Here is a 144,179-nt window from a genome sequence, read left to right on the forward strand (position 1 = left end):
TATACTAAACAAATAACCATTACCATCATGAAAACCCATAATGTAAAAGATTAAAAACTATTACCATTTCACAACAACTAACAGCGACAATAAAACAGCATAACCATATAACACCACAGTCCCTCTCTAATAGTTACTGCATAATTTATGAATGCCGCAATGCATTCTGGGAGCTCACAAATCAGCAACATAGTTCAACATGAAATTGTTTTGACATCTCTGTTAGGCTGAAAAACATTTTAAGGACTCTAAGATTTGTGTTTATGTGGATTGATTCACATTTCTTAGCATCTGCTTATAATAAATTTGATTTTAGTGGATCATAACAGTAAAATTCACACTTAAAGAGATTATGTTTGCCTATTAATAACAAATTTTATTACTTCATTCACTCATATTCAAAATGAATTAAAGGTCGTATTTAAAATATATAATCTTTATTCAGTTCCCAATTCCCAACATGACAAATTATATGACAGGAGTCGGAGTCATTTATAATGTTGAGTTAAAGTGAAGACAGTGAAAGGTTTTTAAACACTCATACATCTACAGCGATACAAAACTACATGAGGTTAGTCAAGATTACACTCAAAGCTAGTTAATATCAGGCCATATAACAACAAACACATGACAAGAATGTTTTGTGTGTGCCATGAAATGTAAAAAATATTCAAATCAAGTTTTTAATATTATACTCAATACATATAAGACATTACATCATCACTGCATTGTTGATACCCATGTTGCCTATTTACATCTTATACAGTATTTAATGATTACATATCATACACCAGCCATTATGTTTATAAAGCAGAATAAACACGTTAACAAAGCAGATTGAACTCTTAATTCATTCATCCATCCAAAAATAATTTCATTTTTTTTTTTTTACATTTTTGACGTTTATACCTCTTAATTCCCTGTGTTGAATATTTAACATGCAAGTAGATATAAATGGCTAGAAATCATCCAGTGCTGAATTTAACGGTACACAGTGCTCACAGCACATTTGGATGGCAAGCTGGTACGAGTCCAGAACATCCATCCGAGCCAAACCGGTTTAAATCACCACTCAATGCGATTAGCACCATTGCAGACAACATTAATATGACCCTTATTTATTCCCGTCATCATTATAAAGCGTTGAAAGTGGTTCCCTATGCCAAGCAACAACATATCTGCCATGCAGTTGATTGTACCAACACAATGTCATTGAGTATATTTGGCTTATTTAAAGAGTTGATGTCAAGCTTGATTCACGGTCTCAGCGGTGTCTGGTTCTGCAGCAGCCGCAGTGGAAGTCTGCATTCGGGTCGAGCAGCAGCGCTTGCCGGTTGCGGTCGTGCGGCAGGCAGTCCAGATGGTACCAGGCATCGCAATCGTCGCACTGGATCCACTGCACGGTGTCCTGCTGCGGGAACCGACAGCATGCGGACGCGCACGGCTCCACGCCCTGCGTGACCGCCGCGTCTTCGTCGTCTTCATCTTCAGAGGAAGACGAGGAAGAAGATGACGACGAAGAGGTGCTGGAGGATGAAGAAGATGAGGGAGATGGAAGTGAAGGGCGGGGTGGTGGGTGTTTTCTAGGTCTGCCACGTCGCCTACTGCAGAAACAGATTTAGAAAAATATCTTTAACACTGATTTCAATCTTTAACAAAAATTCAACGCGTGTGTATTTGCTTACCCAGTTGAGGCCTGAAACCGTGCAATGGTCCCCCTCGCTTTCTCCGCCTTGCCTGTCCTTACTGATGATGAGGTCAGTTTGTAATTCTCACCTCCTATCCCCATGGCAGTATAAACCGGAGAGCTGTTTGCTCTTTGTCTCCTACCAGGCCCAGACAAGCAAGGCTTCTGCTGGTGGAGCAGAGTCAGATTGATGCCTTTGGTGTGACCCATGTTCATGATATGACTGAATTTTCTGTTAGGTGGCACATTGAAGACGCTGTCGTTGTGTTGCGACACATCCAACTGTGACCTGCAATTCTGCTCAAGTCTGGGAGGAGGAGGATTAAACACATCTGATTCGGACTTGTACAGTCGTCGTCTTTTCTTCGCTTGTCCTCTCCGTCCATCCTCCGCGTCTCTGCGACATACGGGATCGTCTGAACTGTCGTCTTCCAGGAGAACGGTGTGGGCTGACTTGCGTCGGCTCTTTGATGACGGCGGGACGGACTTGGACGCGATGTCACCGACGGATTGGAAAGGGGGCGGGGTGGAGGGCGGGGCCAGGGCGGTAAACCCCGGAGTATTGGGAGAGTTTAAGTTGCCATCGTTTTTCTTAAAAGTCCAGCTGCTTCCGTTCATCTTGCTCAAGCTGCCGATGGAGTTCAGTATGACCGTGGCTTTGTTGATGGATAGTTTCGAAATATCAAGGGCGGGGTCTGGTTTACGGTCCGAGCACGTTCTGATGCGGTTCTTAATGTCAGATGAAAAAGAACCCGCTTTGGGCACAGTGATGGCGTCGAAGTCCAGTGGGCGAACCCATACTTTCTGAAAGAGGAAGTAGAACTCTGGCATAGTCTTGCCGGATTGGCCACAAATGGCCAGTGTATCATGATCGAATATCTCCCATAAGACTCCTGGTTGGAGGGGTACGTTATTCACCAATGTGCCTGCAAAACAGAGAGGTTGCTTTTATTTATACTCTACAGTTCTGGCATGCAACAGTGTTGTGGGACTTATGTTTTAGGTTTACAGCAGAATATTCAAAAACAAACAAAAGCTAAAGTCATTTTTGTGACATTTACTGTTTTCTACAATAAACCATCCTACAGTCTGTAAAAAATAACCTTGATATCTTTAAAGGGGCCATGTCACAAAACTTTTTTAAGATGTCAAATCTTTAGTGTCCCTATTGCACATGTGAAGTTTTAGCTCAAAATACAATATAAATAATTTATTATAGCCTGTTAAAATTGCCACTTTGTAGGTGTGCAAAAATGTGCGGTTTTGGGTGTGTCCTTTAAAATGCAAATGAGCTGATGAAGCGCTGATCACAATGATCGTGGTTTCTTGCAATTGAAACTCAATTGTGCTGTCAATTATTTTTTTCTCTGCACTAAATGGCAGTGCTGTGGTTGGACAGTGCAGATTAAGCGGTGGTATTATTATAATAGGAGCTCCTTATGACATCATAAGGAGAGCCAAATTTTTAACGACCTATTTTTTCATGTGCTTGTAGACAATGGTTCACCAAAACTAAAAGTTACTGGGTTGATCTTTTTCACATTTTCTAGGTTGATAGAAGCTCTGGGGACCCAATCATAGCACTTAAACATGGAAAAAGTCAGATTTTCATACCATGGTCCCTTTAATATTGACTTACTAATATTAAAATCAATGATTGAAATCAAACTTTGATGCTCCAGATCTCATATTTAGATTATGAGTCTTTAGCCTCTTACCATAACTGCTGCGGTCTTTCACGTGAACTTTCCATCCCTCTTCTCCAGAGGCATCAGTTTCTTTCTTCACGTGCAGCTCGGCGTGGATGCGGGACACCGTCGTCGAATCCAGGGTGACATCACAGAGCTCTGCGGCCCGGCCCAGACGAAACACGCAGTGGTCCAGCACCGGCCTGAACGTGTATAGGTCACGGCCAGAGTCCAATGACTCATTTCCATGGGTGGTAATGTTATTTGTATTGGATGACAATCCAATTCTTAACAGTTGAAAACACGGTTGGGCTCCGGATGTCATTATGACATCCCATAAAGAAATGTGGAGAAAGACCGTAACACAGCTGGAGACAGCTGGCCACTCATATAACACACAACTATATCGCTTTCATTGAAGAGGATCTTATTAAAAATTATTTTCTGGGTGTGATGTTTATAAAAAGCACTGATGTTAAAATTATACTTAATAAAGTATACTTAATAAAGACTTAAAAATGCTACAAGATTTTTAAAATATCTGAATGATAATTTAAAAAATTACTTGGTTTATAAATTAAACAAATGTGAAAAGTGCTATATAAAAAATAATTGAAAATTAAAATATTGCAGCATAGATATTTTTGGTTTACTGAATTAAAGTCCAGTCAGATGCAGTAACCTGCTGGTTGTCATTCTGAAAAACAAAGAAAAAACAAGACTTTAATGGCATTACCTACAATTAAACAACTTTTATTTTTATAAAATCACTACATAGCTCATTCAAGTAAAAGCCTAACGTGAGTAAAACTAATAGTATTTTAATATGCACATGACAACGGTTGTATATTGCTTATTGTGTAACAGAAATATATTTTTTTGTTAGTTCACTAGCAACATAAAAGTTATAATATAAAAGTATGTATAGTATGCATAGCATAATCAAATAGCAAACAAAATTTGAAACTATGTATGTTCAATAGTTGCATCGTCAGTGCAGTGCACAGCATTATTATGATTGACACACATTGTACAAACCTTACAAAATTACAAATCATTTAAAAATAAAAGTATAAGAAAATTGTGACAAAGACTATGACAGAGGTCCTCATATAAAGCTGATATCTTGATGTTAAACAGGTTTCGTCAAACACAATAGGAAATGTAAGCGTCTAGCAGCACGTAGCTAGCGTGCTATGTTACTTCTGTATGGTAAAACACGTTCACACAATGCAACATAAAAACACATATAAACATAAACAACCATTTTGTTTCATCGAACATTATGATTGAAAAACACTTACAAAAGCATGCCATGCCCAAAATATGACGTTATGTTTTTTGTTAAATCATATTTCTGTCTTTATTTCGGCTGGGTGCTGAATCGTATCGCCCTCTCATCACAGGAAGTGCTTTGAAATTTGGCGCGCCGGGAGCAGCAGCGGCTTCCTTGCGCGAAATTCAACATCACTTCCGTCACTGTTGTCATGGAGACCGTCAATGGAAAACTACAATGGAAAGTTTTAAATATTTGTCATGTGTAATAATCTACCTTTTAATGTAAACGTCCCTAACATAAAAGTATCAGTGTTTTATAGATAAACATAAAATACAATTTGTAAACAATAAATAACAAGATACATTTTTTAATAATAACATTCAAATTTTCTTGTTTTCTTGCAGTTTTTACTTACGTCTTTATTGTTTTTCTAAAATTTATTTTTTGCAAAATTATGAAAGGGCTTTAGAAATAAACTTGCTGTTTTATAGATGAAGATATTAAAATGGTAAACAATACATTTTTAAAAAGTTCAATAATACCCTCAATTTAAGTTATAATTATTATGTTTTCTATCAATTTCTATCAAAAATGTTTTCCCTTTATTACTACCTTTATTATTTTTCTAAAATGTATTTTCTCAAAATTGTGAAAGGGCTGTAGAAATAAATTTGCTGTTTTATAGATGAATATATAAATTGTAAACGATACATTTTAAAAAAGAGTTTTATAATACCCTTAATTCTAGTTATAATTACTATTTTCATAATAAATTTCTATCAACATTTATTTCCTTTATTATAATACTGTTTTTCTTACAACTCTACTGTTTATCTATTATGTATTTTCTGCAGTTTCACTGCAAAATTGTAAAAATACACTATGGAAATAAATTTGAAATTAATTAATTACATTAGTTTTGTTTGGCTAGTAAATATAAAAACAGTGTATAAGCAATCTTACGATACTGTGAAAAAATGTGTATATGTTTTTTATTTTTTTTATTTTAATAGGCTTTATGCCCAGCTGCACTACATGAACTTCAGCCAGCTCCTTGTTTCCTGTCTGCCATTAGTGGACAAACTGATTAATCCAGGTGTGCCTGACCTCAGCAGTCACAAACAAACTGATTAATCCAGGTGCGCCTGACCTCAGTAGTCATAACAACAATAATCAGACACACCTGGATTAATCAGTTTGTCCAATAATGGCAGACAAGAAACAAGGAGCTGGCGGAAGTTCAGGAATTATGCAGCTGGGCATAAAGCCTATTATTCAGAAACTATAACACTTAATGTCACAATTACACTAAAATTCATTTATACCTAAGTATGCCTGTTTGAATCGTCGAAATCATAAGAAAAAAATGCCTGAAATGAAAACGAAGTACAAAACTTTATAGTCGAATTTGCTTTATTTTCATCATTCATTCCAGAGAAAAAAATCAATGTTGTGCCTGAAGTCAAAACAATTTACAAGCTATGAAACCACATGTAAATGTAACACTAGCCAACACAGTCGTCTCCACCATACATTGTACATGACTGAAGTATTGTTAATATCATTAGTTAACATTGAAGTAATTTATCTCATGCAAGGTAATATCTCTCTTTATATCACTATCAGTCTCCATTCTCTGGCTGCGAATCAATAAGTGCAGGATGGCTGCCAATGATCATTTAAAGGAACAAAATGTTGAGACAAATAACTTTGATAAACCTTTCTCCTGAGGATCCTTGAATGTGAGCTGTCAGAAGATCAATTCATGAGACATATTTTAAAGATTGAACAAATCATCAGAAATGAATAGGAAAAAAACATGCACTCCTCCTGAGCTTGTTGGATAATGTGTTTGGTCACACCTGAGCAAGCTTTCAGGATGGTTTTGTATTGCTATTATTTCCATACCACTCAAAGGTCTTTATACATGTGTGATAAGTGCCACTTTAGTTTCTTTCACCGAATGTAAATGCACATTTAAACTATCAAATGGAGTGTGTAAATGTGAAACAGTTGAATAAAATGAGGGGTAAAAGCTTTTTTACAATCAAATACATACACTTCAAGTTTACACTGTATTTACAAGCAGCATATATTTGCTGTATACTTCAAAGGGTGAAAAAATATTAAATCCATACATTGGTGCGTTTATAATAAGGGTAGTTCAAAAATGTAATCTGTAATGCACCTAACAAGCACAGAGGCGATGTTAAAAACTCTCCTCCGTGAAATAAGATTTCCTGTCTGGTGTGAAATAAACAGGATCCATTTCCTTTTATTAACAAGCTAGATTTGATTTCAACCTTTAGCTGGTTGAGTTATACAGCTTGAGCTTTAAAATGCCCATACGCACTGGAAATGTACTGCTCACAAACATTTGCCTGTAAATATGTGACATAGCAAAATTAAATATATTTATAATTTAATTTAACACTGGCATTTAGAATACTTCTCATCAGAGACAAAGTAAAGGGATACAAACTTTCATTTCTAACAGGCTTCATTTCAAGTTCAGCATGCATATGTAACTCTTTTAATTCTTCATATACTAGATCTACAGTATGACATCAATGCATACAACAGAGAGTATATATTGAATCAATAGTAGTAGCAATATAGTATCAGTGAAATGTATATTTTGCTGATTAAAATCATTCCCAAGTGCAAATTTAAAAGCAGTCAAAGCATGACAACTGGTTTAGCAGAAGAAACAGATGTGAATGTAAGATAATGGCTCACTGTCAAATAAGAATCCATCATTGGATAGTAAGATTATTAATCATTAACATGCAATATATTTATATACATAAATGTGGTTGGCAGCGGGGGCCGGTGACTTTTCTTCCGAATATGTGTTTGGACTGTCATGTCAAAATATGTGTTTGTTGCATCATGTAAACCATATGCATCATGTCAAAATACATGACTGCTGCACACACGTCAAAAGGGTTTATGATAAAAAAGACGCTCACGTTCACAAAATACTCGCAAAACACTAACTTAACACTAAACTCTGAATAAGCGAGTATGTGAGTACGTGAGTGTCTCTTTTATCGTAAACCTCTTTGAAGCGTCTGCAGCAGTCACGTATTTTGACATGACGAGCTTTGTTGTGACGAGCTTCGCCCTCGAAAAAGAAGTCACCGGCCGCCACTGGTGGTTGGGTGTATGTTTGTTCATACTATTGCACCTACCCAGTTTGTACATACTGTATGTGACCACACCAGTGTTAACCCAACTAAAGTCATTATTTTGTGGTTTACTTTACAGTTTCCTCCATAATGTAAAGGACATTCTGTGAAATAATAACCTTGATGTGACTCAATCGAACTTTGATGCTCCTAATCTAATCGTTAGATTATAAGACTTTAACCTGGATTTCCCAGATAGGGTCACATATATGTGTGTATATGTATATGTTTGTGTATATATATATGTGTTTGCGTAGTGTTTCAACACTAATATTGCTTTATAAGGCCCAAAAACTACACATTCATTCTATGAAAGAAAACAAAAATTATTTAAAACTTAATGCTAGAATTTCTGAATTAAATCAATGGGCATCTTTTGAAAATTGTGAAAATGCAGGGATTATTTGAAGCTTGATCATAAATCTTATTAGCATCAATATTGAAACTGTTTACCAGTTTAGGGATGCTTAACGATTAATCGCGATTAATCGTTAGCAGAATAAAAGTTTTTGTTTACATCATATATGTGTGTGAACTGTGTATAATAACTTTTTATAAATAAATGTACACACATGCATGTATATGTTTTAGAAATGTTTACGTGTGTATATACATTTGTATATTTATGTATAATTTATATTATATATAAATATAAATACTTAATATATTTTTTTTTTCTTAAAATTATACATGAATGTGTTCATATTTATATATATACATATTTATAATACACAGTTTACACACATATGTGATGTAAACAAAAACTTTTATTCTGCTAACGATTAATCGTGATTAATTGTTTAGCATTCCTATACCAGTTCACGCAATAATTGAAACAAAATTGAAATCGTTTAAGTAGTTTTAAACTGACAAGCAAACTGTTTAAAGATCAAAGGGTGAAAGCGATTCTTCATTTTTAAATAATTTCATTATTTTTGCAAATCATTACATTAACATTATCTGCAATTTCTCAGGCATGTTATCAAGGCTTTAATCTTAATTGTGCTTTTAGTTGTTTTCGATTAAATTTTTTTACCACCCTGTGTCTATTTTGTAATTCTCGGTGTGCGTCAAAACAGTGAGGTAGCAATTTTACCAGCAGGCCAAGCCCTCCTGCGGCTAGCTAACTCATTTTAACATTGCAACAATTATGGTCATCTTTTCTCAGTATAAATGCATTCAGTCAAATTATTATTCAGATCAAAACCTTACAATTAAGTTCTATGAAAGCATTTTCTATGTTGTGTGTTGTTGAATTAGCTATATTGTGTCCTAAGAAGGTTCCTGAAACTTTAAATTCCTTTTAAAGGGATTCAAAGAAAATGACGAAGCATTTCAAACGGCAAGAATATTTTGATGACTGTTCGCTGTAAACTATTGATACTTAATCTTTTTTTACTTGTCAATGCCTTTGTTCAGTAATATTGTTGAAATCTTTTAAAAAATGTATACATTTTACCCAGGATTTTTCCCTGGCCAGGATTTTCGGTCGACTGCATACGTCATCGGGGTTTAAAGGGCACCTATGGTCTGATTCACGATTTTACATTCCTTTAGTGTGTAAGTGTGTATTAGTACATGTTAAGGATATGCAAAAGGTATAAACCTAAAAAGTAAAGATGATGCAAGTTATAATTTCCAACGTAAATCTCTTTTTTTGGACTACAACAAACACACAAATTGTAGGCAACAGTTTACTTCCTGGGCCGGTTGACGTGGACAAGACTGACATTATCATAATTCCTATCGTTTCGGACTTACAGCCTGTAATTTAACTCCTGTTAGCATTGCATTGTGAGCGAATCTTTCAAACATGGTAATGAACGTCATATTTCCGGCTGACGTAAGAGGTATTCCGGCCAATCACAAACTTACAGACTAACTGGCCAATCAGGGACACAGAGCTTTTCAAATCAATGCGCTTTGTACAAAATCAAAGCATTTGAGGAAGGCAGGGATATCTGGAGCTACAAAAATATACGGTATGACAATAAGACACACCCGAAATCCTGGCCAGGAAATGTCTGGGGAAAATGGTACGTACGGTCACCCTAACTGACCTCCAACCATCCACAGATCTTTAATCCGTTCAAACGTGTTTAAACGAGCAAGATTATATGAGAAGAAAATAAAATAAGATGAAAATCCCAAACTGTGAAGGTTCCCCAGCAGAGTCAGCACCTTCAACTGCTGACACAAGCCGTTTCATCAGGAGTTCCTCTAAACCAGGGCCAAAACCTTCATCGCAGATGATCCTATTTACAACGATAAGTCACCATATCAGCTACCTGTCACCCATGTGGGGTGTTTAGTTTAGCATTGGTAAAGATTATCAGCACTGCCCTTTAAAGTCGGCGATGACTTCTGGAAATCCCAAAAGGAGCTCATACTGCATTCAAATTGATTAATGAAGTGCATGTCAAAATGTATTATTTTGGCATTTGGATGTTACGGGTGCCGAGTCCAGGTGCAGCAGATCCAGGTAAAGTTGCATGGTTTAGTAAAGTTAAAAAGTCTCTTCAAGTGTTTGAAATGAAATATTTACTATCCATGTGTGTGTCTTAAAAGTGTTGTGAGGTTTTTTATTTCCTCTTCGCATGCACTAAATGGTCTCTCTACTCCAGCGCTCGGCTGTTAGCAAGTCAACTCTTTAGTAATGTAAATGCATGCATAGTGCAGGACCATTAACCATTTCTTCCACGTTCATGTTTTATTTATTTTTTGTAAGTGTCCTGTCTTCTCTTGGACTTGTTCTTTTCAGTTTATGCTTATTTGACAAACCATTAGATTAGCATCAGATGACTCCAAGCCAGAAGTGGTGTCACAATGGAAGTCTAAGCAATGCAAACAGTGAGATGTTTTACGGTGAAAGTGGATGCATTGATGTAAAATAAGAGACCTATGATGAGTTGATTGGTGAGACTGATTGTATTGCAATGCTCAGGTTGTGCTTGGATCCAATGCAGCGGGTTTATCAGAAAGTGGTGACGGATCTTTGCTCATCTTTGCATCCAGCTCATTCGCTCTGGCTGTTTCCTCAGCTGCAGTTGCTCCAATAAGGTCGACAACATCTGTGTGAGCCCCAGATTTGGGTTGGGTGGCCGGGCTGACGCTTAGGACAGAGTCAGGGGTGCGAGTGGAGCTGTGGTCGCCCTCGGAAATTGCTGGGGGGACACCGGCGAGGGTGTCAGACTCAAGTAAGGGCTTGTGAGAGGTGACATTGTCGGGGACGTCCGTGTCGCTGTCCAGAGGTATTGCGGAGGAGTTGAATTCAGCACCCGAGTCATTCATCTCCAAAAAGTTCTTGTCAGATTGAAGGGCCTGGTACTGACCTGGTTTGGATACCTCAAGACCCTAAAATCAAAAGAGAACCACCGTACTAAATACTAATATTCAAAATACCAAGGGTATTTATTTTAAAACTTCATAAGTGCTTACTTTGATCTCAACTTCAGTGCTCTCTGTAATGTTCTCCCATGTGGACTGCATAGTGGAGTCCTCTGTGAATCTAGTGTACGCTTCATGAACCACCTGCAAAACATTTTTATATAACAGTATGAGTAAAATAAGCATGTTGTGTTATTAGTGATCCCACAGCAGTACAAAAATGAGAGCAAGAGCACACTTTCACACTAGAGCTTGTGGTGCAAACCTCAGTCTGTTTGCCAGACTCAGGTTGGAACCAAGTGTGAAAACGAAATGATACGGCACAGATGCTTATGAAAACATCAGATTATAAAGTGGGTATTTTGTTTGTGTTTAAAACACAACAACATACCTCAAGGCATCAATGTATCTGAACCATCACAGCGTCACAATATATAAACCTACACTAAGTCACAATTACCCATAATGCTTTAAGGGTAAACACAATGACATGACAAAGAACACACAAATTTCACAAGGCTGGCAAATGATTAATTTTTCAGAGTCTAGCTATGTTTAGGACATAATACTTGCATACTACACTTACAAGTATGCACTGTATATTGTACATAGTATGCACTATTTCTTTATTAGTGGACTAGTAACAAAGCAGTAACGTCTTTTCTAAGGGGCTGTGTACACCAAAACTTTTAAACGCGGCTGAAAACGCCTTGAGGACGCCGAATGCCAGCTGTTTTTCAGCTGAGTGCCAGCTTTCTTCAGCTGAGCACTTTGGTAGCTGTGATACTTCAGCTGCGAGCCGGTTGGTTGCTGTGGTAATGTCCCGCCCCTGCTCCACTGTGATTGGGCGGCCGTGTGAGAACTGACATTGACGAGCGGAGCTTTTCTCCCAAAGTTGAATCTCTTTCAACTCTAGACTCTCAGCGCCGAGCGCGTGAAAACCGCCGAGCGCCGGTTTTCAGCGCGGAAAAAACCCGCTCGCTGCTGGCTTATTTGAAAAACGCCGAGCTTCCATTGGAAACAATTGAAAACATGCGCCGGCCGCGGGCGTAAAAGTTTTGGTGTACACAGCCCCTAAGGCTTGTTTATTAAAAATCCTTAAACATCTTAATTTAACTAAGGCCTAGTCCTGGCTTTAGCTAAGCCTTGTCTGTGAAACCAAGATTATGAGTTTATTAAAACAGACTCCATTAATCACTGCCAACCATTTATAAACACACACACACACAGTCACACAACAGACATCAGCACACATATACACACATACACATAGATTATATTCACCTCCATATCGACACTTAAAAATGTCCATATGTGCATGTGTGTGTGTTTAAGCGCAGCAGAAGCTTTAACACACAGGTGTATATACCTTTATATCCATTTATTAAATTGAACTAATAATAGAATAAGAAAACAAGAGCAATACACCTGAAGTTACTTAAAGTCTCAGTTTGAGATGAAAACAATAATACAGTATGAGTGGAGGAAGATCTTTAAAAGCAACCACAACAACAATATATAGATTCATCATCACTTGAGCTCAAACAACAGCAGAGCGCAGAGCTCTCTCACCCAGTAGAGACTCCATCAGATCAGCCTTTAGAAAGAAGAAATGTAATGCAGATCAATTGTTACCACCACAAAACCTCTTTCAAATAAATGTCAATAGGTGAACGGATTGAATGAACACGTACTTTTGGCTTCAGCGTTGTAGTCTACTTCACAAAAATGGACAAGGATTTTGTTTTTATCGATTTGTGGGTGAGGTAGCTGACAAGATTTGCAAGAATTTGATAAACCACATCCGCAGCCAATTTTGTAAAAATCTCAAATGGTGGAGTTTGTGTAAAATGGATTAAAAAATAAATATAAGCATACTGCATAATTAAACAGGCTTTGTTGTTATATTTCAGGGCATTGGGGTATATGTGATCCTGGACCACAAAACCAGACAGAAGACACACAGGTATATTTCCTACCATAAATATTTTAAAACTTTATTTTTGTGTGTGGATTCAATTGCTATTCAATATCTTAAAAAAATACCCTTTGGGGTCTAGGGTCACGTATTTCATCCAACAATTAGGGGGACAATAAACATAACATTTCTCAAGAGCAATATTTGATAGAGATACGCATGAGCATCGGAAGCAAAATAATTATGGGTGGGTCCAGAACATTTATTGGAGTAAATGCCATTTTCTTGTATTCTGGTGTCTTTTAATTAAATAATTGATTTTATAGCCTAAAAGCTTTGGCTGCATTCAAATACCCACATTTGCGGTCTTTGCACTAGACCACTTTGGCCCAAGTGTTCATGGGCGTGAAAATCCCAAGCGTGCATGTAGAATTATTCACCCGATGGGACACACTTAGCAATGTCTGCACCACTGATCTATATAAATGACTGGATTGCGCATAGAACGCTTGACGTAACTGCGTGAGGTGAAGCCAGCGCAGAGTTCGAGCCGCCATCTTGGTATACCCAACCGGCAGAGAGCGTCATTGACTTCCATTCAAAATCATGATCAAAATTTACCTCCTTTACAGCGTATCAGTTACACAAGGTTAATTTTTAGGATATGTGTACTTTAATTATTTGTTAATTCTGGTGTTATTTGCAATGTTTATGTTTTAATCGGGCAGGATAATGGATTTATAAAAAAACGTTAAGGTGAGTGTGTCTGTTGCATTTGTTAATGACATGGGTATAAATAAAGTTTTTTTTGACATTCAGCTACACTGTGATGGTCAGCGTTATTTCTCTAAATAAGTTTAGGTAACATGTAAGTTTAGATAACATAATTACAAAACTAGCAAATTATTGCATGCACATACGGTACAAAGCATGATTATTTATATAGATTTCAGAATGAGCACGTTTGTCATTAATACTAAATATGCTGCGGTCTGTCTGCTGATCTGATACTGTAATAATGATGAATGTATAATAACTGATTAAAACGCAAAATGTACAACTTTCAGTAAATAACTATTTACATGCTTTGGACGTTTGTTTTGTAATAATTTACAGGGTAACTTCACATATAAAAACGAAGACGAGTAAAGTGATGTTTTATCATTAAAATCTGATAACGTCCATTGATTTAATTGAACGTTTGGGTATACAAACATGGCGGCGCGGTGGCTTCACAAGTGTGACGTCATGCGCTATCCAGTCATTTATATAGATCAGTGGTCTGCACCAATGAAATGTGCAACACTTTCCATTTTACTACCAAAATATGTAATATCCATTTATATTTTTTTACAGACGCTAGGACACATTGCTTAATACTTAGGTCATTTTGCAAAACTCTTCACACAACAGAAGTCTATGTGGGCAAAACTGAGAATCAATTATCATTGCTTTGGCACAAAATGAATTCAGTGACTACATCTCTCAAATTTCATGAATTATTTTCTTACTCAGACACAACAACTGCCAAAACTCTTTATACATACAGGCCAATTTGCACATCCTTACATACTGTTTTCAAAACGGTAAAACTTATGTTCAAAACAATAACATAATTCAAAACTGAATAAGAATGCAATTTGCTACATTTCTACAATAATATTTTAAAGAAATATATTTTAAATCTTAAAATTAAATGCTATAAAAACAATTGGCCAAATGGAGAAGACCAAGTAGATTAGCATTAAAGTTTTACAGACGCTAGGACACATTTCTACTTAGGTCACTTTTGTGGGAGGGACTTGAGTGGCGGCCGATGACTGGCGTAATAATGCGCAATGATATTACGCAGTGCCTAAAATAGTCATCTCTGCATTTGAAAGTTACCAAGGGGACTATTTTTGGGTACTTCGTAATATCATTGCGCCTCCTGCAGCCACGATAAGTCCTTGATTATCACACGTGTTTGAGTGTATAGTCCTAGCTATATCTGCCTAGAAATTCGCAACTTTTAATTTTCCGTCGGTCTTAGTACACAATATTATTACAGAAGAGTCAAGTTTTAAATAGGAAAAATATTGAAACTCTTTGGTTATTTTTAAGCACGATGCTAATGGTCTAATCAGATTCAATGGATTGTGCTAAGCTAAGCTAAAAGTGGTACCGTCAGACCCGGAGATCGGCTGAATGGATTCCAAAACGGTAAAACTCAGATGTTTAACTCTAGGGGAGCTTGAAAATGAGCATATTTTTCAAAAAAATGGAGTGTTCCTTTAAAAATCTAACTTTGATGCTCCTACTCTTTCTCTTATTCGGGCATGTAATTGGTTTTACCTGTCTGAATGTCTCTCCTTCGTTCTTGCCAGCCTGTTGAGCAATTAGGATGATCTTACGCGCTCTCTTCTCCCGCTGGTGAACTTTAATCAGACAGGAAACCAGACAGACCAACAGTAGAAATGCAAGCAGTGACAGCAGGGAAAGGATGGCCACGTAGAGTTGCGGCAGCTTATAAGCTGTAATGAGAAAGGAGACGATCATGAGACGAAGAAAGAGAAAACAATACTAATATAAGCTAACAATTCAAATACGAGGTTCACAAACTTTACTCACGTTCCACGTGAAGGTAGACGTCAGCTATGCGAAAGCCAGATAGGTCCATCAGTCGAAAGACACCCGTGTCACTGACTTTCACCTTTCTCAAGTACAGCACTGTTTCTTCTACAGACACACGACCGTCCAAAGCAGGGTCAAGAGGTAACACCAGCTCACCCTGATCCAGGATGAGTCGCTCCTTGCGGTCAGAGTCTGGGATGTAAACCATTTGGACTTTGGTGTGGTGTGCGTGGAGCTTGATCATCAGGGTTTCTCCATAATTCAAGTGCTCGAAGATCTGGTGATCTAGGAAAAACAAAAAAATAACCAGCTGATTTTATACAAGGCTTATACAAAAGACCTAGAAACCACCACACAGACTTTTTTTCTTAAGCTTTGTATTAACCCCTCACATAACGTCACTTATGCAATATTCAATTAACTCTTTCACCGCCAGCGTTTTTTTTAAAAAGTTGAAATAGAGATCCCATTCAGAGCGATCTTTAAAACAGACACGGACATACAGCCGCTTGCCATAGGGCATTACTTCCGGGTTTAAAAAGTTGCGGAAGGGCGCCACTTGGTGGATAATAGCGGTATTGTGGAAAGACGGAAAATCTCGTCATTGGCGGGGAAGCGTTTTCTCTTAATTGACGAAAATATCTCGTCAATGGCGGTGAAAGAGTTAATAATAAAAAAATCACCTTTCACATTGAGACAGGTTCTCATTCTGACTTTGTCGTCACTGTCAGTGATGGTGTAGCTGCCCTCATCCCCTCCTGTAACCAAATGAAGATTAACCCTCTTCTCCTCGACTTTGAGACGGTTCTCGTACTCTTTTGTATTGATGATGGCACTTTTGTAAAGAAGTAGTATGGCCGGTTCCTCAGTGGTCACATTAACTTGAGTCTGACCTGCCGATCTGAACTCAAGTTTGTATGGACCGATGCTAGGATTGATCGGGATATGATATGTGTCACCATATTTCACCACAGTCTCTGTTGCACAGTCTAGAAGAGAAACAGAAATGGAAACCGTAAAAAGCTTGCTTGTGGGAAAAGATCATTTGTTTATATACTGTAGCTTATTATGGGGGGATGTACCGATACAAACATTTTGTGTTGATACAGATATACTTAAGCGTGATTTATAGTTCTGCAACTGACCTACGCAGTAGGCTACACATCAATTTTAATCTACACTTCTGCATTGTTGTTCGTCTCGACGTGCAATTACACATGCAGATCGCTAGTAGTCAATGTCAACAGGGATGTATTGAGGCAAAAGCTGAAAAAAGCAGCTACGTTGTTGGAGAAGCAACCGCAGTGATGGAGGTAAACAGACAGCAACTTTTTTGCAGCTTGCGTTCTTAAATATAGCTCTTCAGCTTGGTCCATCTTTGGCCCTGAAGTCCCTCTAATCACTGCGGTCTTCCGACAGATCAGCAATTTCTTCATATAAATGCCACTTCAAATGTCGGGAAGAAGTCTGCTGTGAATTGACACAATTGCAGGCTCAGGAAAAGCGTGCATCATGTGCGCATATTAACCGTAAAGGGGATGCCCATGAGCACCCTATTCAAACGTAAAATGAGAATAAGTCCACATGAAGTGCGTCATTTGGTATGCAGCCTTTGTGTTTACCGTAAGCATGCGGAATTGCGTATAAAATTGCGACACATATTTGTTGACCAGTCGGAGGGGTTCTAGTGGACCATAGGACTTGCTGTCTGCGAAGAATTTATGCTTTGTTACATTTTTGGAGAGGTGCGTGTTAGGCTACACCCTAGGACAGTGGTTCCCAAACTTTTTCAGCGTGCGGCCCCCCTTGTGTACAGTGCATTCCTTCGCAGCCCCCCAAAGAAAATATGTGACAAAAAACTGTTCTAAAACTCAAATTTTTTATAAAAAAACATTAAATTATACAAAAAAGTAGTGCTTTTGGTTAGTAGCCTTGTTTTTTTAATGTTTAATTACACAGAATTCATGATAAATTAATGAATTTCATAAAATGTCATAAAACTGGGGCCCCCCTGGCACCATCTCGCGGCCCCCAGTTTGAAAACCACTGCCCTAGGATACAGCTTATGGTACGCGTCTATTCATAGGCTATTCCGTCCACTCGACACAGAAATATACTGGACTTTAGAATGACATCACTGATAATGATACTTTTCCTTTTTTCACCGAATTCAAAATAATCACACAGTATGAGTTCTGATGCATATTTGGCTCCTTCTGATGGCAAGGATATAATCTGCCCTGATCATCAGCTGTTTTCAAACAATCGGCCAATGTCCAATAGTGGTCAAATGTGGTTTTATTCGCTGATACTGATTAGAAGCCAGTACACTGTAAAAAAATTTCATTTTTTACACATTGTGTGTTTATGCCATTTAATGCTTTATTTCATGTTAAAATAAATGAAAGGGACAACACAAGTTGTGTTAAAAACAGTGATGGGAGGAACGTGTGTTGTGGATTTTTTTAGTGATTATGGAAAATTATTTTCAGCAGAGGGTTCCATTGCCAAAAGATGACTTTATTGCTAACAACAATAAGGCCGAGTTGGTGGCCAATCAACTAAATAGTCTTTTTCAGAATTCAATCTAAAAATTGAAACTCCTCCCATGTAGTTGTTTTTAGCATGTTTTTATGTTTGACAGGTGTTGTGACTTCATTTCTTGTAAATGTCACCCTATGCATTTTTAGCTCTGCTCTCAGTTACCATATTTTAAACCTTGCATACATTGCAGTCTTTAAGATTGCAAGTCTTCAGCTTACAAACATGAGACATGTATACTTGCAAAACACATTTGAATCTGAATACCATGTTCACCAAAGATATAGTTCTGAATTAAAAAATCTTCTTCACGCGTTACAAATTATTTCCGTTACTGTAAATTCCACTGCTTTTAGCGGTAATGAGCATGTAACAAAGTCTTTTTTTTTAAATCAAGTGACGCAGTTACAATTACTGAAATTGTTACTCTATTTTGGGATAAATGACACTTGCAGACAAGACATTTCTGATCTAACGTCGCAGGACCATGGTGGGCGGCACAATGAATAATAACACAGAAGGTGTGTTAGTTTAGGGACAACACATTTAATGTGTTATTATTCATTGTGCCGCCCACCACAGTCCTGTGATGTTAAATCAGAAATGTCTTGTCTGCAAGTGTTTATTTATCACAAAATAGAGTAACTCGAGTAACCAACTCATTTAAATTTCAGTAATTGTAACTGCATTAGTTGATTTTAAAAAAAAATTACCGCTAAAAGTAGTGGAATTACAGTAACGAAAATAATTTGTAACGTGTTACTCCCATCACTGTTTTTAACACAACTTGTGTTGTCCCTTTCATTTATTTTAACATGAAATAACGTATTAAATGGCATGACACACACAATGTGTAAAAAATGAACACATAATTTTTTACAATGTACATTGGTGCATCCCCAGTATTTATTGCTGTTGCTGCCAATTTATAATAGCAATGAGCAGCTGACCCACAACAAACTTACCGCTCTCTAACAGCTTATTGATTTAGTAAACAACAAGCTTGATTATTGAATAGCATCAGCTTTAACAATAATTGTTAATCAATAGCAAAGTGAATTGAACTTGCACAGGAAGATCTTCTGAATATTTAAGCAACAATTCAGAACAAAAAATCTAATTCGTTTTAGTCAATAGATAAAAAAAAATTCAGACTGATCTCACGGAAGGTCGTATTATAGTCACCAAAATTGTGATTAATTTATCTGTGTTCATGGCACAAAATTCAGCTGCCTTTTTATCGTGAATGTCTTTTTCGTGTTTCTATAAATAGCTTTCCGTGTCCGATGCACGACTTTCTTTTTCGTGTCATTTTATGTATTGTTTTCTCGTTGTTTTTTTCCTATTTTCTTACCATTGTCGCTTGGGGTTGGGGTGAGAATCACTTTCTGTTACATAAGAAATACTAACCCAAACCCCAATTCTAACCCCAACCGACAATGATTTAAAAATAGAGGGAAAAAGTGAAAACAATACATAAATGACACGAAAAAGAAAGTCGTGTCATGGAAGCTATCGCGCAAGCACGTGAAACTATCGCGTGCTCACCTGAAACTATCGCGCGCGCATGTGAAAGCGAAAGTTTCACGTGCGCGTGCGATAGTTTCACGCGAGCACACGAAACTAAACTTTAAAAAAAATTCTGCACATGAAGGTTTTAGGTGAGCACATGACATTTTCACGTGAGCACATGAAACTAAAATTTGAGGTTTTTTTTACTCCAATGTCACCTTAGGGGCTCGGTAACTTTTTAGTTCTCATTACCCAAACATTTAAGTTTGTAAATGCATATATTTAATATAATATCATGTTGCGGTAATGAAAATTTTTGATAATTATAATCTAAAAAATGTAAATAATTCTATAGGAAATATTTTTTAATCCTCTAAAAATAATGGTTATAGTAAGTTCAGACCTTATTCTTATATGTGCAAAAATATATCGTCTTCAAGGGCTTTCTAAAAAATCTGATGCTGGACACCTTCTAAATCTGGATTTCGTGAGAATCACCCATAAACATAAAACAAGATAACCCACTGATCAAGTATGTAATATATACCTCTAACAATGAGAATGATGCGCCTGACATCAGCGGGTGCCGCAGAATTCCTCACCACATACGTGCCCTCATCTTCCTCCCCCACATCCTCCAGGATCAGGTGCCTGCCGTGAGTATTCAGCTTGACTCTTTGATTCTGAATCTTTCCATTGTCTAGGAAAGTAACCTCGGTCTGCGGATCCATCCTTGACATAAATGTCACATTTGTTGTATCCAAAGCCGGCACGGGAATATGAATATCCTCACCGAAGAAAGCTGTACGGTGTTCATCTTTCGCTGCAGAGTGAGATGAAGATTTCTTAGATAACAAGACATCTTCATAAAATGAATCAGAAAAACATATTTTTTGTGTAATTATTGTCATTTCAAGGCATTTTACCTTTAATGGTAGATGACCAAACTGTAAAAAGAAAGAAAATAAGATAAAGATACGTTTAATATAAGTTAAATTGTATTCTAACGCTTTTAAATCAATACACTACACAAAAACAATTCAATATTTTCATGCATTGAACCAATTTAATTGACAGCTTTTGGTTTTATTAAAGTGTTCCAGTAGCTCAACTGCTAGAGGATTCACTGACGGCACAAAGCCCATGGATTTGATTCCCAGGGAACACACATACTGATAAAATACCATGAATGCATTGCAAATTGCTTTGGATAAAAGCATGCCAAATGCATCAATATTAATGTTCTGGTGTATAATAAATTGCTTAAATTAGAAATATACCTACCACTGCACATACTTGAATGTGAACTAGCTCATAAAGACAGTTTGAAATGCTGCTGGTAATATGAGAGTTAATATTCGATCAAGTGACAGATCAAATTTAGCATGTCTAGTCTATATAAATGCTGTAAAATGGCAATGAATTCGCCTTAATAGCTCTCAGAAATGGTGTTGTGTTAGACTCGAAAATCAGCAGTTATGAAGGAGAGGTGCAAGGAGACAGGGTTTTTATTACATGTTTGATGCAAACCATATTTTTCCAATTTCTTTTCTGAAATGTTAATACATTTACCAAATTTGGAGAACAGATTAAGTGACTCAGTCTGCCCTCAACCCATTGTACAAGCTTTAATAATGAGAAAATTTACAATACCTCAAGGTTTTCTAATTTTAATAGTCTATTATACACGGGTCCTAAAAATATACACATTTTGCTGACAATGAAAAACACCCACACTGTTAATATTAGTGAATGGGATGTTTTAGCATTGGGGAGTGCATGCATGTTTCCCTTCTCTATAGAGCAAACTATAAAAAGAATATTAGGAGCCATGTCAAACTGCCAACTATGCACTTTCATATCATAAGTCCAAGGTCTTATGATTATTTATGCTACAAAATGTTGCCCTTGAAATAAATAAATCACTGCAACTGTAAAATCTGTTAGCATATTGATATTTAATTTAATCTACAAGATCTCCGCCAACGTTTCCTGTCAGAAACAAGCTTGAAAGCAACCTAAAATAGAAATTCTCATGTATTCACTCTCAATATTCATTTCGTTCCTCCTTGGAAATCAAATGTTATGCTATGGTAAATGTACAGCAGTCACCATTCACCTTCACAGTATATGGGAAAGAACATAAGCCATTAGTTCACCCTTGAAGGAAAATTTTCTCACCCTAATGTTGTTCCACACCTCTAAGACCTTCATTCATCTTTGGAACACAAATGAAGATATATTATGAAGAAATCTGTGAGCTTTTTGAGCCCCCATAAACAGCAATGCAACTATATTTTTAAGCCTCAGAATGGAAGTAAAAATATTTTGATATACACTCGCCTAAAGGATTATTAGGAACACCATACTAATACTGTGTTTGACCCCCGTTAGCCTTCAGAACTGCCTTAATTCTACATGGCATTGATTCAACAAGATGCTGAAAGCATTCTTTAGAAATGTTGGCCCTAAATGTAGGATAACTTTGTGACATGATGCATTATCCTGCTGGAAGTAGCCATCAGAGGATGGGCCATGAAGACATGGTCAGAAACAATGCTCAGGTAGGCTGTGGCATTTAAACGATGCCCAATTGGCACTAAGGGGCCTAAAGTGTCCCAAAAAAACTTCCCCCACACCATTACACCACAACCAGCAGCCTGCACAGTGGTAACATGATGGATCATTCTGTTTATGCAAATTCTGACTCTACCATCTGAATGTCTCAACAGAAATCGAGACTCATCAGACCAGGCAACATTTTTCCAGTCTTCAACTGTCCCTTTTTGGTGAGCTTGTGCAAATTGTAGCCTCTTTTTCCTATTTGTAGTGCAGATGAGTGGTACTCGGTGGGGTCTTCTGCTGTTGTAGCCTATCCGCCTCAAGGTTGTGCATGTTGTGGCTTCACAAATGCTTTGCTGCATACCTCAGTTGTAACGAGTGATTATTTCAGTCAAAGCTTTTTTATCAGCTTGAATCAGTCGGCCCATTCTCCTCTGACCTCTAGTATCAACAAGGCATTTTCGCACACAGGATACAGAATATTGGATGTTTGTGGGTGAAAATCCCAGTAACTGAGCAGATTGTGAAAAACTCAGACCAGCCCGTCTGGTACCAACGACCATGAAACTCTCAAAATGTCTTAAATCACCTTTCTTTCCCATTCTGACATTCAGTTTGGAGTTCAGGAGATTGTCTTAACCAGGACAACACCCCAAATGCATTGAAGCAACTGCCATGTGATTGATTGATAAGATAATTGCTTTAATGAGAAATTGAACAGGTGTTCCTAATAATCCTTTAGGTGAGTGTATGCTCATATATGCTCAAAAAGTTGAGTATTAATGAAAGCAGCATGCACCCGTGTTTAAAACTACATACAGTATATGTATATATACATGGATGCCCCATTAACACGGCTCAAAACTATAGAGCAGTCAAATGAGGCATCTGTGTATATACGTCTATGGCTGGCGCACAACACTGATGTTTTACGCATGCAAGTGCTGCTTTCATTAAAATGTGTTGGAGACTTTATGAGCACAATAAGTATTCTAGTCATAAAATGAAGATTGAACCACTGTATGGACATTTTAATGACGTCTTTAAAGGCTTTCTGTGCCTTGAAATTTGCGTTGCTGTCTATGTGGGTTCAGAAATCTCTCGGATTCCATCCAAAATATCTTAATTTGTGCTTTAGAGATGAACAAAGGTCTTATGCATGTAGAACGATGAGGGTGAGTAATTAATGACAACATTTTTCTCCTTGGGTGAAAAGTAAATTTTCATTTTTATATGAATTAACCCTGCAAGTCATGAAAAGCTTACCCTTACCTGAACATAGGAGGGTGCTAATGACCACCACATATTTAAGGCCCATTTCGGCTGGATTTCTGTTAAAATAAATGTAATGGTGAATATGTAACGCAACATGTACAAATGCTTAAAGGCATTATGTGACACTTCAGAGCAAAGTAAACTTTTGAAAGTTCTCTTATATAATACAACTTAAAATATATAATATATATAAGTGTCAATTGCATAAATCTAAAATATAAATGTAAACATTGCTATTTATTGTTTTTGGTATAAAAGTAAGCTTATAATAATGATAATAAAAGATGACAGCAAGAAAAGAGAATTAAAAGAATTTTTGTTGTCCAAGAGATCTCCAACTAAGAGCTTAACCATAAATCATTAAAGCAAACCGAATCCAGCCAAGATTCAAGATTAGACCAAATATTGCTTTTAGGTCAAACTGTACAGACTGACGGAGCACAGTTCTCTGTAATACACTGTAGATGTCTGATTAAATGAGCTGATTTACTGGCTGTCTTTCAAAGAGAAGCTCTGTGGTGGTATAAAATCCTGTGGATGGCATGAGTGCTTGCCCAGACTGAAGGCTGCTGACAGCCCAACGTCTGTCAGAATCCCAATAATTCAGAGCTCAAAACTGTGTCTCTCCCCATATCTATCGCATTCATTAGACATCTCTTCTATAATAGCCTGAGTCAATACTGTCTTATTAAGCAGTAAAGATACAGTCAGAGCTTGAGGCAGAGAGAAATAGAGACAATCTGCTTTGTTCTAACGCTTTGCCAAATTACTCTTTAGACTCCTACTGAATCTGATCTGAGCTCCTCAGCATGAACACGAACTGCATCTGCTCCTCATATTGAAATTTAAAATGAAAATCGCATGTTGGTAAACAACCCTATCTGGTGTCAAAAGCTACACCTGAAAATAAGCCTTTTGTTATATTTAAATAGCCTATATAAACATAAATAAATATTGGAATATTGGAGTGCAGCGATGCTACCCATAAAAAAAACAATTCACATTTTTATGTCAGTCAGTTTAAAATCATTAAAAAATTTCTTTATGTGGTGTGCTGTGGAGTCTTATTCCAGTATGATCACCCCAAAATTAAAACTTTATCATTATTTACGCACACCCTAAAACCCCCAATGTCTTGGCTGTAACTCAGAACCCAAACACAGTTTTTTAAGTGTGGGGTTTTTCTGGTTACTATCGAAGTGGATGGTGACCACCTCAGTCACCATCCACTCCTATAGTAACCAGAAAACCCTTCAAGCTACAGAGGGACTCAAAAGTGTTAAATAAATAACTCCACTAGATTTGTGTCATATATTTTAAAGGGGACATATCATGAAAATCTGACTTTTCCCATGTTTAAGTGCTATACTTGGGTTCCCAGTGCTTGTGTCATCCTAAAAAAATCGTAACTTAGTTTTGGTAAACCATTCTCAGCAAGCATGTGAAAAAATAGTTAATTTTAATTTGGCTCCCCTTGTGATGTCAGAAGGGGATAATACCGCCCTTTAATCTGCACTGTCCAACCATGGCACTGCCATTTAGGAGATCAGCTCATTTGCATTTAAAAGGACACACCCAAAAATGGCACATTTTAGACAGGGACAAACAACACTTTAGACGGGAATGTGCACTGAACACTTACAAAAATCAGCATTTGGGTTATGAAGAACAAAGAAATACATTGGGGTTCAAACGACATGAGGGTGAATAGACAATGACAACATTTTATTTTGGGGTCACTATCCCTTTAAGTACTGTAATGACTAATCGCTTGCATGTTGTTTTTGGCTGACTACGATAATTTACATTGATGACTGTCCCAAATTGTCGACCAATTAAATGAGACGGGTTCAACAAAAGGTATCCGTCTGGATTAACAGGAAAATCCATGAAGCGTCAAAAATGCCCACGCGGCATTTATAACACATCCGTGAATTTCCCCTTAAAGGATCTCCGCGTCTTAAAGGCGTCTTTTTGTTCAGATGATGCGACAAGGGTGTGCCGCACTCCTCTGCTCAAGATGTCCCATGAAAAACACAGGGATAACAGTATCCCCATTAACATACGTCACGTGCAGGCAACCCGGTTAAATTGGGATTTATACTAACAAAAGACGCAGTTTAAACAATGAATCCCCTTTTATCACAATTCCCTGCCACGCATGATGTGTAATCTTAAAGCACATTAATTACAGAAACGAGAACACGAAGAAAAAACGTGACCACGCGGTTCTCAGTCACAATCCTATTTACCGAACAGAAATTAAAAGACCGTTACTTAAACTAACAGATATGCCGCAAAACAATGTGCAGATTTAATGGTGTGGTATTAACTCGTGAATGCATTGAGAACAGTGTATCTTGGGTGGGCTATATCACATGTCCCTTTAATCTAGCCTACTATGAATCAATGTTTTTTCATGTTTCAAATACGTTCTTCTCCTAATAAGGCGCTAGATTCAACTCGAACAAAATGTGAAAATAACCAATGGAAATTTCCAATCTCCCTATGAACACTAAAGCTAATATATACAGTAAATATATCCTAAAGGCAATAAAATATTTTAAGTTTCCCTACCGCATTTATTTTTCTGTATTTATTATAATGAGATTAATAAATATTACATCACTCTTCGCGGCGAAAGCTGTCCTGACAAAAACTATTTCTTTCCTCACATTACCATTAAAACACGCCCTTATCTGTTATTAACCACATATGTGATCAATTAAATGAAGTGAACGTCAAAAACTGCACTATTTAACCCTTTTTCTTCTCGCATGTGAAAGCCATCCGATTTTATAAACCATTCATTATATAAAGGAATGCTATAGTTACCTGTGTATATGTAATCCAGGCGAACTGAAGCAATTGTCAAATGAAATGAAGGTGAAATCTGATTTAAATGATGATTTGTTCTTCCCCTTATTCTCCAACCCTTCTTCCTCGCCCCCAATCTGCCAAAGAAAGACACTTCTGTGGCTTTACAAATCGGCGTTATCTGGAAGGCTTCGGCTGATTTCGTTTTAAAGGGCACTGAAGATCGGCCAAGCTCGGGTAGTTTCGTGATTATACGGAAACAAGGCTAAGAATTGCTGAGGACATTCGTGTTTTACACATTTTCTGGATATTATATTTTCTAAATTATTATTATAACACTTTCTAACGTATTTATAATAGCAAAATAAGAGTTAGACATTTTTAAAATAATAATAATAATCCGCAGTCCTTTGAATATGAGGAAAATTAATAAATATAAGTCTTTTAAGTTTATTTTATTTAATTATTTGTGAAGGTTAAATTTATTTTCCTGAACATAGACCATAAACTGACACAACTGAGGAAAATGTGTAGTAAGAAAACTTTATACTAAACCTAAACCACCGCTCCACTGTTCTACTTTATCTAGTAAAAGGTAAAAAACCTTACCTGATTTGATCATACATATTTGAGCTCTCACAAATGCAGCCAAACCTGTATCAAGTGAGAAAGAAAGAGTGAGGAAGAGATAATAAAAAGATAAGAAGAGAGAGAGAAAGAGAGAGAGAGAGAGGGGGGGGGGATGTATTATTTATTTATAGCTCGGAGCGCATTTTCTGTTCTAATTGAATCCCACCATGAGATGGCGCCAGTATGTTTGTGTGATCCGGGCGGGGCGCCATCTCTATCGCGCACACTGCTGCTAGTTACAGCCTGCTGCTTGCTGCGTCTTTATCCTATATGCTGTAGAGAATAACCTTAATCCTGTACCACCATCAACTTATTTACTATTCAACTTACTTATCAACTCGGTCAACGGTAAGCATTTTCTTGTTTTACTATAATGTTTTCCATGCAGATCTTAGGTTGACGTGATGAACGTAAACACTGGATTTATTCTCGTCATTGTATTCAATAATCTTAATTCGTGGTCAATTTTATTGCTGGTGTTATTTTGTGAATGTAGGACAAAAATGCAGTTTGCTTTTGTTTGAGAATTAGGCTCAGATAATAGCGATTTTTTTATGTTTTAGTAATATAATTACATTACAGTTATTACGGGTCCCGCATCGATCGGAGTCTGTTTAGAAAAGCATCTCGGCATCAAACGAAGACACTGAAGTATAAAAACAACGTGTAGTCTCGAAACGCGGCATGCCAGTGGGTATTTTGAGAAGAATGTGTTTTTTATTTTTTCAAACAAGATAGAGGGTCGTTGTTTGCTCTTAGCCAAGCGTAGGACCATTTACTAGCCGTCTGGCGTCCATGCACAGCAGCAGTGTTCGACTTCATGCAGCTCTGCGCAGACCGAACAACTTATGACACGAGTATCGCGAGAGCGACTAGACAGGTGTGTTGTGCTTTCGAATCGCTCTCGCGATTTGTGATGTCATAGGCCGAATTCTCTGCGCAGCCCTGCAAGTTGAACACGCCTCATCATTTCTGAGAAACAGGATCGATGTCAATTAAAGCTCTGGGTGGGTTTATGATGCCGAGTACAAGATGTCTTGCGTTTCCTTGAATAAAATGACATTTTATTCGTTATTAACATTAATAAAAATATAATAATAATAATTTCTCGCATTATATCTATTTAAATAATTTTTTCTTACTTGTTTTTCATTTTTCATCCATAGTGTGAAGATGTTTTATACTTGCGGTCCCAATGAGGCAATGGTGGTGTCAGGTAAAATTTTAAACCTTCACAAAAATGTGTTTATCTGTATGTAAATCATGAAAAACTAGTTAATGTTTTGACGTGACACCTTTCCCAGGTTTCTGCCGCTCTCCACCACTCATGATCTCTGGTGGAAGAGTCTTTGTGGTGCCATGTGTTCAGCAGATTCAAAGGTAATCGTATTATTCTTCGTTTGTGTGTTTGTTTATGTGTGATTTTGAAATAAGTCACCACTATTTTAATTCTTCTATCACAGGATCTCTTTGAACACCATGACGCTAAACGTAAAGAGTGATAAAGTCTACACCCGTCATGGAGTGCCGATTTCTGTCACTGGGATTGCACAGGTTTCTTTCTTTTGTACTCTGCTTTAAAAGTGTGAACATCCTTTCATAAGCTTTATTGTAAATCATAATTTCTTATAGACCAAAATAAGACACAAAACTAAGTGTTTTCTCTCCCACAGATGAAGATTCAAGGGCAGAATAAGCAGATGTTAGCTGCAGCCTGTCAGATGTTCATGGGCAAGTCAGAGAGTGATATTGCTCATATAGCCTTGGAAACGCTGGAGGGCCATCAGAGAGCTATTATTGCCCATTTGACTGTGGAGGTAAATACATGCTGTATGCATGCATTATGTGTTTGACGTTTTATGCATTTGGCAGACACTTTTATCCAAAGTGATTTTGAGTGCATTCAAGCTATACAGTTTTCTCAGTATGTATGTTCCCTGGGATTGAACCCATGAGCTAACACAATGCTCTATACTTTTAGCTAGATATACACTGTTATGTTCATATCTATATTCTATAATGTATGCATATCCATTTAAATGTATGCAATCTAGCAGTAATGGTAAGCACACAGCTGCCATAACCATTGACTTCAAATATTATGGATGTATTGTAATAAATGATGAAGAAGATATTTTGATAAATGGTGGTAGGCACACAGTTGACGGTACCCATTGAATTTCATGGTGTATTTGTTAGGGATGCATAACGATTAATCGCGATTAATCTATAGCAGAATGAAAGTTTTTGTTTACATCATATATGTGTGTGAACCGTGTATAATAATAATGTATATATAAATATGCACACATGCATGTATAATTTTAAGAATTTTTTTAAAATGTATATTAAGTATCAGGGTTTCCCACAGCACTTTTCAGTTCGGCAGCCCACCTAAGCTGGGATACTCTACCACCTTAACTAGGTCGTCCAAAAATAAAATTTCACCAAACGCCACATGGCCGAAATGAGAGAAAGACATGGTCCGTCACTGTCTGAAGGATAACTAGCCTGTTGATAAAACATTTAATTCATTAATAATCTAGTATGTGTTCATTTTCTGTCATAGTTTCTTCAAAATTGAGTTTTATTTGATTGTTTTAAATAAAAATATTTTTATCATGACGCATACGCCCCTTTGATTGCAAAACCCCCGGCCCGCCCACCTGCACAACCCTACCACCTTAACTAACAAATTTTCTGCGGGAAACCCTGAGTATTTATATATAATATAAATATACAAATGTATATGCACGTGTAAACATTTCTTAAATATATACATGCATGTGTGTGAATTTATCTATACAAAGTTATTATACTTTGTATATATACATATGTGATGTAAACAGAAACTTTTATTCTGCTATAGATTAATCGCGATTAATCGTTATGAATTCCTAGTATTTATTTTTCCTACTATGGAAGTCAATGGTTGCAATCAGCTTTGTGCTTACCATCATTTATCAAAATATCTTCGTTTGTGATCATGAGAAAAAATAAATTCATACAGGTTTAGAACAACATGAGAAAATTATGACAACATTTTTATTTTCGGGTGAACTATCCCTTTAAGCCACCAAATATTGACATCTTAGCAAAAGAACATTTTTTGCATGGTAAGTTTGACATTTGCATGGAACTGTTCTGCAAGTTATTTTGGATGGAAGTGATTGCCAAATTGTATACATTAAAATTTTTGGGTGAACTATCCCCTTAAATACCAATGCGAGGTCTCTTTAAGTTTTTTAAAGTATTTTTAGTTAGGTAAGCACAGATTTCAGAATTGTCTCGGCCATAATAGAGAAATGTCACATCCGTAATGTTGTGTTTCCTCATAAATGCAAACATGAAAATTTAAATAAATATATTTAATGATTGAAGAGCCATTCATTCTGCATTTGTTGGGTATTATTGCTTCTGGTTCCTATAAAATATATTGTCTCTCAAAAACTTCTGTCCTTTTTTGTCACATCCATAACACATGTACATTACCCTCATCTAAAGCAGAAAAGATGCATAGGCTGATATCTTTCTGATGTCTGGACTTATGAAAACATAAACAGATGGTTCAATGAATATACTGGTAATGAAAATATTCTATGATGAATTAATAATTTTGACTAAAATTGGAATTGGACACTGGGCAACTTAAATTCTAGATAAATGCATTTGCAATTAAGAACATAGAGCAAAAACTAATACAATTTGTGATGCTTACCTAAATATTTTGCAAAAACTCCATCACAGTCGATATTTTCCCTTAAATTTGTTTTTAGGAGATCTACAAGGATCGTAAGAAGTTCTCCGAACAGGTTTTCAAGGTGGCTTCATCTGATCTTGTCAACATGGGCATTAGTGTGGTCAGCTACACACTTAAAGATGTTCACGATGACCAGGTCTGTTAGCTCTGTTTGTGTTTAAAGAAACTAAGGATGTTGGTAAAAGTGAAATGCTTTTAAACCTATATGTCTATACCACCGTGTTTCAGGATTACCTGCACTCCTTGGGAAAGGCCCGTACGGCACAGGTGCAGAAGGATGCACGTATCGGAGAAGCCATGAACAAGAGAGACGCAGTGATCAGGGTGAGAGTTCTTTCTTTTTTCCAAATGTTAAGTTCCCTCCATGGTCTTGCTGATTTTGTATTTTTCATTTCTCTATATAGGAGGCCCATGCGATGCAGGAAAAGGTGTCTGCTCAATACGTAAATGAGATTGAGATGGCTAAGGCTCAGAGAAACTACGAGCTGAAGAAGGCTACCTATGACTATGAGGTCAACACCAAAAAAGCTGAGTCTGAGATGGCCTATCAGTTACAGGTAAGTGCTTACCTGAGTGAACTACTAAGTATGTGGTGAAACGTAACCGGATGATCCACAGAGCAAATAAAAGCTAAGATCAACTGTATGCATTAGGTTGCAAAGACAAAGCAACGTATAGAGGAAGAGAAGATGCAGGTGCAGGTGGTCGAGCGCTCGCAGCAAATCACGCTGCAGGAGCAGGAGATCACACGCAAAGAGAAAGAGCTGGAGGCCAAAGTCATGAAACCAGCTGATGCAGAGCGATACAGGCTGGAGAAACTAGCAGAAGCTGAACGGTGAGATATGGGCATGTATTTTGTCTCATTAATAATAAAAAAATTGGTTAATATACATACATTTCACATGCTCTCCAACAGTCTTCAGCTGATCATGGAGGCAGAGGCCGAGGCTGAATCCATTAGAGTGAGTGATAGTTCAGGTTTAAGGTTATAATAAAATTTTAAGATGTTCAGGTTATGCATCATTCATGTTATATGTTGTGATCAGGTTAGAGGAGAGGCTGAAGCATACGCTGTGGAAGCTAAAGGACGCGCTGAGGCAGAGCAAATGGCGAAGAAGGCTGAAGCTTTCCAACAATACAAGGAAGGAGCAATGGTGGACATGCTTCTGGAGAAACTGCCACTGGTGTGTATTTTTTTAATAAAATCATTTAATATAACTTAAGGAACATTTGTTGAAAACATTTCCTTGAAATATTTAATATTAACTGAGCAAGGCCATGTCAAAGATTTCATTTTGGTCTCAGAAAATTATAATTTTGAGAAATTCCAATTTAAAAACGTGCTAACATTTAAAGAGCACATATGGTCTGAACGATTTTACTTTTTCTTTGGTGTGTAACCTTGGGTTCACACCAGCTGCGTTTGAGGTGTCTAATTCGTGTCTGCCGTGTCTAGTTTGCCGCTTGAACATTTTGAGACTTGCTTCAGTCATGCGTGAATGCCGTGCGTGAAAATCTAGTAATGGAGACATTCACGCGAAAATTCGCATCATGGGAGGGGCTTCTGCTACTGCGCTCGCTTCCTGTAATCACGTCACTACTAGAGCATGCTCTTGATTGGTTAACGCGGCGTGTTTTTCTGGTAAAGTTCAAATTTTTCAACTCGCACGTTTCCCGTGGCAATGCTCAATTCGCGCGAAATAGACGCGCAAATGAGGCGGAATTGTGTCTACTGTGTTGCGCTAAACGCCTCATTGGCGCCGCGAGACCTCCAGATGCGCGTTAACGCGTCTTCACATTAGGGATGCACCGAATCCAGGATTCGGATTCGGCCGAATACTGGGCTTTTTGACGGGGTTCGGGTTCGGCCGAATCCTAGATTTTTTTTCCACGGAACCGAATCCTAGGCTTGCGCTACGCTGGTCGACGTCACGCGGCCGTTGATTACACACATCGGGTGCTGACGTGGAGATGAGCTTTTTCTTTCGGTGAGCTTTAGGGGCTGGACACACCAAATCTTTTAAACACGGCTGAAAACGCCTTGAGGACACCAAATGCCAGCTGTTTTTCAGCCGAGCGCTTGGTAGCTGTGATGCTTCAGCTGTGAGCCGGTTGGTTGCTGTGGTAATGTCCCGCCCCTCCTCCATTGTAATTGGACGGCCGTGTGAAAACTGACATTGACGAGCGGAGCTTCTCACTCAAAGTTAAATATTGTTTTCAGCGCGGAGCTGCTTGCTTATTGGAAAAACGAGCGTGTCGCAACGCATCGCTTTCATTATGCATAGGCTTATGGTAATTGTCAAAATAGTTTTCCAACTTGTCATCCTGGCATAATGTACAGTTAAAATTAAATAAAATGAAAAATACATGCTGTGGACGTTGTATAATTCATTAATGTGTTTTACTGTGTTAATGGAATAAGGATGCGAGTAGGATTCGGTATTCGGTTTCGGATTCGGACGAATCTTAAACGGTGGATTCGGGATTCGGCCGAACCTAAAAAATCTGGATTCGGTGCATCCCTACTTCACATAGACTTAACATTGTAATCACTCGCGCTTGACGCCTCTACCGCTGCTGGTGTGAACGAAGCATTAGTGTGTATTAGTACATGTTAATGATATGCAAAAGGTACAAACCCCAAAGAAAACAATGACGCGAGTTATCGTCTCCAATGTAAATCTCTTTTCTTGGACTTCAACAAACACACGGATTGTTGGACGATATGTTGACGATCGTCAGACATATCGCTTATAGCAGACTTTCGTGATGATAGCTGGCGATAGTTATTATTATTATCATGGTTTCACATTAATATGCTCATTGCGTGCTTTTCCTCGTATGAGAGGGTTTGTGGGCTTCACTTTGTGCGAAAGAGCTTGTAATGTGGACTCAATGCGCGCGTCTTGGAGTCTTGCTCAGACCTGAATGCGCGCGGCATTGACTCCTTCTAGCATCTGAACTTGTAATATGCATGGCTCTGACATTTCCTTGCACTAGAGAGGTTGTTAGACGCGCAGCGGGTTAAAACTAGCGAGTTTATAGTTCCCACTCCTGACACGCAGGAAATTTTAGAGCGCTGGTACTTAATGACGTGGATGGATTAGTGGCATCAGTTTTAAGAAGGTTGCGGTCATGACAGAGTTGCCCTTGCTTCTTTTTGTGCACCAATCAAGTGACTTGTCATAAATAAGTAAAAAATGATACTATCGTGTATCGGCGATCTTACCGGCTGACGATAGGACGATCTCAAAATGGGGCATATCGCCCAACACTAGTAGGCAACAGTTTACTTCCTAGGATTGGTGATGTAGTAAAGGCCGACATTATCATAATTTCTCCCGTTTCGGACTCACAGCCTGTAAGTTAACTCCTGTTAGCATTGCATTGTGAGCGAATCTTTCAAACATGGTAAGGAGCGTCACATTTCTAGCTGATGTCAGAGGTATTCAGGCCAATCACAACGTACAGATTAGCTGGCCAATCAGGGACACAGCGCTTTTCAAATCGATGAGTTTTGTACAAAATCAGTGCATTTCAGGACGATATCTGGTACTACAAAAATATACGGTATGTAGAAAATAATGTATGTTTTTTTAACCATAAACCACGCAAACACATTGTATTATACTAAATACACAAAAGTACGTTGTTTTTAGCAATGAAATAGGTGCACTTTAAATGTGTTTTGACATAGAGATGCGCAACACGCCATGACCTCAAAACCACGCCCACCCGAAGGGTAACAATCCATCCGTCTCCATTGATTTTGTATTGCGAGAGACTGACTCCTTGACATTTTTGGCTAATAACAAAAACAGAATAATGCCTGAAATCTGCTGTGAGACAGAAAAGAAAACCCAGAAATAAGTTCTTATAAGCTGTCGACCCCAAAAAACGAGTGACACAAAAGTAGAAACGGGCAACTTTCATAGTACTACTATTATTAGAACTACGCCCACTGGAGGGAAATGTATTCAGCAATCCACTTTTTTCTCCTTAAAGGCTGGGTTTTATAGCTCGACTGCTTATAAAAACGTATTTCAGTTTTTTTTGCTTGTTAGCTGTCACACAGCAGCTTAGGCATTATTCTGTTTTTGTTATAAGCCAGAAATGACAAGGAGGCGGCATCTCGCAATACAAAGTCAATGGAGACGGTTGGATTGTTTTTCCCCCGGTGGGCGTGGTTTTCTCTGTCTCTATAATGCATTGTATTGGTGGTAACTTTGTTCTTTCTTTCCTACACTAGATGGCAGAAGAGATCAGTAAGCCTCTGTCAGCTGCCAATAAGGTCACAATGGTTTCCAGTGGAGGTTCAGAGATTGGAGCAGCCAAGCTGACAGGTGAAGTGCTGGACATCATGACCAAACTGCCCGAAACTATCGAAAAACTGACGGGAGTCAGCATTTCCCAGGTAGAAACCCCACTACTCATCCTCACACGTTTTCTTTGTATAACTAAGCATATGGAACCAATGTGAATAGACTTCATAATAGACATACTAATAATGTATTGTTTGTGTATACTTGTATAAATGAGTGACACCAAATCAATTTTTATTCCCCCTTTAGGTTACCCGCACTGGTTGAATCCACCTCATCTTCAACACAGCCATGATTTTATTTAATGTATGCATGCCACACAATCATTCCTTCAATCCATCTTTCTTTTTATTGAAAACATTCTCTCTTTTCTATCATTTTTTTGTGTGTTTCTACTTTCATCTCTCTTTTATCTTTAATGCACATTTTGTTCTCTCTTTTTCAAGTTCATGAGTCTGTCTAACTCTGTCCTTTTTGCCTTGCTGCCAAAACCCAAAGTGCATTTTAAAGTCTACAGAAGAAGAATGCTGTTCTTTATATTTTATAAATCTAATGTCTATGTTGAATGCCATCAGACACTACGGCCTTGACAATGGTACAAATTTACATTCATCTTTAAATCTTGAGAGACAGAGGGATCCATTCAGGAAAGCAAGCATTTATAAGCTTTTGCCACAGCATGTGTTGATGGCAGTAATAACAGATGCTGTTGAAAATGATAAACTGTATTTTCACTTTTCGTCATGGATGTGTTTTAATAGTTTAGTTTGACATATCTTATAGTAGTTTGACATATCTTATAGTTGTGTGTCAGTGATTATCAGTATCATAATGTCAAGTTTCTATTCATGACTGCAGATCTAATGTGTACGTGTACTGAAAGTCCTAAGCAGATGAGTTTATTTTAGGACTAGACTTAACAGGGAAAACTGTGTTAGTTTTTTTTTAGATACTTTTACATTACAATTTATTTTAGGTTACAGTTTTAAGTCAAATTGTTTCTTTGGAAAGAGTACGCAGTGTTTAATATGTTGGTTATGTTACAGATACTACCTGGTTATGTTATACACTAAACATATGAATATTTATACTGAAGGGTATTTGTTTTGTTTGTCAGTATATTTTGAAGTTTTATTATAAAACATATCATAAACACTTATTTGTCACTTATGTAATAATTGATAACATGATCAATTATTTCAATATTAATGTTTGTAACACTGTTCTTTAGTCTTTATAGATGTTGTATGCAATTCAAACTAAACTAACCACTCACGTTTTTCTATTTGTTCACAATCTTGAAGATGTTTATTGATTGATATTTTATATTCCAAGTGAAGTACGTCATTCAATGTCATATCCTTTTATCATTGTTGGGCAGAATAAACTTGACTATTATCTTATTTAGGCCCGGACTGTAATGTTTAGATAAATATAGTGTGTCAGGGACCTACTGTTATGATGTGTAGGCTGGAGCTGCTATGTTAGTGTGTTGAAAAATACATTAGTGTTTGTCATTTATATAATAGATGCTTTCTTCCATTTCTCTACCTTTATAACGTTATCACTACTAGTTTTCAATGTTATGATTTTATCCACTGCAATGCATGCAAAGACTAACAAACCAAAACCATTGTACTATTTGTGCTTATAATGCCTTAACTTCACAATATATCAAATTAATCTACAAATCAAATGTTGTTTGTTAAGTTTGAATAAAATCTGTTCTAAAACAGGAAGTGCAATAACTTGTACATTTTCTTTCAGTGGGAACCTTTATAAAGACTTGATCTGAATCGATATAAAAGCATTACATTTTCCCTACCCTATTTAAATGAGACAAGCTTCCAAAAGCAATTCAAATACAATGGCTTAAATCAGTAATAAAGCTAAGTTAAAAAAAGTTACGTTACCTACAGTTCAATGACTACCACCATTGGTGCACTTACGAGGTAAGGCCATGTTTTCAACCAAAAAGTTAATTTTTTGTCTGTTTTGTAGGGCTGTCAACGATTAATCGCATACAAAATAAAAGTTTGTATTTACATAAATTTGTGCATGTACTGCTGTGTTTAAAAGTAATGCAGTACAATATTAAGTTACTCCCCCCAAAAAGTAACTTATTGCATTACTTAGTTACTTTTCACGGTAAGTAATGCTTACGTTACTTTTAGTTACTTTTGCGTACTTGGCTGAAGCTTGATCTCTTTCAGGCCTTTCAGGTGTTTTTTATGACTGAAAAGTTCTGCATTCAGAAATTGCATTTTTCATCACAAAAAATGCTCTGGCATGCCATCTTAGTTTCTGATTCAAACTGTTCCCACACAGGCGTGTACGCATAGAGTGCATAATGTGACTACGTTTAGTTTAATTCAGTACATATTTTTTTATAAAATTAATTAAACTAAAAAAGTAACTTGCGTTACTTTTTTGAAAAATTAACTCAAATAATAATGTGTACATTTAAAACGTAATGCGTTACTTTAGAAAAGTAATATTATTACGTAATGCACGTTACTTGTAATGCGTTACCCCCAACACTGGTGTACTGTGTGTAATTATATGTATAAAAACACACATTTATGTATTATGTATTTAAGAAACAATTACATGCGAATATATATATTTATTCATATTTAATATTATATATAAATGTAAATATATATAGTATAACAGTTTAACATTTCTCTAAATTTATACATGTATGTGTGTGTATTTATATATACATACTAATTGCACACACACATATATTTTGCCGATACAAACTTTTATTTTGTATGCGATTAATCATTTGACAGACCTAAAAACGTATATTAAAACTTTATATGTTGATTTTGGTAGCAATAAAACACTTAAAGTTTGCGTATTTGTTAAGCTTACCGTTGTTTGTACAAAATTGATGCCTGAGGTAAAAAAAATTATTGGTTTAAACACATGCATAAACTGTGTCTAAACAGCTGTCTGACTGGCTATTATAAAATAAAAGTGCTGTTTTTTAATAAACCACCCCATATACGAAAATCAGAGACCTCTTTATCAGAATTTGCTAATAAGAATTATTCCAGTTTAAAAAAAGACATTTTGGGGTGGTTTCCCAAACAGGGCTTAAACTAACTTAAATGTTAGTGTTGTCTTGATCGAAAACAACATATCTTAAAATATATCAGTGCGAGTGTTGTGTCTCAAAATGCACACCAGTAATGTTTATTTATACATTATGCTTTAAAAACGACTTAAATATCCTAATATAACTAGGTCTAGGCTTAAGCTAATCCTTGTCCGGGAAACCACCCCATATAGCAACTTAAAATGTTAAACATTTTTGGGGTGGAAAGAACTAGAAAATGAAATCAAAACCTCCATATATTAGTACTTTTAACCGTGGTTGAAAACAGGCAAAGAAAAAAAATGATGTAATTGGTTGACTTAATTTTTTACAGTATTTTTTTTTAAAACAAAGTACCCACATCAGATTTAAACAAAATGTAGTACATCGTAATATACAATGACCGGATCAAGTAATTTTTCAGAAGAGGTCAAATTATTTGGTTGTGAGAATATGAAAGCGTTACCTGTTTACTAAAACTTATCAAATATAAGTGCATGCCAAAAGCTACACTTCAGAAATTCTCCTGATATATCAAAATTAGCAAATAGTAAAATGCCTACATAGTATGGTTACAATTCAGATTGCATCATAAAATAACACGATTGTTCTTAAATATGTGTAACTTTTTTATTGTTCATATAAGGAGAAACAGTTACGTCGGATGAATGAGTGTTTATCTATACAGCAAAGTCATCTTAAAGAGTAGTTAATAATAAGTATTAGGAGCGACAGAAGTAACACTAATAATAATATTGAGATCTGTGTTATTTTCCAAAGACATATCATGGGTTACAACAAGGATTATACATGGAGGACCAACCAATCATCTGGCTATTTGCTGGACACAGATGACAGCTTGGAAGTCAGTGATTGGATGTTTAGGAATATGTTAACATCTCATTCTCTGATCTCCAATGTTGCCGTTAATACATTTTTAAAGCAATCCTTCCCTTTTTAGAATGAACATGTCTTTATGTAATATATACACACACACACACACACACACACACACAGTAACTCCCAATGAATAATGATGATAATAATTGCATAAAAAGAACTGTTAATATAATAATAGTTGGTATTAAAGGTTTAAAAACACTACTGAATAGTACCTGGTTGTTTGCACAATTATTTTTATCTCCCTTTTTCTGGAAAATGACAAACACTTTGTAGGGAGGATCAAGATAATATAAAACGACTAAACTCTTTAGTTTAAAAAAAAATCTGACAACTTTATAGATGTTTTCACGCACTCCTCTTCTTCCATCCTCTCTTACATGCATTTTCAATCGAACCACACATACAGGGACAAATATAAAAATATATACATGTGATAAATGGTTAAAATGTAATGACGAGAAACAAACAAACAATAAAAAGGTTCATTTAAGTGCCATCTTCCATTTAAGCTTTAGCTTTCGTTTAATCCGTTATCACTTTAGTGCAGTCTGTAACTCAGCCACCTCTTTTCAATAGGTTTAACCTAGAAGTGACAAACCATTTACGCTTTTACTTGAAATGTCAATCAGGAGGCCAGCAATGCAGTGTCATAAAAAGCATTACAACTTCATAACAGCTTTTTACGTTGTATTTACAATCATTTTTTAAAACTGGCTTAAATGCGAATACAAAATGAAGCATCCATCTTGAAAATGTTTTCCTGCCGTACCATTAAATTGGCTTCAGACGTCATCTCATTACTAGTCAAAATGTTAGATATTAAGTTGAAATTACTTGTGAAGCCAATTTGATTATACTTAACAATTTAAGGCAGCAAAAAATGTTTTAACAGTTACATCATTTGTAACCGTGGATTTTATTTTTGCTAACCTGTGATTCTGGTTATGTAGCACATCTCATTGCTACTGTATTATATTAATGATGACTAATTTAAGACCGATATATTGCATTGGCCGATATATATTATATTTATGATATTTAATTATATATATATATAAATAATATGTATAACAAATGTTGTTTGTCAGCCACATCACTTTTTCAATATCAGCATCGCCCATCGACCACTAATGATGACTGATGAAAGCTGTCACGAGAGCTAAAGGCCTTGTTAGTGACACTGCAGAGCAAGTCTTATGAAAGACAATTTATAACAGTTCATGTGCCACCTCTCTTTTGAGTCCTCCGTTGGCAAAATCTGTTTTTTTTGGAATTCCTGCTTTTTCCCAAAGTGGGGTTTTTATGTCCTTTTATTTAATGGTCTATATCTTCCCACCATTTTTCATTCTCTTTGAGATCCTTTATGAGTTCATATGCTCCACCTGGATGGCGGAGGTGGAAACGGTGAGGCAGAGGTCTTTGTGAACCGTCAAATCGCCCACGGTGACAGGTTTATATTGGATATCTACACCTGGCAGGGTTTTGTACTGATGCAGATCGAAGGGGCAGGAAATTCCCTCCGTAACGGAGTAACTGGTTGGCGGCGTGGGATTTGGCTGGTTCTGCGCTTGAGCAGCCGTTCCGGCTCCTGTAGACGCAGATCCACCCCCTCTGCCCCGCCCGCGGCCCCTGCCGCCTCCCCCACCTCCGGGGTTTTGGCCCTGCTGGGCTTGCTGGGCAGCCACTGCAGCCGCAACAGTCAGAGGATCTGGGTTGTGTTTACGCATGTGTTTCATCAGATACGTCTCCTAAAACAAAAAGACAACACAATTAGGAAATATATTATGACATGATGAAATTTCAAACTTTAGTTCATAAAGCTTGCTAAACAAAAATTAACATGAACAAATACAACCTTATTGCAAAGTGAAAATGAAAATTAAGGATTTGTATATGGTGTGCTGAATCTTACAGATGTGTAGGCTCGGTTGCAGAGACCACAGGAGTAGAGTTTGGCATGTTTCACGGTGTGTGTAGATAAGTGAACCTCCAAGCTCGCTGCGTCTGTGTAACCACGATTACAATTGTGACATTTGTATGGCTTGTCCTTGTTGTGCTGTCTTCGATGAGACTGAAAAACAATTTCCGGTGAAATGTTAAAGTATTACACCACTTTCAAAAAAACATTCCAAGAATTTTCTCCATAGTGGACCTCATTGGTTTCAATGCAGCTTCAAAGAGCTCTAAATGATCACAACTGAGACATAACTGTACGTTCACACCGCCGAGGGCAAGAGCGTCAAAACCGCTCTGGCTGCCCTGCCAACAACGCTATAGAAAAAGATTAGTGGACGCTTTGACTATTGAACGCATTCTCTGGAATCCTCTCAAGCGGAGGACATCTTTTGGTTTCCGCCTTCCGATTGGCTGCAGCCGAACTGCGTCATAGCTCATTACCATAAAGTTGACCTGATTTCAACTCTTCTTTACGCTCACATTCAAGACGCGTGGTGAATGTACAGTAAGGGTCATTATTAAAAAAAAAGTACTTTTAAACTACAACTTCTCGTTTTGCACTAGCCTCGTGACGTGTCAGCACGACCTTACATATTACGTAATCACGTTGAAAGGTCACACATTACATATGTGAAACACACTTGGAGACCCATTGCCGGGGGCATGACAATCGACTGGCTAACCTCCAGACAGTGACTGACCAGTCTTTCTCTCATTTCGGCCGTGTGGTGCGCGTGTATACTCGCGGTGTAAAGCGCGTCCGCTCTATTCTCTGAGATGTTTTATCAACTGGCTAGTTATCATCCAGACAGTGACGGACCACGTTTCTCTCATTTCGGCCGTGCCCGCCCGCTCGTGGTGTGAAGCACGTCCGTGCTGTTCCCTGAGATGCACTTGATGGCCTTTTTTTTGGACGACCTAGTTAAGGCGGTAGGGTTTCCCAGCTTAGGCGGGCCGCCCGAATTGCAAAGTGCTGCGGGAAAACCTTCCACATACAACAATGTCTGAATGGTCCTCTTTCTCCACACTTGTAAACAATGGAGCGGAAGTTGCGCATATGTCATCTGTGACCTTTCGACGTGATCATCACAAGGCTAGTGCAAGACAAGAAATTGTGGTTAAAAGTACTTTTTTCACTATAAAAATCCTGGAAAGTTTTCTTAACTCAAATTTTTTCTCGACTAAACAAAGACAGACATAAACATCTTGGATGATATGGGAGTGAGTAAATTATTAGAATTTTTTTATGAAAGTGGAATATTCTTTTAACATTTACGCATTCAACAGATGCTTTCATCCAAAGCGCCTTAAAAGTGCAACCAAAGTATTCACTTTAGCCTGATATACACCGATACAAAATGTCTATGCAATACCGATATTCGAATACTTAGCATAACATCTAACTATACCAATAGATACAGATAGTTTTGCTTTTTACTCTTTGTTTCGAAGTATTATTTTGTAAAAGTGCAGAGCAAACGAACTGCAATTTCTGTTGTCATTGTCACCTAATTAAAAATCATCACACTTAGGGGTGGTTTCACGCACATTGATTATCTTAAACCAGGACTAGCCTATTTAATTAGAAAATATAACTAGTTTGAACAAACATGCCTTGCTAAAAACATTACTTGTGTGCATTTTGAGGCAAAACAAAGGGTACTGATGTATTTTAAGACATGTCAGTGCAAGTGGTTTTCAGTTTGGACAGCCCTTACATTTATTTTAATCTAGGACTAGTCTAATCCCTGTCCGGGAAACCGCCCCAAAATCCTTATACGTTTTTTGACCCCTTTTGATTGCCAGAATATAATCTGCCCTGATATCTGTTTTTAAACAATCGGCCGGTGTCCGATAGTGAAAAAAACTGCTTTTATCAGCCGATACCGATTATAGGCCGATATATTGGTGCATCCCTACAACTGACTTAACCAAAGTTAAGGATGTTTTTACCTGGAGGTTGGAAAGTTGCGTGAATGCTTTCTCACAGCCAGGATGGACACACTTATATGGCCGATCACCAGTGTGAATCCTTAAAAGTAATACAGAAGCAATTAAGTGAAGATCGGAGAACAAAATTTACATCACCTTATATGTGACCCAGTCTGTTAAAACCGGGCTAAAGTAATTTTCTGTGATTACCGTTTTATACATAAAATCAACCTACATAATGTAATGAACATTCTGTGAAAATATAACCTTGATATCTTTAAAGGCAGGGTGCATGATTTTTGAAAAACAAAAAGGGAGTCGGGCCGAGTACCAAAACACAATTGTAACCAATCATCAGTAAGGGGCGTGTCTACTAACCGACATCAATGTTTTGGGTTGTGTATGTGTGGGGCGGGTCTATCAAAAAAGGTCCAAGATTCTATTGGGGTAGGGGCGTGTTTTTTTAGTTGCTTTCAAATGTCAACACTGGCTTTCAGAGATCATGCACCCCGCCTTTAATATTTACGGAGTAAGATCATGTCACAGATTAAAATCAATGTAGAATCACTGAATAAATTTGATAATGAGACTTTAGCCTTGATTTCACAAACAGCCATACATATATTATGGTTCTATGACGCCTACTGAATCTCATCTCACAACTAAGCCACGACAGACGACAAAAAGAAGGAAGAAAAGAAAGAAAGAGGAGGAAGGCACGGGGACTGGTTTAATATTCAATCTATCTATCCCTGTCTGTTACCTGTGATGCTGCTGTAAGTGACTGAGCTGTCTGAAGGTTTTCTGGCAGTAGGAGCAGGTGTAGGGTTTAGCCCCGCTGTGGATGCGGATGTGCTGGGACAGGTAGCTGGAGTTGGCGAACGATTTGGAGCAGTGAGGACACTTGTGCGGTTTGCCCTCTGTGTGGTTTCTAACAGGGGATGAAGGGAAGGGGATGAGGAGAGAAAAAACAAAGAGAGAGATTTAGTAGAACCAATAAATGACCCGTATATGGATCAAATCATAATCGAAAATATGTTGGAGGTTTCATGGTTTTAGAAGTGTGACGGTGTGCTCTGTTGTGTCTGAGTTAGAAAACACAGCACACAAAAACACAACTCATCCTTTCTCTCTTATTCTCTCTCTCATCCTCTCCGTTTTCCCCTCCCTCTCCCTAACTAGTGTGTGGTGTAGGGACATGTCAAACCATCCCAGAGCCATTTTAACCAGCGTGGAATGACGAGAAGTAAAACAGACAGATGAATGAGAGTGAAAATAAATACAGATACAAAACAGAAATTAAAGGCAGAAGAGAAAACAGAACTAGTGGTTGACCAATATGCATGGTTCCCACACCTTAGTTGACATAAAATTTAAGGACCTTTCAAGGACTTTTCAGGTCCAGTACCCTCAAATTCAAGGACTAAATGTGGGGACACATTTCAAGTGAGAGCAAGGTTACATGTGTTACTTTTAAAGATACATTGTTACAGTTTCCTTTTGAGGGAACTTGCGCTGCATCACTGCAGTGACACTTTGTGGACACCTCCAGAGGTAAGTGTGTCTGAATGTGTATATGAAATTCAATTAATGGTGAGGCTTAACGACAAAGATAGGGTGACGGGGTGCCAGGAAGTATATCGCTATCTGAAATATTTCCAAGATGGAATTACAGGGACGCAGGACGTATGGCAAGGGAGACGCAGCGCCTCATTCCCTTCTCAGTGAACAACAGTTACATAAGTAACCCGAGTGGTTTTCATGTGTTTTAAAAATAAAATAGGTGTGCTATAATTCGTCTAAGTTGAGGTAAGGACATAGTAAAATATTAAAAAACAGTGGTGTTTTCCTTTAACCGAAAGCGCTCATTCTGTATGGAAGTGAGGAGCTGTAGCTCATTTGCATTTAAAGGTACACACATTAAAACAGCGGGTTTTTGCTCCCACCCAAATAGGGACATTTTGGGAATGCTATAATAAATAGACTGTGGGTTATTTTTAGCTGAAACTTCACAGACACATTCTGGGCACACCTGAGACTTATATTACATCTTGTAAAAAGGCCATAATAGGTGCTATTATAATCTGTCATTATTGGGCTTCTACTTTCAAATCTAGGTATTAATCGAGTTATTACCAGTCTTACAAATACAACCGGCCTTTTTAGAGCAACTATAGCGCTGATGTGGCCCAGGATCAAATTGAGTTTGACACCCTGTGAGCCTAGCAGGCAAACAGACAAAACTGCAATAAACATTTAAAATGTGCTTGATTGCGCTGAGAAACAATGACAATTTAAACAGTCAAACAAGATTGTAAAAGTTACACTAAATGCAGAAATGTAAACCTGACACATGATTATATATATACAGAGAAAGTGTGCTAAAAGAATGAAGTAAGAAACAAACAGAACAGAAATATTTGTGTTTGGGTGAAGAAATGAGACAAACACTGAAGTGAGGAGATAATCATGATGCTGATTATCAAGGATTTGCTGTTTCTTCCAGGGAATATGGTGTTTAGTTTAAACTTGCAGCCTATTTTTAAGAATGTATATGTACGGTCAAACATCACAGCATTAAGCTAGGAGAAAGTAGAGGTGTTTTAGGAGAAAGAAAGAATGAAACAGTTAAAAAGAAAAGAAGCATGCTTATCTTGGCAAACTAAACTAAACAGCTATAGTGGCAGCTTCCCATAAAATGTAACACACATGAACACACATGCACGTATTGTGTGTTGTACCGTGTATGCTGCTGTAAGTGACTGAGTTGTCTGAAGGTTTTCTGGCAGTAGGAACAGGTGTAGGGTTTAGCCCCGCTGTGGATGCGGATGTGCTGTGCCAGATAGCTGGAGTTGGCAAAGGATTTGGAGCAGTGAGGACACTTGTGCGGTTTCGCCTCCGTGTGGGACTTGGCGTGAATCTGCATGTCAGACTTGCTGAAGAAAGTCACAGCACACATCCGGCATCTAAGTAATAAGTGTTAATAAGTAAATAAGCTGTGTTGTTTTAAAAACACTAATAAATATACAAACACATATTCAATATTCAATACTATAAATCTACTCCTTAACCTATCAGATAGGAAGTACGAACCTGTAGGACTTGTTCCCATCTTTGCCTGGATGGTCATCCTCATCATTGGAGAGGTCGTATGGGTCGCTTGTGTTGTGCTGTGGGAAGAGGAAATTCAGTTAGCAGCTTGAAACACGCAAACTTTTATTTATCTGTCAACCACTTTAGTCCTACAGAGAATTAACTTAAATCATAAGAGATATATTTGAATGTTATTCCTTAATCTTGTCTTACTTTATAAATTATGACAAGTCCATTTTTAAACAAATAATAAAAATATACAATAGCCAAAATAATTTTACCTTCATATGCTAACAGTTTCACTAATGTGAATGGCTTTATAAATTCTGGCTTTACAAAAAATTTATAAAAACGAATTATCTGGAAGTAAGGATTGTTACGACACCTCTGCAACGTCTCACCTGTCCCCCAGCAGCCAGGTGGGCCAGAATAAGTGCATCACTTCCTGTGGCGAGGGCGTGGGCTGAAACTGAGCCTGCCCTTGACATCATGGACTTTTTCTTTCTGCCACGCTTTGCCGGCACTGGCATGACCACAGCAGATGAAATACTACCATCCTCTTTCTTATCTGTTCATACCAGGAAAACAAAAAAGGGAAATTAATCAATGTGATATTGATTATAAATCTGTGCATTATTTCTATATGCAATAGGGAAGTGGGCAGGCCAGTCATTCATTCTCAACATACAAAGCTTGCTCGCCCCCTCCCTAACCTTAGTCATGCAATATTCATCCTTTTCTTCCCACAATCACTCTCACTTTCATTTCTTAAAGCATTTGAGTCTCTGAGATTGACTGTGTAAGCAAAATCCCGCATGTGTGCATCTGGTGTTTTAGACGGTGAAAGTGAAATGGCAAAATGCAACTACATCACTTTTGAGCATAGAGTTTGTGATGTATTACTGTTAGATGTTATAAATCAGCAGTTCTTATTTTTGGTTCAGGGACCCGCAGCACTGCACATTTTAACACACTTAGTTTATGGACCTCATATCAATAAATTATGTTATGCTTAAAAATAACCTAGATACTATAAATTAAAGGCGGAGTCCACGATGTTTGAAAAACGCGTTGGAAAAGGAGACGGGCCGACTACCAAAACACACTTATAGCCAATCAAATCAAATCAAATGCCGGGTTGCGTATGTGTGGGGCGGGTCTATCAACAGAAGGTCCAGATTCTATTGGGGTAGGGGCGTGTTTGTTTGGGTGATTTCAAATATCAACATTGGCTTTCAAACATCGTGGACTCCGCCTTTAAGTATTGTGACATCACTAGCTGACCAATCATCAAAGCCGTTCTTCAATCTCTTTTATATAAGCTTGTATGATTGCATTAAACAGTGCTATAAAACCTTTTGCATCTAAAACCGTGTGGAAAACTTGACGCGCCGTATCCGACGTAGGATTCTGAAAATGTAAAAGTATTTTCAACTGGCTGCGGCATCCCACGCCTGAAAATTAGAGCGGGTCACATCGCTTTGCCATCTTTTTGAACGGAAAAATGCGTACTTTTAAATGTAGCCTTGCGATAGGGAGCGACATATTCTAAATAATGTAATTGTGCGTGCAAAACACACCAAATGTAAATCACCGCTAATGATTTACACACCAAACATGAAGCATTGCATTCCTTGCTCTAGAATACTCGCAGGATTTAACTTTTTTAATACGATTTTTTTTCGCTCTAGTTAAATATTTTCTATTATAAAACAGGCAGTTCTGGTTCTTCATTCTGATTGGTTGAAACGCGTTCTAAGCCGTGATAAAATACCCCGGTAACCCCACGGTTCAGACCGCATTACATAAGTATCACTGCGCCACTGTTGCTGCGTACTGAATTATGAAAATAAACACCACAGTCTTTAATCATATTTTACATTTTTCTACAATTGCACAATTAATGGCGATATCCAGATAAATGTCAATAAATATTGTTGAGTCATCTCGTCGATAAAGAGAAAACGTTGTCTGAGGAGTTTCTAACTCAAGTTCATACGTCCGCTATTATCCACTAGATGGCGATCTTACCTAACTTAAACACGGACGCATTCACTCAACACTAAAAACACAGCGTGTAAGTTTTGATGGCTTTGAATCTGATCTCTAACAACAGTTCTTCACAAAAATGGAATTATCTCCGCTTTTAGCTAAAAAATTTGAGAGGTGATAAGAGAACAAATGAAGGTAGGATGAAACGGGTTTTTTTTGTTTGTTTGTTTTTGTTTGAAAGCGGATGGTCTGTTCTTTTTATTTTATATTTATAATTATTAAGATAATTAAGATAATTTTTCTGCAAGGCATTAAACTAAAACTGGGTGGCAACTAAAAAAAAAAAAAAAAGCTGACGGGGAAAGAGTTCAGCATGCTTCCAAGCATATTTGATCATCACTTCAACAGTTGCACCATATAAATGTTAATGCATGAATTTGATGAATGTTGATTTATAAAAATAAACACCACAGTCTTAAATCATAATTTCAATGTGTCCTTGCTGCGTCTCTGTTGGTTGGGAACTGCGCTTTGTTTCAGTCACACTTGATTCTGAGGAACTACTTTGTTTGGCGGAAGAGTAATATTTGTACTAATATAATTACAACTTATTTGTGTTTTATTTTATAAAATCCCGCTAACGTTATGCATATGAAGTAACCGTTTTATAAACGCAATAAACCCCGCAAAGCAGTGGGGTTACAGTGCATTTTATAACAGCTAAGGGGGTTTAGGCACTCCACTTCGCGTCGTGCATAACAACGCCCCTTAGCTGTTATAAAATGCACTGGTAACCCACTGCTTCTTGGGGCTTATTGCTTTAATATATATGACGTGTCTGAGGCGAATAGCGAGCGTTTTCTTGGCAATCATGCCACCAAATTTGCGTCATTCGCATCGCCCTGCGCGAGTTCGCGTCTTTACATTTACTTGAATTGATCGTTAAATTTGCATTTGGTGTGTACAAACATTTTTTAATTTACAGTGTATTGCATCCATTTTACACATTTATATTTAATGTGAAAATGACAAGATTCAAATGTATAAAAAATATTAATAACATGTTGTTTGTTACTATTCCTTTGTACTTAAAAAAGTGTTACTTGTCATATACTAATTAATTCTTATGTATCCAAAAGTGTAAAGAAACATTATTATTAAAAATTTTAAAAATATTTAAACAACTATACACATCTAACTGCTTTTGTGTAAACTTGTGGCAGTTAAATGAAGTGGGTCAACAGGTAAGTCAAGGTGTATACCTGTGTTTGATGGATGCAATGCAGACACAATCATAGTTGTGGTGGTCGGTCCAGACATAAAAGACTGAGAGGAAGAAGGAGAAGTGACTAGCGTGCCTTGAGGAGTCGTGATCACTAATCCAGCTGAGATGAAAAAGATAAACAAACGCAAAAAAACTTTAGGATTCGAGTGACTTTTAAAAATCTTTGCATAAAATATACAATTAAATTTAAAAAAGATCCTATTAATTCATTTAAATGTGTTGTACTCTATATCTAATCATTTAAAGACAATCGTGATTAATCTATTGCATAATAAAGTTTTTTTGTTTGTGTACTTTGTATGTGTACAATAACTTTGTATAAATAAATTCACACAAATGCATGTATATATTTAAGAAATGTTTACATGTGTGTACATTTGTATATTTATGTACAATTTATATGTATATATATATATATATATATATATTTTTTTTTATTTTTTTTATTATACATGCATGTGTAAATATTTATATATATACATGATTACGATTCACAGTTCACACAAATATATGATGTAAAAAAAAACTTCTGCAATAGATTAATTGCAATTAATCGTTATGCAACCCTAATTGCTAGTGATCTTTTATCATCATGGGGTTCTTCTGAATTTCAGTAATATTTACTTTACATTAAAACCCACCTGATGTTAAGATGCCAGTAGATGGAACAGGCACCACAGTGATGTTTTGGGACGTGTGGGGCGGGTGCAGATGCGCCCCCACGCCACCCATTTGTCCACCTGCTCCCCCACCTCCAGCGCCTCCTCCTCCTCCACTCTCTTGTTTGGGCACCCTACCAACCGCTCCCACGTCCATTGCGACCGACCCTGGCACCGTCAACACCGTCGTCGGGTAGTGCGCCGCAGACGAGTGCGAAAAAGAGACGCTCTTCTCCTGCCCAAGGTGCTCCTTCATCTTATTCAGAAACATGGCGTTCTCGATCTAAATCACAGGGGAGTGAATGGGAAAAAAACAAGGGAGCAAGGAAAGAGAAAGAAGGATGGATTGAGAGATGAATGCAGATGATAAACAGATGGATGAAGGGGAGAAAAGGAGAGAGCAGCGAGGGAGGGGTTATTTTATTTTCCCAAAAGCACGTGCACGGGTTCCAGTGTGTAACTTTCACATGGATCAGTGCACAGTGCAAGGCTGCTGTTAGCCATCCTGGACTTGCATGGTTGTTTGGCTTTTTTGTGATTACTGAATTAAGCTTCGGTGTCTCATTGAGAGACACAATCATACAAGAGAGTCCAATAATAAGGTGTCTACCTGTCCTTGTACTGTTGGTACGGGAGACCAAAAGTATGATGAGTTGAAATGGGAATCGTCCATTATTTCTGAAATTGAAAAGCAACATAACTAGTAAAACACCCACTCTGCCTTCGGCAACAGTTGTGAAATGACACCTCGCTTTTTTGTTTTGGTGGGGCCTTTTAAAGGTGTATTTACTTAGGCAACGCCCAAGTGTCCCACACAATCCTTTAAGGCTACTTGCAGTAACCTTTATCTTATTTATAAGAGATTTATATATATATTCATTGTAATATCCGCTGATGTCATGCAGTTTTATTCGTGTAAATAATCCCTTTAGGCAAAGAATTTTGGGGCATCTTTTTGGTGGATGACCCAATGTGTATCATAGGACAGGCAAAGAGGCATGATGTTGGGTTAGGAAACATGATGCATGCACAATGTGTAAACTGACATGCATGAAGCAAGTTTTTTCTGCATATTGTGGACGTTACCTCAAACAACAACAAAAAAAAAAACAGCAGGATAAAATCACAACATTTGCAATTCCTCGTTTTGGTCTTTATTTACATAACAAACACAACGTGTTGTCTGCAATTGTTTATTGCATTAAAAATGGGAAGGAGCTGCATATCTTGCATGGGCGTGCAACACTAAGCGCGTGCTATAATGACATCAAAACAAAAGCAAGCGAATTAGTGCAATCGCTAGATCCTAAACAATATGAAATATTCAGTTCACCAACAAACTACTAAGCATTTAAGAAATAATATTTAGTTTTATTTTACATGCATGGCTAAATTAAAACAGGTGATTGGCACCAAGCGAACAACTTTATCGTTTTTATTCGGTTTGCAAGGTGTGTTATGATCCATAACAGACGGGCGCTGCAATCTCGTGGCCTACCGCTAATAACATATGCATGAAAACTCGTAATTACAGATAACTGGAAATAGAAAAACGCCCATTAATGATATCGGGGCTTCCTTCTCCAGCCTCCATTAAAATGTCAGCTTTTGTTATCCGCGCAAAGAAGCACTGTTACAAACTATACAACATGTAAACTTCCGCTCGCAAACAATAAAGCCCCTACGCCTCCATCCCTTTCTCGGCTAGTCTCGCTGAGAAAATAAAAAAAGAAAAAAAGTCGAGGATAAAAAAACGAAGAGAGAAAAAAACGTCGACGCCTGATACGAGAGAGACGCAGCTTCATGCAGACTTCCGGCTGGCGAGACAGGGGGAGAAGCGCCCGTGTGAGTTGCTCAAATTTGGAGAAATAATTCACAATGACTCATAACTCTATGTTAATTACCGGTGCTGGCGATTCCCTTTCAACCCCCAAGGCTCCTCCGGGCTGGGACAGTTCGGAAACTTCGTCCAAATCCGCCCGAACCCCTTGGATTCACCGATTTTTTTCCCTCAAAAATTTTTTTCTATTTTTTTCTCTCTCGAAGGGCTGTCCGACTCCGCTCGACTGTACTTCCGGTGAATGAGGTCAAATAATAAAAGCATGCCGCCAAAATGACTTCCGGCATGTGAGGTCTTTAATTTATCGAAACAATGTTCACGTACGTGTCGGATATTAAGCGTTTGGAATCTGACGTTTATAAAATTATGATCTAGGTGCACAAAATGCATTTTAATAAATATGAATGTAAATAAAAGGCTTTAACCAAGGAGTTTCCACCTTTTCTAGAAATGTCCTAATAATCTTCTCTAAAAAAAAGAGTTGCCATTACGCAACCCAAAACATTTGATAAATCTATTCTATATTGTATATATACACTTAATGAATATTATTATAAAAGCACCAAATATGTGTCAGAATGTGTAGGCGGAGCTTTTTTGTGCTTCGTATTGATTGGTTTAGATTCGACCAATGAGAGCGCACCTTGAACCGCCACTAAACACATTTTCAATTTGAAATCCAAACGGCTACGGAACAGTGCTGTATTGGGGTGTGTTGTTTATTTCGTGTATAAAAGGTATGTTGTTTTCCTAAAAAAATTTCTATACATGCGCAAGAAGTATTGTAAGTTAAAACGTTGCTGCATATATTTATAATTTTCTATATTAAAGTACCGCTTATTGGGCGAATGTTGTGTTTTCGTAAAGCTAAGCGACTGACATCAGCTAACGTTGTAAATGCTACGATCTTGTTCGTAACTACTGTTTGTTTTTGACTGTTTATATTTACAGCTATCGATTTATTAAATCAGTGATGCTCAATAAAATGTGTGTTTTTTATATATATAAATCTGCCAGACTAACTAATAGTTTTAACGTTTTGGATTTTTGTTTGTTTTGGGTTTGTCTTCAAGAAGAATTGAGCACGATCTATGAACAAAGAGGTAAGTTAAGACCTTGTATTAACATGTAAACATTTGTTCATAAATTAGAAGTTAAAATTTCAGATTCTTTCAAAATCAATATGCCATTACTGTAACTTACATTTATATTTACAATACATTAAAATATTACATGCATGCATATCACAACAGCAAAGTAAGTAGTAAGCTAATACATAACTCCTATACAAAACTATACAAAGTTACATACTTTACCCTGCACTTCCTTGAAGTGCTTCACAAGTGTTTACAATCTGCTGTTATACATGCAAAACAGCGTGTGCCTTTAAAAGCCAATTACATCCTTCTGTCAAATATATTGCTTATTTTTTTTAGAATACATCATCTCGTCTCCCAGTCATGTCTGGGAAACGTGCCCTCACCTCTAGCTCGGACGGGGAGCAACAGCCTGCGCAGGTCTGTTTTTATTTACTTTATATTATTTCACTTTTTGTTGTTTTGAATATATACTAAATAAACAAACTGCTTCTGCAGAAGAAAATGCGCAAGGTGGACACAGAGCCGCCTCAGAGGTTCAGACCGGCTAGTGTTGTGCCAGCAAGACGTCCTGTGCCTGTCAAAGCTCCTGGTTAGTAATGTTTGCTTATCATCTCATCATAACGGTTTATGGTTATTTGACTAAGATATCAAAGCATGGAGTCTTTATATTGTCTCTCTCTTTCTCTTCAGTAGCCAAACCTCTTCGTCCAACTGGAGCTGCAACAGTGGCTCTTGCCCCATCAAGAGGTATTTAAAAGCCTTCCTTTATATGCAAATATTAATAAATCACGTCTGAGATATAATGTAACTAAATTTATAAACTTAACATGGATATTGTCTCTGCATTAAGGTGAACAAAAGAAACCAATTGCAGCGGTTGCTAAAGGTAACATGCATTTATATTGCATAATTGAATAATCTTAATAACTTAATCAGAATGCAATAGTATAATAATTGTCTGATTTCATAAGATGACTTAATTAGGTTTGTTTACTTGTAGCACCTGCAGGTTCAGCTGCATCACGAAGGCCCGCATGGGACCTGAAGGGTAAAGTCAGTGACATGGAGACCAAGGTCCAAAACTACCAGAGCAAAGTGAAAACTGTAAACCAGGAGAATGAAAATCTAAAAGATTCCATAACAAAAGTCCAAAAGCGTGAAGCTGAAATAAAAGAGGAAAATAACAGCCTCAAAAGGCGCCTCAGGTTGGTGTATTGAGAAACTGAATAAATCCCCTAAACTGGTGGCACGGCATTTATCTAATATGAATCCTTCTGTTGTAGGGACTGTGAAGAAGAGCTGGTAAAGCTGGCTACTGTAAAGGACGACCTGGAGCAGACGTCTAAAGAAAGAGATGAGTTTCAGAAAAAATTCAACAGGCTTACCGAGGAGCACAAGGTTTTGGAAGGGCTCAGGGACCATCTGGAGTCTGAGCTCCGCAATGTGCAGGTAAATGTGCAGGTGTAGCTCAGTGGAAGAGCATTGCATTAGCAGCGCAAAAAGTAACACGCACACTGATTAAAAAGTGTATAATTTGTAATGCACTGTGCATTGCTTTTAATAAAAAAGCAAATAAATAATTGCAAACATGCCTTATACATGACCACTGGGGATGAGATGACCAGAGATGTTCATTTCACAATATGTAAATGGCTAGGTTATATTTAGCACTCAATTTTTATGTGTTTCCTGGAAGTTGTGTATGCTTGAATGGTTAAACGGTAGTCTTCCTTTGTGTTTTTCAGACTCAGCTCTCCATTCAGACCTCCGCATTGGGCCGGTGTCAGGACAGTTTGAAGGAGAGTCAGGAGATGGTCAGGAACCTTGAAGAGACCGTGACCCGTCAACGAGAAGAGCTTCATTTTGGAGAAATGGAGCGAAGGAAACTCCACAACACCATTCAGGAACTGAAAGTAAGCAGTGATGAAGCCATGCATGGTTCAAATTCGATCACAATGACCATTATTTCATTATATTTTTTTCTTTATACAAAGAAAAGTGCATAAGACACTGTATAATATGGGCATTGGTAGAATATTAAAAAAATAAGATGGTAATATTTTGTGTCTAAAATGCCTTAAAGTTTTCATGCATGTGTCCATGTACACATCTGTCTGTTTACATTCTTTCCATTTCTCTATTCTTAGGGTAACATCAGAGTCTTTTGTAGGGTCCGCCCATTGCTGACCGGGAATCAGTCGGATGTTCCACATATCCAGTTGCCGGCGCATGATAACAAGGCTCTTACGCTGGCCAAAATGGAGGAGGTAAATTAATTTCTCACAGTTTCTTGGATTCTAGTTAAAGCATGTTATCAAACTCCACAACTTTCCTTTTCATCTCCAGTCACATACAGGTCGCACAGCCGATACACAGAAAAGCTATAACTTCAGCTTCGATCGTGTGTTTGGGCCACGCACTACTCAAAGTGATGTTTTCGAAGAGATTTCCTTGTTGGTGCAATCTGCTTTGGATGGGTACAACGTTTGCTGCTTCGCTTACGGCCAAACCGGCAGCGGGAAGACCTTTACTATGGAGGGGGGTGATATGGAGGAAAAATGGGGTGTTATTCCTCGTGCCGTCCAGCAGATATTTAAGTGTGCCAAAGCACTCAGTGAGCAAGGATGGAAGGTAATTTCAGCTGCTAAATTGATAACTTAATTTACCATAATAAGTTTAAGTCCAGTCTATGCGTCTTGTTTGTAAAAACTTATATATGTTGTGATTTAGCTTTCCATTACATATCTGGTTTATAAATGGGCTCTTCCTTTGTTTCTATTAGTATACCTTCACTGCCAGCTTTGTGGAGATCTACAACGAGACTCTTCGAGACCTTCTGTATACGGGAAAACCAAATAAGAGACCCGAGCATGAGATCAGAAAGGTCTCCAACAATGAGATCACAGTTACTAACCTGACCTACCAAAAAGTCAACAATGAGGATGAGGTAGTGTTTCAATTATTTATTGTAAAGTCCTGACAATGTGAAGGTGAATTACTGCATGGATCACAAACTGCCATGTTAGGCCGCTCATACAGTCTGCACAATATTTTGATCGTGCTACAATATGTAGGGAATAAAGTGCTTTTCTTATAATTGTTTGTGCATTTTAGGAGGGAATAAGAATATATCAATATAAATAAAGCACCCTTTAATATTTAAGTCACAAGTTCAACTAATACTTTCATTTTGTATTCCACATGTTAACAAAGCTAAGTTTCAGAAATGTCTCTTCATACTTGCCTTTGTTTTTTACTTGCGTGGCTTTATTTCTTTGTGTTTAAGGTACAGAATTTGATCATGTTGGCAAACCAAAACCGTTCGACTGCGCGCACCGGCATGAACGATCATTCCTCTCGGTCTCACTCTGTGTTCCAGCTAGACATAGAGGGAGAAAACACTGATCGAGACACCAAATGCAAATGTATGTACCTTATATTACAACCAAAGTCCCTTTAGGAAAGTCGCGCAACTAGCCAGCCATGTTTTTAATCGAAAAAGTACATTAAAGAGGATCAGTGGTCCTATTAAGAGCAGTCTTCAAAAACAAAAAAACTAATTACATAATTAATGTGAGGAGATTGGATATTTTAAAGGTTAAAGAAATAAAGGTTGAGATTAGAGATTGCTGTAATAATACAAACTGTATAGTAAAAGCGCTTTCTTGGTCTTTGATATAAAGGAACGAATGAAAGCTGAATGGTGCTTATTAAATGTTTGTTTTGATTGTTTGTTTAGCCACACTGTGTCTGGTGGACTTGGCTGGAAGTGAAAGGGTACAGAAGAGTCAGTCACAAGGAGAACGCTTCAAAGAAATGACCGCCATCAACTCTTCTCTCACTAACTTGGGGATTGTGATTGCAGCTTTGGCCAACAAGGTACATTTATGTATAAATAATATGAATCTTAATATTGACGTGTATGAGTAAGTAATACTCTAAGTTAATTCTATAACATTTATACACTTTTTTTTAATAAAATACTACCTAACTGTGTTATTATGATAGTGTTTGAAGCATTATTTTATCTCTTAACCTTTACAGGACAGCTTTGTTCCCTACCGTAACTCAAAGCTCACCTACCTTCTGCAAAACTGCCTTGGCGGAAACAGCAAAACGTAAGCAGAACATGTTTGTTTCATTTAGGATTTTTCTGAGATATAGATGCATAATTTTTGTAATTTAATTGTTTTTATGTCTAGTTTGATGTTTGTCAATATATCACCTGAGGAAGAGAGCTTTGGTGAGAGTCTGAATTCTCTGCGGTTTGCCAGCAAGGTCAGTGTTGAATGATAATGAAAAACATATATTTTTTCAGTTCAGAATTTTAATAAAAATAAACATTCATGTGGTTTATGTGTTGCAGGTGAATGACTGTGTCATTGGAACAGCTTCGGCTAATCGGAAGTAATTTTAGCCATGATTTTTCTAAACTCAACTGTTGTCTTTTTTGTAAATGTTTTTAACTTTTTATCTGATTCTGTCATTTATACATCTTTAACCTCTCTGCTTTGTGAAATATTTTTATATATGTGATGCATTTTAATGTACTGTTTAATTGCCATACCAGTTTTTATCCGTTTTTCAACCATCAAATGCATATTGTAAGAAAGCTTGTAAGTGAACTCAATAAATGTTCCATATTTGGCACTTTTTGGCAAGTGGACAAAGTTTGGAAACTCATTTACTTTTGTGTTCTGCCCATTGTGTTATATTAAAGTTGCTCTGATTCTTCTGATTTATAATTTTTTAATTAAAAGGATAGTTCACCCAAAAATAAATTTTGTCATCATTTACTTACACTCATGTTATTACAAACCTGCATACATTTCTTTGATCTGAGGAACACAAAGAAAGATATTGAGTGTTTGTATCTGAACTGTTCGTGGTTCCCATTTACTTACATAGTAGGAAAAAAGAATACCATTGAAGTAAATGGGGTCCATGAACGGTTTGATTACAAATATTTCTCAAAATATCTTCCTTTGTGTTCATCAGAACAAAGAAAATCATACAGGTTTGTAACAACATGAGTGTAAGTAAATAATTACCAAATTGTCATTTTTGGGTGAACTATCCCTTTAAAGAATAAATAAGCAAACATTTCTCTGATTATGCATAACTAATGCAGTTTTATTTTCAAAGGTAACTGTTGTAAAAAAAATTGCCAATTTTTTTTTTTAATTCCCCTTCATTCACTTTAATTCCTTTCATTTAATTTCAATACATTTTTTGGAATGTACCTTTGAAACAAAAATGTTACATTTTAGAAAATGTTTAATTAGAAATATGAACATCTGCATCAATGACGTTTATCATTTTTCCTTACCTCGTGTGGCATGATGGGCCAAATTAAAGGTCATTGCGAACCAACTTTGGACCGTGGGGTCCTAGTTTGGGCACCTCTACTGTAGAACATTCACATTGATGTTAGGAAATGTTTTGGTTTGAAAATACCAATGATTGTTTCCAAAATTGACCTTGGATAACCATATTATAATTAAGGAATAATTGATGACGGGCCATTGAATTATAAGAAAATAATGCACACCCTTACTTATGGTCTTATTTCAGAAAAGCAACCCTTACATTTTCAAATGAGAATTAAACTAGTGATTATGAATTGTGAGGAAGAAATAATAATTGTATAATTTTTTTTCTTAAAAGTAGACAATAATAACCTCTAATGCAAATATGAAAGATGCAGTTTTCAAAAAGAGACACATTTTTAGTGCTTTTTTAATCTTGGGTCTTGGTGCAGGGTTGCCCAAACTGGGTTCGAAAACCCCTGGTGGTTCGCGGAGGAAATGCAGGGTTTGTGAGTTGATGAAAAATAATTTATAACAATGAAATCATAAAATGTAAAACAAAATATTTTATTTGTTTACACAACTTTACATATCAGACCAATGAGGACCTGCAAAATATATTGTGTAATGTACCAATAAAAGAAAATTACCTGAAGGTACAATAACAAGTAAAACTGACAATAACTACGTAAAATACTACTGATAAAAACTTTCAAATGAATGTAAAAAACATGTTTTTAAAGTCAAACATGCAAATTTGTTATCATTAAAATATTTAACGTTACTTAATTTCAGGGGATACTTCAGGTAAATAATGTGGGTCAAGGGGGTTCGACTGACCGACGAAAAACTTTGAAAAGTTTTGATGTTCAAAGTCATAATTTTTTCCAGCTTTTGGGGTTTTAAAGCGCTTGTTGCTATGGCAACAGTGCTCCAGTGTTTTTAGTCGGCAGAGTCTGGAGCTGTCTGGGATTCTTAAAGGTAAAAGCAGCGGTCCGTCTGCAGACTCAACCCCGCTGTCAGTCCACCATTAAGATCGACACGGTGGGAAAGATTGATTTAACATTATGAAAATCCGTTTGTTGACGTCTGACGGAGATATTTAAACAGGTAAAATCTCTTAATCTATAAACCGAGACTTATTTATAACACAATCCGCGTTTATGTTTCTTAAGGCCACGCGCTGTATGGATTGGTGTCGTAGCAGCTGGCTAATGTAAACACGAACACTTCGCGAATTCCGGATTGAAATATATTATATATAATAATGTGTATTTATATGTTTCGTAGTCATACAAAACAGAAATCCAGTGTGTTTGTTGTTGGCGATTTAAACTTTAATGCAAGTCGTCAAAGCCGCGAGATATTGGTCAAACATCAATGCAACTTTCGCGGCATAATGTAATCTTTGTGCCACTGTGTACATTAAAGACTTGGAGATATAGGTCCTACATTTATAGCAGATGGAGAAAATTGTAATAAGAAAAGTAATAATTTTAAACCTGTAAGTATGTGTCACCAAAAGTCAACAAAGTGACAGTGCAGTGTCAGGTCAGTGGCCCTTGTTCTTTGGACCTAGCCATATAAACGGCTGTGTTTTGAGAGGACTGTTCAGAATAAACTAACAATAACTCCTATATTTATATATATTTTATTTATATGTTATGTTACATATATTATTTCTACTATGCTATATCTGACAGAAACAGTGTATGCTTTATACAATGTTTATGTGATTTATATTACATATTGATGTGTGTAAAGGTTTGAGTATATTTAATATGAGGGCCTCACTAACTTACTAAAATATTAAGCTATATTTTACTGATTCTTACCAAGTCATTATTTGTATTCAGTTAGGAATGCAACAAAAGTTAGCAGATTTTAACATTTAGTAAATACTTAATGTATATGTTAATGTAAGGAAGAATTGAAGACTGGTATTAAATTATTAAAAAATAATGCACACCCAAGGTGGTAATGCCCTGGGTGTGCATTATTTGCGAATAATTCAAAGCACTGGAGTCAATTATTCCGCTTATACCACGGTTACCACAGACATTGGTGGTTATTTTAAGACATTTGACATGTGGTGTTTACAGAAAAATTATGTGAGCGCAAAGCATCCTAAATTGATCCCTGGATGAGGACCTAGTAACATTGCTGGTATCAGTGCTGGACACTGAATGTGTGCAAGAGGCAGAAACAATGTCTCTAAAGCCTGGGATACACCATGTGATACCTTATTACACTGTGCAACATGGATCGTTTAAACTTGGGTACGACAAGCACGTATACTGTACGATGATGACACCTATTGAGTCGGAGGCTTAAGGAGGTCGCACACCAGACGAGAAGTGCCGCGTTGTGTCTAGGACAACGGAGGTTACGTACACATTAAATAGCGCAAACTTAGTCTGATAGCGTCTACTTCTAAATGCAAAATATATGTTAGCAACCAATGTTAATCGCTAAGGATTTGGGACAAATATGATGTTATTTAATGTTAAACTATGTGGGTGGCGCTCTGTGGTGCGACATTGATTTGACCATTGTCCAGAGTCCCATCAGACAGCTGCCGCGTGTGTGCGTACAATCATAGCAAATAATGTGTTCTGTTTTTAGATTCATTCTCGTCCGGTGTGCATCCCCCTTTAGATCAATGTGCGTTGATCATGCCGAATTTCTGACACTGTCAGAAAACTATCGTAGGCTTTCTTTGGGAGCAAGACCAGGAAAACGGCCATCTTTGGACCTCTCTCACTGTACGATATAAGACCACCGATGAAGAGCCACGATCACAGAAATCACCACGATAGGCAAAAATCGTGCAGTGTATCCAGGGCTTTAGTGAGGATGCATGTGTCATCGCAGTGACGGTTATCATGCAACTGTTTGACCGGGAGTTTTAAATGCAGATTAACAATGTTCACGATTGACTTCACGTCTCTTCACAAACATAATCCAGAATATCACTGGCAGTGTGAACGAACCAAAATCAAACGATCCCGGGACAAATCCAGGACTTATTATCTATGTATTTTCCAGAATCTCTTCATGAAAAGGGCTATACTTACACTGATAAAAATGTATAGCTTAATACATTCCATTTGCTTTGGTTGAAGGCTTATGCCAAATATTTAAACAGTGGTGGCGTGACTTCTTTTTTTGAGGGGGCTCGATGCAAAGTTTGTCACAACATGAATGTAGCCCTTCATGTGTGTGGTTCCTTTTTTCAAAATATGTGTTCTGCGCGTCGAGAGATCCTGTGTGCGTCACGTGTCTTGTGAAAATATGTGCCCTCTGCAGACGCGTCTAAAGGGTTTATGATAAAAGAGACGCTCGCGTTTGCCAGATACTCGCATAATCTCATGCGTAATCAAGGTGTACTGTTAAGGGAGTGTCTTGCGTGTATTTTGTGAACATGAGCGTCTCTTTTATCATAAACGGTTTTGACCCGTGTGCAGCAGACACTTATTTTGACAAAAAACGTGATGCACACAGGATCTCTTGACGTGCAAAAAAATAACAATTATTTTGAATAAGCGCCCCTCGGATGAGCAGTCACGAGCGTCACTGTATTTAAATGTAAATGTAACCACGAATGAGAATCCAGTCTACCACAAGTGACACAACATTACATCCTCTTAATTCTTTGGATCAAAATGAACGCTTATCAAAACTCTTTATTACAGGAATGCAGTCGGTCACAGTGGAGGAAGATTATGGTGACTCGGCAGGTTCATCCACTGCTTCAGTGGTGCAGGTCTGCTTCCCCAGCGTGCAGTCTTCAGTCCTTGACAGTTTGAATCGGCAGCGTGAGGAAGGCCATCTCTGTGATCTCTCCATTCATGTGCAGGGTCAAGTGTTTAAAGCCCACAGATGTGTACTGGCTGCATCGTCTCCTTACTTCCATGACCAGGTTTGTCCCTCTCTTTGAAAGATTAGTCCACCCAAAAATGAAAATGCACCAATCATGTGTTCAATCTCATGTGATTACAAAGGAATATTCCACTTTCATGAAAGAAATTCTGGTAATTTACTCACCCCCATGTCATTCAAGATATTTATGTCTCTTCTTTTGTTCAGTCGAGGAGAAAATAAGTTTTTTGAGGAAAACATTCCAGGATTTTTCTCCATATAGTGGACTTTAGTGGACCTTAACGTTTTGCAGTTCAGTGCAGCTTCAAAGAGCTCAAAACTATCCCATGAGGGTCTTATCTTGCAAAATGATTGTCATTTTTTTCCTCGGTTGTGTTCGTTTAGAGAAACTTAAAGCTGCATTGAAATTGTAAACTGTTGAGGTCCACTATATGGAGAAAAATCCTGGAATGTTTTCCTCATAAAACTTCGTTTTTTTAAAACTTCAGGATTTTTTGTTAAAGTGTAGTAATCATTTAAAGCGGTATAACTTTCATTATTTTGTGAAACAGAGATGGAGATAACTTGTGCAGTCCTAAATAATCATCTTGAAATGTTTGTCTTCACACAAGGTGCTGCTGAAGAACATGTCCACCGTCTCCATCCCAGCAGTCATGGATCCCCTTGCTTTTGAGAGTGTCCTGAGTTGTGCTTACACAGGCAAGCTGCGTTTGCTTCGTGAAGACATCGTGAACTACCTCACGGTCGGCAGCGTGCTTCAGATGTGGCACATTGTGGACAAATGCACTGAGCTTCTCAAAGAGGGGAGAGGAGGTTCAAGTGGACCTCAGGGAAGTGACGAAAAGGTGAACGCTGGGCTCAGTGGCACCATCAAGGTTGCCCAGGCGGATGGAGAAGATACGGCTTCTACTCCTCAACCTCCTAGCCGACCATCATTTAGCGAGAGCCAGTCTCCCAGCAGCACCAACTACTTCAGTCCTAGAGAGGGAAACTTCGGAGGGGCGATGGTGACCACCGGCGGAGCAGTAGGAGAAAACGCTGTCCACTCTACTCCCACCTACTGCACTCCCTCCGGTGGAGAGGAAGGTTTTCTGATTGAGGACGATGAGGAAGACGATGAGCTTTTGTTTCAGAGGAAAAGAGAACGGGGAGGTGGGAAGCGGAAGAGTTCAATCTCCGTCTTGGATCAAGAGGTTGGTGTGAGCGACAGTTTTGGAGTTTCTTCATATCAAGATGGAGATGCATCGCCATCACAAAAACGCCCGTCGTATAGTCAGCCAAGCATCATGCCAAGAAAACAGTGGGTGGTGGTGAAGACGGAGCACTCGAGGGATGATGACCTCATCGTGGTGTCAGGAGAGGAAGGAGGTGAGGATGAAGAGGAACGAGAGATGGAGATGATCAGAGAGAGAGACAGGACGTTTAACATATCAAATGTAAGGACTCTATCCGGCCTCCGAGAAGATGCTGAAATGGAGGCACAGGTGAGACACATCTTTTCCCACTTAATAAAAAAAGCATGTTTAACTATTTCTCATTCAATTTTATTTCCCCACAGGTTGACTATTGCCAATCTTCAGAAGACTACCTCAAGTTTGAGAGGGGTTTGATGGACCAGACGTCCTCTCATCCTCCTGAGAATCCCACTCAATGTACCACCAGGTCCGTTTCTGCCTTGCTCGGCCCCGTTCAGTCCACTTCCGCCCGGGCTCAGCTCTTTCCTCTGGATATGCAAGGAAACCAAATTCTTCTGTACAATCAGGCTGCTCTTGAATCTTCATCTCAATTAGGTCTCACAGGAGGAATGTCTGGTGCGTCCTTGAAAGGCAGCCTTGAGCACGGAGCGGTAAATTTACCCAGCCAAGGAGCTTTGAGCGGCGGCATCGAGGGATTGGACAGCGGAGGGGGTGGTGGGTCAGGCAAGGTCTTCATGTGTCACTGCGGGAAAACGTTCACGCACAAAAGCATGCGAGACCGCCACATCAACATGCACTTGGACCTACGGCCCTTCCACTGCCCCGTCTGCTCCAAGAAGTTCAAGATGAAGCATCATCTCACCGAACACATGAAGACGCACACCGGTCTGAAACCCTATGATTGCCACAGCTGTGGGAAGAAGTTCATGTGGCGCGACAGCTTTATGAGGCACCGCTCACACTGTGAGAGACGCGGCGGGGGCACAAGGATGGCGTCTGATGGCTCTGTCATCTCTCCGCCCCATCACTTGAAGCTCTCAAGCGGTGAGCCCAGTCAGAGTCGAAGCGGGGTCTCGGTTTTATCTCCTCAACATTCAATTAGTAGCAGCGGGGGCTCGTGTCTCGGCATGCCGGGGCCTCTATTAGGAATAGGTTCTCAAAGTGGGGTGCACAACCTCGGTTCTGGAGTATTGGGTGGCGGTCGTGTGGAGGAAGTGTGTGAGGGGAATGACGATGAAAGCAGTGTCACATAGACTAAGCTATGCTATGTTTCATTCCAGTACCACTGTTTTTCAAAACTTGTGAACGTCTAAGAAGGGACCACATGCACAATTATCTGATAAACAATCCGATACCTCGACAGTTTTGCGTGAGTGTGCCATACGTGGTGTGTTTGGAAATAATACCCATTACAAAGTGCCCATTGCTGGCTCACCTGTGTGTCTACTTCTTAAAGATGTTCAAGAAGACCAGGCTGCTATGGTGACTCAATCGGTCACTTTTGCATACAAACTGCCTCACTAGCACAGAACGTGTGTTCACTGTTACTCTAAAGTGCCATTCTGTTCTGTACGATTATGTTGTGTACATTACTGTATCTCAGATGTGAAGTTTTAATGTACTTTCACATAGTATATTCCCTCCTGAATGTTAAATGAATAGTTCACCAAAAAATGAAAATTCTGTTATCATTAACTATCCACAAGATGAATTTCTTTGTTCAGCTGAACACAAAGGAAGATTTTTGTAAGCAGGAACACCCTACACTTCCATAGTAGAACCAAACAAATACTATGGAAGTCAATGGTGCCCAAAAACATTTCTCAAAATATCTATATACAGGTGTTTTATAACTTGAGGGTGAGCGAACGATGGCAGAATTTTTGTTTTTGGGTGAACTAGCCCTTTAATGTACAGATTTCTTAGATAGATAGCCGACAGAAATAGGAAATCACTACACTTTGTTGTTTTTACTGCTTATAGAACAGGAAAGTTTAGGGGCATGTAGGTGGTTGGATCTAAACGCTAAATTAATAGTTTTACTAGATGTGCCCTTTTACCCATGGTCGTAACCACCATAAACCAGTGCAGGGTTGCAAGATATGGAAGAGAAATATGGTAACTTGCTAGATAATGCGATATTTAATAGACGGTACAAATATGGATTCAATTTGAAAAATTGATTTAATTATTTATTTTGATATAATCACATCAATCTCTCTATCTAGCTCTGCTATCTGAATCAACCTAAAACTTTGGTTGTGTCCAAAATAGCACCATATAGACCCTTTTACTGTTTTTCACACTGATGACGTAGAAACGTAGGCGCACGGATTTTGGCACGAAGTATGGCGAGAATCAGCAGCGTGTCAAGCTACGCGAGCGGATTAAGTAACACAGACGGAAAAGGTTGTTTTAAAAAGTTGACTTTATTAAATGGTATCCGGCTACCGGATCCGGACGCGATCCTGTCAGAATCCTATAAAACTTAAGCCCCTTGTTGGAATTTCGATTAGTGCAACGTAAATGCAACAACCAGACATTTTGATGCTGAGAAACTGTTTTGATAAACTTGCTAACATGTTGAGGAACACCACCACTTCCGTTGCCAAAATGCGTGGGAACGATTTGATCACGTGGGCTGTAAAAGGGTTTGTACCCTTAAATAGTGCACTATTTGAAGAGACAGCCATTTTGTAGTGGTGTCCAAAATTATCGAGTGCACTTATTTAATACTATAAAGTAGTCGAATATCTTGTTCACACTGTCAGTCCAAATCCGATTTTGGTGCAAATCCGATTTGACATACTCGCTGTCAATATTGTGTATCACAACTGTTCAGATCCGATCTGACAAAATCCAAGCCGAAGAACAGACATTTAATCTGGAAAGGCAAGTTATTCAACTAAACAATAGCACAAAACAGCAAGCTGAATAGGTGTACGTACATGTTAAAGTAACATAAACAGTTATTTACACGATAAACAATAGGATACAGAACTTACCTGGGAGGCTGAATTGGCTAAATTAACACAACAAGCCAAATCAAGTTCAAAAAGGTCCCGAAGTCATTCCGCATCACTGAATCCATTGAATTACATAAATACAGGAGCAGCATAGAGCGGACGGTAATGGTATCTCTTGATTCATACAAATTAATTCACACCTGACTTCATGTTCCAGGACCCACCAAAATATGAAAAAGTGCGATTTATAGTCCGGAAAATACAGTAGCCTGAAACGGATTAGAAAAAAAACAGATTTCATGTGGTTTTTGGTCGTTCACACGTCCTAAATGTGATTGATTCTGATCAGACATGCACCAAAATCAGATTTGGACTGACAGTGTGAACAAGGTCTCTGTGTGCGAAATCTCTCAGTCGGACTCGTTTTCATTCACTCATTCAAGTGGACTATATTAGCAAACTAATGTAGGGAATAATGAATGAAGGCTAATTCGGACACAGCCTTTGACTACATTGCGATATTACACTTATATCTTGCAGCCATAACTTACATTGTGGGGGCTCTCCAATATTGACCAATATACTATTCAATGTTGTATATTTCAAATGTTGATTCTAAATTATTACATTTAGTCCTGCTTGGACCCTTCGAAAAACACATTGTGGGATAACTAAACAGTAAACATGACTAAAATAAGAACATAAGTTTAAGACCCAAGCACCAAACATCCAACTACTGAACTGTTGGACTTTAGATGTAGCTTACAATAGTGATCGATTACAAGAGTTTGCCTTCCATGAAGGCTATCGAGATTCACAATGTTTGAAAAGTAAATCTATGAAGTATGCAAATGCCAAACGAGTGTGAATGTCTGAGTGAATTATGAAGAGTGTTAAGAGAGATGAAAGTAATTCTGTAGAACTTAAATGATGTTGCTTAGATTTGGATCTGTTCTCCTGATATGACTGCCTCTGTGATTGATGTTTTAGGTGGCATGTGGTGTGGATGCTCAATTAATAGTTCATTTAAATAATCCTGTGAGAACCAGATACCTCAGACTTTAACATATTTACAATATCTTATGATAAAACCTCTGACATATAGAGAATCATATAGCTGTTGCTTATCCACACATTTCAGTTTCTTTTATATTTCAGACTAGTAAGTAAAGTGAGAATAAGGTTTCAAAATAGACTCAAAAATATCCACGGTGAGAATGAAAAGCATGATTCAGTGCTTGCTTATTGAGTAATCTGGTTATACACGTCTGTATTCTGTACTAAAAATACAATTATTTCATTCATTGTGTTGAATCTGATCTACTTTTGGAAATTGAATGACACAATCTACACATTTTGGCAGAAGTAAATAAAGTAACTTAAAATTGTGACTTGTCCCTTTTCTGATTTTAAGTTGGAAGCGCTGCATTTCAAAGATGCATTGTGTAACTTTTCGAAGAATCTCTTGACAGAAATGCAATATAATGCACATATTTATATTATCAGTGGTGTATAAAGACCTTAAATAATGAACTGTATTGTTTTTCTTACCTTAGAATGAGCCGTTTTTATCTACATACACCCTAGGTTCCCTTTAAGTGCAATTTATACCTTTGCATATGACCTATGCCATAGCCTATACGCCGTAAGCTATGCATCAGTTTTTATTAATATGTCTGCGTCGTTGTTCATGTCGACATGCAATTATACATGCAGATCGCTAGTACTACTACTACTAAGTAGGCACTGTTCACACCATATTACAGTATCAAAGCAAAAGCAGAAGATTGTGTTATGGGGATGCATCAGCAGTGACTTTTGTTGCCACCCGAGTTGTTAAATATAGCTCCTTAACTTGTTCCATCATTGTTTTTACGGTCGCAAGCAAAAATGTGTGCGTGGAAATCCAATGCAGATCTTTTTGACCCGAGGATATTTATTATATTGAGTCAGTAGGTTTTGAATGTTGTACATTGTTGTATTTTGGATATCACAACTATTGGCTATCGTACTTGAAGCAATTTTTAGTGGTACTAAACAAACCACAGTACACCGTTCGTTCACACGACCAAACTCATCAACAAATAAATCAAACACTTTACATAAAATCAGAGTTTTTATTGATTTGAACAGGGAACAATTTTCCCATTATCCCTCTTGGCATAACTGAGGTTTGCTATCAAACCCTCCATTAAAGCCATAAATAAAATACAAGATAAACCCTTGGAATAAGAATATTTAGAGGTGAAACTCATTTCCAAATGTACAAAAATACCTCAAAAGAGCCCAAATGAACAATGAAATGGCATTTTCCCTGTATAAAACATGTTGCATTGCAAGTGTAATCAGTTCCCAAAAACATGAAATAAAATTGGTTTTATGTTCACATTGGCAGGCACTATTGGAGCAGGAATAGGAAGATTCCCAGGCTCAATCTGAATCAGAAAGAACAATCACTTCCTCTGGGTCACACTGAGTTGCCTTGTTCACCTGTGAAAAAATAAATAACAGTAGTTTATAAAATACCGAAATAACACCAGACTGAAAATAACACTGGGATAGGTTAGGTTAAAGGAACATTCCAGTTTTTTTTTTTTTTTGAAAATATGCTCATTTTCCATCTCCCCTAGAGTTAAACATTTGATTCTTACCATTTTAAAATCCATTCAGCTGAACTCCGGGTCTGGCCGTACCACTTTTAGCATAGCTTAGCGCAATCCATTGAATTTGATTTGACCATTAGCATCAGGCTAAAAAATAACCAAAGTTTTTCAATATTTTTTCAAATTTAAAACTTGACTTATGTGGTTACATCGTGTACTAAGACAGACAGAAAATTAAAAGCTGTGATTTTCTAGGCAGATATAGCTAGGAACTATACTCTCAAACTTGTAGTGATATTACGCACTGCCCAAAAATAGTCCCCTTGGTTACTTTTAATGGCAGTGGACTATTTTCTGCGTAATATCATTGTGCCTCCTGCAGCCATGTTACAGCAGCAAAGTCCTTGATTATTACGCAAGAATGAGAGTATAGTTCCTAGCTATATCGACCTAGAGAATCACAACTTTTAATTTTCCGTCGGTCTTAGTACACGATGTAACTACAGAAGAGTCAAGTTTTAAATAGGAAAAATATCAAAACTCTTTGGTTATTTTTTTAACGCAATGCTAATGGTCTAATCAGATTCAATGGATTATGCTAAGCTATGCTAAAAGTGGTACTGCCAGACCCAGAGATCAGCTGAATGGATTTCAAAACGGTAAAAATCAAATGTTTAACTCTAGGGGAGCTGGAAAATGAGCCTATTTTCAAAAAAGTGGAATATCCCTTTAAGACAAATTTGCATGAATGTGTGATGCACCAAATTTTTAGCAACTGAAAATATTAGGTTTAAATAAGCATTTTCAAACTAAATAAATTTTACCGAACAATTATGTTTTTCAATGACGCAATCAAATAGCAACCAGTGAAGAGTGAGAGGTGCTCACACTTTATAAATGCAGCAAATATGTCAGAAGCATTTGTCTGAGAAAGATGTTTTTTCTGTTATTTTCATCAAAATAGTTTCAGTTGACGAACATTCGGTTCATCCCTAGTTTACATTACACCGTTTTTAACAACAGAAATTAATTTTGGCTGTTCATTTAAACAGCATTTTGGGAGCCTAAAAGCACAAAAGTTTTTGAAAACTATGTTATCATCTCTGTGAAAACTACAACGTGTGGGTTTGTGAAAACAGTGACGTCTTGCGCCTACGTGTTAGGTGTGTTCAGACATTTTGTGACATCACAAACTACTGACCTGGCATATATAAAACAACATTTTTATTCGTTTTTGCAGATTCGTGTGAGTGGGGAACATTTTGACAACGTGTCTGTATGTAAAAAATACAAAGGAAAAAGTCGTTGAACGATGCACCGGTTGGTTGTTGTGATGTTTATCCCGCCCCTCCTCCACTGTGATTGGATGGCCGTGTGAGAACTGACATTGACAAGCTGAGCTTTTCACTCAAAGTTGAATATTTTTCAACTCTCAGTGCTCAGGCGCCGACTTTCAGCGCAGAAAAAAACTTGCACTTCCATGGGAAACAATTGAAAACATACGTTGGCGTCAGGGATGCTATACAATTAATCGCGATCAATCGTTAGCAGAATAAAAGTTTTTGTTTACATCACATTTGTGTGTAAACTGTGTATAATAAATATGTATATATAAATATGAACACATTCATGTATAATTTTAAGAATTTTTTTCATATATTAAGTATTTATATTTCACATATACATGCATGTGTGTACATTTATTTATACAAAGTTATTATACACAGTTCACACACATATATGATGTAAACAAAAACTTTTATTCTGCTAACGATTAATCGCGATTAATCGTTAAGCATCCCTATTTGGCGTAAAAGCTTTGGTGTGCATGCCCCCTAAAACTAGAAGTATAGTTCAGTTTTTACGCATAAACGAGGGTCCGCATACAATGCATACAACGCACCCCATCAACTTTTTAATTTTTATTTGACATGTAAATTATGTAAAACATATCAAACTATGCCTTGCAAAACTGTGCGTTGCATTGTGTGCATACACATAAAAAAAACTAACTATACTCCGGGTTTAAATCTGCTATTTCAGAGCTGTTTAAATAATCCTATTTGCTGCTAAAATAGTTACAACATTCAAGTAGCAGATCCTTAGTTTACTATATTTAAAAAAACTTATTTTCCACAGATGAAAGCACGATGAGAGTCAATGTCTGCATTTTAACACTGCAAGTTAAAACGGTTACACAAACATTCACCTTATTTTTCTTGGGTGGAGGTGTGAGTCTTAAGCTGTTGATCTTGTCCTGAGTTGGAGTTGTCGCCCTGGTTAAATCCACACGTTCAGGGCTGGAGTACACACCCATATCCAGAGGTATATCACAGTAACTGAAAACAACAGCAATACTTTTTGCTTTAAACATTTTTATGTACTTGGTCAACTATGATGGTGATGATTTGTTAGCCATTTCAAAGCAAGTAAATATAAAAATGCTAAATATCATTGCTCGTTTGTTTTGTTTTTTATTTCGAAAGTAGTTTATGTTTAAAGTTATAAAAACAAATTTCTCACTTTAACTTTTATCCTGTTTACCTGCTGCTGTCCCGTGTGTCGTTCCCATTGTAAGCAGCGTCGTTTCTCTCATTTGAAGTGCGTTTCCTCTTCTTGTATTTGCCCATCTCGTCAATAAACACAGGGCTCGGAGGTAGCGGACTGCAATTGGCCGATCTCATGACGACTGGGGAGTCCTGATTGGTGGAAATGGTTTCAGTGCAGTTCCTTGTGCTTTTAGACACAGGTGTAAAGTGATTTGAGGAATCGAGTTCAGTCTTGACAGGTAAAGAGTCCACTGCCTCTGATTGACCAATGGCCTCCGGAGACAGAGTACTTTGTTTAGTGGCTCCGACATCTGTGGTTGTTTCTGTGGTAACCGCCTCACTCATGCTGCTGACCGGAGACTGCCGGTCATCGTCTCCTACCTCACCCTGATCCTCTTCTGTATCCTGGAGAGATGATTTGATTGACAGAGGAGAGCTCTCGTTGATTGGCTGCTCACTGTCACTGTTGTTTACCTGCTCCTCTTCGACATCCTCTTCATCATCATCTGAAACATGTTAGCCGAGAGATTTTTTATTTATTCCATTAATTATATTGTTTAAAACATATTGTCAAAGCCAAAAGCTTTTTAAACAAATGTTAGACAATCAAGCAAGTGACATTTTATCAGATGGAAGACTTGCATGGTACCCAAAAATAAAAATTCTGTCATCACACACAATAAAATAAAACAGGCATGAGAGTAAGTGAATATACGTTTATTCCCATCTTACCTGGACCAACTTGTGCCTGGCTGGCTTGGATCTCTTCTTCGATATCAGGATCAGAAGAACAGTCTTCTTCATCATCATCATCTTCCTCCTCTTCCTCTTTTTTATCCTGCTCCTCGCTCTCTTTTTCTTTGCTGTCACTCTGTTGTCCGTTTAGTGCCTGTAAATGTGAATTATGTAGAGACTGATTTAAAACTGCAAGTAAATTTTGTACAGAAGCAGCGGAATATATTTTCGAAGATTAAACATTATTTGTTTAAGCTGAATGATCTTACAAATTATATATTATTCTCTTAGCGTGATACACAACAATAGTTCAGCATCAAGCAACAATTTTCAGGGTTCCCACACCTTAGTTTACTTGAATTTTTATGATATTATCCTACACTACACAGGGAATAATATGGATTTTTTTCCAATTCAATTGACTTTGACTTACTAATGGATAAATTTTCCCTCAGCATTGCAGATGTTTGGACATTAAATAAATCTGCACTTACCTCTTTTTTCAGCTTGTCTTTCTCTTGCTTCTTCCTCGTCTCCTCTACCTCCACGTCTTCCTGTTTGTTGGCGTATTTACTGATCACTTCTTCCAAGTTGCTGAGTGCCACGTCCCTATTGGAGCGAAGTTTTCGATTCAGGGTTTGGTCAGAAAGTGCAGGGTCTAACGCTGGGGACAAAACAGTGAAATTCAGCTCCTAATTCTCTCCCGAAACATCCATAGAGTGCCATTGAGCTATGACTAAACAATTATTAAGGAATTTTTCAAAATATAACCAATTAAGAGCAAATCAAAGCAAGTTTGTGGTTCTTTGCTTGTAAATGAGTGCAGGAAGCACTGGCACATGCTCAATAGTTACTGTAGCTCAACTGGCAGAGCACTGCAATAACACCACCACCAAAATCACGCTTTGAGTCCCAGGAAACACACAAGTGGTTTTAGATAAGTGTCAGAAAAATGTGTGAAAGGTAATAAATGCAAACTGCAAAGAAAGTTTTCCTGGCTGTCACACATCACGTATGCAACCTTTAATTTATAGTCTGGAGCTCTTAGCAGATCACCCAAGATCTTTTATTATTCAAGCTAAAACTTTACAAATTATCACAAATTAGGTTTTTTCTCTCTGGCTCCGTAAGATAAAAAAAGTTCAGTAACTCAGTGTAATTACTAGGTTTGTAAAAGTCGGTGAGATGGGAGCCGAAGTTGTAGACCATGTCGAGGTGCCGTCTCTCCTGCAGTTTGTTGCCCGTTTCTCTGAACGCTTCCTGAGCCATCTGGGTTATCTGTTTACGGCTGAGCAGGAGATTGTAACGGTCATTGGCGCGTTGCACGACCTTTAGCATATCTGTGTAGTCAGGAGGATTTTGAAGAACTTCAGGGCTGTTAATGTAGCGTTCAATCTGAAGACAAGAGAAAATGATATATGGTAAGACATTTTTTTGTAAATGTTTTGACTGTTCCTTATAAAAGTGTCATTTTTTTGCTAAAAGTGACTTAAAAATCATTAAAACCTTTTTGTTGATCTCTGGGTAGCGTGTGCCACTGTAGACAATCCTCTGTTCGATCACTCGACCCGTCAGTGTGTTGCAACCCTTCAGCTCGCACAGTTTCTCATAGATCTTCATCATCTGAGACCGCAAAGTAAAAATAAGATGAAATCAAGTCCTCATAAAACACAAACAAAGGTCAATAGTCACATCATGTAGTTGCTAAGCATTCAGTGTTTTGATGAGACAATACAATTTTTAAAGCAGCATGTAACCATCAATTAAGAGATAAACTATGGACAGACGGTGTCACCTTGCGTTTGAGTTTGTGCTCTTGAATATAACTGGAGTCTTCTTTCTCCAGATCCTCCAGATTCAACTCTCTTTCCTGAAGGCGTTTGATCTCTTCATTATAAACCTTCAGGAGGTTTTCCAGGTATGCTATCTGTAAGAAGGTGAGAGGAAGGACAAGATTTGCATCTGAAAGTGATGAAGAATTATATCTAGCCATACATAAAGTAGCCACCATTTGCTTAGAATTTGCTAAATTGTCATTTTATCAAGTAGGGCTGGGCGATTTTTCGATTAATCATTTTTTTTACGTGGTCGGTTAAAAATCAATTCTCAAAGAGCAGAATCGATTTTTTTCTTTCATATTTATTTCCGCAAACATTGAATGTAAGATTAACTTTAATCTAATTACTAGTCTTCTTCACTAGATGTTACCCTCTTTTTTGCCTTGCGCAATGTTACCAAGGAGCAAGAGGTGAGTCTGTCATTCATTCATTCAGTGCTTAAAATGGCGGTTTCAGGTGCTTCATCGACGTAGATGCCACCTTCACATAAAAAGTCAGAGGTATGGAAGCATTTTAGGTTTCGTTAGAAACGTTAGACAATGTTAGTGTTGTGGCTTTTAATTTTTTTTTCATTAATTACCCACACTTGTAAACTGCTGTTCACTGTTATTTTTTATTAATATAGTATTTGTATTAAATCTATATTCATTGAGTTGAATCCAGAATCGAGTAAAAAAAAACTACCCGAGAACCGGAATCGAATCAATTTGATAGCTTGTGAATCGAAACCGAATCGATCTGGAACATCTGAATCGATACCCAGCCCTATTATCAAGTAGCTTCTTGAGGTTTCATTTTGGGAAGCGTTTTAAATGATATTTGTGACCCTGGCCTGGACCACAAAATCAGTCATAAGTGTCAATTTTTTTAATTTATATATATATATATATATATATATATATATATATATATATATATATATATATATATATATATATATATATATATATATATATATATATATATATATACACACATCTTAGCAACACATATTACTCATGATAAATAAATGTTTATGGTAGGAAATGTACAAATATCTTCATGTAACATGATCTTTACTTGCACCTATTTCATTGCTAAAAACAACGTTATTGTGTGTATTTGGTATAAAACAATGTGTTTGTGTGGTTTATGGTTCAAAAAACACATTTTCCATATGACATGATATCCATGTCTTCCTCAAACGCATTGATTTTGTACAAAACTTATCGATCTAAAAAAGCGCTGTGTCCCTGATTGGCCAGCTAATCTGTACGTTGTGATTGGCCTGAATACCTCTGACGTCATCTGGAAATGTGACGTTCCTAACCATGTTTGAAAGATTAAAAAGCGTGAGGAATTATGATAATGTCATTCTTGTCCACGTCAACAAGTTCAAGAAGTAATACTGTTGCCTACAAAACGTTTTTTACCTTTTTGCATATCGTCAACATGTACTAATACACACTTACACATCAATGAAAATGTAAAATTGTAAATCGGACCATAGGTGCTCTTTAATATCCTAATGATTTTTGGCATTTAAAAAAAATCTACAATTTTGACCCATACAATGTATTGTTGGCTACTGCTACAAATATACCCGTGACACTTGTGGCTGTTTGTTTGGTCCAGGGTCACATTTAAGATATTCCCATTATGGGTTCCTATCAGCTGCTTTTTCGACATTAACGTGATCCAAGTCCATTTCAATAGTTTAACACTCATTTTTTGTTTAATGAAAGAAATTAATATGTTGGCACAATTACATTAAGTAACGCCGGTTTCACACCGCATGCGTGAGCAGCGCGTAAGCAGCGCGTGTTTTTTTCGGCGCCCATGTTAACAAGTTAAAGCATGTACACCGCACACGTGAGCAGCGCGTGCCTGCGTGGCAGGAGCGTTGCTGAAGCATCAGTGCTGCTATCGTTTCGGCGTCGGCTCTATTTTTGCTGCGCTGCTCACGCTCAATTAAAGTGACAGGGCATTGTTTATAGTTTAAATGGTCGTGGATTGACGCGAAAAAGGGTAATTTTACAATATAATCACAAATGTGAAGCTAGTGTGTTTGAAACAGTCATGACTTTGAGCAATTTAAAAGAAAGCAATGAAATATTAACACACTGTTGCCAGAAGACTGTGTTCATTCACTTTCTGCCCAGCAAATGAGTCCTCATCTATCTTAATAATCTTCAGAGAAATAGATTCATCTATAAATTTAAATCTTATGCTTAAACTGTTGAAGGGAAACACGATCGACTGCTATATGCTGTCAATCACTGAGTGAATTCTTTATTTTATCGTAAAACTTCAGAGAAACAGATTTTATAATGTGCCATGGGCTTTTTATGTCTATAATTGTGTATTGTGTCTATATCTGTCATTACATGGACCAGAACAGCACGAAAACAATGTGGATTAAACAAATCACAGTTATATAAATTACACTGACCTTCAAAAAGCGTCTTAAAGAGGTTTTGCTCATAAATGCATGTAAAATAAAGTAATGTGAACTTGAGATTTTTATACTGTTATTTAAACTGCACAGTATGCGCTGCAAATGCAGCCGGTGTGAAAGCACAATGGCCATGCGCAGCAAACGCTCTCCTCACGCGCTGCTCACGCTACGCATACGCGTTGCTCACGCATGCGGTGTGAAACAGGCGTTAAAGTTGTGGTTCTCAACTCCAGTCCTCGCCCCCCCCCCTCCCAGAATGTTTTAGATATCTCCTGATATGAAACACCTGATTCCACTCATCAGACTCCTTCCAGAACGTTTGAAACATTTCCTTAATTAAAACACTAACAAGTTGATGAACTGAATCAGGTGTTTTATGGAGAAATCTAAAATGTTCTGGGAGGGGGGGCCTGAGGACTGGAGTTGAGAACCACTGTCTTAAACATACACCTTCAGATTGAAAGATTTTAGTAAAGTGTTCCTAATGCTACATACACACCAAACACAGGGCATCGCGTTACTCGCTCTAAATTACTCACGGGATTTATCATGTCTTGTGAATTGAGTGGAATTTTTTCAACCTGGGAAAAGACGCGTTTGAGGCGAATAGCGGGTTTCAAGACAAATGTGACGCCCATATCGCTTCATTCGCATCGCCCATTCGAGGATGTGTCTGATCACGTCTTTGCATTGACTTTGTATGTAATCTACTCGGGCAAATCGTTGAACTCGCGTCTGGTGTGAACCCACGGTAACATTTCGAAAAGTTGTGTATATCAAATACTTGAACTGAATTTCATCTGAACAATTATCCTTATCACCAATAAAGTAAAAATGAAATATCAAAGAGACTTTAAATAATACATGAGATCAAAACACACACAAAAAGTTGAGATCTGTTAAATGCTCCATCAGCTCTTCCTCTAGTGTAACCTGCAAGAGTCACTTGTAAAAATAAAAAGAAAGATGAACAGCATCTAATACCTGTCTCCTTGAAGCCCTTTTAGTTTTCTTTTCTTCCTCCGGTTTCTCCTCTTCTCCTTTACCCTGTTCCTCCTGTTTTACATCTCCATTGCTCTTCTCCTCTGTTTTCCCCTCAGAAGGAAGGGGCTGTACAGACGTCCGTTTCTTAGCTGTGTGCTGTTTAAGAACTGTGCAGAGTTCATTAATGTAGACAAAAGTTTTGCCTGCGTTCGCCTGCGCGCGTGTGAGGCAGCGGCCCAAAGTGTTACGAAACTCCACCGATGACAGGAAGGTCGGCAAGGCCTTGGAGTATCTGGACTGCAGGTAGGTCATGACCTCCGGATGATCCTCCGCATGTTTGGCACAATGTTCCACAAACTGGATTAGGGTTGAGTTTAGCCAGGACCAATCAGTGAAGGGATTGAATTAGGTGGATTTGAAGTGGGAAAAAAACGAGTAATGCAAAACATAAAAACAAAATCACGTTAATACAAGTGTTATAAACAAAACTGGACCAGATAAAATGCAAAAACAGTATTTATTTCCCGAGATGAAACTTGGATGCCCTAGCTAAAAAAGTCATGGGTTTAATTCCCAGGGAATGCATGTACTGATGAGATTTATGTTGAATGTATTGTAAGTTGCTTTGAAATATAGCATCTGTCAAATAAATTAAAAGTAAAACATAACAAACATACGTCTGCAAACAGTTTTTCATTTTCCACTTGTAGGACTCGAGTGTCTTTCTTCGCGGTGGCAAATGGAGACTGTGTGATGTGTGTTGGCTGTGGCTGCGGTTTCTTCAGCTGCGTTCCTCGCTGGCAGTTTGGAGCTTGAGAATATGACGTAGATGGAGAGGAGGAAGCTTCTTCATCATCGTCATCCAGGATCACGATGCTGTCCATCACTGCTCCGGCCATCCGGAAGGAAGCTGGATGAATTTGCTAGGGAGTAACGAATGAGGATGTGTCAGATCAGCATTTCAACTACACCAATACCTGTGAACACAAGAGGATGCTTGTGATTTCACCCAGTATGCAATGTAGATAGATATGTTTGATCATAAGCAAAGAGGCCAGATACATTTATTAAAGTGCTATGGCAATTGATGAAGCAGTCTGTGACATTAACATATTTTTAATATTGTTATGGTAAAGTTAAAACTAAAATTAAAAGTAAAAGCATGAGGACATTTAGTGCTGTTTTTGTTCCACTTTATTTACATACTTTTAACATGGATTCGTCGAAGACAGTCAAAATCCAACTTAGAATTGTCCTTCTGTACCTAAAAAACAACATATTCATCTTAATATTTCTGTGTGCATGAGAAAACAGTTGCCATAATTCAAGGACTTTTTTATAGACCACCCATATATAGTAAACACATTTATTTGATTTAAGAAGGCAGAACTATATATCAAAGAGAAAAAAACTGTAAGGGGGTGACTAACAAATAACAGATATTTATTAACAGATATTATCATGTTTTTAACCAGGTTAAATTTCATTTTAAAAGTCCTCTGTTGTGATAAATAAATGTAAAAAATACAACAATTTCACGTAGTCTCTTAACTAATAAGGTCTTAAACATGAAAAAAAATTACCTCTAAGAACATTTAATGAACTATTACTTTATAATAATAACAAACATTTATAACATAACTATGACATTTAGGCGGCAACCGTGTTTACCAGGGGCCCGAGTGTTTTTTCCTTAGCAACGAGATTTAACTTTATGGACAAACGAGACAATGAGATCTTGATAGCACAATAATATTTATATTATATATGAATATTATTAATTTGGCGAGACTGCCTGTTTATCTGGAAACTGTGACTTTGTAATGCGGTCGTGTATATCTGATCTTCAGTTTCTCTTCCAAATGCCTTAAACAGCATTTACGTGTTTTATAATTTAATGTTCAATTTCTTACAACATTCACAAACACTGTTCATAAAAGCTAGTTGTTCATCAATTTGTATTCAGACAAAAAGAAAACAACTTACGCGCTTGGATCCTGAAGCTCGGCGCTGGTTTTGTGTACAACTCAACATGAGACGCGCTGATTTGCTGGCGGGCAGTAATCTCGTCGCTCATTGGCTGAACTCCTCACGCTTCTTCTGCGGTTTGTTTTCCACGCATTTTATTTGGAAGCTTATCAGCGCCGCTTAGTGATCAGGAGACCTCAACTCCATATAACAATTTTTTTTGATGTTCAGGCTTTTGATAACTGCTAACTAAGGAATTAACTGCTTTTCCCTTAGTCCTCTTTGTGTTTTGTTTCTGCAAAAACAAAACGTAAAACATATATGGTGTGACCGTATTCTGTCTTCCGAAAGAACTATTTTAAGTATCCTCAACAGGTGCCACTTATCTTACTACTGCATGATGGTAAGATCTCTGAACAACTGAGTTAAAGAAATAGTTTACCCCAAAAAGAAATTTAGCCCATATTTTAATCATCCTTAAGCCATCCTAGATGACTCTCTTCTTTCAGCCAAACACAGTGGGTTTTACATTAAATAATATCCTGGCTCTTCAGCTTTATAATGGCATTAGATAGTGCCCCATTTTTAAAGCCCCAAAAGCGTATCTACCCAACAAAAACTGATATTTTCATCATTCTGACAGGTGGCTTTAAAAAATTTCATAGGTAAAACAGATACAGAGACTAGCAAACCCAAACTTAGATAAACATAGACTTATAAAAAAAAATAATCAAGAACTATATATACAACTATATTATATACATAACAAAACAGCAGTTTTCTTTAATTGTATAGCATTTTAAACTTTGTAAATTAATTCCAAGATGTCCTTAAAGGATTAAGATTTACCTTCTTTAACATATTTGTTTTTAAAAGAGACACATAAATATATTAGAAATGCTTAGCCAAGATGTTACAATACATACAACTAATCTAGGAATTATTTAAGAGGAACAGTAGCTCCACAAGATGACACACGATCACTTTCATTTTCAGGTTTATTGCAAGAAAATAAAATAGAATAATGACAGATTAAATTTACCTGTCAACTAATTCAGTGTCATTGAAATATACACAAAACAGAAATCATAAAACTTAATATTCCATTGTATGTTATAATAATTAATACGTATCAAGTCATAAACACAGTTCTAGTCTTAACATAGGCATATTCTGCAACTGGTGAAAATGAAACTAGTGTTGTAAGTACAGTGTGTTTAAACTGTATAACAATAAACATATTGCATTGTTTAATATATTGAATAACATATAGTAAATATATTGTAACCTACACATATTCATTACCATACTTACGTTGTTGATTTAACCTTTATTCTATTCAAATCACCAAATGTTTACCTAACAAAAGGTTAACATCCATGCAGCGATCAGCATTTATTTTTCAGTTTTAAATTTTATAATGCATGTAGTTGTGCATAGGACTGCAGGCAGTTTTGTCTAAAGTTAAGCATGCTGGTCTTGTTTTATTTTTTATTTTATTTTTCATTACCTCTTTTATGAAAATGCTCCACATTATACTATACCATTTTACCACTAGGTGGCACTCTAAGCTAGAAACAATTTCACAAAATAACCAACCTAGTATGGATGATGCAGGTGTGGCTGTGAAAGGAGTGACTGCCTTGCCTCACGTGGTTTCTTGGAAATGAAACCTGTCTTATGTTTATTTTAACATTGTTTAAACAATGTGTTTTCAGTAACCAGTGCAAATAGTAATCAACGTTTTACTTAAACCATTATGTTTTTACATATTTGAATAATTTTCTCTCTATTTATTGCTCATCTGTGCTGTCTTGACATGGTGTTAAGCCACACAGGAGAGAAACAAGACAGTACTTTGTTATGGTAGGGTATGTAAGAAATGTGAGTTTGTGGTAAATATGTAAACTGAAAATAAAAATGAAAGAAAGTAATAAAGAAAGAGGATATTGACAACTATACTAACCATATTGTGGGTATCAAGTCGTCAGATTCTAGCAGGGAGTCAGAATTTGGCACAACGTGTGGTGTTTTGACAAAACACTACACACAATTCACGCACAAGTAGCAGAACACCACAGATCTCTTGCAAATCACAACACATCATTCAAAACATTGCAAATATTTACAAAAACACAATTTTGGCACTGTACGGCACACAAATGATCAGTCAATACATCCATAGGTTACATTTTAAATTAAACATGATATAGAATATAAACCAAACATTTGTGGAGACAAAAAGAACACATGAGGGGGAAAACACAGAGCTTAAGCATCATCTCTTTGTCTATCTGGATCTGGTCATAGCAGCACTTCATTTTCATCACGCTCTTGCAAGACAGCAAGGGAAGGATCTCCTTAAATGGTAAATGCATCCATGCACATCCATGCTGCATCAATTAGGTCATAGGCCTCTTCCAGATTATAGGTGGTATTGAACTAAAAATCATGTATGCTCATGAAACCAGTTTTGAACCAGTGCAGACCGGTGCAAAGACACATTGTCCCAGATGACAATGTATCTTGTAACATTGTGTAGTTTAGTATAGGCCTACTATAAATTTACATGCAAAATGGTTCAGTGAGCAATGCACAGGACTGAAGGGTAAAATACTTACTTTGCACATATTCGTGTTATAGCCCATCAAAACTTGTTTGCTGTTTTTTTGTATGCATTTTTTAAAGATTCAACCCAGTGGTGAAAGCGATACCTGATGAACATTATTGAAAACTGTGGTGTCATACAGAATGTTTCTTTGAATTTCTCTGAGCCGTATTGCATTATTGGCCAAAAGCATGTTTAAGATAGCTCTCTTTTCTTCCTTTGTGAATTTGGTGCCCCTTCTTCCTTTACGTTCTCTATCCTGTAAATACATGTAAAATGCACACAACACATTATTTCATGGATTACAGTGAACAGGTACCAAAAAGTATACTCATAGAGCTCATAATATAGTCAGCTACATTGTAATGTAGACAGTAGATAAGATTTTTTTACAGGTGCTCTTGTCAATATTGTCCGAATGACTGTAGCAACAGTGTTTTCAATGAAGTTTGGCTGAACTCTCTGTCCAGCCTCTCTCAATGTCAACCCATGGTTTACAACATGATCAACCAAGGTCGCTTGAATCGCATTTGTCAAACATGTTTCTCTATCGTTTGTCCATGTCTTCCCCCAGGTCTACCTCTCCATCTTCTTCTTCCTATACTGTTGCCTTACATTTTTGTTGAAGACAGGTAAGTTCACATGTTACCTTTGTATAATTACCTGATTGTTGAGTTTACATTTAAAGGGACACTTCACCCATTTGCACAAAGCTTTGTATAGTTAGAACCCTAGTCATGTTTTTGAATGGTCATGCATAATTTTCTCAGTTGCTGCTGAGAGAGATTTTAGTGTTGCCCTTCCTTCTTTCAATGATGTAAAAATGGCACCAAATTCTAAATATATGTTACATTTCGACTACAAATATGACACACTTTCAATAAAGATTAATGTTTCTATGGGTGAAATGCTCCTTTAAGCACCTACACCAAGTGTTTGCACACCTGATGCCCGTGTTTGATCAAATGTTTCATAGGTGTGGTATTTTGGAAACCAGTTCCTTGAAATGTCAAAGAAGTGATTTCTGTGTTTAATGTAGAGAAGTGTATTTTGTACACTTCACAGAAGTGTGTGTAGCCTTTTGTTTTGCAAAAAGTGCGAGGCTGAGACTGTGTTGCAACATGCTTGTAGTTGTACAGATCTGGGCTGAAGTTTTGCTTCTTAAGTGTCAAGTTTGACTAACTGTGTGTTATTTATAATTTTAGTGTGTAAGCTATCAAAAAAGGTAATGTTATTAATATGTTATAGGCATTTATGTGTTCTGTTTTGCTACATGCTAATATGAAATATGATAAATTGATATGCCAGCATTTTGTGAGTTTCCAAAAAGGAAACTGATGTGAATGCATCAGTCAAACATCTAGCATTACAGTTTTGCTGAATTGCTGAAACACTAAACCTCATTTTCTGAACCAAATTTTCAGTGGACTAAACCCATTTGTCAAATAATTTACTCTTTTGGAAAAAGAAGTTTAGGTAGGCAGACACTGTCTGTTTGCAAAACTTTAAACACACTCACTCACTTGAACACAACTCTAACAACACTCTTATCATTGAGTAAACACAACAACTCTAACTATGTTTTCACCAGTTGTACACAGTATAAACAGTAAGTGTTCAAGAGTGTTATGTGTTTATACTGTAAGAATTTTGATTGATCCTGACCAAAAGGTCAGCCCTTCCTGGGAACACAGCATGGATGCCCGAGAGTGCAGTGTGTGTGCCCTGTAGGTGCCTGAGGCAGCAAGGACATCAAAAGAGAACTTTTTTGCAACACAACAAGTTTTCCTCCAGGACTCACGGCAGGGGACCAAGACCCCCAAAACACCCCTCTCGGGAACCAGAACTTTATCTCAAATACAGGAGACTCCCTGGAGAGTTACACTTGATTTTCAAACACCACATCTCCATACAACAACAGGATTCAATGTTAATCTGTGACAATAAACAAGTAAACTTAACCTAATGTTGGGAGACAACTCCTACCTTAGAGATGTTGACCAATCACCCACTGTATGTATATTAGGCAACACCCCTGAATTTTACAACAACCAATCAGTAGCAAACTCCTATATGCTTTGTCTCTCTGGATATTTAAGGGAATGATGTAAAATGGTTCAGTGGGACTTTCAATATCGAGAAATGCACCCCCATGATGCTGTCCTGGCACAGCATCATGTATTTTATTTTACTTTGAGAAATCTGTAACCAGATATTCATCACTTGCCAGGTATGCATTATTCTCATTTGATTATATTTGTTTTCTCGTATTTGAATTGGAATGTGAATTGGCTTCTGAATTATGTTTTACCTACCTGGTTAATAAATTGTTATATTTGATTTTATTCTGTGTTGCTCGGTAAATGTTGACACTGCAAGTAATATCGTTGTATCCGTAGTTACCGTAAGGACTGAAATCAGGCTAGGATCGGCCCAATCCCAGTTAGATAGTGAATAATACATCAGCTGAGGATTTGAGAGATACGACTAGCAATTGGCGTTAGTTTAAGTGTACTTAGAAGCGTGGAGGCTGTGTTTCCGTTTAGAGTAACATTTCTGATTACTCTAAATAGGGTCAGCCTCAACCTCTGTTTATTTCAATGTTATTCTATTCATTAATCTTGATTAGAAATAATAATTGTAATAATTAAGTGTCACCTCTAAGGGGACTAAATAAAGTATGTTTAAAGTTGAGCACGCAGAAAGCGGCCGCTTAAGCGTATAGTCCAACCTCTGGCAGCGACCAACACTGATTCGCTTACGACCGTTGACCAGTATATTAATTATGAGGCCCGTACTAGGATCATGTGCGACTGTGAGAACCGAATGAACGAGTGTAATACCAGAGCTTTATCAGAATAAATAAACAAACATCCATCTAAATTCTGTAAGTTTTAAAAGTAATAATCAATCCGATTTGTAATATAATATAAACTAAATCTTTGTCTTTGGAGTCAGATTAGAGATAAATATACCTAAATTACGTAACGCCAAAACGTCATCTGCAAAGCTCCGGAAAAGACCGAACGCGCTATCAATCCTTCCCATGCGGTTTGGACTTCGTCATTGGGCCAAACGGATGGATGGGGGATATAAAATTCACCCCCTTACAAAGTGGTGATTCCCGGGACGTGATATTCAACCAGTGGAAATCTTATCAAAATGTACAAAGTACGACTGATTCGATCCCTGGAGAATAAGAGTCTTTTCATGGAGCTAAAGGTTTGAACTTCTTCTATTTCTTCAGCTGATGTGGTAAGTCAATCTTTTCTTTGCCTTTTAAAAATGTTTGAGGGAATGTTTTAAACATCCCACATTTATTAAATAGGTTGTAAATATACCTAATGTTAGACTGGAAATCAAATCCGGTGGGGCTTTAAGAATGAAATGAAACCACATTATTAGGAAATGCTGTGTGATGTTAAATGAAGAATGAATTGCTTTGCTCTGTTAAGATCTTTTGTTTACGTGCCTACGGAAAACAAAAGATCGTCTCACATTGGAGTTAAATCATCCAAAATTTGTTCTGATTCTCAAACAAGGAATCTAAATTTAAATCACCAAATTCTACACAATTGTTTATGTTTGTGACAGTAAATGCACAACCTGGAAAGAGTGCCAAAATAACTTTTAACAATTGGAAAATGATGTTGGATGATTTAAACTACAATGCAATGAATGTGTTTGCATGTGAAGGGAGGACTTGGACAATTGAGACGTGAAAAGCACACAGATAGTAAGATTTTTAAATGCTGCAAACATCAGTGTACAATCTATATTTGATGAATTAAGGTAATATTGTAATCAAGCTGGAGAATGAAGGAAATGAAGGAAATGTATGAATGATTGAAGGCAGCGTTGTTGGATTTAAAAATCCCCAATGCATAGAGAAATGTAACTGAATGCTGGACATTAAGCAAGTAGGGAAATGATTTTAAATGAGTTGTTGTGAGTGAGCCTTCTAAAAGATCACTCTGGACTGAATGAGAATAGAATGGACTCAGTAAGTCATATTACAATTACAAACTTCTAATTCAATGTAGTATTCCTCCATTGATGAGATACAATTAAGCAAAACCTAAAATTGTTGCAGGAAAATATAATGTTTTTCTAGGCCAACACAAATGGTCTTATCTCTCACTGTGAGACACCCAACTGAGATGAAAGGGCTTACCCCCCACTCAGATAACGGGCTATCCATTGTTCCCAAGAGAGAACATTGTTTTTAAGAGAGACATTGTCTGTAACCATATTTTTCCTTCTGTAAATCAATCTCAGTGTTATTTAAGAACTTGATAAACACCAGGACTGTTAAAAGTTCTTGGCTTAGTCTTTCCCTATGAGTCTGTGAAAATTGTTTAAAGACAGTTTTGTACAGCTTTGTAGAGATGTGAAAGGCCACACAATTTTTAGTCTTGAAACTGTTGTAGGAATACATTAGCATGAACCAATGAAAATCTGTGCCTCACACCAGTCTGTCCAGGGCTGACACCTTTTCACATTCAAATATATTGATACAGGAACATCTTGCAAATTCAGACACACAAACATCAGTCTGGTAATCCTTAAGAGATCAGTAACGAATGTATTTTTAATTAATACTGTTTTTTATATAATATAATCTACATTGTGATCAAGTTGCAATATCCATTATATTGTCATGGCCAAACAGGCCTCAGATGGTAAAATGTGGTGTATTACATGTTCTATATGGAGTAACTTGCACAGGCCAAACTCACAGAATTGGTCCACCACCCAGTTTGTCAAGGAGCGGAGTACGCTGTCACGTGCTGCCATGTTTTTACACTAAAAATTAATGTGACACTCATGATAGTGAACCAAATCTCCTTCACTGGAAATCTTTAACCCATTTTTTTATCCAATACAGAGGTCTATTTTAATCATTTGGTAACTAAACCTATGATAAATGCTGAACACATCAAGCAAAAGAGTCCTTTTGGGTCAGAGATCTGAAGCAGTCAAAGGTGTGATGAGCTGATGAATTGCCCACAGGTCTGACTGAACTGAGCAACTTAAAATGAAGCCATTTGAGCTTATGGAAAAGTTCTCCAGCAGAAATGGAGTTTGAATGCTCACAGCAGACAGCAAGGGTTTAAATGCTATCACAGCTTGAAGTAATATGCTGTCGGACTACACTGCAATAGCAGTAGTTAAAAAAAAAAAAAAAAAAAAAAAACTCTGACCAAAGGATTTAAAACTAATTTAATCTCTGAAAATAAATTTGCAAAGTAATATGACAATGGTACATCTATTCCCTAATGACTGATCACCAGGAGAAATTGTACCACATGTCTTAATGCAAATTGCATAAAGGGTTAAAAACTAAATTGCTTCTCTGTTTGTCCTTTATCAGGTTGAAAGCTGTAAATCCTGGCCAGAGATGTCTGGCCACATCAAGGACAACAAACTTTGCAGAAACACAACCTAAAAGTCTGGGATCTGGGTGTGAAGAAAATTCAAAGGCCATTTTACACCTCACTACACTATACCATCATGAATAGCGATGGCCTCGAAATTTGCAACACTAATTGTTAGAGATAAAATCCACCCATCTCCCAGTCACACAGTCACACACATACATACATGCATACGTATATACACACACACATTTTCCAACGCAATCTTGCAACATATCTGGTATAGACGTAAAGACTATCCAGACCTAAACACCATGCAACACACCACACAACACATACTTACTATTAAAATCTCAAATACCTAAACAATAATCTTACTGTTGTTGGGATACTTGTAAATCAGGGCCCATGATTTTCAACCTATCACTAACAACAGCACAAACATTGTCAAAATGATTGAACTTGAAGTGCGGGCATTTCTACTGATCAATCAAACAATTTACTCCACTCCTAAATATTTAAACGTGACTTAGTCAACAGATCACATACACCTATACACATATTTACATATCTCTACACCTGCCCATACACATAAACACATAGAAGTCCGAGATTCTGAATCTTTAAATTTATGGAATACACATACTCATACACATGCCTATACACGCATACATATACATCTACACAAAGGCACATACCTGTACACATACACATAGAAATCTAACAGATTCTGAATCTTCACTTGTACTTATGAACTCAACATGTTCTGAACATATTCTAAGTTTATCTTAGGCCTACAAGTTGTTTATGTGAGAAAATTAAGAGTATTTTTGAAAAATTAATTATAGATGTGTGCAGGTTATGATTACAACTCTATGTGTCTACTATTATTATTATTATTATTATTATATATGGACTACAATGTCCATACCTAAATCTATTATAGCAGTATAATACTATCACTGTTATTGATACACCCTATAGTATGCATAACCAAATTTTACATTTTCAGTTTTTTATTTTCACTTGACCCAATACCTGAATGTTATTTTAACACCTTTTGGTTTTTAATTTTTTATTTTCACATGACCCAATATATGCATACCTGAAGATTATTTTAACATTTTCTAGGTTTTATTTTATACAATCTATAATATGCATACCTGAAGATCATTTTAATAATTTCTGTTTTTATTTTCATATAATCTATAATATGCATGCTTGAAGGTTATTTTAACATTTTCTGGGTTTTATTTTTATACAATCTATAATATGCCTACCTGAAGATCATTTTAACAATCTCTGTTTTTATTTTCATATAATCTATAATATGCATACTTGAAGGTTATTTTAACATTTTCTGGGTTTTATTTTTATACAATCTATAATATGCCTACCTGAAGATCATTTTAACAATCTCTGTTTTTATTTTCATATAATCTATAATATGCATACTTGAAGGTTATTTTAGAATTTTCTGGGTTTTATTTTTATAATATGCATACCTTAATGTTATGTTTTTATTGTTTTAACCTGATCTTTTGCATCCTCTCCTTGAATATCCAGAGACCAAGTACCTTTTTAATTCAGCTAAACTCCAAATACAACAGTGGGAAAGAATGATGGTAATTTTACAGATCAGATATATTTGACCCTATCGTACCACTTGCTCCTTTTACACATACACCTGGTGGGACTGGGTGTTCCGAGGGTGTGCCATTGGCAGTGCCCTGATCTTCACCTTCACCATGTTCCAGTGCTGCACATCAGGCACCTTATCTACACAGGAATCCACACACGCTGCCCTTGCCCTCAGCCCACTGCAGATACCTGTGCCCTCAGCCCACTGCAGATACCTGTGCCCTCAGCCCACTGCAGATACCTGTGCCCTCAGCCCACTGCAGATACCTGTGCCCTCAGCCCACTGCAGATACCTGTGCCCTCAGCCCACTGCAGATACCTGTGCCCTCAGCCCACTGCAGATACCTGTGCCCTCAGCCCACTGCAGATACCTGTGCCCTCAGCCCACTGCAGATACCTGTGCCCTCAGCCCACTGCAGATACCTGTGCCCTCAGCCCACTGCAGATACCTGTGCCCTCAGCCCACTGCAGATACCTGTGCCCTCAGCCCACTGCAGATACCTGTGCCCTCACCCCACTGCAGATATCTGTGTTCCAAAGACTCTAAAAAAAAAAAAAAAAAAAAAAACTCTTTGCTTTGTCTGACCCCGCAGGTACCCTATTACAATTCACCTGCGGGGCCAAGCGGGGAAATACTGTAAGAATTTTGATTGATCCTGACCAAAAGGTCAGCCCTTCCTGGGAACACAGCATGGATGCCCGAGAGTGCAGTGTGTGTGCCCTGTAGGTGCCTGAGGCAGCAAGGACATCAAAAGAGAACTTTTTTGCAACACAACAAGTTTTCCTCCAGGACTCACGGCAGGGGACCAAGACCCCCAAAACACCCCTCTCGGGAACCAGAACTTTATCTCAAATACAGGAGACTCCCTGGAGAGTTACACTTGATTTTCAAACACCACATCTCCATACAACAACAGGATTCAATGTTAATCTGTGACAATAAACAAGTAAACTTAACCTAATGTTGGGAGACAACTCCTACCTTAGAGATGTTGACCAATCACCCACTGTATGTATATTAGGCAACACCCCTGAATTTTACAACAACCAATCAGTAGCAAACTCCTATATGCTTTGTCTCTCTGGATATTTAAGGGAATGATGTAAAATGGTTCAGTGGGACTTTCAATATCGAGAAATGCACCCCCATGATGCTGTCCTGGCACAGCATCATGTATTTTATTTTACTTTGAGAAATCTGTAACCAGATATTCATCACTTGCCAGGTATGCATTATTCTCATTTGATTATATTTGTTTTCTCGTATTTGAATTGGAATGTGAATTGGCTTCTGAATTATGTTTTACCTACCTGGTTAATAAATTGTTATATTTGATTTTATTCTGTGTTGCTCGGTAAATGTTGACACTGCAAGTAATATCGTTGTATCCGTAGTTACCGTAAGGACTGAAATCAGGCTAGGATCGGCCCAATCCCAGTTAGATAGTGAATAATACATCAGCTGAGGATTTGAGAGATACGACTAGCAATTGGCGTTAGTTTAAGTGTACTTAGAAGCGTGGAGGCTGTGTTTCCGTTTAGAGTAACATTTCTGATTACTCTAAATAGGGTCAGCCTCAACCTCTGTTTATTTCAATGTTATTCTATTCATTAATCTTGATTAGAAATAATAATTGTAATAATTAAGTGTCACCTCTAAGGGGACTAAATAAAGTATGTTTAAAGTTGAGCACGCAGAAAGCGGCCGCTTAAGCGTATAGTCCAACCTCTGGCAGCGACCAACACTGATTCGCTTACGACCGTTGACCAGTATATTAATTATGAGGCCCGTACTAGGATCATGTGCGACTGTGAGAACCGAATGAACGAGTGTAATACCAGAGCTTTATCAGAATAAATAAACAAACATCCATCTAAATTCTGTAAGTTTTAAAAGTAATAATCAATCCGATTTGTAATATAATATAAACTAAATCTTTGTCTTTGGAGTCAGATTAGAGATAAATATACCTAAATTACGTAACGCCAAAACGTCATCTGCAAAGCTCCGGAAAAGACCGAACGCGCTATCAATCCTTCCCATGCGGTTTGGACTTCGTCATTGGGCCAAACGGATGGATGGGGGATATAAAATTCACCCCCTTACAATACCAACAATGGATGGAAACAATCTGAGAGGCAGAGGAGGAAGAGTATATTAAGAAAGCAGTGGTGGATAAAGAGGAAGAGTGTAAGAGCTGTTGGATGAGGCAGAAGAGTATTATGGAAAAGGTGGTAGATAAGGATGAGTATGTGCAAGGTGGTGGTAGAGGAGGAAGAGTATGAGGAGGGGGTGGTAAATGACAAAGAATAAGATTAAGAAGTTGGTGGATGAGTTTGATGAGGAGGAAGAGTATGAGGAAGAGCCCGGTTGCATAAAGCACCTTAAGTTTTTCCCTTAAGTATGACACTTAAGGGGTAAATTCCCCTTAACTGTAAGAGAATAAATAAAGTGTTTTGCATATAATACCTTAAATGGTTCTCTTAGGTAAAGGTAATCGTAAAGTGTTTCATGACAGCGACCCCGGTTTGTTGTTATAAAATGCTATTGTTGCCATGGAGACGCAACAAAAAAAAAACTTAAGGGTTTTTCTGCAACACCCTTAATTTTAAGGGAAACATAAGGGTGAACTTAAGGGAAAATTACACTTAAGGTGCTTTATGCAACCGGGCCCAGGACCCTAGCCTAGAGGAAAAGCAACTTGCCCGTTGATAAATAGGATATCCTCTGTGTTCTGGCACAGTTGCCAGTCATGTGAATGAAAGCCTGTGACTACCATGAAGATGGGATGCTGAGACAGAATGAATTTCTCATTGACTTTTCAGTTGCACATTTTTTACTTTTCATTTTGAATTTTCTTTGATATTAGGGATTTTGCAGTAGGACTGCTAAATATGCATACACATGCATGCGTTGCATACACAGACTTAAAACTGAGTAGTTGGAGTAGGCTACTTTAAGTAGGCTATACACTAGGTTTTGAGAAAGTGGGCAATAGTTTTTTTTTTTTAGCAATTATTTATTTATTTATTTATTGTTCGTTTGTTTGTCGGCCTAATGCGTAATTAGATAACCCTACATGTTTTATTTTTTTAGAGACTGCTGGTATAGCAACTAATGATGTTGCACTTCTCAGTATTGCCTATTTGCTGAAGGGCGGGATTTGTATAGCCTAGTCAGTGTTGGCAGTGCACTGGTAGAAGGATCGCTTGGGAGCTTAAGTTTTTGGATTTAGACGTGTTTTTATTAAAGCTAGGCTATTTTAAAACAATACTTTTTTCACTTGAAAAAACAAAACAAAAATGAGACACGTATTGATTTTGCTTCTTGGAGTTCATCTCAGCTATGCGAGTAAGTCGTTTATTCATCGTTTCCATTTGATTTCTGGGATTTTCTAAAATGCTTAACGACCTAAACAATGATTAAATCCAATTTCTGTAAATTTTCCCTTTTGATAAACACTTGCTGCTGACAGTCCTTTGTTTCGTGGATAAAGCATACGCTCATTTTAAGCGTTTTAGAAAGTCAACTACGACATGTTTATTATCTAACGTTATATTAATAAATGCCAATGCGACATAATGTTTTTAGTTATACAATATTAGGCACAGTTTTGAAGTAGCCTATACAGTACGTTTTTACTTGCGTTGTGTGTTTAGCGACACTTCGCAGTTTAGGCTACAATTAGTTTCGTTTCATACCTGAATAGGATTTTTTTGCCTAGAGACTGATGATGATGATTAATAGTTCGGGAAAGGCAGTTTAACGCTGTTAAATTCTGAAAAATAATAATAATAATTTTAACTGTATAACTTTTTTATATTTATTGCTGCTTGTTGTGGTTGAAATAGGATATGCAAAAAACTATTTTATTGTGGCTGGCTGGCAGCTAAACTAATAGCCTGGTATAGCTTATATTTTGTTTACAATACGGTTTCATTTGTTAACTTTAACTTCATAAATTAGCATGCACAAAAATAAACAACGTTTATACAGCATTTATCAAACTTAGTTCATTTTAATTTTCTCATTTACTAATATATTTTAAAATCAAAAGCTCTAGCCTATCTGTTGCCCTTTAATGCACAATGAACATGATCACTAAAACACAAACACTTAACAATTGTATTTGTAACCCTATCAAAGACCAACAAAGGCTGCAAAATCAGCAACATTATAAACACTGTTTAAACAATTAATGGTCAATGCCATTTCTTACATTTAAGGGCGGTTTCCCTGACAGGGTCCCTGACAAAAATATTTCCAGAGTAAAACATCAAAATGCACAGACCAAATCAAACTAACCATTGCATAACTCCTATTTTTACATTTGTGTAGTCTTTACCAATTCTGAATAAACATAACAGAATGACACATTCTAATGTTTTCATTCGTCTAAACCTTGAATTAATTAAATTTGAAGGTCTTTTTGGAAAATACACTAATTTAAATTCTCTCTTTTTCCATCATCTATGTTCACAGCGAGACACTCTCTGCAATACTTTGGCACTGGTGTATCTGGAGACAGTAACATTGCAGAGTATACTGAAGTTGGTCTGCTGGATGGTTGTGAATTCATGTACTTTGACAGCAACATAAAGAAAGCTGTGCCAAAGACAGAGTGGATTAAACGGAATGGAGCAGATTATTGGGACAGAGTGACCCAGATACTGATCGGCAACCATCAAGTGTCCAGAAACAACATTCAAGTGGTAAAAGAACGATTCAACCAGACAGGAGGTGTGTTGGTCAAGAACACACATATTCACACACAGCACAATCACATATAGCTGACTATTAACATTAACTTCATCCCACAATTACATGAGGTTTTTACTCTGTATCACAAGTTTTTTGAAAGACTGCCTATTTACAGTTAGAATCATGAATTTACATTTACATGTTAATCATTTAAAAAATAAGAGGAATTATAAAAAATAGAATTTTGTTTTTATTTTAGATAAACTTTTGAACAAAATGATTGCTGTCAATTGTTAATATTGTGTTAAATATTGTTTTTTTATCATTTAAGATGGGGACACATCTAATGATTTTCGCACAGATTATTACTGTAATTTGATTATAATGTCCGATCTTTTCCAGTTGTGCTCAGTCTTTGTTTACAATCACAGATAAAAACTAGATATTAAAGTTTGAAGACAAACTTTATGTTGGCTTGAAAAAGCGTAGCCTGAACGTTTAAAACGGTTTGACAGCAGTTTAGTTTAGTAGGCTATCTGGCTGTTAGTATGTTTAAGTATGAAGGTAGCATGATTTAGCATGATGCTAACATGATTAGCATGAAGCTAACATGAAGCTAACTTGATTACCATGAAGCTAGCATGAAGCTAACATGATTAACATGAAGATAACATGATGCTAGCATGATTAGCATGAAACTAGCATGATGATAACATGATTAGCATGAATCTAGGATGATGCTAGCATGATTAGCATGAAGCTAGCATGATGTTAGCATGATTAGCATGAAGTTAGCATGATGCTAGCATGATTAGCATAAAGCTAGCATGATGCTAGCATGATTAGCATAAAGTTAGCATGATGCTAGCATGATTAGCATAAAGCTAGCATGATGTTAGCATGATTAGCATAAAGCTAGCATGATGTTAACATGATTAGCATGATGGTAGCATGATTAGCATAATGGTAGCATGATTAGCATGATGTTAGCATGATGTTAGCATGATTAGCATGAAGCTAGCATGATTAGCCTGAAGCTAGCATGATGCTAGCAGGATTAGCATGAAGCTAGCATGATGTTAGCATGATTACCATGAAGTAAACATGAAACTAGTAAGATTAGCATGAAGCTAGCATGATGCTAGCATGATTAGCATGAAGCTAACATGATGTTAGCATGATTAGCATGAAGCTAGCATAATGCTAGCATGATTAGCATGAAGCTAGCATGATAAGCAGGAAGCTAGCATGATTAGCATTAAGCTAGCATGATGCTAGCATGATTAGCATGAAGCTAAGATGATTAGCATGAAGCTAGCATGATTAACATGAAGCTAACATAATGTTAGCATGATTAGCATGAAGCTAGCATGAGGCTAGCATGATTAACATGAAGTAAGCATGAGTTTAGCATGATTAGTATGAAGCTAGCATGATTTAACATGAAACTAGCATGATTAGCATGATGCTAGTATGATTAGCATGAAGCTAACATAATGTTAGCATGATTAGCATGAAGCTAGCATGAGGCTAGCATGTTTAACATGAAGTAAGCATGAGTTTAGCATGATTAGTATGAAGCTAGCATGATTTAACATGAAACTAGCATGATTAGCATGATGCTAGTATGATTAGCATGAAGCTAGCACTATTTAAAGTGCAGCTAACAAGATTTAACATGAAGTTAGCATGATTTAGCATAAAGTTAGTAAGATTTATTATGAAATTAGCATAAAGCTAGCATGAAACTAGCATGAAGCTAGTATGACTTAGCATGAAGCTAGCATGAAGCTAACATGGCCAAAAGACCCAACCCCCATGTCTCTATGATGTTCAGATCCAGAGATATAAGGCTTTGTTTATTATGTTGCTAGGGTGCTCATATTTGGTTGCTAGGGGCGTGGCTTAATGCCTTAATAAGAATCCTATTAAGACTGATTGGATGCCTGAGTAAAATGAGCCCACCCCTATGTCTCTATGACACTCTGGTGTAAAGATATCCATCTGGGCTTTTTATAATGGTAGTCTATGGGAGATGTTGCTAGGGTACCCAAAATTGTTGCTAGGGGCGTGGCTTAATAGATCTGGGGCGGTCCTAAGAGACTAATTGAATGACTGAGTAAAATGAACCCACCCCCATGTCTCTACGACACTCTAAAGTGAAGATATTCCATCTGGGACGCTTTTATTCCCTTATATGGGCATGTTTCCTGCCCCATTATAAGTCAATGGGAATTTTTGGGGGCCTCTTACACCCCAGGGGTACAGCTTACACCCCATTTTGATGTATGTTCTTACAGAGCCTGTCAGCCTCCTTAAATGTGGTAAGCCACAAGTTTCTACAAGTTTCTCACTTGCAGCTGTGACCCGTCAAAGTTTGTCTCCATGTTAAGTAAATGGGAGTTTTGGGGTGTTTGAGCGCCCTGTTTAGGAATTCGGAAGGTCCCATCAGTTAGAAAAGATATAGCACACTAAGTCAGACCAGTCTTAAGGTCCATGGAAAATTTGGTGCATGTAGCTTGAAAGCTCTAGGACGAGTTAAGGGCGATTTATAGTCGTGCGTAGGTCCTAGGGCGTAGCTACGGCGTAGGCTATCCGTAGCCTGTGCGTAGCTCTGCGTAGCCTGACGCGCACCTCACAAAATTTCTAACAGCGCGTCGGCTCTACGCGGACCGTAAGCGCTGTGATTGGTCCACCAGAACCCCTCCCGTCAGGTAAAAAAACTGCGTCATAGGTATTTCCGTTTCAGACGGTGAAAACAAAGATGAGCCAAGTTGAGGAGTGATTTAACTCAAACTGCAACATAAGTCGCTGTTTATTTACTTCCATCATTGCTGGTCTTCTCAAATTATACACAACAAGTTGCTATTTCTTCTTCGTTTGTGGGTTAAATTGCTTAGCTTCTTCTTCTGTGACGACTTCTGCTGCTACTGTGGTTACACCCGTGATTACTGCCAACCAGCGGTTTCGCGTGTGTTTGCACGTCGACGCGGACGGCGACGCACAAGTATAAATGAAAAACCTACGCCGTCGCTGCTACGCCGTAGGACCTACGCACGACTATAAATCGCCCTTTAGTGTCAGAAATTTTGGGGTGCTAAGAAGAATAATAATAAGTTTAATAGCAATAACAATATATTGGCTTTTTCAAAGCCAACATAATAATTTATGCAAGAAACATTTTTTATGTGTGTCGAGTCCAATCTTAGAATGTTTTATCAAGTTGTTAGGTGTGTCCTCAGCTTTAGTAAGCTCTTCAGAAGATACATAAAATATTTACATATGTAAACTGGGTTATTTTGTTAGTTCAGTTAACCTTGTGTCTTGTGAACTATATGTAATCGCCTGTATGTGAAATAAGTTAAGGCCAACTTTCTACAATGTTAACCTGAGGTACTATCTATGTGAACAGACCTTTATGTGTGCCATCTAAAGGTATAAAAGGCAGTTTTGGAGAGGCTAGTCATAGAAATCTATCTTTGAAAGCATAAGATCCCACCTCCATTCAGAGCGCACTACAATTAGGCAGAAATGTTTATCACATGATCAAAGATTACATGTTAACAGCAGAAGAGGAAGCTGAACACATTTTATACTTCTCTGTGTCTCTGTTTATTAATCAGGTGTGCACACAATCCAGTTTTTGTACGGCTGTGAATTGGATGATGAGACTGGAGCTACAGATGGATTCATGCAGCATGGATATGATGGAGAGGATTTTCTGTCTCTGGATTTGAAGGAGCTGAGATGGATTTCACCGATTCAACAGGGAGTCATCACAACACAAAAGTGGAACAATAACAGAGCCCTGCTTGAGAATAATAAACAGTACTTCACCACTGAATGTGTTGATTGGATGAAGAAGTACCTGCAGTATGAAAAAGACATCCATGAGAAACTAGGTGAACATAATTTCTTATCAAATACTTTTCACAACAGATCATTTTTGTGTGAAACAAAGCAAAAAAACTTCACTAGAAGTTATTGTTTAAAGACATTAAATCTTTTACATTTGCTACTGTTGTATAGCCTGGCTGCGTCCTCTTACGCACTTCCGCTCAATTTCATTTTCCTTCAGTACTATGTCTGGGATTTCGGTCTATTCTAGCGTTTCGAGAAATCAAATTTTTGTAGGACCAATCAGCGAACAGAGGGAGTGGCTGAGAACGATGACGTTGATGTTGTGCGTCAGTCCTTAGTGTCAAATATACATTTAGATTCTTAAATTCGGTGAACAAAACCTGCATCTCTCGTTGACAGACATCTTTTCCTGAACAATCCTCTGATCATTCGGACTTGTTGTTTTCGTCCGGTTTGGGCGCATGATATACGTCACGACCACACGTTAGCGATTGGCAATGGCAGATCCTGAGTGACTCTGGCCAGATCCAATAGTGTTGAACTTTAACAGAGAACCCGCCTACAAGGAAGTAAACGTTTCTCAATGGAGAGAGGCCAGACTCTCTGTACAAATGAAATGTACGAGAGTCTGGTAGAACCAGGCTAACTGTTGTAGGGACAGTATATTTTTGTTTAGATGTAATCACTAGTTCTGCTGTTATATTATTCAAATTAATTTTAGTATTCTACAGTATGCTGTACAGATCATGTTTTTGGTCAGTGAAAAGATAAAGCAGAATGATTTCATTCTAGTTTAGGCAAGTCTCTACTGCCAGATATTATGCAGACAAGCACTGTTTATCCTTGCATTTTCACCCCAATTTGTTACACTTGCTTAAAGGAGCATTTCACTCATAGAAACATTAATCTTTATTGAAAGTGCATCATATTTGTAGTCGAAATGTAACATACATTTCGAATTTGGTGCCTATTTGACCGAGAAAAGGGGTGTTTGTAGTCTCACCCTCTCAACAAAGATATTGGACTTCCTGCTTTCAATGATGCAAAATTATGATTTTCACATCATTGAAAGAAGGAAGTGCAACACTGAAATCTGTATTTCTCCTGTCTCAGTGGCAACTGAGGAAATGATGCATGACCATTCAAAAACATGACTGGGGTTCTAACTATACAAAGATTAATGCAAATGGGTGAAGTGTCCCTTTAACTATTAAACTTTATAAGGCATTAGTCAATAACCTCAATAAATAGAAAGATTTATAATAAAGTAGTGGTGGTTTAAGTTCTAATCTCTCTTTGTCTTTACAGTTTCTCCTGAGGTTTCTCTCATCCAGAAGGATTCCTCTTCTCCACTAATCTGTCATGCTACAGGTTTCTACCCCTGTAAAGTAACTATCACCTGGCTGAAAAATGATCAAGAGCATGATGAGGATGTGGATCTTGGTGAACTTGTTCCTAATGAAGATGGAACTTATCAGAAATCAAGCACACTTAAAGTTAAACCTGATGAGCTGAATAACAACAAGTTCAGATGTGTGGTTGAACATCAGGGCAAGAAAGTGACAAAAGATAAGATCAGAACAAACAATGGTAAGAGAGATTAAATGAGTGGCTCCGAATATAACAGTGTGCTTTAGAAATCACAATATTTTTTAATCTGTTGCAAAGTTCTGTACTGTATCTTTACTGGCTAGTGGCATTGTCTGACATTAATCTGATACATTGTTTTCAAACAGGAGATTCTGTTGGCATTATCGTTGGTGTTGTTGCTGCTGTTGTCCTGTTACTTGTTGCTGGTATTGCTGGACTTAAGTTCTATCAAAAAAAGAAAGGTGAAAACAGACACTTTAAACTTTTTGAATATACTCACTGTTCTGGTCACTTCATACATTTCTGGGCTGCTCTAATTGTATCTTGGCTTCTCGTATGGTATAAGTAAATACAGTTTTAATGTCTAAAATCAATAGTACTATTAGAAGTTTTAAACTATTACTGCACTATTAATTTGACATTGTTGATTTAAATCACTGACTTGTTGAACTTATTTTCTCTGATTGTTTTTGTTCTTTAGGCTTTAAACCTGTCAACAGTAAGTGCCTCTGTCTGTGTATCTCTCAAATACATGCATTTTATAAGCATAAAAAGTAGAATTAGGATTGTTAAATGAACAACCTGATTTGTATTTTTCATTTTTTTGTTGTAGCCTCTGATGGTGGATCTAACAGCTCTAGCAGTCAGATAGGACCATAAAGATATGATGTAAGTGTGTGATTATTTCTCAGTCAATGCAAATGTCTCATTCAAGTGCAATGAATATAACATTTGTTTCTTCTGCCATATTAGGTCACACTGGACAATTAAGAGATTAAGAGACCTGCTGTCAGTCATGTTTCACTCTTCTTACACACATACATTTACTTAGCACAGACGTCTATTGTTTTAATATACATAATTATAAAAACTATACAGAAAACTGTCTCCAAAAAGAAGCTTTGTGGGCTCAGCTTATTTGTGGGTACAAATTTGACCAACAAAATGATGTTTAGTTGTGTACATCTCAGATTTTCTCTGTCTCCTTCTCACACACACACATAACAGGGTTTTTTGAGTACATTTATGTTTCTGTAATGGGATTATTCTACAATCTTTTCTAACTGAATGTAAACATTGATTGGATGTATACTATTTAATAATGAGTTAAATATTATAGAAATTAGAGATTGATGTTAAAACTTTTGTTACTTTATGTTTAGTACTAAGCAGTAGAAAGGAACTCATTTGTGTTAAACATTTCACTTTTTGAAGATCATGATCCCTATGTGTTTTACGTCTGTTTTACCTCACAGACAATAAATCTAAACAATTTTAGATATAAATATAGTTTGTGTGATTTCATAGGACACCTGCTTACAGTAGTAGTAGGGTATAAATAATTCTAATGCCTGGTTTTGTTCTTGTGTCGGGCCTTAAAACTTATTTTAATAGTTTGGGATGTGACGCTATGTAAGAGCTGCTTTCCTTTATTGTTTTATGGTGCCTTGATGTCTTTCTGCTGTGGTGTTGACTGTTTGTTATGTATTCTGTCTGTGTACAGGACTTTGATGAACACTTGTTGTTTTAAAAAAAAGTGCTTTATAAATAAACTGTCTTTGACTTTGTGAAATCTCTTTATGTTAGTTGTCACTTATTAGAGACAAAAAACCTTGTATAATATGAGGCACTTATATAAAGAGGAAAGTAATTACTCATAGAAAATAATCACTCTTGGTGATTTGAATGTAACATCGCCTCTAAACACTTACACGTAACACTTTACAATAAGGTTGTATTTGTTAACATTACTTAATGCATTAGCTAACATTTACTAACAATGAACAATACTTCTACAGCGTTTATTAATCTTAGTTCATGTGAATTTCAGCATTTACTAATACATTATTATTAAAATGAAAAGTTTTAACTGTTAACATTAGTTAATACAACATGAACATGAACAATTGCTACAAAACTGGAATTAACAAAGAATAATACATGCTAATAAACTATTTTGCTCATTGTTAGTTCATGTTAACTAATGCATTTACTACTATTAACAAATACAACCTTATTGTAAAGATCCTTTGACAGTTTATCCATGTTTTGCTATTATCATCCACTTTATTCATATTTACTGTTGACTTACACTATTATGCTGAATGTTTTATACATGATCAACAATGAATATCAATGTTGATCATGGCACATAGTGGCAATAATATGAAATGCAATCACACAAAAACCAAATGTAATGGTTTTATTTTTGGCATTTGCACAATTATTATTACAATCTTTAAGATGCAAAAAAAATTGCCAACATACACACAAACAAATCAGGGACCACATAAGTCTATTGAATTTATATACAGCTTATTTTAATAACACACACCGTCACAGAAAAGGTTTTTTTTTTTAGAATTGAAAAAAGTTATTTCAAGTATAATTTTCACAAATAAGTTATTCCCAAAAGTTTTTAATTTCTGGGGACCATCATCTGTCTCATTTGTTCCTAAAGTGTAGTTTAAAGAAAAACAATGAACTATCTGTTGGATAAGGAAAAACAAAACCTCCAGACTGAGAAGACATTGGGTGACATCACCTCCAAGACCAGGTTTACTTCTCCTTCTACAAAAGAGAAAGAGACGCACAATAAATATACAGATGACTTACATATGTCTACTAAAGGCATCTCATATTAAACTTTTGACAGTAAAGTTTATAATATTACAAACAGTATATTACCTTTTCATTTAATTCAGTCCCAGTGGAGTCTACAAAAACAGTTTACATTCTTATGTCAATATAACTGTAATGATAGCTTTTGTGATGCTAAATAATTGGGTATTATAGAGATCATACTGATCAAACTCACCAGAAGAACTGAATGTCCAGTACAAAACCTTTATGACTCCATAAAGCACAAGAGCAACAGCGACCATTGCCATTGAGTCTTCAATAGATGGAGCACTAACACCTGATATAAACACAATATAAACACTCACACCTGATATCAATACAATAACCTAAATATTAATACAAATCTTAAACATATATTTAGCATTTTAGTCTTTCCAAGAAAAGTATTACCATCTTTCCATGGCATGACTCACCAATCACATTGAGTGTTGCACTTGATCGCCTCATTTCTCCATGATGTTTGGCTACACAGGTGACCTCACCACCACGTCCGAGCCTCAGTTTCCCTGTGTCCAACTCCAGCCGGGTGCTCTGACTGAAGGTCCCATCAGATGCCTGTCTGTGACCCGTCACACTCCCCTGACCCAGAGATCGAGACTTCCCATCGGCACCAGTAAACTCCCAGCTCAGCTCCAGTATGTGAGGAGCAAAACCAGACGCCTCACACTGAGCCACCACCACCTGCCCAGGTACAAGCAGAGGAAGAGGAGACGGGTAGATGGAGAGAGATGGAGGCTCTAAAAAGACACAAGAAAAAGGAAAGACACAGTGGTTACACTTCTATATGTCTTTATATTCTATATATAACAAATGTTGACTGTATAAACTAGTCTAAGATGACAATGCATATAAAATGAATTTAATCAATTAGTCAGCTACAGAATTAGCTATTATGGTTTATACAAATATGACAATGATATGAAATAGACAATAGACAGTCAATCTCATACCGACAATCTCCAGGTCCACAGCTACCTGTGCCAGCAGGTGTGGTAGATAAACTGTACAGATGTAAGTTCCTGAATGTCTCACTTGAGCCTCTTCTAAGATCAGAGATGCATTGCCTGTCTCATAGAGAGCTGGGATGTCAATATTTGCTCCTGTCTCTGATGTCTCAGAAAACCGATCGTTCTTGCCATCATAAGCAACAATCAGCCGTCCTTCACCCCGAAACTGATAACGCCACTCAATAGAGAAACCAGAGCCATGAAGTGGAGATGATGGGTCTACCCAAAACCCACAGTCCAGAAGAACCTCCTCACCCAGTCTAGAGCGGACTGATGGGGTTTTACTGGAGACACTGAGAATTACTTTAGAAAGAGACAGAAAAACAATACAAGTAAGGAAGGAAAAAAGACAAATAAACATAGCTTATCAGATATATCAGGGAAAAAGGAAAACAAAGTTAAAGTTATTTCTTAAATCCATTATTTGTAGCTATTGTATTTTTGAATGTAAGCTACAACAACACATCAATAAATGTAAATGAACACACTTAATTAATACAAACTTCACTGATCAACTTTTAAAAGGTTTAATACTGTAAATACATAATCTATTACTTTAGCAAAATATAAAAACTTAGGCTATGTACCATTTGGCTCTTTAGAAGTTAAGGGTGCTCGCATAATATTGGATAATGTCAGCTGCTCATCAAGTCCTTGTGCTGCCACTGAGAACCAATCAGCTTGCAGGTAGATGGGACTTTGGGCGGAGTCAGTCAAAGCAGATGCCCATCTTACCATAGAGGCGTGAGGCATGAAAGGATTTATCTCACATTTGGGTTTATTCACAGAACCTTTGGCTGGATTCAGGGCTGAACTACAGAACGTGCCGGCTGGATCTAAATTGAATGACAATTTATGCATTACATAGTTTGTTGTGCAAACAAAACACTCTAGTCTAGAGCAGTGATTCTCAACTCCAGTCCTCGGGACCTGCTGCTCTGCACATTTTGGATGTCTCTCATATCTGACACACTCAGTTCAGTTCATGGAATCTATCCTAACGAGCTGATGATCTGAATCAGGTGTGTTAAATAAGGGAGACATCCAAAATGTGCAGAGCAGTGGGTCCCAAGGACTGGAGTTGAGAACCACTGGTCTAGAGCATCATCTTGGATTTTAGGGCTGTCAGGTTCAGTTACAGCAACTACTAAGCTGTAATATTATATAGTTAACAAATCATCACACATCTTTCTTTTTTTTCATTTTTCATTTTCATTTTTCACATCTTAAAAGTCTTAAGACTGACCTGTCACATAGTAAATTCTGGATGGGCTGATATCTGCTGGAGGATGAAGATCATTTATTGTATCTTCACTGTAGGCTTCAGTTGTGATGAACATTAGAGATTTCTCTTGACTCATTGGTACTGACAGACCCCCTCCATGACCCGGCTTCTCTTGAACAAACCAACACTCCAGAACCGGACATCCAGAACCTGAGACTGAAAGATAGGAGAGGTGCGACTTAGCCACACTCTTGCACTGTCTATCGCTGAGCAATACTAGAAAATAGTTGCAGCACAAACTTTAAATACGATCATATACGAGACGCAAATTACAGTAAATTCAGTTACAGCTGTTTGAAGCGGTTTAAAATAAATTAAACAATTAACTTACCTCCAAAAACCAATGTAAATGCGAAGATGGACAACTTATAAATAGTCGAAAAAGACATTCTTGCTTTATTAAATGATGCAGGTTACCGTGTCCAGTTTATTAAACACACGACGGAGTTTGCCCAAAACATTAGTGCAGCGCTTTTAGCGTTTTGGTTTCTGTTTTGTGTGACGCATGCGCAAATGACGGATCGATTAGCGATTATGTTTCGTGCCATTTCGAAAAGGTGCACAGTCTACTGGTAACACACAGTTATTGTAACAAAGAGGGGGAATTGCCTCTAAGGATAAAAACGGAGACACAACATACCAACATACAGTATGCGTGTTGTTGTTTTTCTATCATTAGTCTGCACAAGGTGGCGCTCTACGCCAATAAACCGTACTCCTTGGATATTTTGTCACGTGGTTTCAGGGAACCGAGACATTACCGAGTGCATTAGGGACACGGGAAAAAGCATTTTATCATCATCTCTTGTAATGTGATTACAGCAGATACGCCAAGCTGTATGGCCAGTGTTAGTTGGCATTGTTTATTTGCATGTATGTTTTTTTAAGGATATATATTATTTATTTAAAACTTTCAGAGGTTGGACAAAATTTATTTACTCATTGCTATATAAGGTTATTTCTGTGGGCTACTGTAAAAATGTTCTGATTTTAATTTGTTTATCATATATATTGTCTAGGTTGCATGCAATTATAAAACAAGTTGTGTCCGTGTTTAGTTTAAGAAATTTGTGAAATGGGTGACTCGTCACGCTAGGGACATGGGAGCCTGTTTAGCGGTAGGGTGCCAGTCTTGGACTGACGGCCATCATTTAAACTTTTTGACCGCTTGGATAGCCACTAGTAGTCTGACCACCAATTAGTTAGGGCTAATCAGTCTTAGATGTGTTTAATGTAAATTATTTTCAGTTTTTCTACACATATTTAAGTAAAATCATTTTCAGCATAAATTGTGTCGAAAAGTGTTAGGATAGAGTTGGTTTAATAATCTAAATTTATAATCTAAATCTTGATAAAACTATGGGGATATTTAAATTTTAAAATACGTATACAAGAATGTATTGAAACTGCCTGATAGACGTAAACACTTGGCACACTACGTTCAGTTTGGTGATAGTCAGTTAAGGGTTTTCAGGCTTTTGTTCAGTTTGACCATTAGCTCTCCTATCATAATTATAATTAGTAAAAATTGAGTTATGCAGATCTCTATTTAATTCTCACTAGTAGAAAATCAATTACGATGATAATGCTGGGAACATTTTACTGTCACATTTCATCTAGCCACTTAGTTAATGTGGGAATTTAGAGAAATGTAACCTATCGTTGACAAAACACTTTAGCCAATTTAATCTAAGGATAATTTCTGAAACAAAGTCCCTGCAATATCACAGTCCATATGGAAAAAATAAATAAATTTATGTTAACAGATAAATGAAAAATTGCATTTTTAAGTGAGCAGAATTTTCTATTCTGGGACGTCAGTGTTTTATGTTCTTTCAACCTACCGTGGTTGTCTTACTGTAGTACCAAGTGATGCGCTAGGTATACTAAATTCCTATTGGCTTGTAAAATGAGCTTTAGAAACTCAGGCGAGTCACTTACGACGCGTTCAGTCCCGTGATAAGTCTTTAGAACAGTTAAAAAAATTCAAGCTTAAACCTAACATTAAGGTTAGCATCATTCTGGATTAAATTAAGATGAGGATCTTGTTGGTCTTGGGGTTCGTGTTTGTCATTAAGGAGTCGGACGCTGGTGAGAATCTCTTTTAGGCTATCTGATGCATCTAGTTTTACTTTTTTTTAAACGTAACCAAAATTATATAAAATATTAGGGTAATTTGGCTTCCCATAAATGGCTAGTTGATCGGTGATCTTAAGGCAAATTCACACTGAAAATAGCATTTATTATTTTTTCTTGTAACCTGGTAACAGCAGATACCCAAACAATTCATACAACTATTGTAGTTTTATGCTTGTTTACATAACATTTTTTTATTTAACAAATGTATTTGTTGAAGGTTATGAATTAATTTTGAATTTATTTGTAAATAAAGTTCTATTCATTTCTGTTACAAAGATTATTTCTGTTTTCCAAGTAAGAAATGTAGGGCCCTGTAATGGGGTGGTGTTGTGGCACTAAGTCCTCTATGGTAAACCATAACCTTGTTGTATTTGGGTCCCATGAATTTATTGAAGACTCTCTTCTGGGTCCTATTATTTTACTGCCAAAACCATATTTTGTCCAACCATTTCCAGTATAATGTGAAAATGGATTTATAAGTGAGCAGAACTTTCTATTCTGAACATAATAACGAGCTCTAACCTCAGACAGTGTTTAATGTTTTCTCTTTCTATCAACCTTCCGTGGTTGTCTTACTGTAGTACCAAGTGATGCGCTAGGTGTACTAAATCCCTATTGGCTCGTAAAATGAGCTTTTGAAACTCAGCACAGTCACCGACGCGTGTTCAGTCTTTAGTTAAAAAAAATAAAACTTGTTAAAACCTAAATATAAAAAATTAGCATCATTCTGGATTAAATAAAGATGAGGATCACGTTGGTTTCTGTCTTCGGGTTCGTGTTTGTCATTTCGGACGCTGGTGAGAATCTTCTCGTTTTGTATTCTAGTTTTAATTTTTAATTTTTAATTAAAACCAACATTATAGACAGACAGATAGACTTTATGGTAACACTTTATTTTACGACCCGCAAAGTACCGCGTAATTAAACCGAATTTACAGCGTACCTATTTGTAACAACAGAGTACCTAGTCTACAGTACGTACTTGTAGTTATAAGGGAACAATATTTTAAGTTTGGGGTAAAAAGGGGGTAAGAATATATGGAAAATTATTCTCTAAGTATTTTATAACTACAGGGTACCTATTGTAATATTACGTGGTATGTATGACTTACGTCTATATGTATATGGTCTAGTAATATGTTTTTTTTTTCATATATGCTACTTACCTGATGAAGTGTATTGTATAGCCTACAGTTGATGTCTACAAGCCACGTCGGCAAATAAAATATAACAGCACAATAAAAATAATAGCAGCTTGTACCTCTTTGATCTGTATATGTATAAAGGAGTTACCAGGTAACTCTTATATTTGCGGGCTGTAAATTAAAGTGGGGCTTATTCCCCGCTTGTTCTGTGTATTTACCAGGTAACTCTCATATTTGCGGGCTGTAAACAAAAGTGGTGCTTTGTTATTTTTTTTTTATTATTAAATCTTTATTAAGGACACAAAATCCTGGTCCATAGTATTAAAAAGAAAAGCTTACAAAACAAGTATAAGAATTTACACAAAAATAGAAAAATAGAAAAATACTATACATTATTTATATAATAATTAACATATAAAGAGGAGCGCCAGTGCTTCCAAATTCTTGAAGTAAACCTGATCGAACTTCGGACATACCAGGGCTTGAACAATACAGTTTGATTGATTCTGAATTCTACACATAAATGTATAGATACAATGTCTAATGTTAGCTGCACAAGATCTTATACCACTGTTAGCAAACATCTCACTCGCACTGTTGTTCCGCGGTTCTTTCAATAGCATTCTAAAGGAATCATTATATGCCACCACCAAAGCCTGCATGCTCTTCTTTTTGTAGTTGCGCCAGAGGTGCGCAGCATACAAAGGCGAGCAAAAGCTTTTAAATAATACAGTTTTGACATTAGTGGAGCACATGTGAAACTTACGTGCCAAGACATTAGCCTGACCATACAGCTTACATCTCTGCCTGAACAAGTCTCTGTCATCCGTGAGATCATTTACAATATAGTGTCCCAGGTATTTAACCTCATCTGTTTCCTTTAAAATATTTCCACATAGATAAAAGTCTGGGAACCTTAACTTCTGGTCCTCTTTCGTTTTCACAATCATTATATTACTTTTTAAGGCATTATACTTAATATCAAATGCATCACCATAGGAAGAGCAGATGTTCATAAGCTTTTGCATGCCTGCACTATAAGGGCTTATCAATATCAAGTCATCTGCATACATCAAATGATTACACAATACATCACCAACAAGACATCCAGTATTACATTCATTAAGTTTAACAGACAGTTCATCAATATATAAATTGAACAGATGTGGAGATAAAATTCCACCCTGACGTACTCCATTACACATTTTAAAATCATCTGATATAGTACCGCCCCATTTCACCCTCAAAGTCTGGCAAGAGTACCAGAACATAAGAATTCTTGTAAGGTATCCTGGGACACCTCTTCCTACTAATTTATCAAATAATTTGCCATGATTAATCCGATCGAAGGCTTTAGAGGCATCTAAAAAACACATGAATAATGTAGATCCCCGGCTGTTGTATTTATCCAATAATTCCTTAAGTGCAAAAATGCACATGTCAGTTCCATGTCCATGCTTAAATCCAAATTGATTAGCTGTGGTGTACAAGTATGGTTTAAGCCTCAACAATAGAATCCTTTCAAGCACCTTTGACACAGAACTTGCCAGGGCTATAGGCCTATAGTTATTCATGTCACTAAGTTTGCCAGTCTTATCCTTAATCACAGGGACCAGTACAGTCAGCATAAGTGACTGGGGCAAAAGACCATGTACCAAAAAACCTGTAAAACAAATGGCCAGTAAAGGATAGAGTCTTGTACTTGCATATTTCAAATGTTCAGATGTAATATTATCTGATCCACACGATTTCTTATTCTTCAGCTTTAAAACTGCATCGTACACCTCTTGAGGAGTAACAATCCTGGCTTTCTATAGCCCCGCCCCTTTTCACAGCACCCTTAACACAGTTATACAAATCATAAAAATGCTTTTTCCAAAGCTGACATATATTCTCAGTCCCCGTCACCCCATTGATATTGGATGAGATAAAGCTTCTACTACTATTAATCATTCTGACTTCTTTCCAGAAATCTTTATAGCTATTTTGCAAATTAGATGCTAGGGAGTCTGCCCTTAAAGTATTCTCATTCCTCTTGATGTACCGAAGAGCATATTTAAACTCAGCATTAGTCCTTTTCTTATGTTCAAACACAGATCCCGAACTTGGCTTCAGTAGATCTTGTTCACCTCTTGTTATAAATGTTATAGGGTAAATACCATAAACATACAGAATATTGTTATTTTTATTTTAAAACAACTTATTTCAAAACATCTTTAAAACACTATAACAACACTTAATGTTTATTATCACATAACTTTTATTTCAAATAAAAAGTCATGACAATTTTTCGTTGTTTTTGCGGCTGGCTTCCTCTGTTGGTGTTCTTGTCCACTCGGATGTTGAGTTGATGTCGTCTCACAAATGCTGTTCTGCATTACATATAAAAAACATAAATGAAAGCCTTCAGTAAATGTTTCTTCACTGTGCCTTGACAGAAACAGAGTTTTTTGAGCCAGTTAATAACTTTAGGCTAACTTATGTGCTAGCTAACCTGCTGCTACCGTTAGCTGGCAACTTTCTTGAAAAAACATTGCTTTTGTTAATACATGACTCACGCATTTCAAACAGTTACCTTATTCAGCATGCGGATCCTGCTCACATCACTCGCAGCCGTACTCCACAGTGTAGAAAGTTTTTAAAACCTTTTAAAGAAATTTCATCTCCGGATCGCGTTCCAGCAAACCTCCTGCAGACGGCCGCGCGCTCTACACCTGCGCAGTAGCCTACGCATGTAGTCGTCTTTTGCTTTAGCGGGAGCTGATATCTGCTGTTGTTTCATTCTGGTTTGCCATTGCATAAATTATATTTGGCTAAAATACTTGTGTTTACACATGTTGCAAAGTTTTATTCTACCAATGATAACACCTATTAAAAATAAACAAATAGCGTGCTGCTTTGTGGTCATTATTGTGTCATTTGAAATGAAAGTAAATAAATTGCAAAGCACCACTTCAAATATGTCCGCAAATGTAAGAGTTTCCTGGTAAATAGGGAATAAGTTGCTATTTTTATTGTACTTACCTTAAAAAAAAGATAACCACATTAAATCAGCTGGACTTTTGTTATTAAAAGCAAGTAATATAGGCTACTAAAATAAAAGTGATGTGCTGTTATATTTATTTGCCGATGTGGCTCGTAGACATCGACTGTATACAACATTCAGTAGGTCAATATGAAAAACTACAATAAAATAAAAAATAAAAATAAAACATAATTTCCCCATAGACTTGACTAAGTCATACATACCACGTAATATTACAATAGGTACCCTGGTGTTATAAAATACTTAAGAGTATAAATCATTTATAATTCTTCATATTCTTACCCCCTTATTACCCCAAACTTAACATATTGTTCCCTTATACCTACAAGTACGTACTGTAGAGGTACCCTGTTGTTACAAATAGTTACACGGTGTAAATTCGGTTCAATTACACGGTACTTTGCGGGTTGTAAAATAAAGTGTTACCGACTTTATTCATCCCAGTGGGAAATTAACAGAATCCAGCAGTATCCGCACACTTAATAGTATATTATTACTCTACTAAAAAGTATATAATAAAGGCATGCACTATAATATAAATAATAAATGGTTTCAAAATAATACACATAAATGTAAAGAGTCCTGTGTGCAAATTATTCTTTTTATAAAACCGTGTGCAATCTGGAGTGAAATCGTGGTGCATTTAATAGGTGCAAAGTGTACATTGTGTATTATGTTTCATAACAGTGAGGAAAGTCACCATTTATTGCCCACCAAATTAAAATTAAAGAGCCAAATGGCATGGGGAAGGAAAGACCTTATTCTATAAAATATGTAACTTTATGTTACAATAGAAGATTACTCAATGTAGAACCCTTTTGTCATTTGTACTTAAGACATAGACATTAGACAGAATTTAATGCTAATGGGTGATTCATTCCTATTTGTTGTCGCCATTGTTTTTCAGCAATGCACACTTTGCAGTACTTCTTTACGGCAACATCAGGTATAACAAACTTTCCGGAGTTTGTTTCTCTTGGGATGGTTGATGGGCAGCAGGTTGACTACTATGACAGCAAAATTAAAAGAACAATTCCGAAAACGCAGTGGGTGAGTGCAGCTGTAGAACCCGAGTACTGGGACCAGCAAACCCAGAAATGTGTTGGAATGGAACAGAAATATAAAAACAATATCGATATTGTGAAAAACCGCTTCAATCTGAGTGGAGGTGAGTTGCAAATGTTCAGTTCTTTGATGTAATCAAAAAGAATCAGCTAATCCTATGATACATTTAGCAGGCTATAAACAAACATGGTCGTTAATACACAGTATTAGGTGTATTAACTAAGTATTAAAATCTTAGGTGGACTTAGTATATGTGATACAGCTTTAAATGTGTCAGTTAAAATGCCAAAGTAAAAGCATTCTTACACAAAATTCTCAAGAAATGTTTGTAGTCATTTTCTACATGTGTATATAACAAATCTTGTATTCTGTGCAACAGGTGTTCACACAAGTCAAGTAATTTACGGCTGTGAATGGAATGATGAGACTGGAGACACAAATGGTTTTCACCAAGAAGGATATGATGGAGAGGACTTTCTGTCTCTGGATCTAAAGTACCTCAGATGGATTTCACCACAACAGCAAGGATTCATAACCCAACAAAAGTGGAACAATAATAGAGCTCTGATTGAAAATAAAAGACAGTACTTAAGTGCTATCTGCATAGAGTGGCTAAAGAAGTATTTAGAGTATGGAAAGAGCAACCTTGAAAAAACAGGTAAGTTTTAACAAAAAAATATGCAAATTTGTACAAAGTTTTGATGTGTTTTTGTTAAGAAACTGGACAAAAAGCGTTTTGGCATGAAAGTGAATTTCATTGTTTTCCTTTTTGATTTCTGCGTTGGGTGTCTAAATCACCAAATCTAATTCTTTTAGTCACTAGGTACGTTTACATGCAACCAAATAATCCGTTTGTAATCATATTGATGGCTCAATCGTATTGAAAAGCCTTCATGTAAACACCTTAATCAATTGAGGACGATCAGATGCAAATTTGGATCGTATTGAAGGGGGTGGTGTACTCCGATCTGTGATCCGATCCACAGGAGAAAAGTACGCATGTAAACGCATGAATCGTAGTATTTTCTCAATTGGATGCAAAAATACATTGTGCACATGCGTAGAACATTTGTGCTCAAGTTCATGTCTTATATTAAACTCTTATATCACATGATTCTCGTCACAGAAACACGCAATAGCAAGGCAGTGACATCACGCATTATTAAGGTAAGGTTACTGGGGTCACGCGATGTACATTCTGCCGCGTTTATGTGTACTTTTAAAACATTAGGCTACTTAAAGCAATAAAATAGCGTTGTGCCTTTTGAAAAGTGCATTTCAATCACCTATTTTTTGAAAACTTCTTAAGAACAACACTCTCCAACTCCGCTTTGACTTTAATCCAGAGAAAAAGTGTGAACTCAACGAGAGATCCGGGCTGCATTTAGCCCCGACAAAACGTTGTACAACGTTTATTAAACAGAAACGGTGAAGTGTTGAACACCCTGTTGTGATGACGCAAGAGTTGCAACTACGGTAGCTGAGAGGTCATTCTTTGTGTTCTTTTTTAAATGTTTCTGAAGCCTAATGAAATCGTTATAAATGTGTGTTTAATACTGTAAAATACCCTCGATGTTACAGTCACTGACCTTGCCGTCCAGAATGAAAGACAACATTCCAACTTGAACCCATTGAGCGAGCTGCCTCTTTAGTACCGCGTGGTTTATATACATCTTGCCGCTGAATGGGCCGACATTTCTGACACACCCACCAAACAAGAGAAAACACATCTAAAACCTGTTGCACACCATTGCACACCGTTTACAGGAAACATGTCATTCAACCCGGAAACCGTAGCAAAACGTTGCGCACCGGTGTGAGCTTGAACGTGCCTGCTGTCCGCAGCGTAGCTTTTTTAGATTTGTTTAGATTTGATCTACTGTTTAAACTGTTTCCACCAGTTGTTTTTTTCTGCGGGTTAAAAATTAAAGTATTTCGTTCATTAGTTATTGGTATTTGGGCTGTGAATAGTCATTGGGATGCTTTTGGGCTAGTTTTGAATGTCCATTTGGGATGGTTCTGATACGCGAATCTGGCAACCCTGGCTGTGTGCTTGCGCAGACGTTCGGTTCGCATTCTATAGAATGTACATGTAAACTAACATTTCAATCAGATTGCAATGTTTAGGGTGCATGTAAACTGTATCGTCGTAACCTTCAATTGTATTAAATTCAATCGGATTGACAAAATTTTGTGCATGTAAACATACCCACTGTCTTGTTACCTAACACATAGCATAATTTTGAAACACGTCAGCAACTCCTAACTAATAGCTGGGATTGAAAACATGTTTTACACAGCAGAATAAGTTGTAACACAGTGTTAAAATTAAGCCTCCAGTATACAATGATAATGAAATGAAAACAATGTAAATATAAATAATCAAAATGTTAACTGTGGAAATAGTTGTCATTTATGATTTTTTGTGCAGACTGTACAAAATATCTATTCAAATTCAAGGATGGTTAGATGAAGGATTATGGAGGGATCGATTTGTGGAAATTAGGGATGGGTTTTGTTTGGGTTTTTTCTGATACCGGTGCCAAATCGATACTTTTAAAATGGTACCGGTGCCTAAATGGTACCTAAACCATTACGTTGCAATTTTTTTTAAAGGTGCTCTAAGCGAATTTATGCGTTTTAGGCCACAAAACATTTTTTGTTTCATACAGTAAACATCTTCTCACTATCTGCTAGCTGCCTGTCCCCTGAACACTAGGGGTGGCACGGTCCATGAAAAAAATCCGAACCGTTCGGTTCGCTTGTCTCGGTTCGGAGCGCGTGTGTACCGCACGGTTCAACGGTTCATGGCATGCGCAATGTAGTCTCATGCCCTGTATGTGACCTCAGATAGCGTGTTTCCCTTTCGCGCGAAAGAAGAGGTGACTCGTTTGGAGTATAAGTACTGCAGGTTATATTACGTGTAGAAATGGCAAGTGGGAGAGAAAAGGAAGTCTGCCCGCAGTTGGAGGATGCGCCAGCGTCGTATAAGTTTGGTGTGTGGAAACATATTTTTATTTCATGTTACTTATGATGACAGCGGAAATAAAACAACAGATTGAACTGCAGTCTATGGGTTGAATATTCTCCAACAGCCACAGGAGATCGCCTTCTCTCCGACCATTTATCTAATCTGAGGTACTGAACACAATGTTTTACGTCTTTTCATATTCAGCGCTATTTTTAGCCTTTCATTGATAAAATTAAAGCGGCTGATTTCCGCGTAGTTTCATTTTGCTAGCGTGTGAAAGTTGCGCGATCTTATTTCAGAAATTGCCCCTCAAAGTAATCAGGACAGAAGTGGTCAAAAGTGGACAAAAGAGACGGATTTAAATATTACAGGTGCAAAGGTTATGTTTCTCTCTCGTCCACATAAACTCTCAGTATTAAAGCAGCCTCTCAGTGATAAATCTAAGAGCTACACTGAAGTTGGCATTTTAATAAATGCAAGTTATCTTTGTGTGCTAAAAATGCACATAAAGTTTATGTAGATGGCAATACACATTCTCTTTTTTGCCAATTAAATGAAAAGCATGTTGAAATCATCAATGTCTTCCCTCTTGCTCTATCAAAATCTCACCTGGCTTTCCTCAGAGATGGTCCAATGTGCTTAAAGTCAAATTCAGTTTGTGCATGATTACATGATATAACTTTTTTAATGATGTATCCTAAATTATGGATAATTAATACATTAATAAGATAATACATTTCTGGCGTGTGAAAAATTTAAAGAAAAAATAACAACAAGAACCGTACTGAACCGTGAACCGTGACCATAGAACCGTGATACGAACCGAACCGAGGGTTTTGTGAACCGTGCAACCCCTACTGAACACACTGTAAAAAAACGCGGTCTCTGTAGACAGTCAGACTCAGTGGTCAAACCTACCACCATGAAACATAACAAAGTGTTCCAGCCAATAAACGACAAGAAGGATTTGGGAGTGGGGTTTGGGCGCGTTCATGATTCTTTAAGAAAGCACGGAAGGGAGGGGGAGGAGTTAGCTACACTCCGTTTGGCTTGACAACACTTTGAACGGCAACAAGAAGTGACGTCACACAGATTCGCTTAGAGCGCCTTTAAGTAATATAAAACTGATTCGGTCTGGTAAATACCAGCCATATAGGCACCCAACCCTAGTGGAAATCTATCTATTATAGGCAGATATATAAACAATATCCAACAATATAGTATATAGACAGAATATTATTGAATTGTTTGTTTAAATTTAATTTTCTAGCAAGTGTTAAAACAAACTCTGTGTCTGTTACAATTAACTCCACCTATGGGGAAAGTTATAACATTTGCACTTCTGTCACTTTCTGTTTAATTGTACGAAAAAGGTAGGTTCTATTAACAAATTTTAAGACTTCACTTGTAGCAGATTTGTAATCATATGTTACTAATCATATGTTATGTAAAGATATGATTAATCTAACTTGAATATTTTTTTAATGATTGATACAAAACCAAAAAGCCTTACTACTCTTCACTAGTGCTGATAAACAGTGGGGATAAACAGACATTTATTTTTGCTGTGTAACTGGTGTTTTAAGAAAGTGTGTTATAATAAAGAAAACAAAAAAGTTGCTTAATGGAAAGTTTCTCTCTCTTTCTTTACAGTCTCTCCTCAGGTGTTTCTCTTACAAAAGGATCTTTCTTCTCCAGTGATGTGCCATGCTACAGGTTTCTACCCCAGTGGAATAAAAATCTCCTGGGAGAAACATGGACAAGAGCATGAAGAAGATGTGGAACTTGGTGAAACTCTTCCCAATGAGGATGGAACGTATCAGAGGAAAAGCACCCTCAAAGTGACACCAGAAGATCTGAAAAAAATACAGTACAACTGTGTAGTTGAACATAAGGGCAAAACCATTAGAATGAGTCTGCAGGAAGATGAGATCAGGACTAACAATGGTAAAAGTAATTACTGAATAGCACTTTGGGTATTCCTGAATTTAAAACTGTACAGAGGTTGATGCTCTTCCCATGTGTTAGTTACAAACAGCCAGAAGGAGTGTATCTTGAAATTGTTTTGTTTTGGCCTAAAGAAAACAATTTTAGTGCACAGTGTTGCAGTGTTGTTCAAAACTAGGAAGTGGTGCATAGAACATTCACATTAGGTACGTTTACATGCAATAAAATAATTTGTTTGTAATCATATTGATGGCTCAATCGTATTGAAAAGCCTTCATGTAAACACATTAAACAATAAGATTGAGGACGATCGGATGCAAATTTGGATCGTATTAAAGGGGGTGGTGTAGTCCTATCTCTGACCTGATCAGCAGGAGAAAAGTATGCATGTAAATTCGTGAATCGTGGTATTTTCTCAATCGGATGCAAAAATACATTGTGCACATGCGTAGAAGAGTTGTGTTCAAGTTCACGTCTTATAATTACCTCTTATATCACATGATTCTCGTCACAGAAACATGCAATACCAAGGCAATAACAACACGCATTATTAAGGTAACGTTAATGGGGTTACGCGCTGTACACACGATGTACATTCTGCAGCGTTTATGTGTACTTTTAAAACATTAGGCTACTTAAAGCAATAAAATAGCATTGTGCTTTTTGAAAAGTGTGTTTTATTGCCTATATCTGAAAACTTTAAGAACAACTTTCTCCAACTCAGCTTTGACTTTAATGCAGAGATAAAGTGTGAACTCGATGAGAGTAGATGTTTTCCACAGCGTTGCCAAGTCCTCTGCTTGAGTTTAGATTTGAGCTACTGTTTAAACTGTTTCTACCGGTTGTTTTTTTCTGCGGGTTAAAGAGTAAATGATTTTGTTGCTTAGTTATTGATATTTGGGCTGTGGACAGTCATTGGGATGCTTTTGGGCTTGTTTTGAATGTCCATTCGGATGGTTTTGATAGGCGAATCTGTCAACCCTGTCTGTGTGCTTGCGCAGACGTTCGGTTCGGATTCTATAGAATGTACATGTAAACGAACATTTTAATCAGATTGCAATGTTTAGGGTGCATGTAAACTGTATCGTCATAACCTTCAATCGTATTAAATTCAGTCGGATTGACAAAAATTTTGTGCATGTAAACATAGCCATTGATGGCAGCAAGACTTGAACAGGACATTAGTTTCTATTTAGCTAAATTCAGTCAATATGATTTATTATTATTGTCTATAATCTCGTGTATTTTTTTTATTTAACAGGGAATTCTGTTCCTGTTGGTATCGTCTGTGGTGTTGCTGCTGCTGCTGCTGCTGCTCTGTTATTTATCATTGGTGTTATTGGATTTAAGGTGTACCAGAAGAAAAAGTCAGGTGAGAGTAGGCACTTATTAAAATATAAAAATTGAAATGTATATTTTAATATACAGGGGATTCAGAAAGTATTCAGACCCCCTTTACTTTTTTAATATTGTCACGGCATGATACTATAATTGTTTAAATTCTTGTTTTTTCTCATTAATCTACACTAAGGGTCTCCAACCCTGCTCCTGGTTAGCTATTGTCCTGCAGATTTTAGCTTCAACCTCAATCAAACACAGCTGGAGCAGCTAATCAGGGTGTTCAGGGTTGCTTGATAATTCCAGACTGAAGTGTTGGAGCTGGGTTGGAACTGAAGTCTGCAAGATGGTAGCTCATTAGGGTTAAGCTCTAATGCACGATTATTGGCTGTCCCGGGCGAAAGATTGCCATCGTATAACAATTGCCGCGATTTCTGTTATTGTGGCTCTTCATCTGTGATCCTATGTCGTACAGTGAGAGAGTTTCAAAGACGGCCGTTTTTCCAGTCTTGCATTTAAAGATAGCCTACGATAGTTTTCTGACTGTGTCAGAAATTCAGCATGATCACCGCACAGTGTGTTTGCTGCTACGACCTGCGTACTGGTATTTGTTTACCACGAGCGCATGCTGGTGGCATTGCGCTAACGTGTGACGCAGCCGCCGAAGCTTCCGTGTCATCATCGTACAGTCTAATAGTGATGTTAGGTTCTTGAACGAATCGTTCTTTTGAGCCGGTTCTCAGGAAGTAACCGGTCATGCCGGTTCGCAAATCTAACTTAATCGAACTTTAGTTTTGGGCACAGGTTCCGGGTTGATGACGCAGGACGCACAGCCGAAATAGCACGTCGGACTCATAGAACCGAACGAAGTTTGTCGATGATTGCCGAGGCGAGGATTGCCGACGATTCTCATGAATGAGTTGCTGACACTGCGTGTGAATCACCAAGGATTTGAACGAGCCTGATTCGCTAAGTTTTTTGTTTTATTCGTTTCTTGATATGCTTGTTTTATTGGTTTTGATACGATTTATTTTGCATGCAAATCATATTGTAGTTGTTTAAGGAAGACCAGTTTAACACACAAGTTTATTTATTATTTATACTTACACACATCCGCAATAGTGCATGCAGTGTCTTTTAGGAATCTTATTCAAGTTGTAGGCTTGTCAAAACTGGTCAGTTATATGGCATTTAATATTTATTTATTATTTATGATCCGCGATTTAAACTGTGACCACAAACATTACTAACTTGTGAATGCAAGGCAATAAATCACCTATGCCTTCACAAAAACAACTGTTTATTTAAATGTTTTAATGTGTTGACACAACGACTTTATTTGAATGTTTCATTGATACAATAAATGCGTATAGTAATGTCATTTCTTGATGACGTCAGGAACTGGTGAATCGGCTTTTTGAACCGGTTCAATGAGCCGAACAGTCCGAAAAGAGCTGGTTCGCGAAAATGAATCGGACTTTGCATCACTACAGTCTAAATGCTTTTCGTACCCAAGTTTAAACGATCCATGTCGCAAAGTATGATAAGGTAATGATCTTATAAGAGGGCAAAAATCCTGCAGTGTATTCCGGGCTTTAGAGACACCTGATCTACACTCAGTACCTCATAATGACAAATGACAGTGAAAACATATGTTTAGTACTGCCTGTAAATCTATTTAAAAGAAAAAAATGTAATATCATTCAGATCCTTTGCAACATTTGAAATTTAGCTCGGGTGCCTCCCATTTCTCTTGACTGTTGCTGATTGGTTGCTACACCTTGATTGGAGTACACCTGTGGTAAATCAACAGCTAACAATGCATATTAGAGCCAAAACTAAGCCACAAGGGAAAAAAGACGCTCACATTCACAAAATACTTGCAAGACACTCACTTAAAAGTAAACTCTGATTACGCATGAGATTATGAGTATCTGGCAAATGCAAGCATCTCTTTTATCATAAACCCTTTAGATGTGTGCGCGCAGGCAGGGCTGCTGGAAGTCATTTTGAACGGGGTGCTGTGAATTTTTTTTTTACAAAAAACCTATGAGTGTATAGCCCTATTTAAAATACATTTTAAATATAAATACATTGAGTTTCACTACTTTATTGTCATATACACTTCAGTCCACACAGCCAGGGTCTGAAACACACAGACATCATCAGTTCTCAGATGAATATACAGTATGCGCTCCCAGCTAGCAAAAAGTCGTCCATTAGACGTTGAATAGACGTAAACCTTCAACGTCTTATTTTGGTCCACTGAAGGTTGAAATGAACATTGAAAGGACGTCAAATTTGTCCAACTTTTCAACGTTGAAAACAGGTCCACCTTAACATACCAAATAACATTTTATAAAATGAAACAAAGCTTTAAACTGCAAACAGTCAAGTAACCAACAGATTTCACAGTCTGCAATAAACAGGTCGGTCCAGTAACCAACACAGAGTGCAATAAACATATACCAACACAGATTTCAGAGTGCAGTAAACATAGGTCAGTCCTATGAGCAGTCCAGGGGCCTCATTTATAAAACTGTGCATAGAATCCTTACTAAAAGTCTACGTACGCATAAAAGCCAAAAATAGCGTACGCATGGTTTTATAAATCTGAATATTTTTTTGCGTACGCTATTTTTGGCTTTTTTTTTGGCCACACCAGCAAGCAATGTTCCTTTTATAAATCACAAGATCACCTGAAAATGTGCGTACGTGAATCTGCCTCACATCCCACCCTATACACGCCCATTTTTAACCATAAACAGTCAATGCAAATCACCTCCTGAATGCTGATCCTCATATTAATGAGACTGGCTTCCAATTGTTATGCTGCGTTCCAGGCAACCTGTAACCCGTAACTCACGACTTCAAAACCACGACTCACGACTCTGAACTGGGAGTACATCGATCACAGGTGGGAAGTCACGGGTTTGACTGCTGTTCCACTGCACTTTCACCGGTAGAAGGTTGTAAAAACACGGGTTACTGGCTGCCTGGAACGCATAGGGTCGTGAGTCGTGGTTTTGAAGTCGTAACTCACGAGTTTAAAAACCTGCCTGGAACGCAGCATTAGTTCGTAAGCTAAATGTGCCCAGCCAATAAACACAAGCCATTGTCGTAATCCTCCAGCATTGAAAGGACGCAGCATCACACACGGAGATCACTGACTGCAGCATTTATATATTTTTACAGCAATTATATTGTACGCCTTGCCAAAATCACAGCATAAATGAGGAGGTATCACTAAAATAAAATAGATATGTGTGCGCACGTCTGATATATGCAGACTGTTCTGCAGCAGCACGAGCGTTCTCCTCAGCTCTACAAACAGCAGACATATAAAAAATGAATAATTTAAATTTAAAAACATAAATAGTAATTTCCTTTTACCTATCAGACTTGCATTAACTTGTACACGTGTAAATATTTATTTTAGTGTAACAGGCGAACGCATGTTTCTTCATGCAGGTTTTCACATCATATTTAGGAATAACATAGAGAGAAACGATTGTCTGGGAGCTTGATGGCTGTATTTCCACACTTTGACATTTGATGATAAAAATGCACAGTAATTAAGGATAATTTTTGGTTATTTACACTGTGTTCTGCAGTTATCTAATGGATGCGTATTTGATGCCATCCATCTGTCGGTCCATATCGCGCTCCCGTAGTGGACATTGTGACCGTGAGACAGCGCTGATTAAATATTTAAAATTATTTTTGATTTTACAAGATGTATATGAAACAATTATCACTCAGTACAAGTAGCTACAAATAACACTGCTGGATTTCATCGTCATGATAACGTGGATCTAACGTATGATAGTAAAATTAAACGTGTTTGTGTTATCAATAGCCTACTTATAATCGTTCTTGTCATATTTACTTTCTTCAATCTGATTTCAGTTCACTTTCTCGCCATCTGTGTCGCCAATTCCCATTTATTGTCTCCAAAATGTGCGTACGCATGGGTCACAGATTGCTTACAGGTGCGCACATTCTGCCGTCAAGTTTTTCTTTATAGATCACAACCTTTGCGTGGGAAGTGGCGTACAAACGTTTTTAGCCCCATGTTGTGCGTACGCAAGCTTTATAAATGAGGCCCCAGAGCTTTCTGTAATCTGGCAGTTGGTTGGGCTTCTCTCTGTGATGATGGGTGGAAGATACGCGCCACATTCATGCAGCTCTTCCCTTCTTCTTCTTTCGGTTTTATGGCGGATGACAACTATCTTTAATGGTGCATTACCGCCACTTGGTGGGGTGGGGTACTTATAGCATGAATCCTCATTGCACCTCAATCGCAGTTTCATATTTTTTATAACTTTGACAGAATATGTAAAACTCTTTACATTTATTTACGATAATAATAAACATGGTTTGGTAATTTGTTGTCTCCGTTGTTTTAGCATGTATAACAGATTATCAAGCTGTCTTAGATTATGAGTTGAAAACATGGTCAGTTGAAAACACGTAGTCAAACAGTCCAGCCAAAACTACTTCCCGTCAATCCCGTCGTAAATCCCAGTCCAAGGCGGACCGACTTATTTTCAACCATATTTCAACGTTGAAAGACGGTAATTGTTTACTGGGCTACTAATCAGAAGCAGAAATACTTTTAATAATCCCAGGGGGAATTACTTTCGTTACAACTTTAGATATACATATATACAACATATTTAAATATAACATATAATATTATAACAACATATAATATTAATTAAACTTCACCATTTTCAATGTCCATGCGGACAAACATATTTTACTTTCGTTTTTAAGTTAGGATCGCACGTCGATTAACAGTGGTAAAATATTCTCACAGTAGCATAGGCTACGTAGTATATTTTTATATAGATCTTTTTTTTTACTAAATAGTACTATTACTGTCTGTTTTTAAACGTATAAATAATTCATAAATTGAACAAAAATAATAAAATGGGTTTAGTTCTGATATTGTGTAAAGAAATGGTGTATAATTACATTTTTAGAATATATTAGGCTTTATATAAGGTTTGTACTCTAAAAATACTTTATTTGTTACAAACAAGAGATAAAGAATTTACAAACGTATGGAGAGCCGTTTCAGCACTCGGACAGTGCCATGATTTTTTTTAAAAAGCATTATTTAAAAATGTTTCTCATCTCACCATATCCACAGGTACAGAGTCATCATATACAGTAAATCCGTGGGGTAGCATTTAAAAAAACATTTAAAAATAAATGCATTTGTTTAAAGCAAAGCATTTATTTACTTACCAGGGTAGCTACAGATGAAGCAGCTCTTTACGCCTTCTAACGTCTCATAATTGGTCATCATTTATGTCCAAGAGACTCAATAATAATCTTTTACATTTTAATCCTTTAATTTTTCATATTTAAAAGCATTTTTGTGCTGCTGCGCATGTATGTGATAAGCAAACCCGCGTTGTCATCCCGTTAATACTGTATGCGCATCTAACGCGCTCTTTACTCTAGCATAATTTCCTAAAATATTCATAAGTAATACATAAATTGTGCAAAATATTTTTACTTCAAAAAATCTCCCTCTCGCCAATAGGGGGTGCTGCAGCACCCGCAGCACCCCCACTTCCCGCGGCCATTAGGCCTGGCAAACTCTACTCCTTTTAAGGATCCGGGTTATTGTGAGTCACTCACTAAAGTGATCCGGGTTGTGTGAGTCACTTGAGTCAGTATTGCTAAATCGCCAAGGAAACTCAGTACAGACCCACTTGTAACCGGCTGATCCACGAGACTCGAGATTCTCAGAGCCGGAAACATTGCAGACTCGCAGACCATGGGACTCGTGAGACTTCACTTGCTCTACAGATCCACTAACCGGCTCCGGCTGATCCACGCGAATCAGCCGGTAAGTGGATCTATAGAGCGACTGAAGTCTCATCAAAAGCAAATCCACAACAAAAGCCTTTCACTTCTGAAATAACATGCTTATAGGTTTTAGGTTTGGTGTGTATGGTCGACCATTTAAAAAAAATATAGCATAATAATATAGAGAAAATATAGAAAAAAACATTATGTAGCCCCCCGAGCCGTAGAGTCCCGAGTCTGCAATGTTTCCGGCAGATCTGCGAATCTTCAGTTTCCGGCTCTGATTTGAGAGACAGTTTGTGCGGATCAGCCGGTTACGAGTTGAGAGATTCTCGAGTCAGAGCAGATTCGCAGGTCTCTCGAGTCCGCATTGTTTCTGGCTCCAAGTGAGAATCTCAGGTCAGTTCGCGGCTCGCGTGGATCAGCAGGTCTCTCGAGTTTGCAATGTTTCCGGCTCTGAGTGAGAATCTCGGGTCAGTTCTCGCGCAGATCAGCCGGTTACGAGTGAATCTGTAGAGCGAGCGAAGTCTCATTAATAATGTTGAAAGAGGTTTGTGTGTGGTGGCGCTGTTTATGGTTTTACATTGAATTGTAGTAGGACTCAACTGATCCGGGTTAATGATACTAGAGACTCGCGACTCATGAGTTAATTTAAAGATCCGGGTGGAAGATCCGAGTGAGTCACGACTCAAACAGGTCTAGCGGCAATGCGCGCAGGCACTTATTTTGACAAGACACGCAGGCCCGGGGGTGCACTTTAATTTCTTGGGGGGGCTCCACACTATACCTTAATAAGCCTGATAATCATGAATTAACTTTGCTATCTCTTACCTAATCTCAGGCTAATTATTTCCGTGCGCAAATAAAAAACGGCGCAGTGGAATTCAGCGACGCAGGTTGCGTTTCCTTGATTGATGTTTCAGCCTGTGATGTTTCAAACATTCATTCCTTAAATGCAAATAACACGATAGCAATGTCGGTCCGTGTACCTTTTGATAGTTTGTTTTTCAACTTCAAATGAAATAAGCAGAAACGAGAAAACGGCGCCTTTGTTTCTTTTTTTTTTTTACCGAAAAACGGAAAACAAGATTTCGGGTTGATTTTTCGTTTTTTTTGTTTTTTGGTACAAAACGAATAAACTACTCTAAAATTCGTTTTGACATGTGGGCGGTCGCTAGACACACATCTCCGCCAATTGGTCAACCAAAATGTGAATATGTGACATCATCCGTTGTTCCTCAAGTCTGTTCAACAAAATAAAAGTCCTCCGCTGCTGTATTAGCCTACTGATCTGTGAAATGCAGGTCCTAGATTGAGCTTTCTTCTGTGTAACCTAAGTTTTGCATAAATATGTATTTCAGAAATATTAATCTGCACCTGCACTGTTTTATGTTATTATGTTATTTTATTTTAGATGTTTGGTGAATCTTCCCGTCATTCCCAAGGAGGATTAGGGCCAAGCTAAAATAAAAAAATAAAACCATCTCGAGATTAAAGTCCTTAAAATGCAAGAATAAAGTCATTTAACGAGAAAAAAAGTCAGAATAAATATAATTTCGAGAATAAAGTCGTTATTTAACGAGAATAAAGTTGTACAATTTCGAGAATGAAATATTCAGTTTAGGCTTATTCTTTACGTTGTTTACTGCATTAAGACAGTGATATAAATACACTAAATTCACTACACACTATTATTTTAAAACATATACGGTCAAGCAGAAAAGCCCAGAATGTGCTTGTTTTCATTAAAGGAAACGAACGTGCCCCTTAGCGGTTTGTGTTCTTATTCTGGGATCTTCTGCTTGCCTGTACACAGAATGTTTTTATTAATATAATGTTTGCTGAAAATGGTGTTTTAATATTACTTTGTAGATGCATTAAGCTACATTAAAGATTTTATAAGGGTCCTTGAAAAGCCAATTTTTTTTTGCACATATAAGATTAAGGTCTGAACTTACTATAACCATTATTTTTAGAGGATTTAAAAATATTTCCTATTGAATTATTTACATTTTTTAAATTATCATTATCAAAAATTATCATTACCGCAACATGATATTACATTAAATATATGCATTTACAAACTCATGTTTCGGTAATGAGAACTAAAAAGTTGTCTAGGTACTATGACAAACAAAATTAATTTTTATCTGGAGAGAAAAAATAAGAACTGCTTATCTGGTAGCCATCTTGAGTGTCACAGTCAATAATGTCCCTTCCAACAATTTTTTTTTATGTTAGTTCATTGAGGGCTTAAACAATGATTGAAAATTGTTGCGGAGGATGAGAAGATTTTTCTTGGACACATTTATATTCCTTACTATTGTCCCTACATTTACCAATGACCACCAAATACCACATGTTATTTTACTGTAAATGTTTATAGTATAACATGCACTAAAGCTTTTTATTTTTTAGATTTTTTAATTATAAATATTTCCATGTCAAAGAACCCAAATCCAGTCATGGACACATTGATAAAAATTTTCCCCTTAAATGTGGAAAAAACAACAAAATTGTTTTGTATGATGTCATTTGAAATCATGTGCAAAATAGTATGTGAAGAGATGTTTGTAACTGTATGTTTCTTATTTTGATACTCTTACTTTGCATTTACTTTTTTATCAAAATGTTTCATGACACCTCATAAGTCTAATTTCGCGAGAATCACCCAGGTTCACTTGACCTGCAGAACACACATTTTAAAATGACGAACCACACACATAACGGGCTACAACATGTTGTACAACGAGCTTCGCATCGTGCCCTTCGACAAAGAAGTCAATGGTCGTCACTGACTAGCACTGAAATGACAATCCCACCCTCAATTCAAATCGCCATCCAAAGCCACGTCTCCTCCAAAACACATGAACACTCACAGACCAGAAACCCCCACATTTCATGTCTCATTCACCAGTGAGAAACTTTGCATTTAACATGCAATAACAAATCTAAACAACTGTTTTAAATCGAAATTAGATACAGCACGTTTTCGGTTGTGTAGACATAGTAATTTGCTTGTAATGTTGTAAACATAAATATTTTTACGCTAATTCATAGGTTACACAAACTACAAAAGCAACATAATTTTCCATTAAAATAGAATATCTGAATCCATCTAAATAGAATCATAACCAATTACTGCATTCGGTCTGAGTTAAATAATTTTTTGAAAATGTTTTGGTCATGCGTCCTTCACAGATAACATATATTTATACAAATACATAAAGATACTTTAATATAGTGATTGCTATCAGGATGTGAGGAGACTTTCAACCAGCATGACTAAAAATGTTTCTGGATCAAAACAAATACACTGTCTTTAACTAAACAAAGCCTTTACCGCTTGCACAAAAGGTAATTATTTGAAGATTAATTCTAACAGTTCTGAATTAAAACTAAATTAAATGAAAGCTTTTAATAATTTATCTAATGTGTCTTTGTAAATATTTAGTTATTTTATGATATATAAGAATTTATTTGGTCTCTTACTTGCATGTCCTGTCCATTAGAAGCGCATATGTCTCGTCAAATTTCATTATTTCTATTTTTACGTCTATCCTTGACTAGATGTAAGATTTAGTCTCAGACGTGCGCTACATCTAGATGGTGCAACAGGTGTATATTCTACTTCAGACGTAAAGCATTTTACATCCAGACTAGTCTTAATGTGCAACTGGCCCCAGGTTTTCACTACCGAATTGCATTATGTTCAGCATTATAACTTTAAGTGTATAATGTAATCATTTGTTGTTTTTCTCCAGCCTCAGACTGTTCAAATGATTTCATCACCAAAAGCCAAAAACGTAAGCAAGTCCATTTTTTTTTATTGTTGCAGCTAATGTTTAGTGTTCTGATGAGTTTTGTTAAAATTTTAATTTCCTTTCTAGCTCTTAATTCTAAACCTGACCCTGAAAATGACAGTAAGGCAGAGAGTAACTCGGACATTGGCTCTGATGTTTGCTCTAACAGTGGCTCAGACTGCTCAAGTGTCGATAGTACCAAGTGTCTAATAAGTAGGTTTGGAATTTTATTTTAAACATTGCAAATATTTTTACAAATGTCCTGTGAGTGAATCAGAGGATGCACTTTTTCTTAAACATTAATGTAACGCAAAATAATATATTTTTAACCTCACAGTTTTTTGTATTTAAGAAACTGCTTTTTGTCCCAATGTTGTCCAATTTAGTTGTTCACATAGCTCAACAGTCCTGTAAAATAACTGCACTACAGCAAAAAAACTTAGCTTTTAGCTAATTGTTTGTTTTCTCTTTGCAGGAGAAAGGAATTAAACACCACTAATATCAGTTCCAGCAGCTGTACATAAATTGTTTCCCATTAATGTTTCTCAGGGTCTAACTATTGTTGCTTTGTTGAAAGTGAAATGAACATTATTATATTATTGTAAGTTAATGAGTTTTCACTTGTAAAAAAATAAATGCAATTTCTTAACCTATATATGCCTAACCTATGGCAGTAGCACTTTAAAGTAAGGCTTATTCAGATTGGATGTATAGATATCAATATGTAAATCAGTACCTTTTGCGGGAGCATTTTTTTTTTTAATAAAATAAATGATTTGTATTTACATTAAAAATATAAATGTGCCATTACATTTGTGTCGTTTCATAGCTTATATTCACAAATACATACCACAAAGTTGTGTCAGAAACACTTGGCCGCATTACAGTTTTTCTCGATTGCTAAAACACTATAACCAGGCTTTTGAACTAAAATTTCAAAACCATAACGCCATTTTTCAAGAATCACAATCATTTTGCTGAACTATAAACACGACTCCCCTGCTTTAGCACATGAGTCAAATTTGGTTAACTGTTACTTCAAAACTCTACACACAAATCCCTACATTTCTCAGTGCTTACACCATCTGGTCATATGGAAATCACTAGCATTCAATATTGTTCACTCAAGTCAGCACAGCCTGGCTCAATTAGCAAACAATTACCAAGGTGAAAACACTAAGAGTCAAAATTGAACACACATCAATCAGATCCTTCAATAGATAGATAAAAGGGCCCGAATCAGTTCACTGAGCTTTGGAAAAATTGATCCACAGAGAAATGAAGGAATAGGTCAAGGATAAGGAGGAGGAAAAGGGGAGGGAAAGAAGGAGGACGTGGTGAAGGAGGAGGGAGAGGACTTGGTGAAAGAGTAGGAAGAGGAGGAGGACGTGGTGAAGGAGAAGGGAGAGGACATGATGAAGGAGGAGGAAGAAGAGGAGGAGGACGTGGGGGTTGAGGCTGAGCAACGAGTAAAGCCTAATTTGAGTTGCTTCACTTTTGCCTCCATCTTCAGTTCTTTCAGGGAAGAAAACAGATAGATGTACTTAAAGGACAAGTTCGGTATTTTACACTTAAAGCCCTGTTTTCAGATTGTTTATGGTGAAATAGAATGGTTTTGACTGAAATTTCGACATATACGGCTGCCCTGAGAATTTTCGCGTGTTTGTGTTTCACCTCACACCTCTACAATGGGTTTACAGGTTTTTCCAATTGCTAACACACAATTTTGCAAACTAGTCTGGTTTTATCAAAAAACTTAACACAATTTACAAAACCACACACCCAAATAGCAAAATACCACATATATCCTGCAAAATGAAGCACTCCAACCTAAACTACATATAACATTATCAAAATCAAACTTTGACACAAATTGGAACACACTTCATTCATATTACCAGATTTTTGTCCAACCAACTACACACAGTTGGGCATAATGAAAGTGCACTTTTCTTTAGTATGCTTTGCCATAATACTAAAATATGTATTAGATTGTTCACATGCACAAAAATATTTGCAGATACACACACATGCTGTTGAATTTTTTTATTTTTCACCAAACAAGTCACAACGCCTCGTCCACATCACAGGCAATATATTCCCTTGCCAGACATCGAGGGAAGAAGCTCCTTGAGCGCCTTATCCATCCCTAAATTGCACCAACATCAATCTCATCACATGTCTCTTTCATCGCCTGCAAAAGAGGCATGCGCACAAAGGGCTGCTGGTTATATACCTTCCATAACTCTTCTATGGGGTTAAAAAATGGCAAGTATGGTGGGAGGTATTGCACGATAAATGTTTGGTAGTCAGCAAACCAGTTTTGGACTGGGGCTGCACGATGAAAGCTCACGTTGTGCCATACTACAACATACCGGTTTCTTTGGTCTGCATCATTCATACACTCTGATGGTATGAGAATGTTGTGGAGTCTTTCTAGAAATGTGAGAATATGGGGTGTGTTGTATGGTCCAAGGTTGCATGACGGTGGAGGACACCATCCATATTGGAGATGGCAGCACACATTGTGATGTTCCCACCACGTTAGCCAGGAACATCTATAATGGCTCTGTGGCCAATGACGTTCCTGTGGTCTTTTCTAGTGCTTACATCCTGATTGAAGTGTTAACAATTAACCATTCAGGTGTTTGGGCAGGTGGCACATACATTGGCCATTTAGCTCGTGTAGTGTCATTTTGAATGGTAGTGTTTTGAAAAGGCAAACATGTGACTTTATGTCAGATTGTTGTGTCTTGTGCAGAGAACCGTGTTCAGTGCATTTAAAAAGTGCCATTGTGAATTGCAAAATGTGTGTAAAGCAGAAAATGTGTTTAGACTTTTGGAGACTTGAGAAGAGGTGTTGCTCTCTGTGTGTCAGTTTAAATAGTTGTGCTGTTCACGTCATTTTAGTGTGTTAGCAATTGGAAAAAACTGTAATGGTGCACTGGAACAATCCTTCTTAAATGCATTAAACTTTCGTTTACAAAGACGTGAAACTCACCGAGTGGTCAGGGGTGTTCACTGATATGCTCACACAAAAATCGCTGCAAAAGATGCGTGGCCAGACTCTATGTACAAATTAAAATAATGAGAGTCTGGTTGGATCAGGCTAGTGTTTGCCTGCCCTTCTGTGGATTTTACAAATAAACCTCTTTTGCACATGGATTCATCTCTCCCTTTCTTTGTGTGAGCAACCCACGTTACCACACGTTACATACTTGTGCAACTTGTTTTTGTGGAACAATGTGTTTTGATTATTATTCGTAAACGAATTACGTTTTGTTTAGATTTTTTTGTGTCTAGTTTTGGTCTCTGTTTGTTTAAAGGGGACATTCCATGAAAATCATACTTTTTCCATGTTTAAGTGCTAGTGCTTCTACCAACCCAGAAAACATGAAAAATAGCAACCCTGTAACTTTGTTTTGGTAAGGCTCTCTCTGCAAGCATGTGAATATATAGGTCATTCGGATTTCACTCCCCCCATGACGTAGTAAGGGGCTTTTATTATAATGATACCGCCCCTTCATCTGCGCTATCCAACCATGACGCGGCCTCACGAGTGCGAGAGACGGAGAGAAAGAATGACTGACAGTGCGACGCGTTTCTATTCCCTCAAACACAAACAGTAGCCTACAATCTTATAACTTGTAGTTTTAATGGTTTTTGTAAAGGTTGAAGATTGGGATTAAAGTTACCTTAGTGCAAGAGAGAGAGAGAGAGTGAGTGAGAGAGAGCGAGAGAGAGCAACGCGACAGTTCACTTTCATCAATAGAGGGTATGCACATGACGTCACCGTCGGCGAGAGGGACTGCGGTTACCCCCACTGAGTGGCAAAAGACAGAGCGGCAGCATTTGAGTACAGCGTGACATCGGTGAAAACGAGTCTAAATGGGAAACAGCTGTTGTGCGATAGACTGTACTAACAGATTAACAAGAATTCGTAGCTATCGTTTTACAGACTGCCAAAAAACACCGAAAGGAGAAGTAAATTGATCGTTCATGCCAACGTCCACAGACCACAGGTGGGTTGACAAGTTGCTAGGGTCACTATCAAGCAGAGGTTTTACTTTCTACTTAAAAGTATTTTTCAAGTATTTGTGTTTTATCCGTGTTTTTCTTTGGAAAAAATACATTTCAAAGCTTATTATCATAATTTTTACTCTATTACTCATCAGAGCAACTGGACTCCTCACTAGATATGTCATTCCTCTCTCCAGCATCCCCGCTTTTGACCTTCTCCGGACAAATGGAGGAACTGGTATATGCTGGAAATGAAAGCGTCAGCGTAAGTTCTACCAGGAAGACTCGAATACCACGTCATTCATTCATAAAATCGGCTTACCAATCACAGCTCAATGCCGACTATTTAAACGCTGAACTAACACTCTCTCCTGCTGCCCGTAGGTGTTGTAGCTGAAGTTCGCCTCCATCCTCCCCACCACCACCAGGTTGTTCCCTGTTCTTTTGTCCGGGTGTAGGCTCCGCCCCTGCCTTCAACATCAGGCAGGATCTGCCGGACTACAGCTAGACCCGGACGAAAGGCGGGGCATACGCCAAAAGAATCTATACGAGACTCAAACATCCATTTAATTGAGTCTGATTTGAATTTCTGTCTTTTAATTCAACATGGAATAAATGTCATTAAAACGTTCATTTGCCTTCTGAGTCTTTATGGTAGAACTAAACTATCCCACTCTATTGCTGCGAGCCCCCAGATTTCAACCAGAAAACGGCAAGCCTCACAACCACCAAAGCCAGTGGGCCCAGCTCCCCCTCCTCGTCCTGTGAGAGCTCTTCGGTCTCTGACACAACGCCAAGGCACACACCCTCCTCAATCTGCTGTAGGTAAACCAAAAACAACTGATAACGGCTCTCAGTGATGTGTGTCGTGTCCCTGCTATGATAATACAAATACTTTTATCGATTGTATACAGAACAAGCAGGAACCCAGTGTGCCTATATCTTTCTCTATTTCTGTTTTATTACATGATAGCAAGTCCAAGGCTTTATCAAGCTGTGGGGCAAATCAATCTAATCTGCTGCCTGTTACATGTCAAACTAAGATTTCTGTTAGGGAAAAAAATAGTACTGTTAAGTTAGCACTTTTAAACATCTGTTCACTTAAAAATAAATCATTTCTAGTCAGTGACCTAATAACCACAAACAACCTGGATTTTATGTTTCTAAATGAAACATGGCTAGAAGAAAGCTACAGTGCAACAGTCCTAAATGAAACAGCCCCTCCTAACTTTACTTTTATGAGTGTTTGCAGAACTGTTAGAAGAGGTGGAGGTGTAGCTGCTCTTTTTAAAGATGTTACAGGCCCCCAAAATACTCTCCAGACTTTACAGAACTGTTATCAACTATTTCCTCAGAGTTTGACTGTTTTGCTATTACTGTAGATTTTAACATTCACATAGGTAAGCCAGAAAGCCTTATGGCAAAAGATGTCACAGCTGTTTTAAATACTTTTGATCTGACTCAACATGTACATGGACCCACACACAATCGTGGACACACTCTAGATTTACTTATCAGTAAGGGTGTAAACATTTCATCGATTGTTATTAAGGATGTAGCACTGTCTGATCATTTCTGTATTTTCTTTGATATATTGATCGCTCCTACTATTGAAACTAGATCTGTGTCTGTCAAAAAGAGATGCTTAAATGAGAACACCAGTGTGCTATTTATGAAGGCTATATCTTTAACACCAAGCATACCTGCAGACTCTGTTGATTTTCTCCTTGATTCCTTTAATTCGAAAGTTAAGAGTGCAATCGATGATATTGCTCCTGTGAAAGTCAGGAAGAATGGCAGGCAAAAATCACCTTGGAGAAACTCAACAGCGGTGCAGAATATGAAGAGACAATGCAGAAAAGCTGAGCGCATGTGGCGGAAGACAAAACTTGTAGTCCATTATAATATCTATAAAGACAGCCTTCGTGCTTTCACTGTGGAACTAGGCAAAGCTAGACAGACTTTCTTTTCAAATATTATAAATGTAGGGGACCTATATAATTTACTAATTTGCCTGTATTAATTTACCTACGTAAGTGTTTTGAGAGAGACTTTTATTTTGACACTTGCCATGGGCGCCGCCATTTTGTGCCCCTGTAAAGTGCGTTCGTTTTACGTGTTTCTGGAGAGTTACGCGAGTGAGCTGGAAGAAGCAACTACACGCTGAAGAAGTGTACGGTTGGTGTGATTAGTGTTTATAACGTTAAAAGTGAAAGTAAACAACGTTTTAAACTAGTGATACACGTCAGAACCGTATGATGTTGTTTTTGAGTTTTGAATCGCGTTGATTACTCAGTTATTAAACGTGATGCAACAAGTTTTTCATCGTGTCAGACCACGAGGAAGAGAGAGAGAGTTTGTAAAGAGTTAACACGCTACGAGCCGTGTAATTTGTATTTACCCGTGTTTTATTTCGTGTATGTTACACAGTATTTGTTTTATTTGTTCAAACGAGCAGAAAACATAGTGGATGTCACAGTGTTATTTGAGGAAAGCCTTCTGAGTCGTCAGACAGGGCTGTGTATCGTTCGTCTTCTCATGCGTCGCCTGCACGTGGTACTGCAGCCTCGTGGATCGTGCTGTTGTTGTAATGATCACGGGTACAGTCGCAGAAGAGCATTGAGTGAAGAAGCTTTACCCTGCCATCCCTGGACGTCATTCAGAGTCTTGTCCACAAATTGAGTGGTGATGTACATATTTCTATTTTTCTACTGAACACTGGTAAGCAAATCATTGTTTTCAGTGAGTGAACTGTTGGATGGTTTAACTATCATTCGTGAAACTGTGATTAGTGCACATTTTTGCCAAGGAAATCAGAGACTTTTTCTGTGCACAAGTGCATTATTCATCTTTGAACCTATGGACATGGAAAGGGGTTAAAATTCAATTTTTCCTGGAACTTTTAACTGATTTACACGTTCATAAAGGTGGATTGGACTGAATAATCGGTGACTTCATTTAAAAAAGGGTTACTTTGAATTACTGTTCATGTGAAATCTGTGATCTATAATTCAAGGTTTTAAGTGAATTCCCTGTGTTAGGGTTGTGCCGATAGACGATATCATCGTCCATCGTGATGGTTGACTGACATCACGATGGAGAGACACCATCGTGATGCCACGCCCCCTCCCCACTCCGCTGCGAGTCGACATACACTTACTCTCTTCTATATAGACTATAGTTAACCTAATATATTTGCGTGAATTGCTCTATAAATTAAATAGAAGACGTGAGACGTGACGTGTGTTAGTCTGTGAAAATATCCTGTCGGGCATTTGATCTTGACTAGGGATGGGCACGGATATTCGAATATTCGAATGGCAATAATAATTCGAATTTAAAAAATGCTATTCGAATGTTTGTTTGTTTTTAATGTGCCACCAAAGGGTAACAACTTATTTAATGCTTTTTCACTTCATCTATACTGTCTTTTACAGACTTAAATGTAAAATATACATGAACATTAATTTGTATGTATTTCTGATTGTTTGGCAATGCAGATTGCAGACGAATTTAAGTTTTTCCTTTTATCTCCGGGTTTGTCCCCGCCACGCCGTATTTGGCCACTGGCTCAGTGAGGGCTCACGTGTTATTAAACGTGCTTCTCCGCCGCCCGAATCAACACGTCATGAGAGATTTGTAAGCTTTCTGTTATAAAGTCTACTTTATTTTGTTAATAAAGAGACAGACACGGAGAACGAAATGAAACGGAGAACATTTATTATATGCGGTGCTCTTTCGAAAATGAACCGGATAACTGCAAATGGCAGTTTAAAGCAAAGCACCGTCTTTGTAAAATGTTGTTAAATTAAGCTAACGTTAGTAACTTTGCACAGTCAAAAATAATGTATCGAGCCAGCTTACGTTATTTGTAAAATAATGTTAAATACAGATTTTCAATCTTGTTCAATCCGTCTGTTGTTTTTATCGGATAACCATCATCAGGAAGAGTTTTCTCCGCAGCACCGGCATTATTGTATCTAGTCAGAAGAACGGGCTTTCACCGAAGCAGGTAGGATAAATATGGTTTTCTTTATTCACAAATACGTCAAACTAAACTGAGAAGATATTTATATGGCGACTGAGCAGTCGGTTATGTAAATGTGTTTTTTAGTTTGCTCCGGGCTCTTGGTGTTTTGAGTCTGTTTAAATGATGATAGCCTACTTTGTCAAGTCCTCAAACTTTAAACTTCGCAAGTCCTCAAACTTCGCTTAGATTTGGGGTTAGTGTATAATATTTGGTATAATATAATGTATGTAACATCAAACAGTAATGAATTAATACTAACGACCGACTTGAAACTAAGGATTTGACTAGACTTCGCTCCGCATTAAGTTTTAACGCATTTTTTTCTGAAGGATATTTTTTAAGAAGAATTTAAAATATATATATATATTTTTACAATGTTTTCAACTTAAAATACATACATATATATACATACAGAATATAAGTTTAGCTTGCTGTGGATATTTCCTAATTATAAGCCTTCTGTGAAATTATGACAAAATGAAAAATACAAAACACGCATGTCTTAATTAACATAATTTAAATAAACGAATATTCTTTCTTTAAGAGCTTAAATATTCGAAAAATTAAATATGAAAAAAATTAGTAAATTACTGGAAAATGCCCATCCCTAATCTTGACATTGCTAGAATCTTGTCTTTTTACATGTTGTACATTTATCTTAAAATATTTAATTTTGTACAAGAAAACAGCCCATATTAATCATTTATTAGTAGCCTTTTGTAGTGTCTCGGGAGATCGTGCTCATTGTTACATTGAGGCTATACTGCACTGAAGCGGCAGATTAAGATATAAACCCAGAATTCAGGGAACGTCAAGAACGAGAAAACGGGAACAACACTCCGACCGAAACGCGGGATTTACATACACAGACCATGTTTAAATTTAGATGTGTCTGGCCCTGTTCACTTTGTCTAGTTTTAATTATCTGCGGATTGAAGTGCTGGCTGCTCCCCGCGGTGCTGAAGACCCGCTCTCTGACGGAGTACTGGTGGCACATATGCACAGATATTTACGTGCAAAATTTGGAAAGCGCGGAGGAGTCGTTGGGTTAGTAAAATAATGAAATTATAGCTTTTAAATAGAAAAAAATATTTATGTAAAGAGATTAAAAGGTGCTTAAAAGTGCACAACTCTTCTTCAGTGGATTAAAGCTACTTTTTCCCCTTATGTGGAACCTATAGGAAAGAGACATTAGTTGGGATAGTAAAATAACAAAATTATAGATTTTAAGTACAGAATAGTATTTATGTAAAATATATATTAAAATAAAAAGTGCACAACTCTTCTTAAGTGGAAGTAATAAAGTAAAATAACGAATAATAATTATATAATAACGAATAATAACGAAAAATTAAAATACCCCCCCGCCTAACGATATCATCGTCCATCGCGATGGTTTACGTAACCATCGTCAACTGCCAATTTATGGGGACATCGCCCAACCCTACCCTGTGTTATGTTGTGTTATTTTGAAGGTTTGAATTAAGCTTACTGTGTATATAGTATTCAGTGAGATCAGAATTCATTCTGAGAAAAGGTTTACACAGATTTATATTTCAATTTGATTGGTCTTACACAGACATTGAAACAAATCTGTTGATTTAAGTTTATTTATTTTTATTTGTCATTTTATTTTGTTATTCCTTGAATGAGTGAAGTTTAATACTGATTCTTTGCTCCTGTGAAAGAAACAAAAGAGAACACTAAACAAACAAACAATACAATTCATTTAGTTTAAATAAAAGATTTGTTAGTTAAGATTTTATATTGTTCTGTTCATTCTAATTTCTTATATATCCCTTATACTAAGGAGTGAGGGCGTCTTACCTGTTCTGTTGGATCCAGGAAGGGTGGAGTTTCTTTGTAGCCTACTATACTTACCAATAGTACTGCACATATAAACTTCAGGAAGCTGCCGTGTAAAATTAAGACCCTGAAGCCGCCTTACTGAATTCTAGAGCATTTTATATTGCAACACAACAGGCGCTACATACAATTTATGGTAAATTGTACAAAGACTAAAAAGTATTGGGTGGAGGTACTCAGATATCGTTGCTCACTCAGTCTTCCTTAGTTAAGTGGTTTAATTTCCCCCTCACAAGGCGGTGGCATATTTCCCCCCGCCACATAGTGGCGTCACGAACAGGATTCGTTGCGTGTAATTGTATACAGTAACAGATCCCAGGTCTTTGAGTGTAGCCATGGCTGAACTGGAGGATTTAAGAAAGCAGTTTGAGGAGATGCAACGCAGGTTTGATGAGCAGGCAGGGATGCTGGAACAAGCCCGTGCTGATCAGAGAGAGGCTCTTTCCCTGGCTCGAGTTGTCATTGATCAACAAGCCTCCGCACAGAAAGCAACGCCTACTGTTTACATCCCCAGAGACCGCAAAATCCCAGAGTTCAGTGGGTGTCCTTCTAAGCCTGGTGAACTGAGTGTGGAAGAGTGGATAAATTCAATAAAGTCTGCTCTGAAGGTGATGAAAATTCCTGAAGAGGACAGAATTGAGTTTGTCAAACAGTATTTGAAAGGTGAGGCAAAAACAACAGTTAAGTTCATGCTCAATGGAAAAGAACGCTCAGTGGACGAGATCTTTAATGTTTTGGAGCAGACTTACGGTGATAAATTTCCCATTGGCACCAGACTAAAAGAGTTTTACGACCGCAAACAAATGCCTGGAGAAACCATCCGCCCTTATGCTTACGATTTGCAAGAGAAGCTGAGTATCATTCAGAGCCGGGATGCATCCAGAGTTCCTGATGCTGATGGCGTATTGAAAGAACAACTTGTGCTAGGCTTTAAAGATGATTCACTACGACGTGAAATGAAGAAAAGACTGAGAGATGAAAAAGACTTGACATTTATCCAGCTAATGCAAGAAGCTATTACTTGGTCAGAAGAAGAAGAGGTTCAAACTCCAAGCCATCCAAAAGGCATTGCTCGCTCACGGGGTGCTGTTAATGCTACCATGGTAACAGAGAGCTCTTCATCCCCTCTTACTTTGGAGAAACTTCATGAAGCTATTCAACAAATTGCTGCCCGACAAGAAGAACTTTTTCAGATGGTAAATAGCAAAGAGAAAGTGAAACTTACAGGAAAGGAGAGCAAGACAAAAAGTGCACCTTTAAAAGATAGTGAAGGAAGATACATCTGCTATACGTGTGGTAAGCCTGGACACACTAGTCGTCGATGTCCTCAGAGCACAGAAAACACTAGTGGAGCACAACCTCCGAATTCTAAAGTGGAGATGGAAAAGTCACCTGATCAAGCTACCTTAGTGCTGGAAAGTCCCGGTCCATCTGTCATCAGAAGTCACACCGCTGACTGTGATGGAGGAAATGTTTCGAAAGCTCTTTGTGATAGTGCATTTGGAGACTGTCTTACTATTGAGGTGAGAATCGCTGGCATTAGGACTGTCTGCCTCTTAGACACTGGATCTGAAGTCACTACCATTACAGAGTCACATTTTAAGGACAACTTTAAAGAAGTCATGCTGTCGTCTGCTAACTGGGTCCGACTAACAGCAGCTAATGGTTTGGATATTCCCATCGTAGGATGTTTGGAAGCTGACATAGTCTGTATGGGAAAGACGTTGCATGGAAAGTGTGTATTCGTGATCAAAGATAACAATCCCAGTGGAACAGAACTGAAAGGATTACCTGGCATTGTTGGAATGAATGTGCTGAGTGATCTCAAGGATATGTTCATGGCTACCGAAGGCATTGGAAAGATGGACAGGTATACTCATGGAGGCAAGGAGGAAAAAATTCAGCGAGTGCTGGCTGACATCAAGATGCAGGCTGATACCTTGAGCCATGGAGATATGATTGGCTTTGTTAAAGTAGCTGGAAAGCAACCCGTCACTATTCCTCCCTTCAGTGAACGTGTCTTAGAAGGTCGTTGCAGGATCCCACCAAAAGTGAGCTGTGAAGTGTTGGTGGAAGCCTCGTCCAAAGTTAGTTTGCCAAAGAGTGTTCTGATTGCCAATGTACTTACCAAAGCAATTGATGGTAAAGTCCCTGTCAGAGTGCTGAATTCCAGTGAAAAACCTGTAAAGATACCACCACGATGTAGAATAGCAGCATTGTCCAAACCACAGGAAGTTGTTCCAAAGATGCTGGTTGAATTTGAAGAGAATGAAGGAACTTTGCATGTTAAGACTGTGCAGCAACATCAGGTAAAGGCAGAAGAAAACACCACAGAGCAATTACCTGTTCCAGTGCAGACAAATCTTGAGAACCTGACAAAAGCTCAGATCGACAAACTTCGGGAACTACTGACAAAGCATAATGATGTGTTTTCGGCGAATGATGGTGATTTCGGCTATACGACGACTGTTACACACTCTATACCTACAGGAGATGCTCCTCCTATCAAGCAAAGGCACCGCAGAATTCCACCACAGGTGTTTCAAGAGGTGAAAAGGCATGTTCGTGATTTAGTGTCTCAAGGTATACTCCGAGAAAGTTGTAGTCCATGGGCATCTCCAGCTGTAATAGTGATCAAGAAGGATGGTAGTATTCGCTTTTGCTGTGACTACAGAAAGCTGAATAAAGTGACCTGTAAAGACGCTTACCCTCTTCCCCGAGTAGAGGAATCACTGGATGCTTTGGGGAATGCGCAACTTTTCTCCACACTTGATCTTACTTCTGGCTATTTCCAAGTGGCGATGAACGAGAAAGACCGAGCAAAGACCGCTGTTACCACACCCTTTGGCCTATTTGAATGGTCCAGGATGCCCTTTGGACTTTCTAATGCTCCTGCGACGTTCCAACGGTTGATGGGAGTGGTGCTCGGTGATCTAACGTTTGACATTCTGCTCATCTACCTGGATGACATAATTGTTTTCTCAAAGGATTTCGACAGCCATTGTCAAAGACTGGAAATCGTGTTTAACCGGTTGAGACAGCATGGATTGAAATTAAAACCCAGCAAGTGTTTCCTTTTCAAGCCTGAGGTGAAATTCCTGGGACATTTGATTTCGTCAGAAGGAATACAAGTTGATGGAGAGAAGACTCAAGCATTAGAAACATGGCCTGCACCAAAGAACGTGAAGGAGTTGAGACAAGTCCTCGGATTCATGAGTTATTACAGAAGATTTGTTCCTGGCTTTGCTCAGCTAGCCCAGCCGCTTCACGCCCTGGTTGGAAAAAGTGGGAAAGGAAAAGTGATGGAGCCCTTTACTTGGACAAGTGAATGCCAGACTGCATTTGATCGACTTAAGCAGTGCTTAATGAGTCCACCAGTTCTCGCATATCCAGATTTCAGCCAGCCTTTTCTACTCACAACCGATGGAAGCCTGCAAGGTCTTGGGGCCGTATTGAGTCAACGTCAGGGAGGAGTTGAACGTGTAATTGCTTATGCAAGTCGTGGTCTCAGAGGTTCCGAAAAGAATGATCGACATTACAGTGCTTTTAAGCTTGAGCTGCTTGCATTGAAATGGTCCGTGACCGAGAAATTTAAAGAGTATTTGATCTATTCCAAGTTCTCCGTGATCACAGATCATAACCCCTTGCGCTACTTGGAGTCAGCAAATTTAGGAGCGGTTGAACAACGATGGATAGCTCAACTCGCAGAGTTTGATTTTGAAGTCTACTACAAACCAGGACGACAAAATACAAACGCAGATGTGTTATCAAGGATCCCCTTAACTGAGGAGCCAGAAGAAGAAGACACTGCTAAAGACTTCATTCAGATGAATTCTGAAGAAGTGCGTGCTTGTTTGTGGCCCGTTAACGAAAAGCAGGCGAAACTACAAACATCAATCCAAGTGTCTATGATGAATAAAATCTCAGGATGTAGCTGGAGTGAAATCGAAGAACAACAAAAGAATGACCCTACTGTAGCACCGATCTATCGCGCTGTACTGATTAACAAGAATCTGAGTCCAGTGGAGCAGCGAGATCTGGATCCGACAGTAAAGAAACTTGCAAAACAGTTCATACGACTCAAACTCAAAAAAGGAGTGTTGTTCCGAACTATCCTCGACCCAAGAGACAGTGATGAAATTTGTCAATTGGTGGTTCCTGAATCCTTGCGTTACAAAGTGTACGAAAGTCAACATGATCACTGCGGACACTTTGGAGAAAGAAGTACACTGGAACGTATGAGACGGATCTATTACTGGCCCACAATGGCTAAGGATGTTCAAAACTGGATCCATGAATGCAAAAGATGTACTCTTGCGAAGGATGTCTTCCCTAAAATTAGGACCCCAATGACATGTACTAATGTGTCTGCACCTCTTGAAGTTCTTGCTATGGATTACACTGTATTGGAGGAATCTGTAGGAGGATATGAGAATGTTCTTGTCCTAACCGACATGTTTACTCGTTTTACGGTGGCAGTGCCAACCAAGAATCAGACTGCTCTAACTACAGCAAAAGCTCTTGTGCAGTATTGGTTCGTTCACTATGGATGTCCGGCACGATTACATGCTGATCAAGGCCGATGTTTTGAAGCTAATGTCATCAAAGAACTGTGTAAAATCTATGGAATTGGAAAGAGTCGTACCACTCCATATCATCCACAGGGTAATTCCCAGTGCGAAAGATTTAACAGAACCATGCATGATATGTTGAGGACGTTACCACCAGAAAAGAAAAAGAACTGGAAGCAATACTTACCTGAGTTGGTCATGGCCTATAATAGTCGAGTCCATACTTCTACCGGCTATTCGCCATTTTACTTGATGTTTGGCAGAGACGCTCGCCTGCCAATGGATATCCTCGACGGGAGAGACGTAGAGGACAGTGATGTGGATAATCTGGATGACTGGGTGAAACAGCACCATGACAAGTTGAAAGTGGCTGTTGAAGTTGCTAACAGGACCGCACAAGAGGCATCAAAAAGAAGAAAAAGAGTCTATGATCGCAGATCATATGGAGCACTCGTAAGACCTGGTGATCGTGTTCTGTTACGAAACCATTCACATAGGGGTAGGAACAAAATAAAAGACCATTGGGAGTCTCAGCCTTATATTGTTGTGAAACAAAATCACTCTGACACTCCAGTGTACACTATTCGCCCAGAGAAAGGTGGCCCATGTAAAGTTGTACATAGGGATCAACTGAGACATTGCACATTTCAGACACTTCCAACACCTTGTAAATCTAGACCTAAATCTAGAGAACAAACAGGTCAGGATCATACTGATTCAGAAGATCTTGGTGTTTTTGTAGTCCCTGTTGTTACACCTGCTACTGCTATACACACAGACGCAGTGGGTAGAATAGAGGATGGGGATGATGTAGAAACTGGTATTCAAGACCATAACAATGTAATGCCAGATGATGATTTAGGAAGTCCTTCAGTACATTCAGGTGGTTCTGATGCTGAAAGTGAGAATGAAAGCATACCTGAGCCTAGACGTTCTCAGCGTCATAATAGAGGTACTTTGCCAGTCAGGTATAGGACTGATTATGTCTTAAACTAATTCTATGCAAACCTAACTGTGTTTAAAGTTCTTGCTGTGAAGATGTATACCAAAGGTTCAAGTGCAATGACTTTTGAATGTTTTCACTGTTGTATTAATGTTTTGCAATAAGAGTATTCACCTACTATTCTCTGTCTTTGTTTTCTAGGGACTAAGCCTCTGAATGGAAGTCCGATGGCATGGCAGGGTTTGGTAGGGGGGAATGTAGGGGACCTATATAATTTACTAATTTGCCTGTATTAACCCAGGTAAAAAAGTAGTATACTTTAGTGTATTAGAAATATGATTGAAGTACATGAAGTATAAAACAAGTATGCTTCTACTTGTTGTACTTAATTTAAAGAGTATTTAATATGTACTTTTTAAAAGTATACTTCCAAAAAGATATAATTAAGTTCAACTTAACAGTCCAAAAAATAAGTATACTAATTTACCAGTAATTCAATTATCTTTTAAATGTACTTTTTGAAAGTATACTTCAAAAAATATGTAATTAAGTTCAACTTAAGAGTCCAAAAAATAAGTATACTAATTTACCAGTAATTCAATTATCTTTTAAATGTACTTTTTGAAAGTATACTTCAAAAAATATGTAATTAAGTTCAACTTAAGAGTCCAAAAAATAAGTATAATGAATTCACCAGTAATTCAATTATCTTTTAAATGTACTTTTTGAAAGTATACTTAAAAAAAGATGTTATTAAGTTCAACTTAAGAGTCCAAAAAATAAGTATACTAATTTACCAGTAATTAAAATATTTTTTAAATGTACTTTTTGAAAGTGTACTTTGTTGTCAATGTATTTTAAATTGTATAGAAGTTTATTTTTTTTAAGTGTATTAAATTTGACATACTTAGAGTGACAATTCAATATACTTATGGGAAGTATATTTTTTGGAAATTAATTGTTAATTTACTTTTTTAGCATACTAGGATCTCACTTCATTAGAAGTGTGACTTCTGTACACTTTATACAGTACACTATAAAATAAGTGTATTTTTAGTTGCATATCAGAGTACTTTCATAAAATACGTTAGAATAATAAAATGTAGGCTATACACTGCATGAAAAGAGCTGTATCCAGACAAATACGGATGGGAAATCCCTGCTAAACTTTAGGTTTGCCAGATAAATGAGGCAGAGTGCTTGGAAACGTAATACTCAGAAGTAAACTCGTGAAACATC

The 144,179-nt window shown here is 37.4% G+C and overlaps 9 protein-coding genes across 14 annotated transcripts; 4 read left to right on the forward strand and 5 right to left on the reverse strand.

Moving 5' to 3' along the window:
* Positions 1-418: 418 nt before the first annotated feature.
* Positions 419-4,811, reverse strand: tcf19l (transcription factor 19 (SC1), like). The gene is made up of 4 exons (XM_065281897.1): positions 4,680-4,811; positions 3,406-4,072; positions 1,686-2,613; positions 419-1,604 (listed from the first exon to the last, which is right to left on the reverse strand). The coding sequence occupies exons 2-4, from the start codon at positions 3,698-3,700 to the stop codon at positions 1,265-1,267; spliced, it is 1,563 nt and encodes a 520-aa protein (XP_065137969.1). The 5' UTR covers positions 3,701-4,072; positions 4,680-4,811; the 3' UTR covers positions 419-1,264.
* Positions 4,812-6,049: 1,238 nt separating this feature from the next.
* Positions 6,050-26,683, reverse strand: LOC135776022 (uncharacterized). 2 transcript variants are annotated; one of them, XR_010544013.1, is made up of 10 exons: positions 26,489-26,683; positions 23,651-23,709; positions 20,743-20,763; positions 20,364-20,639; positions 16,447-16,752; positions 15,761-16,048; positions 15,485-15,663; positions 12,805-12,829; positions 11,284-11,376; positions 11,145-11,199 (listed from the first exon to the last, which is right to left on the reverse strand). XR_010544013.1 is itself a non-coding variant. In XM_065286643.1 (9 exons), the coding sequence occupies exons 2-9, from the start codon at positions 23,694-23,696 to the stop codon at positions 10,786-10,788; spliced, it is 1,623 nt and encodes a 540-aa protein (XP_065142715.1). In that variant the 5' UTR covers positions 23,697-23,709; positions 26,489-26,681; the 3' UTR covers positions 6,050-10,785. The 2 variants fall into 2 exon arrangements, 1 of the variants encoding a protein (XP_065142715.1); XM_065286643.1 differs by lacking the exon at positions 12,805-12,829 and having other exon boundaries at positions 6,050-11,199; positions 26,489-26,681.
* Positions 26,684-27,295: 612 nt separating this feature from the next.
* flot1a (flotillin 1a) lies at positions 27,296-35,839 on the forward strand. Its single transcript, XM_065286655.1, has 13 exons — positions 27,296-27,448; positions 28,267-28,316; positions 28,405-28,480; positions 28,564-28,654; positions 28,774-28,917; positions 30,877-30,996; positions 31,089-31,184; positions 31,265-31,417; positions 31,514-31,695; positions 31,777-31,822; positions 31,907-32,044; positions 35,110-35,274; positions 35,432-35,839. Exons 2-13 carry the CDS (start codon positions 28,274-28,276, stop codon positions 35,447-35,449), a joined length of 1,272 nt encoding a protein of 423 aa, XP_065142727.1. The 5' UTR covers positions 27,296-27,448; positions 28,267-28,273; the 3' UTR covers positions 35,450-35,839.
* Positions 35,840-38,904: 3,065 nt separating this feature from the next.
* znf384a (zinc finger protein 384 a) lies at positions 38,905-52,464 on the reverse strand. Of its 3 annotated transcripts, XM_065286676.2 has the most exons (11): positions 52,013-52,464; positions 50,719-50,786; positions 50,091-50,391; positions 49,427-49,549; positions 46,574-46,740; positions 46,173-46,249; positions 45,821-46,045; positions 43,843-44,010; positions 43,101-43,179; positions 41,104-41,262; positions 38,905-40,939 (listed from the first exon to the last, which is right to left on the reverse strand). In XM_065286676.2, the coding sequence occupies exons 2-11, from the start codon at positions 50,779-50,781 to the stop codon at positions 40,553-40,555; spliced, it is 1,749 nt and encodes a 582-aa protein (XP_065142748.1). In that variant the 5' UTR covers positions 50,782-50,786; positions 52,013-52,464; the 3' UTR covers positions 38,905-40,552. The 3 variants fall into 3 exon arrangements, with proteins under 3 accessions (XP_065142748.1, XP_065142756.1, XP_065142763.1); XM_065286684.2 differs by lacking the exon at positions 50,719-50,786; XM_065286691.2 differs by lacking the exon at positions 43,843-44,010.
* A 101-nt stretch (positions 52,465-52,565) lies between these two features.
* Positions 52,566-57,735, forward strand: kifc1 (kinesin family member C1). Of its 2 annotated transcripts, none has more exons than XM_065286664.2 (17): positions 52,566-52,685; positions 53,022-53,051; positions 53,385-53,465; positions 53,544-53,637; positions 53,739-53,795; positions 53,899-53,934; positions 54,049-54,253; positions 54,332-54,497; positions 54,794-54,961; positions 55,196-55,315; positions 55,395-55,679; positions 55,831-55,995; positions 56,335-56,473; positions 56,788-56,927; positions 57,093-57,166; positions 57,251-57,326; positions 57,415-57,735. In XM_065286664.2, the coding sequence occupies exons 2-17, from the start codon at positions 53,040-53,042 to the stop codon at positions 57,457-57,459; spliced, it is 1,863 nt and encodes a 620-aa protein (XP_065142736.1). In that variant the 5' UTR covers positions 52,566-52,685; positions 53,022-53,039; the 3' UTR covers positions 57,460-57,735. The 2 variants fall into 2 exon arrangements, with proteins under 2 accessions (XP_065142736.1, XP_065142742.1); XM_065286670.2 differs by having other exon boundaries at positions 53,025-53,051.
* Positions 57,736-59,330: 1,595 nt separating this feature from the next.
* zbtb22b (zinc finger and BTB domain containing 22b) lies at positions 59,331-67,789 on the forward strand. The gene is made up of 4 exons (XM_065286714.1): positions 59,331-59,467; positions 62,053-62,279; positions 62,851-63,723; positions 63,798-67,789. Exons 2-4 carry the CDS (start codon positions 62,055-62,057, stop codon positions 64,686-64,688), a joined length of 1,989 nt encoding a protein of 662 aa, XP_065142786.1. The 5' UTR covers positions 59,331-59,467; positions 62,053-62,054; the 3' UTR covers positions 64,689-67,789.
* A 715-nt stretch (positions 67,790-68,504) lies between these two features.
* On the reverse strand, positions 68,505-79,569 carry daxx (death-domain associated protein). Of its 2 annotated transcripts, none has more exons than XM_065286704.1 (12): positions 79,534-79,569; positions 78,754-78,811; positions 78,225-78,524; positions 77,548-77,904; positions 74,084-74,215; positions 73,795-73,911; positions 73,452-73,683; positions 72,783-72,952; positions 72,286-72,442; positions 71,549-72,059; positions 71,214-71,343; positions 68,505-68,891 (listed from the first exon to the last, which is right to left on the reverse strand). In XM_065286704.1, exons 3-12 carry the CDS (start codon positions 78,444-78,446, stop codon positions 68,832-68,834), a joined length of 2,088 nt encoding a protein of 695 aa, XP_065142776.1. In that variant the 5' UTR covers positions 78,447-78,524; positions 78,754-78,811; positions 79,534-79,569; the 3' UTR covers positions 68,505-68,831. The 2 variants fall into 2 exon arrangements, with proteins under 2 accessions (XP_065142776.1, XP_065142769.1); XM_065286697.2 differs by having other exon boundaries at positions 78,225-78,470; positions 79,534-79,562.
* A 12,739-nt stretch (positions 79,570-92,308) lies between these two features.
* On the forward strand, positions 92,309-128,320 carry LOC135773399 (uncharacterized). The gene is made up of 16 exons (XM_065282957.2): positions 92,309-92,494; positions 93,626-93,883; positions 97,468-97,746; positions 99,014-99,295; positions 99,442-99,537; positions 99,777-99,794; positions 99,909-99,953; positions 102,411-102,652; positions 106,267-106,321; positions 111,468-111,728; positions 112,005-112,283; positions 116,250-116,549; positions 117,805-117,915; positions 127,472-127,513; positions 127,598-127,723; positions 127,986-128,320. The coding sequence occupies exons 1-16, from the start codon at positions 92,446-92,448 to the stop codon at positions 127,997-127,999; spliced, it is 2,457 nt and encodes an 818-aa protein (XP_065139029.1). The 5' UTR covers positions 92,309-92,445; the 3' UTR covers positions 128,000-128,320.
* tapbp.1 (TAP binding protein (tapasin), tandem duplicate 1) lies at positions 101,484-104,708 on the reverse strand. Its single transcript, XM_065286723.2, has 8 exons — positions 104,562-104,708; positions 104,192-104,386; positions 103,533-103,781; positions 102,889-103,248; positions 102,352-102,675; positions 102,114-102,215; positions 101,984-102,012; positions 101,484-101,866 (listed from the first exon to the last, which is right to left on the reverse strand). Exons 1-8 carry the CDS (start codon positions 104,617-104,619, stop codon positions 101,855-101,857), a joined length of 1,329 nt encoding a protein of 442 aa, XP_065142795.1. The 5' UTR covers positions 104,620-104,708; the 3' UTR covers positions 101,484-101,854.
* Positions 128,321-144,179: the final 15,859 nt, after the last annotated feature.

The sequence above is a fragment of the Paramisgurnus dabryanus genome, chromosome 19 (genome assembly GCF_030506205.2).
Source record: "Paramisgurnus dabryanus chromosome 19, PD_genome_1.1, whole genome shotgun sequence".
Taxonomy (NCBI): domain Eukaryota; kingdom Metazoa; phylum Chordata; class Actinopteri; order Cypriniformes; family Cobitidae; genus Paramisgurnus; species Paramisgurnus dabryanus.

Excerpts from the sequence above, each read along its gene's own strand:
- tcf19l (XM_065281897.1), bottom strand. The coding sequence starts at position 3,700 with ATGACATCCGGAGCCCAACCGTGTTTTCAACTGTTAAGAATTGGATTG. Across the intron at positions 2,614-3,405 it reads GAAAGACCGCAGCAGTTATG|GCACATTGGTGAATAACGTA; the intron begins GTAAGAGGCTAA and ends TCTGTTTTGCAG. Across the intron at positions 1,605-1,685 it reads CGGTTTCAGGCCTCAACTGG|TAGGCGACGTGGCAGACCTA; the intron begins GTAAGCAAATAC and ends CTGTTTCTGCAG.
- znf384a (XM_065286676.2), bottom strand. The coding sequence starts at position 50,781 with ATGGACGATTCCCATTTCAACTCATCATACTTTTGGTCTCCCGTACCA. Across the intron at positions 43,180-43,842 it reads CACTTACAGCAGCATCACAG|GATTCACACTGGTGATCGGC; the intron begins GTAACAGACAGG and ends ATTACTTTTAAG. Across the intron at positions 40,940-41,103 it reads GCAACCGAGCCTACACATCT|GAGACGTATCTGATGAAACA; the intron begins GTAAGATTCAGC and ends TTTTTGTTTTAG.
- kifc1 (XM_065286664.2), top strand. Across the intron at positions 53,935-54,048 it reads AATTGCAGCGGTTGCTAAAG|CACCTGCAGGTTCAGCTGCA; the intron begins GTAACATGCATT and ends GTTTACTTGTAG. Across the intron at positions 54,254-54,331 it reads AGCCTCAAAAGGCGCCTCAG|GGACTGTGAAGAAGAGCTGG; the intron begins GTTGGTGTATTG and ends CTTCTGTTGTAG.
- daxx (XM_065286697.2), bottom strand. Across the intron at positions 77,905-78,224 it reads ATGAAAAACTGTTTGCAGAC|TTTGTGGAACATTGTGCCAA; the intron begins GTATGTTTGTTA and ends ACCCTAATCCAG. Across the intron at positions 72,953-73,451 it reads CACCGACTTTTACAAACCTA|CGTTAGACCCTGCACTTTCT; the intron begins GTAATTACACTG and ends TTTTGTCCCCAG.
- tapbp.1 (XM_065286723.2), bottom strand. The coding sequence starts at position 104,619 with ATGTCTTTTTCGACTATTTATAAGTTGTCCATCTTCGCATTTACATTG. Across the intron at positions 102,676-102,888 it reads TGTGGACCTGGAGATTGTCG|AGCCTCCATCTCTCTCCATC; the intron begins GTATGAGATTGA and ends GTGTCTTTTTAG. Across the intron at positions 102,013-102,113 it reads CTGGACATTCAGTTCTTCTG|ACTCCACTGGGACTGAATTA; the intron begins GTGAGTTTGATC and ends CTGTTTTTGTAG.
- LOC135776022 (XM_065286643.1), bottom strand. The coding sequence starts at position 23,696 with ATGGGCCTTAAATATGTGGTGGTCATTAGCACCCTCCTATGTTCAG. Across the intron at positions 20,764-23,650 it reads TAGCACCCTCCTATGTTCAG|TTTGGTCATCTACCATTAAA; the intron begins GTAAGGGTAAGC and ends TTCTTTTTACAG. Across the intron at positions 16,753-20,363 it reads CATCATTCTCATTGTTAGAG|ACTGTGCAACAGAGACTGTG; the intron begins GTATATATTACA and ends TTTCTCTTCTAG.
- zbtb22b (XM_065286714.1), top strand. The coding sequence starts at position 62,055 with ATGCAGTCGGTCACAGTGGAGGAAGATTATGGTGACTCGGCAGGTTCA. Across the intron at positions 62,280-62,850 it reads CTCCTTACTTCCATGACCAG|GTGCTGCTGAAGAACATGTC; the intron begins GTTTGTCCCTCT and ends TCTTCACACAAG. Across the intron at positions 63,724-63,797 it reads ATGCTGAAATGGAGGCACAG|GTTGACTATTGCCAATCTTC; the intron begins GTGAGACACATC and ends ATTTCCCCACAG.
- flot1a (XM_065286655.1), top strand. The coding sequence starts at position 28,274 with ATGTTTTATACTTGCGGTCCCAATGAGGCAATGGTGGTGTCAG. Across the intron at positions 31,696-31,776 it reads AAACTAGCAGAAGCTGAACG|TCTTCAGCTGATCATGGAGG; the intron begins GTGAGATATGGG and ends GCTCTCCAACAG. Across the intron at positions 31,823-31,906 it reads CCGAGGCTGAATCCATTAGA|GTTAGAGGAGAGGCTGAAGC; the intron begins GTGAGTGATAGT and ends TGTTGTGATCAG.
- LOC135773399 (XM_065282957.2), top strand. The coding sequence starts at position 92,446 with ATGAGACACGTATTGATTTTGCTTCTTGGAGTTCATCTCAGCTATGCG. Across the intron at positions 92,495-93,625 it reads AGTTCATCTCAGCTATGCGA|CGAGACACTCTCTGCAATAC; the intron begins GTAAGTCGTTTA and ends CTATGTTCACAG. Across the intron at positions 97,747-99,013 it reads AGACATCCATGAGAAACTAG|TTTCTCCTGAGGTTTCTCTC; the intron begins GTGAACATAATT and ends TTGTCTTTACAG.